This window comes from Lithobates pipiens, unplaced genomic scaffold (assembly GCF_037356315.1).
Source record: "Lithobates pipiens isolate NorthernLeopardFrog02 unplaced genomic scaffold, aLitPip1_a1.2 Scaffold_28, whole genome shotgun sequence".
NCBI classification, from domain to species: Eukaryota; Metazoa; Chordata; class Amphibia; order Anura; family Ranidae; genus Lithobates; species Lithobates pipiens.
Window position 1 is genome coordinate 17,754,762 of NW_027507789.1, and position 144,179 is coordinate 17,898,940.

A 144,179-nucleotide genomic window follows, 5' to 3' on the forward strand; every position below is an offset into this window, starting at 1 on the left:
GGGCACCAGGCAGGGGTGCCCACTTTCACCCCTCCTGTTTGCCCTGGCTATAGAGCCTCTGGTGGTTAGGTTGAGGACCACTCCAGATCTGACGGGACTGCGACTTGGGGAATTTGAGGAGAGAGTGTCGTTACATGCAGACGATATGCTTTTATATCTGCAGGATCCGGGCCCTCGCTGTTGGAGGCCTTTTGTCAGGTCACCTTGAGGTGAGGTGACAGATGCACACCGTAGGGATCAGGAGTGCACCGCAAGGTTGTGGACCCTACGGCTGACTGCTGCGGACGGGAGACAGGTCCCACCGGGGTTAGAGCGTAAGATTCCCTGGGGCGCGGAGTCTAAGAGCCAGCAGGTGTTCACCAGAGCCTTGAGTGGTGAGGATGGACTTGGCTGCAACTGGCTCCAGGTCGCGACCCCCAGGGTCCCCCAGCTCACACCCACAGTAGGCAACAGGAGGATAGGGATGGTGAGGGACAAAGCCAAGGTCGGGGCCACAAGCAGACAGGAATAGTCAGGGACACGCCAAAAGGTCAGGATCACAGGCAAACAGGGATAGTCAAAGACACGCCAAAGTCGGTAACGGAACAACAGAAGAGCACACGGCAGGTAACAGGAAGCTTAACAGACAAAGGAATACACAAAGGTTGATCAGCAGGGCTGGCCTGCAGTGCACAGGTTAATATAGAGTTCTCTGATAGGAGCTAGGGTGGAGTCATGCCAGAGGATGGATTACAAAAGCAGTCAGGTGAGGGTCAGCTGCTCTCTAGAGATGAACACATGGAAACAGGTAAGCAGACCACCTCTATTGCATAACCATGACACCTTTCAATTGATTTAGGAGTTTGGGGATTACTCCGGGTTTCAAATCAATTGGAATAAATCCTCCTTCTTCCCTATTGATGAAGCTGTGGCGGTGACACGTCAGATTGCCCCATTCCTCTGTCCAACTCTTTTAGGTACTTGGGGGTGGAGGTACAACTCCCCATATCTAAATTCCTTGAAATAAACTTGGCACCAGTAATGGCAAACTTTAGAGAGAAAGCGCAGAGGTGGCAGAATTTGCCGATTACATTGATGGGACGGATAAATCTCTTTAAGATGATTTTTCTTCCTAAGTTCCTGTACATTCTCTCGAGCTCGCCAGTCTTTGTAACACAAAATTTTTTTTTAGGCAACTTGACTCCATCATTGTGGGTTTTTTGTGGGGCTCCAGGGTGCCCAGGGTATCATTGGCAGTCCTAAAGATGCCAGTTAGAATGGCCCTTCTTGATTTGAGGTCCTACTTTATGGCATTTCAGCTTATTTTTTTTGCATTGGCGACTTTTTCCACAAACACCCAATGCTACTACCCTGTTGGAGGCAACGGTTACCACCTCGCAGGAAACCCTACAAAATATGCTATATAGGAGGGGGATCACGGGGAGGAAGATGGGTACGGTCAATGCACTTCCTGGGAAGGTGTTCCACATATGCTCTCAATGGAGGAAAGATGACCCTTTGTGGTTGTCCCCCAATAGCCCCTTGTGGTATAATAAAAATCTAGAGAAATTTCTTAAGCTACCTGATGGGCATAGCACCTGGGCTAAATATGGTATAAAGTATCTACACCAGATCTACCAAGACAACCATCTCTGTACCTTTGATCAATTAAGAGAACAATTTGGAGTGCCCAGGACCTGGGTCTTTCGCTATAAGGGGGAAATTTTGGTGCAGAATACAGAGCTGGAGAAGGTTCTGATTGATCCGGACCCAGCCAAACGAATCTCCAGGTATTATGCAGCAGTAGGCCCGGGGGTGACGGGTACAACTTTGAGACCCATGGAGCGGTGGGTAAAGATTGTCCCTGAGCTCTCGGGAGAAATGTGGCAGGAGGTACTTGACTTGTATTTGGGGTCTGTAGTCTCCTCCACTGACAAAATGATCCATTTGGCCCTGGACTTCATCCAGACCAGCCCACTTTAATTTTGCAAACATGCAAAAAACAGTATATAAACTGTACGCAATTGGGCAAAAAAGCCCCAAGAGAGCCCCTCCTTACATCTGGGTCCCCAGAGAGCCCCTCCTTACATCTGGGTCCCCAGAGAGCCTCCCACTTACATCAGGGTCCCCAGAGAGCCTCCCCTTACATCAGGGACCCCAGAGAGCCCCTCTTACATCAGGGTCCCTAGAGAGCCAACCCCTACATCCAGGTCCCCGCAGAGTCCCCTCTTATGTCCGGGTCCACAGAGAGCCTCTCTCTTACATCAGGTTCCCCAGAGAGCCTCCGGCTTACATCAGGGTCCCCAGAGAGCCCCTCCTTACAACAGGGTCACCAGAAAGAGGGCAGGTAGTGGGCTGGGACCCCGTGGTTGGGGACTCCTGGACTGAGTCGGGGCTATGGGCCCCAGATTCGGGGCTATAGCCCCAAAAGCCCCCCCCCCCTAGCGATGCCACTGAAACCGGCCCACTGAGCCATCGGCCCACCGGGAAACTCCCTATAGTCCCTATGGCCAGTACATGCCTGGAATCTTCGAGGAAGGAGAGATGAAGGCTCACACAAAACTATTTCTCGGGATCCTATTTTTTGGGGTAAGGAAACTCATTGCCAGGAGATAGATACACGATGAGCAGTTGACATTGGGGATGTGGATAAAAATAATAGATGCAGATGTGTTGATGTATAGAATGACTTATGAGGTTAGGGGAGCCCCCAAGAAGTTTAGGAAAGTATGGTTTTGGTGGGTTGACTCAAAAAATACGTTGGAGGAGAGAATAGGGCGTTTGATTGCGTAGACTTAATCCTTCTTGAAACTTAGAGGGCAGAAAGTGTCTTTTTAGTATGAGCAGTCATTCTACCTGAAGGGACACTGAAGGCGGACATTCCTTGGGATGGGAGGTTTTTTTTTCAGGGATATTCAACTAGTTTTAGGTTTAAAAAAAAAAAAGGAAAGCGCATACCTGGGAAAATGGCAGGGTTGAAAACATATCGTATATACTCGAGTATAGGTCGATCTGAATATAAGCCGAGGCCCCTAATTTACCACAAAAAAACTGGGAAAACTTGTGAGACATCCCTGTGTCCCGTCCATCGCTGTGTCCCGTCCATCCCTGTGTCCCGTCCATCGCTGTGTCCATCACTGTGTCCCGTCCATCCCTGTGTCCATCCCTGCCTACCTGTGCCAATCTGCAGCCTCTCCTCCTCGTCTGACAGACGGCGGCCATTCCACTGTTTAAAAGCCGCGCCTCTCTGTCTGTGATAGGCGGAACACTCAATTTCCCAGCAGTCAGTGTTCCGCCTATCACGGACATCCTCTCATCCTCGTCCGTAGTATGAGAATGAGCGGATGTCCGTGATAGGCGGAACACTGACTGCTGGGAAATTGAGTGTTCCGCCTATCACAGACAGGGAGGCGTGGCTTTTGAATAGTGGAATGGCCGCCGTCTGTCTACCTGATCTCCGTGACTCGAGTATAAGCCGAGGGGGGCACTTTCAGCCTAAAAAAAGGGGCTGAAAATCTCGGCTTATACTCAAGTATATACAGTACTTGGCTTAGATATACCATGGTTGATATGTACAATGTTACTATGTTAATGCTTCTTGTTTTTTTTTTTCTCCATTCTTATGGATGTAACCCATGTCAGATGTATTGTTTGTGCGCAATAAAAAATCTTGAAAAATAAAATAAAAAATGAAGATTTACACTTTTAACCACTTTGGTACATGTAGAGCAGTGCTGACACCAATTATGGGGCATTCTTTCTTCCATTGACAACAATGATGGGGCACTATTCCTCCACTGATACCAATGATGGGGTACGATTCCTCCCACTGATACCAATGATGGGGAACTATTCCTCCACTGATACCAATGATGGGGCACTATGCCTTCCACTAATACTAATGATGGGGCACTATTCCTTCTACTAATACTAATGATAGAGCACTATTCCTCCAACTGATACCGATGATGAGGCACTTTTCCTTCCACTAATACTAATGATGGGGCACTATTTCTTCCACTGACACCAATGATGGGGAACTATTCCTCCCAATAATACTAATGATAGGGCGCTATTGCTTCCACTGATACCAATTACTGGGCCCTATTCCTTCCACAGACACCAATGATAGGGCGCTATTCCTTCCACTGACACCAATGATGGGGCGCTATTCCTTCCACTGACACCAATGATGGGGCGCTATTCCTTCCACTGACACCAATGATGGGGCGCTATTCCTTCCACTGACACCAATGATGGGGCACTATTCCTTCCACTAATACCAATGATGGGGCACTATTCCTCTCACTAATACTAATGATGGGGCACAGCTCCTCCTCCTACTGACCACCAACCCTGAGGCAATGTTTATTTTCCCTGATGCTGGGCCTAGGACATTTTCTACCCTCACTGGCCACAATCCAGCCCCCCTAATGTCTGAAGGACAGTAAACTGGCCCTTCGTTTAAAAAATGTGGAGACCCCAGGTTTGGAGTACATTTTTACTAGCTGTTGGAAACCACAAAATTGACAAATTCCATGAGATGAACCACTTATGAGGGCCCTCAACATACTGTTCTTCTTAACACTATTTGAAACCTTGACTTTTGGCCTATAAGGTACAATTACAGAGACTTAAAATGTAACTGAACAATTACCCAGATTCCCCAAAGTTTTTCTCTCCAGACTAACTTTCTGCATTTTATTCCCTATATAAAAATAAAAAAAGATTTGTTCCTCATTGCTATTCAAGTTAAAAAGTTAAAGAGGTGTTCCCCTCCCCCCTCCAAAAAAATATAAAAAAAACCTTTAAAAGTCAGCAGCTACAAATACTAAATCTGCTTACTTTTATTATTAGGGCACTTACCTGTCCTGGAATCCAGAGGGGTCCTCACCCAAACTGATCAGCTCTCGGGGTGCTGGCACGCCACCATCTTGGCTAAGGGAAACCAGCAGTGAAGCCTTGCAGCTTCACAGATGGTTTCCTACTGCACATGTGCGAAACGCGGTGCTCTCTGTGAATGGGCTGGCTGCCGGGGGGGGTAAGGCCGAATTTCTGGCCCACTTTGCTGCAAACAAAGTGAGCCAGAAGTGGGAGCGGGTACCTGTCAAAACAAGGTATCCGCTCCCAGGGCTGGTGCAAGGATTTTTGACACCCTAGGCGAAACCTCATTTTGCCGCACCTCCCCTGGCTCTACCCCTGAATCCACCCCCTTTGCCCTGCCCATGTATACCCCACCTTTTTAATTAAGCACCCATCAAATGCAGCCTGACCAGTGGCCCATCAATGTAGCCTACGAGTGCCCATCAATGAATGTTTGCTTGCTTCCATTCATTCGGGAGTCGGGACACATACACCGTCCTCCGCCGCCACCGTGCCTCTGACACTATGTGCAAACAGAGCGGCGGCTGCCTGCTGATGCTGAGACTTAGTTGCTTGTTGTAGAGAGAAGAAAGTAGGAATACCAGTGGCCGGGCGCCCCTAGGCAGCAGGGTGCTCTAGGCGGCTGCCTAGTTTGCCTAGTGGTAGCACCGGCCCTGCCCGCTCCCCCACTTCCTCCCGAAAAGTGCCAAAATGTGGCGGCAGAGGGGTGGAGAAGGCAGACAAACGTAGCTTCCCATTTGGGTGGAGCTCCGCTTTAACAAATTTTATTGTCATGTACCGCCTGCCTTGTGTAGGCCTTTGGCAAGATTGTTATTGGATGTTATCTGTATCCAGTCAGCGGATTGATATCTTCCTTTGAACCTGATAGCTTTTATTTTGTCCATTGTTAATACGGCCTTGATATAATAAAATAAAATTTTAGAAAAATGTAAAAAAGGAAATATTGTGACCACCAAAATGTGACAATCTCAATGATGGTAATGGCCCTAGTAAGTGGAATATTGAAAACGAAGGAAATATAATATGGCGGTCGGGAGGTTGGCAATGACTCCCCGGAATCTGGCAGAACAGACCTGTGGGGTCAGAAGAGGGCAGACATCGGACACAGAAGAAGGACAAGGCACCACAAAGGTTTTTTATTAGATATTTATTTCCATTAGGAAATACTAATCAGATTTTACAGGCCAACACGGCTTGACAGCGGCATTCAAAATGAGACCAAATACATTTAAAGCAGTGACAAAATCATCTGTTGTTTTGGTTTAAAGGAAATGTCCTGCACCACAATTCATTATTATCACTTTACCCTTCAATCAGTGCTGCTGGCAGTTATGTTCTGCCTTGAACCCTTGCACTTGGCACTTGCTTATTTGTCATTGGCTGACACTCTACACTGTGTGCTGGACATCATTTCTGTCTAAAGAGCCCAAAAGATCCGATAAGAAGTTGGGACATAAGTCGGCCATTGATTGAGCGCTTTTCTGTCCTACAACCACAGGTTGCAGAAAATAATATTTCTCAATTTCCCTACTGTGGAGCCATAGCGTTTTGTCCCCGCCAGGAGAGCACAGTGGTTACTTCTAGCAGCTATCAATCGATCGATTGTCTACCTGATCTCCGTGACTCGAGTATAAGCCGAGGGGGGCACTTTCAGCCTAAAAAAAGGGGCTGAAAATCTCGGCTTATACTCAAGTATATACAGTACTTGGCTTAGATATACCATGGTTGATATGTACAATGTTACTATGTTAATGCTTCTTGTTTTTTTTTTTCTCCATTCTTATGGATGTAACCCATGTCGGATGTATTGTTTGTGCGCAATAAAAAAATCTTGAAAAATAAAATAAAAAATGAAGATTTACACTTTTAACCACTTTGGTACATGTAGAGCAGTGCTGACACCAATTATGGGGCATTCTTTCTTCCATTGACAACAATGATGGGGCACTATTCCTCCACTGATACCAATGATGGGGTACGATTCCTCCCACTGATACCAATGATGGGGAACTATTCCTCCACTGATACCAATGATGGGGCACTATGCCTTCCACTAATACTAATGATGGGGCACTATTCCTTCTACTAATACTAATGATAGAGCACTATTCCTCCAACTGATACCGATGATGAGGCACTTTTCCTTCCACTAATACTAATGATGGGGCACTATTTCTTCCACTGACACCAATGATGGGGAACTATTCCTCCCAATAATACTAATGATAGGGCGCTATTGCTTCCACTGATACCAATTACTGGGCCCTATTCCTTCCACAGACACCAATGATAGGGCGCTATTCCTTCCACTGACACCAATGATGGGGCGCTATTCCTTCCACTGACACCAATGATGGGGCGCTATTCCTTCCACTGACACCAATGATGGGGCGCTATTCCTTCCACTGACACCAATGATGGGGCACTATTCCTTCCACTAATACCAATGATGGGGCACTATTCCTCTCACTAATACTAATGATGGGGCACAGCTCCTCCTCCTACTGACCACCAACCCTGAGGCAATGTTTATTTTCCCTGATGCTGGGCCTAGGACATTTTCTACCCTCACTGGCCACAATCCAGCCCCCCTAATGTCTGAAGGACAGTAAACTGGCCCTTCGTTTAAAAAATGTGGAGACCCCAGGTTTGGAGTACATTTTTACTAGCTGTTGGAAACCACAAAATTGACAAATTCCATGAGATGAACCACTTATGAGGGCCCTCAACATACTGTTCTTCTTAACACTATTTGAAACCTTGACTTTTGGCCTATAAGGTACAATTACAGAGACTTAAAATGTAACTGAACAATTACCCAGATTCCCCAAAGTTTTTCTCTCCAGACTAACTTTCTGCATTTTATTCCCTATATAAAAATAAAAAAAGATTTGTTCCTCATTGCTATTCAAGTTAAAAAGTTAAAGAGGTGTTCCCCTCCCCCCTCCAAAAAAATATAAAAAAAACCTTTAAAAGTCAGCAGCTACAAATACTAAATCTGCTTACTTTTATTATTAGGGCACTTACCTGTCCTGGAATCCAGAGGGGTCCTCACCCAAACTGATCAGCTCTCGGGGTGCTGGCACGCCACCATCTTGGCTAAGGGAAACCAGCAGTGAAGCCTTGCAGCTTCACAGATGGTTTCCTACTGCACATGTGCGAAACGCGGTGCTCTCTGTGAATGGGCTGGCTGCCGGGGGGGGTAAGGCCGAATTTCTGGCCCACTTTGCTGCAAACAAAGTGAGCCAGAAGTGGGAGCGGGTACCTGTCAAAACAAGGTATCCGCTCCCAGGGCTGGTGCAAGGATTTTTGACACCCTAGGCGAAACCTCATTTTGCCGCACCTCCCCTGGCTCTACCCCTGAATCCACCCCCTTTGCCCTGCCCATGTATACCCCACCTTTTTAATTAAGCACCCATCAAATGCAGCCTGACCAGTGGCCCATCAATGTAGCCTACGAGTGCCCATCAATGAATGTTTGCTTGCTTCCATTCATTCGGGAGTCGGGACACATACACCGTCCTCCGCCGCCACCGTGCCTCTGACACTATGTGCAAACAGAGCGGCGGCTGCCTGCTGATGCTGAGACTTAGTTGCTTGTTGTAGAGAGAAGAAAGTAGGAATACCAGTGGCCGGGCGCCCCTAGGCAGCAGGGTGCTCTAGGCGGCTGCCTAGTTTGCCTAGTGGTAGCACCGGCCCTGCCCGCTCCCCCACTTCCTCCCGAAAAGTGCCAAAATGTGGCGGCAGAGGGGTGGAGAAGGCAGACAAGCGTAGCTTCCCATTTGGGTGGAGCTCCGCTTTAACAAATTTTATTGTCATGTACCGCCTGCCTTGTGTAGGCCTTTGGCAAGATTGTTATTGGATGTTATCTGTATCCAGTCAGCGGATTGATATCTTCCTTTGAACCTGATAGCTTTTATTTTGTCCATTGTTAATACGGCCTTGATATAATAAAATAAAATTTGAGAAAAATGTAAAAAAGGAAATATTGTGACCACCAAAATGTGACAATCTCAATGATGGTAATGGCCCTATTAAGTGGAATATTGAAAACGAAGGAAATATAATATGGCGGTCGGGAGGTTGGCAATGACTCTCTGGAATCTGGCGGACAGACCTGTGGGGTCAGAAGAGGGCAGACATCGGACACAGAAGAAGGACAAGACACCACAAAGGTTTTTTATTAGATATTTATTTCCATTAGGAAATACTAATCAGATTTTACAGGCCAACACGGCTTGACAGCGGCATTCAAAATGAGACCAAATACATTTAAAGCAGTGACAAAATCATCTGTTGTTTTGGTTTAAAGGAAATGTCCTGCACCACAATTCATTATTATCACTTTACCCTTCAATCAGTGCTGCTGGCAGTTATGTTCTGCCTTGAACCCTTGCACTTGGCACTTGCTTATTTGTCATTGGCTGACACTCTACACTGTGTGCTGGACATCATTTCTGTCTAAAGAGCCCAAAAGATCCGATAAGAAGTTGGGACATAAGTCGGCCATTGATTGAGCGCTTTTCTGTCCTACAACCACAGGTTGCAGAAAATAATATTTCTCAATTTCCCTACTGTGGAGCCATAGCGTTTTGTCCCCGCCAGGAGAGCACAGTGGTTACTTCTAGCAGCTATCAATCGATCGATCAGCTGATGGGTACATCATTCAGCCTGCCCATACATGATTAAGGTCGCGTACACACGCGGGGACTGTTCGCCCAACTTTGTCCGCTGAACAGTGTTTCGGCGGACAGTCCGCTCGTGTGTGGGCTTTCAGCGGACAGTTTCAGCGAACAGTCTGCTGAACAAAGTTTTTCGGAATTTCCGAAAAACTGTCCGCTGAAACTTTGTTTCAGCGAACAGTCCCCTCGTGTGTAGGCTTGTTCGTCAAACTAAGTTCCGCGCATGCTCAGAAAGGATTTACACGCCGAAGTTTGCATTGCAGTGTATAGGACGTCGTTTTCTAGTCCCGTCGTACGTGCCGTTCATGTCATCGCGCACGGTTTCAGCAAACTGTTCGTTCGTCGTGTGTGGGCAAGTCCGTCCATGCTAATTTTGAGCGGACTGTTTGCTGAAACTGTTTGACGGACAAAGTTGAGCGAACAGTCCCCGCGTGTGTACGCGGCCTCAGACTGTCTATGGCTGGCTTCAGGGCCGTCTTTAATATTGATTGCACCCCGGACAAAAAAAAAATTTGGGGGCCCTCCCCCCCCCCCCCATGCAATTTCACTCTCCACCTGCTCTGAGACATACAATAAATAGAAGCTGGACTTAAAATCAGTTTACTGTATCAGATCAGGCAGCAATTGTGATTGGTTGCCAGAGGTTACAGCATATCATTACTGCTTACTGACTGGTTGCTAGAAGTTACAGCACACATTAAGGCTCACTGATTAGTTGCTAGAGGTTACAGAAAATGATTTCTGCTTGTTAATTAGTTGCTAGAGATTACTGTACAGTAATGCTGCTCACTGATTGCTAGAGGTTACAGCTCATCATCTTCTCACTGCAGGGGAGCATGATATACATATGAATGCCGCCTTTATTTACATATCAATGCAGATGGCCACAGCTATTTGCTTAGTAATGGCGCTGCTATTTATATATGAATGCCAGTTATTTACATGTAAACACAGGGTCTGCAGGTGAGTCGTCTGTACACAACATGGCTAAGCCTCGGTTCACACAGGGGGCGACGCGAGGCGACACGACTTGCCGTGCCGTGACCTGACAAGTCGCCCCCGTTCTGTACTACGGAACCGTTCTAAGAGGAGCGACTCGAGTCGCTCCGACTTAGAAAAAAGGTTCCTGTACTACTTTTGGGCGACCTCGGGCGACTTGCATTGACTTCTATACAGAAGTCATTTGCAAGTCGCCGCTGAGGTCGCGGCAGGTCGCGGCAAGTCGTGTCGCCTCGCATCGCCCCCTGTGTGAACCGAGCCTTAAACTTCAAGGGACAAGGAAATTTAAACTGGGATAGTTGGCAAGTATGAGGCAGCTGCTTTGCGCCCCACAATAATGACAGGGCCCAGGGCAGCTGCCCCTTTTGCCCTGCCTTAAAGACGGCCCTGGCTGGCTTTACTCCTTGGATCTGATTGGCTGCCTGTCTGTACCGATAGGTGTCATAGGAATATATGCCCACTCATCATTAGCGAGGCCCCCAAGACTCGACACTAAGGGGTGCAAAAATAAATGTTCTTTTATTCACTTTGACAATAACCCCAAGTGAAAATGTCCCACCTGTACACGAACCAGTAAACTTTAATGTCACACGTACTATTCCACCCATCATAAAACCATTGCAAGTGTCTTCAGCAAGTTAAGACCCAGTGTTTGATATTTGCCAGCACACTTTGGATCTTCAAATTGAGCCAAACTGCTTGACTGAAGTATGATTACATCACAAACAAGAGAGTGCGATGTTTCAGAGTCACGCAGGACCCCTTCGTCAGGCATGTGATGATTACATGCCTGATGAAGGGGTCCTGTGTGACTCTGAGATGTTGCACTCTCTTGTTGGTGATGTGATTGCACTTCAGTAAAGCCGTTTGGCTCAATTTTATAATATGTGGTGTGCTGGCAACTATCTACACTGTGTCATGTAACATCCAGTCTCCAGCTGGTGGTTGTTGCAGCACCCAGTAGCCTAGAGCCTTTTCAAGGAACGTGTGTCATGGGAATATGGGTGGTTCAGCAACTTAAGGAGGTGCCATTAAATACCCCCCTTCCCTTCCCCATCCTATGCTCCTGGTTAACTAATGAGCTTCTACATTTAGTGGCTTCCGGTCACACATCCTACTGTGACATGTGGGGCTCATCCACACCTACCAATCTTGGCAGAGGGTATAACAGCAGATACTGTACAGTGGAGCATTTTGGAAGCAGCAAGACTCAAGACCTCTATGACAAAGACACTGCCTTTACTATATATACTGGTCTGACAAAGAAGGATGCCCCCTCATGGAATACACATTATGTGTATCTCATTGCCGTGTTCTGTTGCAGAGTCCGCTTATTCTACGCTGGACATAACCACCTGAAAGATAAAGTAATAGCCAATTAATGAGGGATTCATAATATACATTATAAAGTACCATTTATAAGGCAACATATGATACAGTACTGCCAAGGGTCATGGTTCTACCAATGTCTGGGTACCACCTGTGATCCTGCCACAGTTCATGGTCTGTACCCATGCTAGTGCCACCAGCAGGGCTGGACTGGGACAGAAATTTGGCCCTGGACTTCATCCAGACCGGCCCACTTACATTTTGAGTGTCCCATTAGCACTCCCTTACATCAGAATGTCCCATCACCAGCCCCCTTACATCAGAGTGTCCCATCAGCACCCCCTTACATCAGAGTGTCCCATTACCAGCCCCCTTACATCAGAGTGTCCCATCAGCACCCCCTTACATCAGAGAGTCCCATCAGCAGCCCCTTTACATCAGAGTGTCCCATCAGCAGCCCCCTTACATCAGAGAGTCCCATCACCAGCCCCCTTACATCAGAGTGTCCCATAACCAGCCCCCTTTCATCAGAGCGGCCCACTGAGCCATCGGCCCACCGGGAAACTCCTGGTTGTCCCAATGGCCAGTACATGCCTGGCCACCAGCCTATATGACAATGGCAGCACCTATATCTTTTAGCCTCACCCCCACTCTTTCCTCTTGGTCTAACATATTGATCTCTTTCTTTGCCCTGGAGATTCAGCTTCTATTCAGGATTCATCTTTCTCTAAAAGAGTCTCTGGAGCTGATAGAAGGTGGCACTTCTATTAAATATAGGAAGGAAGGAAAGGGCAAGCAGGACTTTTTTAGAACCAAGGATTGAATTAAACAATCAATTTAGAGAAAATATAAATTTTATTTAAATAGTTCCTTAAAATCGCAATAAACATTTGCAAGGATCTCGTATTATTTCTTTTGACATAACCAACCACTTCTTACTCTACATGTTTAGCTCACACGAGCTTCCTAAGGAGTTTTTGTGGAAGTGTCGCATGAAGTAAAAAATATATACTATAAGAGAAACAACAATTGTAAATGATTAGGTTTACAAATCGCCACAAATAAAACTGCAAGGCATGTCGATAAGGACGGGCCTATACACATTTTTATAATATAGTAGTTAAACATTGTACAAAAATTGGCGATTTCTAAGCATAATCATTTACAATTGTTGTTTTTCTTAAAGTATATATTTTTTACTTCTTGCGACACTTCCACAAAAACTCCTGAGGAAGCTCGTGTGAGCGAAACATGTAAGAGTAAGAAGTGGTTGTATATGTAAAAAAAAAAATACGAGTTCCTTGCAAAGGTTTATTGCAATTTTAAAGAATTGTTTAAATAAAATTAATATTTTTTCTAAATTTATTTTTTAATTCAATCCTTGGTACTATAAAAGTCCCGCTTGCCCTTTCCTTCCTTTCTACTGTTAAAATGGGATGTGGTACCTAATATTGATCTCATGTCACCCAGTTCCTAAATATACTTCTATAATATAGATCACCCCAATCCCTCTGGTGCCTGGAAGCCCTTAATGGGTTGAGAATTTTTCTACCCCGGTGTCAGGAGTTGGACACTAGAGGGACAATGATAGGCTAGAAAGTGTTGGCTGGTACCATATGGCTAGTACAATGGTTGAGTTGGCTTGACCATATACTTTACTGCGCAATCGTATGGTTATAATGTTACTAATTCCTACTACACATATAGTACATAGATAACCAATTACTTAGAACTGGTCAAAAGTTTTTTGAATGCTGTTTATCTGCCTCGAAAATAGCTCATAGAGCGATGACCACTATAAGTTCTTTCATAAATCCATTGATGAAGGCCCCCATACATGATAATCATAATGTTGTACGCTAGGAAGGAGACTTACCTTGGTGGTGATGGTCTCCCGGGTCTTCAGCCGTAGCTTGTTAACTTGTGATTCAGCAATATCCGCTCTCTCTTCCGCCTCCTCCAGTTCATTTTGGACGCGGCGACATTTCGATAGGTTGGTGTTAGAATGCTCTTCCTAATCAAAGGGTAAAAAGAAGTTGTTCGGTATCAGAAATAGATGAAATGTAACCTGGGAAATCTGACCTTTTGAGGGGAACTTAAGGTAGAACTATAAGCAAAACTTTTTTATTTATTTTTTATTTTGCATAGAGTAAGGAAGGGTTACAATTCCTGTCCGTTTATTTTATGCCAGGGATATGCAATTAGCGGACCTCCAGCTGTTGCAAAACTACAAGTCCCATCATGCCTCTGCCTCTGGGTGTCATGCTTGTGGCTGTCAGAGTCTTACTATGCCTCATGAATTATTGTAGTTCTGCAACAGCTGGAGGTCCGCTAATTGCATATCCCTGTTTTATGCCATCTGTGAGATTTAGCTTAATTTCCCATCCCATAGTCAAAACAGGAAGTGAGGCAAATCTCTGCAAATTAAGGGAATTCCCTGGGGACCGTCAGGTCACCAGAACTAGTGTTCCCATTGGAAAAATTCCCCTGTATTACTTTTCTGGGGTTCTTTTACTTTCAATGATAGCGGCAAACAGGACAAATAGGGAGGGTGAATCTCTTTAACGGGGGCATAGACCGCAATAAAAACCTAATAGGTGTTCTAATCCATCTTTACTTTGTCCAAAAGTTTTGCCTTTAGTTATGCTTTAACATGGCTACTACTACCATGAGTATTGGGTGTTTTGCGACTTATAGCTCTGCATTTCACACCCAGGCCAGGACCCCAATGACATTCTCAGGAACCTCTCTTGGAATTGGTGCTATGGGACAGTTGAAGCAACTTCTATCATTCAGCAATACTGTTCAGTTAATCACATAAATCTTTAGGGATTTTGTGTAATTACAGAATTCAGTAGTAAAATGGACAAATGGTTTAAAACCCAACATAGTGAGTGCACACTAAGGGACGGGTCCCACTCGCACTTACCGCCTCCTCAGTCTGCCGCTTGTAGGATTTCACTTTCAGCTGTAGTTTGTCCACCAGATCTTGGAGTCTTAGATTATTCTTTCTATCCTCTTCAGCCTGCCATAAAAAGATTGGTGAGTTAACTGGTACTGTATGTCCAAAAGGAAAACCAACATAATCCCAGGAGTATCAATATGTACCTGAAATGTTAGCTCTTTGACACGTCTTTCAAATTTACGAATACCTTTAATAACATCAGCACTCCTCTTCTGCTCCAAATCCAGCTCTGTTTCCAGTTCTCTCACCTGGAGCAACCAAGGAAAAAAAACAATTTTCAGGAACACAGAACCAAATGAAAATGTTCACAGTTCTAATCTGTTGAATACCTATGTGTAAACTTCTGAGACTTTCAAGAAAGTCTTTGGCGTAGTGGTGAGGATAATGTCTGTGGCTCATAAAAAGGATCATTGTAAGAAGACAAGAGTTGCCTGCAGAGGCATAACAAGAACCTTCAGGGCCCTGATGCAAGAAACTATGGAGGGCCCCCTGGCTCCCAGCCGGTGCCCTTCCCACTGATCCCGGCGCCCTTTTACTCTCATCGTGGGACACTTTATTACAGTTCCGCAGTGGGCGCCCTTCCTGCTGTCTTTGGGTCCCCCCACAGTGGCGGAACACCAGGGCCCAGTCGCAAGTGCGACCTTTGTGACCCATGCAGTTCCGCCACTGGTGTCAGTCTTTTTTTTTATTTTATTTTTTGTTTTACCATTTTATTTATTTCTATATTTTACAATTTTATTTTTATTATATATAATATATTATTATATTATGTACAGTATATTTTAGGGCCCCGTTGGGGGGGCTTTGGGGAAATGTCAGGGGTCAAGGGACAGACTTCTGATGTTTCCCCTTTGAGCCAGAGAAAGGAGATTGAGAACACCTCAAATCTCCATTTCTGCACCCTCAGCAGCTCAGAATGAATGAACAGGAATAGCTCTGTACAGAGCTTCCCGTTCATTCATAAACTGAAGCATATGAAGCATAGTAAGCACAGTACCGATCACTGGTTCTATTCATTAAGACAAGTTAGGGGCCAGACACATTTACCAGCTCCTTCGCTGCTCACCATCCTGACAGTATCCCCCGCAGCAGACGGCAAGAGGTGGGGAGGGGAAACCTGGCAGCACTGCGGGGGGGGGGGGGGGGCAGGGGAGCACACAGGGGCCCTGGACAGCAGTGATAGGGGAGCGGCATGTGGAGCAACCTATGCCCTCCATTTCCTTCCTACAGCCGCTTAATGTCTGCAAGAGTAAGAGGAGGAGTGGGCATTCAGCGGTTGCATGGGGGTAATGGTTCCTCTACATGCTGCCACTCCCATCCAGGTGTACAGGGGGACCAGACTGGACTCCTGAAGCATGGGGCCAGGGTCGCAAAGGCGACCCTGCAACCCCCTGTAATTTACGCCCCTAGTTGCCTGGACCTCTGAAATGGATTTGCCTTACTAAACTTAAGAAGGTTTGTATTGTGTAAGTTATTTCAAAATCGGGAAGAGACTCACCCTGGCCTCCAGTTTCTGGAGCTGCTTTTTTCCTCCTTTCAGGGCCAACTGCTCCGCTTCTTCTAGACGAAGCTGAAGGTCCTTCACAGTTTGATCTAGGTTCTTCTTCATCCTTTCCAGGTGAGCGCTGGTATCCTGCTCCTTCTTCAGCTCCTCCGCCATCATGGCAGCCTAGAAATCAGAAGACACCAGAACTTCCACCATTAAAACTGAAAGCAATTATTCAATGTCATGTTACGTTATACCTGTTTATATAGCTCTTTCAGGCTCATGAACATTTATTGGTTAGTGTTAAAATCAAACTCTTACATCAGTAATGGCCCTCTTGGCCTTTTCCTCAGCATTGTGAGCCTCCTTGGTGATGTCCTCAATCTCTCCTTGAAGCTGTGACACATCACTCTCCAGCTTCCTCTTGGTGTTGATAAGGCTTGTGTTCTATTGGAATAAGAAAGGGTTCTAATGAATGTTTTATTATCCAATATAACCCTAAATTGAACAATTTAGCCAAGTAACTGAAATTAGTTTGATTTTTGGTACCCATGTGACCATCTTACTATGTCCTTGTAAGCTACCAGTTAGTTTAAGGAATGTTTTGTTCTACTGCATATTGTATTCGTCATGTAGCTCACAACGTAAGAACGTAGTTCCTAATAGGTCCCATCACCGGTCACAGTCAGATCCCAGCAGGGGTGACCGGAGATGGTGTTCTGAATAATAGATTCATCGCCGTACAGCCTATATCTTTATAATTTTGTTTTCACTACTGTTTCTACTTTATAATGATGAGACATTTATAAACCTAACAATATTACCCGACCCACATATATCTTTCTCCCTATTTGGAGGGTATGACCATTTGTTCTTTTAACCGACTTATATTGACATGCTTCAGCACCTATTTTATTTTATTTATTTTTTTTATTTTTTTTATTTTTTTTTTTTATTTCATTTACTTCTTCGGCTCTATACTATATTTAGTCAGTTATACATATACATTGTAAGTCTACCTATCAACTATGTTTATGTACTACATACACTGATTGTTTATTTACCGTGTAACCAATGTTTGTAGATACTTGGTAAAACTTTAATAAAAATTTTTGGAAAAAAAAAAAAAAAAAAAGAACGTGGTTCTAGAGTTATACAGCTGGATATTTCAGAAAATGTTTTTCGAGCTATGTAAGTCAGCAAAGCATCGAAATATTTGTTGCAATGTGGCAGATTTGGCCCTTGATGGTTCTAATATGTTCTCAGTCAGGCCGCGTACACACGCGGGGACTGTTCGCCCAACTTTGTCCGTCAAACAGTTTCGGCAAACAGTCCGCTCAAAATTAGCATGGACGGACATGGCCACACACGACGGACGAACAGTTTGCTGAAACCGTGCGCGATGACGTGAACGGCACGTACGACGGGATGAAAAATACGACGTCCTATACACTGCATTATAACTTTCGGCGTGAAAATCCTTTCTGAGCATGCGCGCAACTTTGTTTGACGAACAAGCCTACACACGCGGGGACTGTCCGCTGAAACAAGGTTTCAGCGGACAGTTTTTCGGAATTTCCGAAAAACCTTGTTCAGCGGACTGTTCGCTAAAACTGTCCGCTGAAAGCCCACACACGAGCGGACTGTCCGCTGAAACTTGGTTTCAGCGGACAGTTTCAGCGAACAGTCCCCGCGTGTGTACGCGGCCTCAGAGTTATACTATCTAATTCAGCACAATGGTTGACGTGACTATAACATTTCAGATAAGCCAGGAGCAAGAAAAAAGTGCAATGCCGGGTTAAGTGCACATGGAATTTCCTCTTATGGTGCTCTGCAGTAGCCTCTGCACTAAAATCTATATATCGGTTCTTCAAAGCTAGAGCTAGGTTTACTCTGCATGAAGCCACAAAGCGCCTTAAAGACCCAAATCTTGAATGCGTAAGGCCATTGTGGGCTCTCTCTTCCCTGCCCCCTTCCCCATACCCCTTCCCCCTCCCCCCCTTACCTCCCCTCTCCTCCCCTCTCCTCTCCTCTCCTCTTGCTATCTAGCTTTCCCTTCTACCACTTTGTTCCTCTCTCTTTTCTCCTCTCTCTCTCTTTTTATCTTCTTTATGTTATTAATTAAATTTTGCCTCATGTAGTAACCCATGAGTATTTTTCACTACTGTGGCCTCATGGATCGGAGAGCAGGCCGACTTCCCTACTCTCCAAGCTCCCCATCAGGGACCGGCTGTGGCTGATAGTCTATAGCCGTCTCCCCGTAAATGTACTCCTGTTACTGTTCCTGCTTGCATTTGCCTCATGATGGTTACTGTTTTATTGTTTTTACTTGAAATGTTTCAATAAAAAATATTTTCAACACTAAATAAAATTTTTCCATTTTGGAGAAAAAAAATCATTTTATGTTAAAAAATGTACACTGTTTATGGGATCCCCATGTCTCTTACAGTTAGCACATGTGGAAGAGTTGGACTATTGGGAGCTGTGTGTTACATCTACTATTTAGAATGTCACATCTATCAATGGAAGGGTGCGGCACAGACAATACATCTTCCACCGACTTCCAATAATCTTACAGCCAGGTAAAAACAGGTGTGGTCTAGGGTAATTTAATAAGCAATTTGCATAATATCAGCCCTCCCAGATTCAGAAACAGAGAGAAAATATCATATACTGTAGATGCTCCACGATTGGACATTTGAGGAAAATATTGGTTTTGAGAGATATGTATTCACAAAATTATAAAATCCTCCTCTAATGCCGCGTACACACGGTCGAACTGTTTGACGTACTTAGTCCGTTGAAACACATTTCAGCGGACAATCCGCTCGTGTGTGGGCTTCAGCGGAATTTTTTAGCGTGCAGTCCGGAGTACTAAGAATTTCGGTTTTTCCAAAAATCTGTCCGTCGTACTTTGGTTTCAGCGGAGAATACGGTCGTCAGTATGCTAGTTCGACGGACTAAGAATGGCGCATGCCCAGAAAGGATTTACACGGCGGAAGGGTGCTTTGCTGTGTCTTGGACTTCCTATTTCTAGTCCCGTCGTACGTGCTGTACACTTCATCGCACAAGCTTTCGACGGACTGTTTGTGTATCCGTGTGTGGTCAAGTCCGTTCAGTGGAAACTACGACGGATTGTCCGTCGGATTGTATGACGGACTAAGTACGCCATACAATCCGCTCGTGTGTACGTGGCATTAGTCCAATCAGCAGCTCTTTGTAATAAGGTTCATCACCCCCAAGTGTGAGTACCAGTCTGCCGGCCCAGGCTGTCAAATAAGTGTAGGTAGTTACACTCCAGGTTCCCCATGTCCTCTTCTTACATCTAATCACCATCTGTTGGGTACTCTGAAGGCTAATAGCGGCTGGAACAGAAACCGGGGCACCCACAGGCAATTGAGGCACTTATGTAATTACCTCGGGATGGGCCCAATTCCTTCAGAATTTAATGGATCTACCTTGTTTGGCCATTGGCTGGGAAGGTAGAGAGTCAGCGGTGTCTGTGCCCCCTGGCAGTGGACACCCTAGTGGTGCTCTTAGTAACACTTGGGTGTGGGACCCCACAGTGTAAAAAGGCACAAGGTCACAGCACCAAAACCTTTTTTTCTGCAATGCGCCTTTTAGGGTTAGGTCTTTTGTTACCAGGCCTCAGGGCCTAGCCAGTGCACATTACACAGTCACTTTTTACATTTGTTTATTTTTCTCCGCGTTTTGTCACTTTCACTTTTGTGTGTGTTTTTTTTCTCACAGGTTGGAGGGTGTGAATCCTCGGATGTATGGCCCTCAGGTTCCTTCCCCCCCTAAACCTGGGTGGAGGTCTCTCTTTTTCGGAGAGACCCTCGACCTAGTCAGTGGTCGGCTTTGGCTGGTCACAAGGAGAGGGGACCGCCAGGCCTTCTGGCTAGGCAGACCATGTCGTACCCAACATTGCTGCCAGGAGCCTTGCACCCCGGTAGATCAAGAAGAGGTCCTACCCCTTCGGGGGTGGACAAAGCAAACCTTTAAGTGCACTTTTTTGTACACTTTTTTTGTTTTTTATTTTCCAACACCGCCGCCGATTTAAAAAAAAAAATCGAATTACCATCTGAATGTTTTCTTTCCAGCCCTACCTGAGAATGCAGCAATTGGACACGCTCAGTGGCATCTAGAAGCTCTTGTTCCGCCACCTTCCGGGACCTCTCGGTCTGTTCTAGAGCTGCTCTCAACTCCTCGACTTCTGCCACCATCAAGTTATTTCTGCGTTCAACTATGGCGAGCTGCTCCTTCAGATCTTCTTGTCCGCGAAGAGCATCATCAAGGTGGATCTGAGTGTCCTAAGAAAGGAAGAGCAGACAGAATGTTTGCTTTGTAGTTCACACTCTATGTTTAGTGCTTCTGGCACACTGATGGCTGAGAGAACTTTAATTGCTTGCCTAAAATTTTTTTGGCATTTGCAAGGGAATGAGAGTTCTAACTTGAGTAATCCTTATGTATCAAAGTGTGTACACACTTATCTAGGATCTTAAATAGGATTGTAAACTGGCATTTGTTATCCTGAGATGGTCTGTTATCATGGCATGGCCTGTGCATTAAAATGTTTCCTGGAGTTACATTAAAGAGCAATATTGGTCATTAACTATAAGTAGCCACTTATGTGGTTTAAACAGATTTAGGATGTAGACTACAGTAAGCCAACACATTGCAGACACAGAAATGATCAAACCTTCTGTTGGCGAAAAGATTTGCCGCCAATCAATCTAGTCATTAAAAATTTTTAAAAAATAGCTCACCCAGCACATTTTATGAGAGATTTGCACCTGTTTTACATGTGTTCTGTATAGAGGAGAGCTGAAGATCTTCTGTATCTTAAATCTGCATTTGTTCTGTGGCAAAAGAACATCCAGTGCTGGGCAGTTGTGTACGAACATTCCAGTCATTTGTTCGGTCATTAAGTGTCAGAAGGACAAATCATGTTATACCGTCAGACAGTGTTCACTTCACCTATATACTTCACTATCTGTTGTCTGGGCCCCAAACTCCACCATTTAAGAAAAAGTTGGAGGTGAAAAAAAACCTGTAAAACACTCTTCTGCCCTTCATAGACATACCAAATTCTTCTGGGCTTAGCCCATACTCATTAATCAAATCAAGTACCTTAAGTTGCCCTTGGACGTTGCGCAAGTATTTTTGAGCCTCTGCAGCAATGCGGTTGGAATGACTCAGTTGGATCTCCATCTCATTGAGGTCGCCTTCCATCTTCTTTTTGATTCTGATTGCCTCATTCCTGCTCCTTATCTCAGAGTCCAAGGCCGTCTGCATGGTTTCCATTGATCTCTGGTAATTCCTCTTCAGCTGGTCAATCTCTTCATCTTTCTCAGCAATCTTTCTGTCAATGTCAGCTTTTACTTGGGTCAGTTCCAGCTGGATACGAAGGATCTTGGCCTCCTCATACTCCAGTGATGCCTATAGAGGGTAATTAGGAGGAACATGTACAAATTTGAAATGGAGGGGAATCAGATGGTTAGCCTGGTGCATAGACAGGTTTTGGGTATTTCATTAGAAAATTATACCTCAGCTTCTTCCAGAGATGCTTGCATTTCGCTCTTCTCCATCTCCACCTGCTTCTTGGCTTTTTCCAGCTCATGGATAGTCTTCCCACTGGTGGCAACTTGTTCCGTCAAGTCTGTGATCTCCTCTGAAACATAGCACAGTCTAGACAGTGTAGAGCTCATAAATAGGCAGGCATGTACTGGCCATTGGAACTACCGGGAGTTTCCCGGTGGGCCGATGGCTCAGTGGGCCACTCTGATGTAAGGGGGCTGGTGATGGGCCACTCTGATGTAAGGGGGTGCTAATGGGACACTCTGATGTAAGGGGGTGCTGATGGGACACTCTGATGTAAGGGGGTGCTGATGGGACACTCTGACGTAAGGGGGTGCTGATGGGACACTCTGATGTAAGGGAGTGCTGATGGGACACTCAAAATGTAAGTGGGCCGGTCTGGATGAAGTCCAGGGCCAAATTTCTGTCCCAGTCCAGCCCTGTAAATAGGTAATGAGGAGAGATCACGAAAACCAACAGGCCAGCAAGAGGGTGAAACCTGGTTACAGTGAGTTGTGCTGCTTTAATAAATATGAAAAATAATTGGTCATCTGTCACAGAAATTTAAAAATTACGTTTGTCCAGTGGCTACATAACACAATATTACTAAACTAAAGCCAAGCCAAGTGTTTTCGGTCAAACAAAAAAAAATGGTGGCAAACTTAAAGACATTCTCAAAGAAAAGGTTTAACCTCCTGTTTCTAATTTTTGGCACATACAGAGATATAGCAGATCAAGGTCCAGATCAAGGCTCAAATTAAACTGAAGCAGCTCCTTTCCAGTGTTAATGTTTTCTATCATTGGCTAAAACTTACGTTGAAGGTTCTTGTTCTCCCGCTTAATGGTCTCCAGTTGGTCTAAAGTCTCCTCATAGGAATTCTTCATCTTGAACAGCTCGGTGCTCAGAGATCTTGACTCTTTAAGGGAAGACTCAAGCTCCGACTGGGACTCCTCATACTTCTGCCTCCACTCAGCCAAGATCTAATGAAAGAAAGAAAGACAATTCAAATGTTTTTTTTTTCAGTTTTGTAATTATGTATTTCATCCTCCATTTTTCCCACAGGAGATCTAGATGACATTGTATCCCCATTTATGACCATAGTATTGGACTGTGAAAATGTAAAACATCGGGAGCTCCAAATATCCCTAGTACCTTCCACCCCTGATATTATGGGATACCTGGCTATTACTGGCCACAAGAGGATGCCATAAAGGGTCAACTGTAACCTCCTGCGAGATGGCCATGGGTTAGATATAAAGGGCGCTCTGAAAAATACTATCTCAACCATCCCAAAATGCTTTTTGCCCAACGCCTCTTCTCCAACCTTTTCTAGTCACCTTGTCAAAGTTCTTCTGTTTCTTGTCCAGGGCAGCTGCCACTGAATTAGCCCTCTCCACGTCAATCATCAAGTCCTCTACCTCTGCCTGTAGCCTTTGTTTGGTCTTCTCTAGAGAGGCACACTTTGAATTTACTGCCTCAATATGTTCTTCAGCCTCCTGAAGGCGCTGGGCCAGCTTCTTCCTGTGACAGAAAACAACAGTCATAGTTACTAGCCCAGGTCACCGATCGACTGATGGACACACTGCACAGCCCAGAGCAGAGCTGAAGCACCAACAAAAAAAATTTGCGCTAAATAGGCAACTCAGTAAAGATGGTTTTATCAGAACACTAATGCTCTGTGAATCGCAGACACACAATTAAGAATAACTGGTTTACTTTTCTTATGGTAGTTCAGCCAGAGGGTTACATGGTGGATTGGTCACAGGCTTCTCACTCACTGCTGACCCTTAGGTGTGTAAATTTAGTTTTTGGCTGAGCTGTAAACAGATTTGATTGTATATTTGGTTCTGTTCTAAACTTGTGCATCTCTCACTGCTGCCAGCAGGTGTCACTGGTACCACAAGACGTTATGAGAATTACAACTAGGTTGAGCTGTAATGAACATTCTTTTTCCGGAAAAGCAGCCCAGTAGGAAATTTTTGGCTGCTGTGCATTCCGGGGAGGGGTATTTATTGTACAGAGGCCATGTGCTCTCAGTCAGTTCATTACCTCGGACCCTCCTGGCCCGAGGGTGTATTGCTATAAGTTCTGCAAGTAGGCCTAGAAGCCAGTCTACTACCTTTCTCAAGTTCTCATTAAAGCCCGCTCTCTGTATCTGGAGGTACTTCTTGGCTCCCAGTAGACCCAGGGGGGAGCTACAGGTAAATGGTCACATTGCATCATCAGCACATTTAACCAACAAAGGGGTATGACTTCCCTTTTTACTACTTCAAACACAGCAACATTACATGCTATCATTGGCTGAAGCAGTAATTCCACAACTCTTATGAGCTGATGCAAATAATTTCATGCAGATTATATAACAGAACCTTTCTCCAACTTTTTACTCCAGAGGAACACTTGAAATCATTTTCCAGTCTCAGGGAACCCTTGCCAAAAATCAATTCTTTGGTGGTCAGTGGGAAAAATGCCCCTTACGATGGTGGCTAGTGGATAGAATGCCCCTTTTTAGTGGTGGTCCAAGTGCCACCCTTACAGACAGCTAAAAAGATCATTGGGTTTATAGTTAGTCGGGTTTTGAAAAAGAGGCAAGCCCATCTAGTTCAACCAACAGAAAAAAAATAGAATCAATAAAATAAATAGAATACATAAAGCGAAGGTTGGCTTGGGTCCCTGAACTGTGCAGCACAATCAAATAAGAGGTCACTCAGCCACAGCTCAAGGTACCTTTGGCAATGCCTGGAGGAACCCCAAGGATCCCCCGAACCCTGGTTGAGAATGGCTGATCTAATATGTGTTTAGTGTTTCGAAGGTTGATGTTTGGACACATTCCAGAAGCTAAACATCACACTTTAGTTGATCAAGGAGGGAACTGTGTTCATTGCAGCTGTCAGATCACTAGTTGATTTATTTTTATTGAATCCTGAATTAAATATCCACCCTGATGTCTTTTGATGTGGCTTATTCAGTATATTTTATCTCTAGAACCCCTCTGCAATATGTATATGGGTATCTCTAAATGTTATAAATAATTTTACAATAAGTCTGTTTAACCGCTTGAGATCCGCGCTATAGCCGAATGACGGCTACAGCGCGGACCTGCTTTGCCGGGATTACGTCTATTGACATCGTCCCGTGCACGAGCGGCCTGCGCGCCCCCTGAGGGGCACACGCGGCGCGTTCTGTGATCAGCGAGTCTATGAGACTCGCCTGATCACGGATCGAAGCAAGGGGTCGATCCCGACCCCTTACCACGTGATCAGCTGTCAGCCAATGACAGCTGATCATGTGATCACAACAGAGCCGGTACTCGGCTATTTTCCTCCTCGCGCCGACAGCGCGAGGAGAGAAAAAAAAGCCGATCACCGGCGGCCGTGAGTACACTCCCGATCACGGCCAAGTCATCAGTGCCCACCTGCCCCCTGCCAGTTAAACATACATATAGTAAAAGTGCCACCCATCAGTACCACTCCTTAGTGCCCATAGTGCCACCCATTAGTGCCCATAGTGCCACCCATCAGTGCCCATAGTGCCACCTATCAGTGCCCACAGTGCCACCTATCAGTGCCCACAATCTGCCTCAACAACAGTGCTGCACCTCATATGCCACATATCCGTGCCCATCAGTGTCATCTACCAGTGCCCAGCAGTGCCGCCCATCAGTGTCCAGCAGTGCCACCTATCAGAGCCACCTATCAGTGCCCATCAGTCCCATCTATCAGTGGTACCTATCCGTGCCACCCATCCGTGCCACCCATCTGTGCCACCCATCCGTGCCATCTTATCTGTGCCCATCTTTGCCCATCAGTGCCGCCTTATCTGTGCCCATCAGTGCTGCCTTATCTGTGCCTATCAGTACCGCATTATCTGTGCCTATCGGTGCCACCTTAACCGTGCCTATCAGTGCCCACCAGTACAGCCTATCAGTGCCCACCAGTGCAGCCTATCAGTGCCCACCAGTGCCGCCTCATCAGCGCATTTCAACGAAGGAGAAAAATTACCTGTTGCTAAATTTTATAACAAACTATTAAACATGATTTATTTTTATTTTTTTGCAAATAAAACTCCCAGCTGTAATTAAATACCACCAAAAGAAAGCTCTATTTGTGGGGAAAAAATGATAAAAATTTCATTTGGGTACAGTGTTGTATGACCGCGCAATTGTCATTCAAAGTGCATCAGCGCTGAAAGCTGAAAATTGGTCTGGGCAGGAGGGGGGTTTAAGTGCCCGGTGAGCAAGTGGTTAAATAGTAGCTTTCACTTACTTGGCATCTTCCAGCTCTTCTGTGCGCTGAATAGCGTCCGTTTCGTATTTCGTCCTCCATTGAGCCACTTCACCATTAGCCTTGGATAGCGATCGCTGTAGTTCTGCCTTGGCCTCCTGCTCCTCCTCATACTGCTCTCTGAGAAGGTCACAGTCATGGCGGGAGGACTGCAAGCTGTGAGCCAAAGCGTTCTTTGCCTTAGAAGTAAATAAAAGGCAACATTAGAATGAGAGTGAAAATCTGGTGAAAATATGGTTGCCACCTTTCCTTCAAGTCAAACCCGAACACTTCAGCGTTGCACGGCAATTTTTTTTCATAGTATGCATAGATAAACAATGCATAGATGTTGCTATTAAATAACATTTCTAATCATATGAAGTTAATCACAAGAGTCCCCCTTTACATCAGAGTCCACAGAGTCCCCCTTTACATCAGAGTCCACAGAGTCCCCCTTTACATCATAGTTCACAGAGTTCCCCTTTACATCATAGTTCACAGAGTTCCCCTTTTACAATCTGCAGAGCTCCCCTTTTACATCTGAACTCACAGAGTTCTTTTTCACTGTAAGGGGGGACTCTGCAGACTCTAATGTAAGGGAGAACTCTGGACACTATAATATAATTGATGCTATGGTGTACGAAGAGGACTCTGATGTAAAGGGGGAACACTGTGGCCTCTGGTGTAAAGGGGAGCTCTGATATAATGAGTGCTCGAGAACCCTGATTTACCTTAGCGTACTAACTTAGAGGCAGGAGAGAGAAGGGCGGGGGGACAACTTAGTCTGGTCTAAATAATGTGTCCGGGTCTCAGACAGTCTGAAACCCGGACGCATGATTCCAAACCCGAACAGGTGGCAACCCTAGGTGAAAGAGACATGAAGTTGCAGTCTAAGGCCTGATCTTACCTTCACCTCTTCCTCCATCATCCTCTTCAGTTCCTCAGTCTGCTGGGTGAAGGCTTGTTTGGATCTGGAAAGCTGTGAGACCAGAGTCTCCCTCTCCTCCAACTGACGAGACAACTCCCCTGTATTCATATTTACACAGATAAATACGTAACATTAACTCATATTTTACAGTCTGCATGCTGAACAGTTACACAGGAACATGCACGGTGGGGAGACGGTTGGTAGCCAACTAACATATCAGTTCGCCAATCTCTATATAGCACTTTTGCAGTAAATATAATTACTTTTTTCCCATTTCATCCACTCCCCCCTCATGGCGTTAACAGTGTTAGCCCTTGTACACACGGTCGGAGATTCCGACGGAATGTGTCCTATCGGACCGTTTTGTCGGATAATCCGACTGTGTGTGGTATGCATCGGACTGTTTCTGTCGGAATATCCGTCAAACCCAATTTTCCAACTTGTTGGAAATATTTTCCGACAAACTGGTCCGATAGGACATACTCCGATCATGTGTAAAGAATTCCGATCGGACAAAGTGCCACGCATGCTCAGATCAAATTCCTACACCAAAGCTATTGGCTACTAGCCTGAACGTAGTCCCGTCGTAATGAAATAACGTCATTACGTTCTGAACGATCGGATTTTCCGACAACTTGGTCCGACCGTGTGTATGCAACAGTTTCGGACACAATCCGTCAGACAAAATCCGTCGGAGAAAATCCGACGGATTTGGTTGGCACTATGTCCGACCGTGTGTACAGGGGCTTACAGCCTCCACTGTTTTGGAGTGTGTCTGTGGGAATCTGTATGCATTTGTGCGGTCAGGTAAAGATGTTAGATGAGAAGACCTGTTTCACATTTGGCATTCCAATTCATTCCAAATGTGTTTAGTAGGGCTGAGGTCAGGGCTCTGTGAAGGCCACTTGATTTCCTCCAACCAAACTGGTCAAACCGTGGCCGGAGCTGGCTTTGTGCACAGGTGTACAGTCATGCAGGAACAAAAAGGGCATTCCACAAACTGTTTGCACAAGGTTGAAAACACACAATTGTCTAAAAAATGTTGTATACTGAACAGTGCCCTACAAACACCTGAACTCAGTAATTTGGAGTGGATCCACATACTTTTGACCATGTAGTTTATGTTAACCCATACTTGATGTTACCCTATTAACCCCCCTGGCGGTATGATTATTTCAGATTTTAGGTGCCGAAAGCGGTACAATTATTTTGCATGGAAATTTGGCGTTTTATATTGTAGTTCTAATGCCGCGTACACACGATCAGATTGTCCGGCGTACCTAGTCCGCCGAAACGCATTTCAGCGGACAATTCGATCGTGTGTGGGCTTCAGCGGACTTTTCCAGCGTAAAGTCCGGCGGACTTAGAAAGTAGTTTTTCACTCCAATCTTTCCGCCTTGGACTTGGGTTTCAGCGGACAATACGTTCGTCGGTATGCTAGTCCGGCGGACTAAGAATGACGCATGCTCAGAAGCAAGTACGAAAAAAAGGAAGCTATTGGCTACTGGCTATTGAACTTCCTTTTTCTAGTCCCGTTGTACGTGCTGTACGTCATCACGCTAGCAAACGCCGGACTTTCTGTGTGTCCGTGTGTGGCCAAGTCCGTTCGGTAGAAAGTCCGCCGGACTATCCGCCGGATTGTTTGCCGGACTAAGTACGCCGGACAATTCGCTCGTGTGTACGCGGCATTAGGAATAACTCACTTAAATCTGTCCAAACCAGAGTCTAGCAGACATCCCGGGTATGATAAAGTTTGAAAAATTAAATCATAAATTATAATATAATAAATAACTATAAATAAATATACTAAATAATAATATAACAATAATAAAAATTATTCAATAATGTAATCAAATCAAAAACACTGAAATTTGCTCAGTTGCAGAATTGTCACTGTCATTACTTTTCAGTATTTGATGACGGATCTCCCCACAAATCGCTATCCCTCAATTCTGCGAGTGATTCTAATTTATTATCGCTGTTTTCTAGCTGGTCTAAAACCACTTTTGATGTAAAGGGACAGTTTTGGTTGCTATGGACAATCTCCAGGGAGAAAGAACAGTTTTTATAATATAAAACTGCATGCAGGACACTGGGCAGACCACTAGGGACAAAGGGGATGTGAAATAATTACATACAGCAATGTAATCTGTAAGATTACATGATACTGTATGTAATGTGTGTGTTTTTCTTTTTGAATTTGGCGCCGTTCTCCGTCCCTGTGCGTCGCAACGCTCGCAGGGAACGGAGCTCGGCTCCGTGATAGATCGAGCGGAGGACGGCTCACTCGTACAGCGGGGGGACATCGCTGGGTCCAGGGGACAAGGTAAGTAAGCTCTCCCTGGATTCAGCGATGTGGTCCCGAGTCCGGCTCTGGCTTACCGCTTTTGGTACAAAATTTTCACCCCGAGTCAGACTCGGGAATACTGCTAGGGGGGTTGATGAAGTGTTACTTTGGAATCAGGTAGGGATTTAAAATGATAAAACCCATGTAGAGTTTTGAAGCTCTTATAAAACATCTGTATTGTACATTGGCTGAGGGTAGAGGATGGAACGTTTTCTAGCTTGAAGTTTGAAGCTCCAAAACACTGGAGGAGAAAAAAATCTATTATTCTCTATGGAGATGGCACACATTTTCACTTTTAGACAAATGCCTAAAGCTCAAAAAAGTTCTTGAACTTTTTTTGTAGCTGGAATCAGGCAGATTTTAGTGTTTTTGGCATGTTTTTATTACTATAGAAATTAATGGAAATGCCTTTTGCCCGTTTTGCCGTGTGTTATTGCATGAAAAGATGTAAAAAAAAAAAAAAGTAATAATATAAGAATAAATAAATGTAAAATAAATACACAAGTAACTAAAATTCATAATAAATAAATAAATAAACAATGTGTAATAATACATAAATAATAATTAACCCTTAACCTTAAAAAATATGAAATACATTAATATTATTAATAACAATAATAATAAAAATAATAATAAAAAATAATATAAAATTATTCATTTTGTGTTAGGGTTAGGGTGTTTAGTTATTTATTATTATTACTTGGTATTCATTCATTGAATTTATGATTATTTTTATTTGTGTATTCAGTTTACCTTTAGTTATCAATTTATTATTATAATTATTATTATTATTCGTAGTAGTAGTAGTAGTAGTAATATTAACACCCTAACCCTGACAAAAAATAAATAATAAATAACCCTAACCCTAACTAACCTTAACTCTATTCCCTTACAATAATGAAAAAAATATAATAATATTAAATTAATATAATAATTAAAAAAGAGATAAAAGCCCATGGAAAGGCTAACAAAAGCTTAAAAACATAGCAACAAATGATGCAACAGATGATGTTTTCTCTATTGGCTAATAAAAAAACGCTGTATAAAAACGCGCCAAGATCGTGCATAAAAACACGCAAATACACAGTAAAAATGCTCAAAGACGCTACTCTCAGGTGTGGATGCAATCTAGCACCCTAACTCTGAATCAATAACACCCTATCTCTAAAACGCTAACTCTTAACCTTAACCTTTTCAGTTCAGTATTCTTGTTTAGGTCAGACAGGCCAGAAGAAGGTGCCCCCCCCCCCTCATCACAGGCCTTATACCTGTAATTAATTCACATTAATGACACCCACCGGTTTCGGTCTGAAGGCGAGCTCTCTGCAAGGTCAGCTCTGCTATGGTCCTTTGGTTCTCCTCTGCCTTGGACTTGAATTCACTGAGATGGTCCTCCAGAGTACGACACATCTTCTCCAAGTTGGCCTGAAGTTTTAGGCAAAATTAAAATTTCTTAGACACACATTTAATAATAAATAACACCCTACACCAGGGGTCCCCAAAGTATGGCCCTCCAGTTGTTCAGGAACTACAATTTCCATCATGCCTAGTCATGCCTGTGAATGTCAGAGTTGTACAATGTCTCATGGGATATGTAGTTTCGCAACAGCTGGAGGGCCGTAGTTTGGGGATCTCTGCCCTACACCATCACTTAGACCAACTTCATAAAGAATGGAGAATTACACAATGCCGAAAACTGTACTTGCTAAACAAAACATTCTGCATACAATATTTATCACCACCTGGTTTTGCATGTCACTGCATATAGTCTCATCATGCATTATTTACAAAAAACAAGTTAAAAAGAGTCACATAAGCAAACGTAAAAGGGATGGACAGCTTACATAAAAAATATTTCTCCTGCTGAAACACACGGATAATACCCCCAACATAGATAGGACCCTTCAGATATGACAAAGATTTTATTGTGTATCTCAACTTTTTATGGTTGAGATCAAAGTGAGTTGCTAGTTGCTACCCACCCAGACGATCCAATGTGATAGACTAGGCTGACCATTGCATCTTACCAACTTAGCACAGGTAGGATTTTGGTTGGTCAAAATCTTTAAACACTCATAACGGTGTCAAGTAATAAGTTATGAATCCAAAAGTAAAGGTAAGGGTTTCAGCTGTTGTGCAGGGAGACCAAACATGGACGCTTCACGCCTAGCAAAACCACTACTATAATAAAATACCCATATTCCACATGGGAATAAAGCTCTTGTATGAAGTTTTATAATTGTGCACTGCACAGGATGGGAGTTATGAGTTATTACATTTTACAGAATCTTCAAAGATGAAAATATACATATTTGTCAGGTTTTCTGTGAGAACGAACTTTGGAGTTAATTGACCCCCACTGTGAAGGTATACAAATTAAACATTTGGCCTTCCTTTGACACCGTACTAGTAAAAAGTTATGTATGTTCCAAATAAACTCTGCCCTGACTGGATCACAACAGAGCTGTACTATGATTTTTTTTTTAAATTTATGAAAATAAGATCTAGGCCTGCTCACTCTTCACTAGATCATGATAGGCTAGAACTGACTGAACAGCAACCTTCTGTGAGGGGAGAAGGTTGATTCCTTTTTGGAGAAACTAAGATACGTCATGATAAAAATGATTGAATTCTATTTATCAAAGTGTCCAAAAATAGGATTTTTATAACAGCTTACCTGTAAAATTATTTTCTTGGAGTACATCACAGGACACAGAGCCTCAGTATTCACTGATGGGGGTTATATAAGCACCACTAGGTGATGGACACTGGCACACCCTAGACAGGAAGTTTAGCCCCCTATATAACCCCTCCCCTAACTGGGAGTACCTCTGTTTTGTAGCAAAGCGATACGAGTGTAATACATATCCCCAAAAAGAGGGGCGGGAGTTCTGTGTCCTGTGATGTACTCCAAGAAAAGGATTTTACAGGTAAGCTGTTATAAAAATCCTATTTTCTTTATCGTACATCACAGGACACAGAGCCTTAGTATTCACTGATGGGATGTCCCAGAGCAATGCCACCTGAGGGGAGGGGACACAAACAGTAGAGAGCCATCAGACCTGAGGACCCTGTACTGCAGCCTGCAGTACACTGCGCTTGAAAGTGATATCCTTATGCCTTTTCACGTCCACCTGATAGAATTTGGTGAATGTATGGACTGAAGACCAAGTTGCGGCCTTACAGATCTGAGCCATGGAGGCCTGGTGATGCACTGCCCAAGAAGCACTAACAGCCCTGGTGGATTTGAACAGATGGAACTTTCCCCTTTAAATCATAGTTTTGAAAAATTACCTGTCGAATCCATTTAGCAATGGTGAATTTTGATGCTGCCTGTCCTATCTTAGGACCTTCAAGCAACACGAACAAAACATCCATTTTGCGAACCTGAGCAGTCGCTTCCAAATAAGCTTTGACCGCTCTCACTACATCCAGAGAATGTAGCGACTTTTCTTCCTTAGAACAGGGATCTGGTAAGAATGAAGGCAGAACAATATCCTGGTTTAAATGAAAATTTTAAACCACCTTCGGAAGAAAACTAGGACGAGGACGTAAAACCACTCTATCATTATGAACAATTAAATATGGCTCTTTACAAGAAAGAGCCACCAATTCTGATACCCTTCTTGCAGAAGAAATGGCTACCAGAAAGACTAGCTTCCTTGTCAACAGGACTAAGGGAATATGTCATATCGGCTCAAAAGGCTGTTTCTGTAAAGCCGACAGAACTAAATTCAAGTCCCAGGAGTTCAGGGGGCTCTAACCGGTGGATTAAGGCGCATTGCCCCCTGAATAAATCTTCGGACCAAAAAAAGGGGAAGCAAGCGGGTGTTGAAACAATACTGACAAGGCCGAGACCTGGCCCTCGATAGTACTCAAGACCAATTTCATCTATAACCCCATTTGCAGAAAGGCAAGGATTCTCCCTATGACATACTTCCTGGGATGCCAACCCCTGGATTCACACAAGGAGATATAAGCCTTCCAGACTCTATAATAAATGACTCTGGAAGCTGGCTTCCTTGCATTAATCAAGGTAGAAGTTACTGGGCCTGAAAGCCCACGACTCGTTAGAATGTGGGTTTCAATAGCCAAACCGTTAAATTTAGCTTTTGTAAGGTAGGATGGAACACTGGTCCCTGCTATAGCAGGTCTGGACGTAGTGGTAGGGTCCATGGAGACCCTACCGCCATATTTACTATCTCTGCATACCAATATCTTCGGGGCCACGCTGGGGCCACTAGAAGCACGACTTCTTTTCCTGCTAGATCCTGTGAAGAAGCCGTGGTAGCAGCAGAATAGCAGGGAACGCATAAATCAGTGAGAACTGACGCCATGGAATCACCAACACATCCGTCCCGCATGCAAGTGGATCCCTTGTTCTTGACACAAAGTTGTCAATCTTTTTGTTGAACCTAGACGCAAACAGATCTACATCCGGGATCCCCCATCTTTGACATATGGCCTGGAAGAGACCATTCCCCTGGGAACAACTGCTGGCGACTTAAGTAGTCTGCCTGCCAGTTCTCTACCCCTGGAATGAAGACTGCCGATATGCACGGCACATGCTTCTCTGCCCAGATTAGGATCTGGTTTACCTCTTTCTGGGCAGCGTGACTCTTGGTACCCCCTTTGTGATTTTCGGATTAGATTCTGACAGGACAACCCTGCAATTTGAATGTCTAGGCTTTTAGGGCCAGGCACGCTGCCCGAATCTCCAGAATATTGATGGGTAAGGTCTTCTCAATCCTGGACCATTTCCATTGGACAGTCGGCTCTTCCAGAACGGCTCCCCAGCCCGAAAGGCTGGCATCTGTTGTTACCACCTTCCAGGTGACTGGTAGAAAGTATTTCCCTTTCTGCAGATTCTCGGGTACCAACCACCAACTGAGACTTTGGCGTACTATTGGAGATAAGTGCATTGGAAAATCCAGGGCCTGGACCTTCTTGTTCCAAGCAGAAAGGATACTGTTTTGCAACAGTCTTGAATGAAATTGGGCAACCGCTTTGAACGAAGCCACCATCTTTCCCAATAATCTCATACAAAGGTGAATAGAAGGACTCGTCTTTGCCCTGACTAGTTGAACCAGCACCTTTATTGTGCTGATTTTTGCCTGGGGTAAAGCCACCCTTTCTTGGGTTGTATCTATGATCAGACCCAAGTACTCTAGCCTTCTTACTGGTATTAAAGAAGTGTAGTTGACTGTAGTGACCAAGCTTTGGTTTAAACGGGCTACCGACCGGTCTGTTAAGAGCAGCTCGTCCAGGTACGCAATAAGCGTTATACCTTGGGCCCTTTGTGAACACCCGAGGTGCAGTAGCTAGACCAAAGGGCAAAGCTACAAACTGAAAATAACAATTTTCCACTTCCAAACGCAGATATTTCTGATGAGTGGGAAAAATAGGTACATGCAGGTAAGCATCTTTGATGTCTATTGATGCCAGAAGTTCTCCTCCTTGTAGGATGGCGGCTACAGATCAGATTGATTCCATGTAAAAAGATTGAATCTTTAGAAACCAATTTAGATCCTTGAGATCCAGGATGGGTCTGACATCTCCATTTGGCTTTGGCACCGTGAATAGGTTTAAATAAAAGCTCAACCCCCGCTCTTGCATGGGAACTGCCATGATTACTTTTTGCAACAAAAGTTGATCCAACACTTGGAAGAGAGACTTCTTTTTCTCTGGATCTTTGGGGACAAAATTTGATCTGAGGAGACAGGAACTCTCTGAACTCTAGTTTGTAACCTAGAATTATTGTGGAGATCACCCATCTGTCCTGAAATTCCTCCTGCCAGACCCTTGGGAACTGTAGCAGTCTTCCCCCCACTCGAACGAGCGGGGGCGCCCCTAAAGAGATTGTCATGGTTATGCAGTAATCTTCTTCTGTTTGCTTACCTCTCCTCATGTGTTCAGACTAAGAGGCCAGACACTTCCACCTGGTGGTTTTTATAACCTCTCCTCTAAGCATGGCTCCACCCCAAGCCCTATCAGGGAACCCTATATTAACCTGTGCACTGCAAGCCAGCGGTGCTGATCAACCATTGTGTATTCATTGTGTGTTTGGCTTCCTGTTTCCTGCTTGCTGTGTGCTCTACGTTTGTCTCTGTTACCGACCTTGGCGTGTTCTCAGTGATTCCTGTCTGCTTGTGACCTTGACCTTTTGGCATGTCCCTGACCATCCCTGTCTGCCTGTGACCCTGAACCTTTGGTGTGTACTCTGTTGTTCCTGTCTGCCAGTTGCCCTGACCTCTGCCTTATCCCCTTACTATCCTTGTCATTCCAGCCTGCTGCTTCCTTCTCCTGTAGTCTACTGTGAGCGTGAGCTGTGAGACCCTAGGGGCCGCGACCTGGAGCCAGACTGCAGTGAAGTCCATCCTCACCACTAGAGGCTCTGGTGAACACCTGCTGGCTCATATGCCGCGTACACACGGGCGGATTGTATGGCGTACTTAGTCCGTCGAAAACACATTTCAGCGGACAATCCACTCGTGTGTGGGCTTCAGCGGACTTTTTCAGCGTGCAGTCCGGAGTACTAAGTATTTCGGTTTTTTCGAAATTCTGTCCGTCGTACTTTGGTTTCAGCGGACAATACGGTCGTCAGTATGCTAGTTCGACGGACTAAGAATGGCGCATGCCCAGAAAGGATTTACACGGCGGAAGGGTGCTTTGCTGTGTCTTGGACTTCCTATTTCTAGTCCCGTCGTACGTGCTGTACACGTCATCGCGCAAGCTTTCGACGGACTGTTTGTGTATCCGTGTGTGGTCAAGTCCGTTCAGTGGAAAGTACGACGGACTGTCCGTCGGATTGTATGACGGACTAAGTACGCCATACAATCCGCTCGTGTGTATGCGGCATTAGACTCCGCGCCCTGGGGAATCTATGCTCTAGCTCCCACTGGGATCTGTGTTAGTGATCCTGTAGACCAGGGATATGCAATTAGAGGACCTCCAGCTGTTGCCAAACTACAAGTCCCATCATGCCTCTGCCTCTGGCTGTCATGCTTGTGGCTCTAAGGGTCTTGCTATGCCTCATGGGAATTGTAGTTCTGCAACAGCTGGAGGTCCGCTAATTGCATATCCCTGCTGTAGACCTTTGTCCTGAATCTCCCTGGGTACAATCCACAGCAGTCAGTCCTAAGGTCCACTACCTAGCGTTGCACTTCCAACTCCTATGGAGTGCATCTGTCACCTGGTCTCAGGTGACCTGACAGAGATCTTAGTGTTCTGTCTTGTAGACTTTCTCACCCAGGATTTCTTTTGTCCTTGAGGTTGACTCTGAGTTTTACCTCCTGAATCTGATGGCGGAGGCCGTCGCGACTGCCTGGAGGCTGATTCCCTAGGTGCTGGAGAAAGAGTCCTTTTAAACGAAGGACGTTTACTTTGTTTCTTAACTGGCAAAAGGGTACTTTTCCCACTTGATATCCTCTGTATATATTTTTCCAAGTCCTCCCCAAACAACCTTTCACCGCGAAAAGGAAAACCTGCCAGGAGCTTTTTGCATGGAGTTTCGGCTGACCAATTTTTCAGCCACAAGACTCTACGCATATGTACCAGCCCAAGCGTAAGACGAGAGGTCTGAAGGATAGAATCTCTGATTGCATCAACCGCAAAACAGCTCGGCTAATTCCTGGGCCTGCTGTTCAGGGAAGACTTTGATCACCTGTTTCAAGTGATCTCTTAAGGACTGGCAAACCCCAATTGCCACCATTGCAGGTTGAGCTACTGAGCCTGCCAAGGCAAAAACATTTTTCAACAGAAATTCCATCTTTTTATCAGATGGATCTCTAAGCATTTGAGCGTTGTCAACCGGACAAGTCAAATTTTTGTTCACAGAGGAGATAGCGGCGTCAATTGCTGGTATACCCCACATCTTTGTGAATTTTTCCTCCATAGGATAAATAGTTGAGAACCTTTTAGGAGGGAAACATTTTTTATCTGGGTGATCCCACTCATAATATATAAGCTTTTCCAGCAGGGAATGAACAGGAAAAGTATGTGCAGCTTGAGGAGGCTTATGTGAACCCAAGCTAGATGTGGGTCTTTCAAGTGGCTCAGATACGAGTAACCTAAATGTGGAGCGGACCGTTTCATTAAGAGATTGCACCAGCAATCTTTCAGCTTGGGACCAACACCTAAGACACTGGCGAAAAAACGGAGGTAGTCCCAGTTAGGGGTGGAGTTATATAGGGGGCTAAACTTCCTGTCTAGGGTGTGCCAGTGTCCATCACCTAGTGGTGCCTATATAACCCCCATCAGTGAATACTGAGGCTCTGTGTCCTGTGATGTACGATAAAGAAAGATGAGATTTTAATACCTTATTTCCAATAATATTCTCATTTATTTTTTGATAATGTGTTAGATCAATGTTCTCCAAACTGCGGCCAGTGGGCCAAAGGTGTCCCTTTGTTTGCCTTTACCTGGCCCTTGGGGCACCATTCCATCCACTAACACCAATGACAGGGCACCATTCCTCCCACTGACACCAATGATAGGGCATCATTCCTCCCACAGACAGCAATGATGAGGCACCATTCCTTCCAATGACACCAGTGATGGGGCACCATTCCACCCAATGACACTAATGATGGGGCACCATTCCTCCCACAGACATCAATAATGGGGCACCATTCCTCCCACTGACACCAATGATAGGGCACCATTCCTCCCACAGACAGCAATGATGAGGCACCATTCCTTCCAATGACACCAGTGATGGGGCACCATTCCACCCAATGGCACTAATGATGGGGCACCATTCCTCCCACAGACATCAATAATGGGGCACCATTCCTCCCACAGACACCAATCTTGAGGCACCATTCCCCCCACAGACACCAATAATGGGGCACCAATCCTCCCACAGACACCCCAGATGGGGCACCATTCCCCCTGCAGATAATAATGATGGGGCATTATTCCTCCAACTAAAACCAATGATATTTCATTGTTTACTCCCACTGACACTGGGGCATTTTCTACTCCCAATGGCCACAATCCAACCCCCCTAAAGCTTGAAGGACAGTAAACTGGCCCTTTGTTTTGTTGGAGAATCCTGCACTAGAGGAATAATGGAAAGCAGACATTGTTTCAGTAAGGACATCATTCACTTTTGAGGACACTTTAATAAGTAGGGCACATGGTAACGTAAGAGGACTAGCCTGCCGCTCACATTTCAAGTGACCAACCTTGGACTTGGTGACGTTCTCAAGGTTGCCATTGATGTCGTCAATCTCCATCCTCATCTCACTCTTCTCCTTCTCCATCTTCTGCTTTACCCTCTGCAGGTTGTCAATCTGTTCCCCGAATTCGGCAGCATTATCTGCTTGCTTTTTGCGTAAAGCCGCCACCATGGCCTCATGCTGGAGGGATATCTCCTCCAGGTCCCGGCGCATCTTCTGAAACTCCATCTCCCTCTTCTTATTGACCTCAATCTGTGTGGATGTGACTCCCCCAGCTTCCTCTAGCCTCTCGCTGATCTCCTCCAGCTCCCTTGACAAATCAGATCTCTGCTTCTCCGCCTTGGCCCGGGTCGCTTTCTCAGATTCTATCTCCTCTTCCAGCTCCTCAATTCGAGCCTGTCATTTAAATAACCATTTTGAACATCAGAACTACAATCAGTTACAGAACAAATAAACTAGAAATATAAGAGGGTATAATGGAGAATGACCCTTTATTACAGATATTTCTGTTAAAGCTATGTTATTAAAGAGGAAGTAAACCCTGATGGGTTTACTTCCTCTTTCATTCCCTGCAAAGGCAAAGCATAATGGACTACTATGCATCGCATAGTAGCCCATTATGTGTCACTTACCTGACACAGGAGCCAGCGATGTCACCGCTGTCCCCTGTAGTCCGGCGCATCCATCTTTTCGGTGGGGTCTCGCAGCTCCGCCGCTGTCATTCGGCGGAGCCGCGATGACGTCACTCCCGCGCATGCGCACGGGAGCCGACACGCGCGGCAGCTCCATTATTGGAAATGCCGCACTTAGTGCGCCTGCGCGCCGCTGTCTACGGCGCATGCGCCGTAGACAGCGGTGCCTGTCTTCGGGCAAATATCTCCTTAACCGTATAGGTTTAGGAGATATTTCTTGGACCTACAGGTAAGCCTTAATCTAGGCTTACCTGTAGGTCAAAGTGGTTTGTAAGGGTTTACAACCACTTTAAGCTGTTGTTTTGTTTTGTCAGCCAGGGCTGTGTAGATTAGGGGTGCGCAACATTTGAAGAGTAAGGATCAATTAAGTCATTTGGTAACCGGTCACGGGCCACAATGAACTATGGGGTTTTACCACCCCCCAAACTACGCATGTACACAAGCCCTCTATTAGGCTGCTTTCATACTGATGCACTTCAGTTTACCGGCATCGTGGGTGCAGCAAATTGCACCCATGGCTTTCCTGTGGGTTAGCTGTGGTGCACTTTCAGAAAGTGCACTAAACCCACAGCATATAATAGAAGTCTATGGCTCGCTCAGTGCAGCTAACCAACAGGAAAGCCACAGGTGCACTTGAGGATCAGTGTGAAAGCAGCCTAATAACACTTTCTTTATAAGTGCTAATATGCCCATTGAAAAAGTGCAGTGTATGTGGTGTTTAATACACTGACCTTTTCATCTTCCAGCTTTTGCTGGCATCGCTCTCCAGGCTGCTTGAAAGATATCAGATGAAGTGCACTTGGTATCACTCCGCCTGGGACAGGAGCCGACGCTACAGAGCAAGCATCAGCTTATGCAGCTCTTGCTCCATCTGCAGCTGCCTGCTTCCTTCCCTGCCGGCGCCAGCTCCAAGCACTCTGATGCTCTGGGATGGCTGATCGTGATCTGGTTTTGCCACCCCCACCATCCCATGGGCATGCCCTTTCCGGGTTTGAGGTCGTGGGCCACATCAGAGGGTCACAGGTTGAGCACCCCTGGTGTAGATAGATGGACAAATGCAGCTTGCTTTTAGGTTTCCTCTACACTTGTTTTCGACTCCAGTTTGAGATGCCTCAACGTTAAATCAGAGTACCTTCACAGATGCTTCTGACCTGTAGCTGATCTTCTAAACCACCTCAAGTTGGGTTTTCATTCCTATTGATTTATTTTTTAAAGAAAAGCAGTTCTGATCAAAAGCCTGTGTACATAGGACCTAAGGGAGAAGAAGGTTCTCCGGGATGTGCTGGACTGGAAAATGCCCCCTGCCACCCACAGAATATGGCAGCTCATTATACCCAAAGACTACCCGCCTTTGTTTAGAGATGCTCAATGAAAATGACACCAAACAGAATGCTATGCATTCACTGGAGGCCACAGTACTAGCAAGGTGATGGAGGTACTATCATCAGTGATCTACGATGACGGATTTTGGGAAAGGGGGTAGGGACTTCCATCAGCTGTTCTAGTCTGAAAACCTGAAAGAGGAGCCACTGTCTACCTAGGACACCCAATAGCTTTGCCATGGAGCAGTTAGTAAGTTTGAACCTGATCATTAAATGGGAGGTCCTAACATACGTAAGGGATCTACAGAACAAAAATCTTCTTTCCTGAGAGAGACTGTTATATAAAGACTAAACCACTGAACACAATCAACCTATAACCCACTGCCATACAGCAATACAGAGAGCCTAGGTCGTCGTCTGGCTTTTTGTATTGATTAAGAAGTTTTAGATGATCTCCTCTTGCAGAAATACATTATGAATGTTTGTCAGCTGTATAGCAACACAAATGGATGTAAAGACCCAACATATGGTTAGGTAAGCAAATAAAGATGGTCTATCATTAAAGTGCATCTAAACCCTAAATCATAAATGTTTTATATTACAGTTCATTAGTCCTTGGTGTGGTGGCTGCATGGGTGTCTCCGCAGGGGTGGGCAAGAATCAGGGATCGGCACTGTCCCTGAGCAGTCTGCTGCTCTCCGACTCACTGAGACCATCCCTCCCTCACCCCTGATGCGACGGCTCGGGCCTCGGCACAGCCGCTTGGTTTCAGTGTACTGTGTAGAGAGAGATGTAGATCCGGTGTCTTGTCTAATAACGTCCTCCATCGGATAGTGTCCGCTGTGTACTGCGCATGCGCAGTACACAGCAACACAGATTCCGAAAATTGCCGAGGATGAATGGCACCTGCGCCATGAGTCCAGGTTCTATCCCCACTATCCAAGTGGACATAGAGTAGGAATAAAAAAGAGCCGAGCGCAGCGAGGCCGAGCCCGAAGCGTGGCGAGCGAAGCTCGCCCACGAGGGGCCCTTTAATACTCACAACCCTATGTCCGCTTGGATGGTGGGGCTACCACCTCCACTCACGGCGCAGGCGCCGTTCAGCTTCGGAAATTTTCCGAAGCTTTGTCTGCTCCATACTGCGCATGCGCAGTACGGGGCGGACGCTATATGATGGCCGGACACTATACGGCAGAACACCGGCCAGTGTGATGCCAGCAACGCCCACTCAAGTGGATTGGTGGTGGAGTCCAGCATGCATGCAGAGTGATCTGTGGGACTGTCCGGGGGAGGGATTATCTGTGCTGTGCAGTGCCCTGGCCTGCCCTAAAGCGGGATCTATATGGGGGACCCTGGCGCTTTATGTGATAATGACGAAGCCCCTCCACTTCATGACATTGTCAAAAAGGGGGTGGAGCATGGGTGACCTTAAAATTATGCCCCCCCCCCCGAAAAAAGTTCTGCAGATGCCCATGAGTGGCTCCATTTTTTTTTTCCACTGATGTGTTTCGCCCTCCCATGGTACCCACTACTATGAATAAGCCCAAGGGAAATTGAAACATGTCAGAAGGGCGTGCCCTATGGGAGGAGACTCGCTGAAGCTGATCTTTCATATTCAGCATCACTAGGCTGACATGTGTGCGGGTCCATACTCTCTTGTCGGATGTTTGTATAATTGACCTTGGCGGGTTCATCTTGGAGCAGTGGCACCATACTCATAATTTGGAGTCACCAGGTAGTACGTTCACAGGAGGATTGGAGCGGTGCTTTCTTTATGGTGTCACAGATCACTCCCACATAGATAATCTTTCCTCCTTCTTTTTTTGTGTACTATAACCTGGCAGAATATCCCGGAGAACAGATGTATAAGGATTACCTGAAGTTCTTTTATTTTCTTCTGTGACTGGTTTCCCGTCAGTTGTTCGTCCTCTATTTTGCTCAACAGCTGGCTAATCTCAAAGTCTTTTCTGAAATGATGAGAAGATCCTCATTGAGATTTCATATGATAATATAAACTTTTTTTGTGCAAATCAGTCATTTCCCATAGCCACCAGTCCTTAGAACTCATCACAAGGAGCACTACATATATACCTTTGGAGAACCCACTACAGGGTGTGACACAAAGAAATATTATTTTATGCATCTTATAGCAGCAGATTCTTCTTTGGAACTATTAGATAAATTAAGATTGATGACATATAAATCAAATGAAAACCAAAACGAAATCTTTCATGATAGAATCAGGATAGGGAAACAATGAAATCTAGCAAGGAATTAAATCCCATCCCATTTGAACCAAAATGAAGAAAACTTTACTTTTTCAGTTTTTCATCCAGTTGCTGTCTGTCATTTTCCAAATCCATGATGGAGTCCTGGGCAAGTTTCAAGTCCCCCTCAAGCTTCCTCTTGGCCCTCTCATTGTCCATTCGGACCTTCTTCTCTTGTTCCAGTGAACCTTGCAGCTAGGAGACAGATTAACCCTTTCATGACTAAGCCTATTTTTGGCATTTGGTGTTTACAAGTTAAAATCCATATTTTTTGCTAGAAAATTACTTGGAACCCCTCAAACATTATATATATATATATATATATATTTTTTTTTAGCAGAGACTCTAGATAATAAAACGGCGATTGTTGCAATATTTTATGTCACACGGTATTTGTGCAGCGGTGTTTTAAACGCAACTTTTTGGGAAAAGGGACACTTTCATGAATTTTAAAAAAACGAAACAGTAAAATTAGCCCAATTTTTTTGCATAATGTGAAAGATAATGTTACGCCGAGTAAATAGATACCAAACATGTCACACTTTATAATTGCACGCACTTGTGAATTGACGACAAAGTACGGTACCTAAAAATCTCAATAGGCGACGCTTTCATTTTTTTTTACGGTTACCAGGTTAGCGTTGCAGAGGAGGTCTAGTGCTAGAATTATTGCTCTCGCTCTGATGATCGCGGCGATACCTCACATGTGTGATTTGAACACCGTTTACATACGCTAGCGCGACTTCCGTATGCGTTTTCTTTGCTTCGCGAGCTTGCGAGGACGGCGGGCGCTTTAAAAAAAATTTTTATTTTTATTTTTTATTTTAAAATGACTAAATTGTTTTAAAAAAAAATAAAAAATTTGATCACTTTTATTGCTGTCACAGGGAATGTAAACATCCCTTGTGACAGTATTAGGTGGTGACAGGTACTCTTTATGGAGGGATCGGGGGTCTAAAAGACCCCCCACCCCTCCTTTACACTTCAATGTATTCAGATCGCCGAAAACGGCGATTCTGAATACCGTATATATTTTCAAAACCGGCGCCATTGGCAGCCGAGTAAACGGGAAGTGACGCCATGACGTCGCTTCTGTGTTTACTATGAGGAGACTGGAACGAAGCCAATTACGGCTTCGTTCCAGTTCCTCCCCAGCAGCCGGAGGCATCGGACATGGAATCGGTGCTCCCGATCGAGTGGGAGCACCGGTAACAGTGGCGGGAGGCGGCGGGAGGGGGGGACGTCCCCTCCCGCTCCTCCGGCATAACAGCCGAGCGGCTTTTAACCGCATCGGTTGTTATGGCTGGATAGCCTGCTGAAAAAAACGGTACCAGGATGATGCCTTCAGGTGCGGGAATCATCCCGGTATACCCCCCAGAAGCCGAGTACGCACATCTGCGTACGCTCGGCGGGAAGGGGTTAAACATGATGGTTACTGATCTGCCACAAGGGAGAATGTAATGAACTCTTAAAACGTTTGCTGTTCCTCTACCATCAACTTACAATCTTCAGTGAGGTATATTAAAGCGGGAGTCCGCCGGGAGTCCTCCGTTTTTTTTTTTTTTTAAAGCCAGCAGCTACAAATACTGCAGCTGCTGACTTTTAAAATAATGACACTTACCCGTCCAGCGCGCCCGCGATGTCGGCACCCGAAGCCAATCTCTCGATCGTCTCTCGGGTGCTGCCGCCGCCATCTTGGGTATGGGAATCAGGTAATGGAGCCTTTCGGCTTCATTTCCCGGTTCCCTACTGTGCATGCGCGAGTCGCGCTGCACAATAAGGATGGTCCCCGCTGTCTCTGGAATCCGTGTGTTTCCCAGCAGGCAGCGGGGGACTTTTGTAAAGGGGCCTAGATTCTGCGGAAAGGGGCGTACCTTCTGCAGAATCTACGCCAGAAGTGGGTGCAGATACCTGTACTGTACAGGTACCTGCACCCCCCTCCCCCCTGAAAGGTGCCAATTGTGGCGCCGGAGGGGGGAGGGGTTCCAATGAGCGGAAGGTCGACTTTAGGATGGACCTCCGCTTTAAAATATTCATAGCTTTGCACCAAATTTGGTTTTCATTAAAATAAACAAGTCAAGAAGAATCAAGAAGACTAGTACAACTAGTCATAACTGGTCACTCACATCATCGATTTGCTGCTCTAGTTTGATCTTTAGTTTGGTCAAGGAGTTGACTTTGTCCTCCTCAGCCTGAAGATCATCCAAGGTCTGTTGGTGAGCCTCCTGTAGAGCTTTTTTCTCCTTGGTCAGCTTGACAATGGTTTCATCCAGGCCGGCCATTTCTTCAGTGAGGTTTTTAACCTAACAGCAAAATGAAAACAAATGAAAAATGTAAATGCTTCACACAAAAAGTGCCTAAATTGTTCTCACTCCTTGATTGTATTGGAGACTCTCCAATTAGTGGCATTTTCCAGTAGGGTAGTATTTTGAATACCTTATTTTCTATAGCATGCCTCTCTTTTTCAACCTTAGCCAAGGTCAACTCCAAGTCATCGATGTCCTTCTTCAGTTCACAACACTCATCCTCCAGTTTCCTCTTCTTAGACGTCAGCTCGGCATTTGATTCCTCCTCATCCTCCAGCCTCTCGTTCAGCTCCTTAATCTTGGCTTCTAACTGGATCTTACTTTTGATCAGCTGATCACATCTCTCCTCTGCATCTGTTAAGTTCTCTGTTTCCTATTGAGGAGGAATAAAAATATTTCAATGAAAATACTGTTGGAATTTTTAACCACTTTCAGACCGGACCATTTTACTGGTCAAAGACCAGACCACTTTTTGCGATTCGGCACTGCGTCGCTTTAACTGACAATTGCGCGGTCGTGCGACGTGGCTCCCAAACAAAATTGGCGTCCTTTTTTTTCCCACAAATAGAGCTTTCTTTTGGTGGTATTTGATCACCCCTGTGGTTTTTAATTTTTGCGCTATAAACAAAAATAGAGCGACAATTTTGAAAAAAACGCATTATATTTTACTTTTTGTTATAATAAATATCCCTCAAAAATATATAAAAAAAATTTGTTTCCCTGTTTAGGCCGATACGTATTCTTCTACATATTTTTGGTAAAAAAAATTGCAATAAGCGATTATTGATTGGTTTGCGCAAAAGTTATAGCGTTTACAAAGTAGGGATAGTTTTATAGCATTTTTATTAATAATTTTTTATTATTTTTTTTTTTACTAGTAATGGCGGCGATCAGCGATTTTTATTGTGACTGCGACATTGTGGGGGACCCATCGGACATTTTTGACACATTTTTGGAACCATTGTCATTTATACAGTAATCACTGCTATATAAATGCAGTGATTCCTGTGTAAATGACACTGGCAGTGAAAGGGTTAACCAGTGGGTGGCAGTGTAGGGGTTAAGTGTTCCTAGGGGTGTGTTACTAACTGTGGGGGGGTTGGGCTTTCATTTAGTGAACACTGATCTCTGCTCCAATCACATGGAGCAGAGATCAGCGTCACTAGTTGCTAGGCAGAATGGAGAAATGCTGTTTACACGGCATTTCCTCCATTCAGCCGTCCCGTGAGACGATCGCGGGTATGCCCGCGGCGATCGAGTCTGCGGGTCCTGCGACCGGACTCACGGGGGTCCCGACCAGCGCGAGAGCGCTCCGCCGGCGGCGCGCTCCCGATGGCAGGGCGGCATTGAAGATTGGACGTACGTGTACGCCAATATGCCTGCCCGTGTCATTCTGTCGACGTACATCGTCGTGCGCTGGTCGGGAAGTGGTTAAACCACTTCAGCTCCAGCTCTCATAGACCAGAGCAATTTTAATATTATCGTTATAAACATAACTTTGTCAAAACGTATGGCAAGTGCGAAAGAGGGAAGGGGGCTCTCAGTGGATCAAAAGATTCTAGTGTGGTGGTCTCATCCCTGATACATTTTGAGCAAAAAAATCCCCCTATATAAATGGGATTATAAGTGACCACCAACACCACACACAAATCAAAAACATGAATATTTTATTAACAAATACAGAACAAAAGATACACATAAATACATTAAAACCAGAGGGACCACTAAGCAAACAGTGTCCCAATGGTGTAGCAAAATGTTATAAACACATAATTACATAAAAAAAAAAAAACAACCAATAAATATTAATCATACTCTAAGCTGATGACCCCACACCGGACGCGTTTCTAGTTGCTGAAAACTTTCCTCAGGGGTGAAGAGAAAAAAGTTGGGTGGTAAATTGATACAGTGCCTTGCGAAAGTATTCGGCCCCCTTGAACTTTTCAACCTTTTGCCACATTTCAGGCTTCAAACATAAAGATATAAAATTTTAATTTTTGGTGAAGAATCACCAACAAGTGGGACACAATTGTGAAGTGAAACGAAATCTATTGGATATTTTAAACTTTTTTAGCAAATAAAAAACTGCAAAGTGGTGCGTGCAAAATTATTCGGCCCCTTTACTTTCAGTGCAGCAAACTCACTCCAGAAGTTCAGCGAGGATCTCTGAATGATCCAATGTTGTCCTAAATGACTGATGGTGATAAATAGAATCCACCTGTGTGTAATCAAGTCTCTGTATAAATGCACCTGCTCTGTGATAGTCTCAGGGTTCTGTTGGAAGCGCAGAGAGCATCATGAAGACCAAGGAACACACCAGGCAGGTCCGTAATAATGTTGTGGAGAAGTTTAAAGCCAGATTTGGATACAAAAAGATTTCCCAAGCTTTAAACATCCCAAGGAGCACTGTGCAAGCGATCATTTTGAAATGGAAGGAGTATCAGACCACTGCAAATCTACCAAGACCTGGCTGTCCCTCTAAACTTTCAGCTCAGACAAGGAGAAGACTGATCAGAGATGCAGCCAAGAGGCCCATGATCACTCTGGATGAACTGCAGAGAACTACAGCTGAGGTGGGAGAGTCTGTCCATAGGACAACAATCAGTCGTACACTGCACAAATCTGGCCTTTATGAAAGAGTGGCAAGAAGAAAGCCATTTCTCAAAGATATCCGTAAAAAGTCTCGTCTAAAGTTTGCCACAAGCCACCTGGGAGACACACCAAACATGTGGAAGAAGGTGCTCTGGTCAGATGAAACCAAAATCAAACTTTTTGCCCACAATGCAAAATGATATGTTTGGCGTAAAAGCAACACAGCTCATCACCCTCAACACACCATCCCCACTGTCACACATGGTGGTGGCAGCATCATGGTTTGGGCCTGCTTTTCTTCAGCAGGGACAGGGAAGATGGTTAAATTGAGGGGAAGATGGATGCAGTCAAATAAAGGACCATTCTGGATGAAAACCTGTTGGAGTCTGCAAAAGACCTGAAACAAGACAATGATCCCAAAAATGGTTCACAAATAAACGTATCCAGGTGTTAGAATGGCCAAGTCAAAGTCCAGACCTGAATCCAATCGAGAATCTGTGGAAAGAGCTGAAAACTGCTGTTCACAAACGCTCTCCATCCAACCTCACTGAGCTCGAGCTGTTTTGCAAGGAAGAATGGGCAAGAATTTCAGTCTCTCGATGTGCAAAACTGATAGAGACATACCCCAAGCGACTTGCAGCTGTAATCGCAGCAAAAGGTGGCTCTACAAAGTATTAACGCAAGGGGGCCGAATAATTTTGCACGCCCCACTTTTCATTTTTTTATTAGTTAAAAAAGTTTCAAAAATCCAATAGATTTCGTTCCACTTCACAATTGTGTCCCACTTGTTGGTGATTCCTCACAAAAAATAAAAATTTTATATCTTTATGTTTGAAGCCTGAAATGTGGCAAAAGGTTGAAAAGTTCAAGGGGGCCGAATACTTTCGCAAGGCACTGTAAGTGACCACCAACACCACACACAAATCAAAAACATTAATATTTTATTAACAAATACAGAACAAAAGATACACATAAATACATTAAAACCAGAGGGACCACTAAGCAAACAGTGTCCCAATGGTGTAGCAAAATGTTATAAACCATAATTACATTAAAAAAAAAACAATAAATATTAATCATACTCTAAGCTGATGACCCCCACACCGGACGCGTTTCTAGTTGCTGAAAACTTTCCTCAGGGGGTGAAGAGCAAAAAGTTGGGTGGTAAGTTGATAATTCTGAGATATTAAATCAAAGATAGATGTATTGGGACCATTCCATACAAATGCCTGTCATTGGTCTGTGTGGCTTAGTCCCAGACTGGTATTTGGCCATGACTACTTCCTTTCTGGTCCACCCTTCCCAATCTTCTGTGTAAAGAAAGAACGGGTTACACAAATCTGTAGGTGCCTCAATTCTCATATACAAGGTTTTACTCAAAATAAGCAAAAAGCCTCAATAGGCTCAAGATTTGCAAAGAGAATGTGCCCGCAGGAGACACTGAAGCCAGGGGCTCGGCAATGCGGCCCATCGATTAATTGACAAGTCACAGAGTGTTTCCATGTATGTGGCAAAGGGATGTAGCCATGAACTTATGGCAAGTAATCCATATTTCTTTTTTTTACATGATGTGTGATTTATCATGCAACTTTGGTCATCAAAGTTACATGACAAGTCGCACCCCATTTTTTTCAATGGCACCCATTCAAATTGGTGCAACTTAAAGTCACAGCGATTTTGAAAAGGTGCCTGCACTTTTTTGGTGCAACTTTTGATACTACTTAGATCCCTTGAGTGTAAAGTCAGATTAAAGTTTCACCAAAAAACGCATCAAAGTTGAACTCCAAAGTCGCACTGGAAATCATGCAACATAACCATTTTTCCAGAAGCGCATTTGTGAGGTCAGATACTGATGTGGACAAGAAGGCTTGGCTCGCAGTCTCCACTCTAATTCATCCCAAAGGTGTTCTATCGGGTTGAGGTCAGGACTCTGTGTAGGCCAGTCAAGTTCCTCCACCCCAAACTCACTTATCCATGTCTTTATGGATAAGTAACAGGGACACCCGCTGACAGCTCAAAAAAACGAGCCTAAAAGTATCAATTTCAGGTGTCAGTGCATTTGCATGAGTACCGATACTTGGGCAAATACTCGGTATTGGCACCGATACCGATCCTAGTATCGGTGCAACCCTAATATGCACCATATTGCTGCATACATTTTCTAGTCCCCCTCCCAGCACTGTACAGACCATTCAATACTCACAGATTGAACCTGCAGATGGAGGTCATTTTTCTCCTGCAGAAGCTTCACCATCCTCTCTTCCATCTCTTTCCTCTTCGCCTCCGACTTGGCCAGACTGTCTTTGGTTTTGGCAAATTCCTCTTTCATTGCCGCCATCTCCTTCTCTGTCTCAGCACTTCGAAGCAGTGGTTTGATTTTGAAGTAGAGCTTCATCCACGGCCAGTGTTTCACATTCATGAACGCTCGGAGGTTGAACTGAATTGTATAAATTGCCTCCCTGAAATAAACACAATTTAATTGTCAGTAACGTCTGTCCAGGTAGTAGATCATGCAAAAGCATACAACTTTGTAATAGTAACATTTCATTGGAAATGTGTTATGTTTGAAATGTGTTGTGATGTGAAACTTTTGGCAGTCCAGAACTTTCCTAATGTTCTTGTTACAATCTAGAATTCAATGAATTCTGAAATGATAGGACAGTCCATTTCCAAGTAAGGCCGACCATACACAGAGCAAATTTTTTTTCTGCAACCATGGGTTGCAGCAGGGATGGGCTGGCCATTGGGACTACCAGGAGTTTCCCGGTGGGCCGGATGGCTCAGTGGGCCGGTTTCAGCGGCTGCCTATTGCACCTGCGGTGTCTTATGATTTACCTGTCATTCGCCGACAGCTGGCACCTGACGGGTAGATCGAGATGCATACAGAGTAGCGCAGGAAGCGCTTGTCTGTAGTAAGCTCTCTCTCATGTCACGCAGCGCTGCTCGCTCCCCAGCGGCCCCTCCTCTCTTCCCGTCTATCCCCATTGGCTTGTGACATCATCTGGGATAGACGAGAAGAGAGGAGGGGCCGCCGGGGAGTGAGCAGCGCTGCGTGACATGTGAGAAAACTTACTACAGACAAGCGCTTCCTTCACTACTCTGCATTTGAAGAAAACAACAAGTAAACGCTGTGCCCTGAATGTGCCCTGAATGTGCCTGATGTGCCCTGAATGTACCCGAATGTGCCCTGCATGTGCTCGAATGTGCCCAGATGTGCCCTGAATGTGCCTGATGTGCCCAGATGTGTCCTGATGTGCCCTGATTGTGCCTGATGTGCCCTGAATGTGCCCTGATGTGCCCTGTTTGTGCCCGAATGTGGCCTGATGTGCACCATGTGCCCTGAATGTGCCCTGATGTGCCCCATGTACTCTGTTGTGCCCCGATGTGCCCTGATGTGCCCTAAAAGTGCCCCATGTACCCTCATATGCCCCATGTAATGTACCCTGATGTGCTGTGCCCTGATGTTCTGGGCTCTGTACCCTGATGTGCTGTGTCCTGTTCCCACGATGTGCTGTGCCCCGAGGTGCGCTGTGCCCTGATGTGCGATGTACCCTGATGTGCGCTGTGCCCTGATGTGCTGTGCCCTGGGCTGGTCTGGATAAAGTCCAGCCCTGGGTTGCAGGAAAGAAATTTACTCATTTCCCCCATCAACATAGACAGTGCTGACAGGGGAATCCCTCTTGCCAGGCCATAGTCTTCTTCCGGAGGGGGAGGACAAGAAACCGATTGATTGATCGATCAACTTGGTACATTCAGCCTGCCCATACACGATTAGAATTTTGTCCGGTCCTGATGAACTGGCCAAGATTTGAACTGTGCATGGCCTAAAGTACTAATCTGCTGGTAACTTGATATGTGATGTAAAAATTTACTAGATAAGACTTTCTCAAGCTTTTTGCCCCAGGTAAACCTTGAAATAATTTTCAGGTTCTGGAGAACCCTTACAAAAATTAATTATCTGAGGGTCAGTGGAATTGGAAAGAATGCCCATCTTTATCAAGGTGATCAGAATGCCACTCTTACAAACAGCTAAAAAGGTAATTGGTGTCATGCTGCTGGCTTTGCCAAGTGGTGTTGGGTCCAAAACTATGCAGGCACCATCAGCGACCTCTGGAGGAACCCTTGATTTCCACAGAACCCTGGTTGAGAATGGCTGGTCTAGAGATTAAACTCACATATTTAATTGAAAAAAGACATATGTCCATCAAGTTCAACCAAAAGACAAAAATAAATAAAAAAAAAATTATAAAAAGAGTAATAAAATAATAATAATTATATTTACATGCATAAATAAAGAATGCATAGTATATAAAATATAAATAATATGACAGAAATAATAATAGATTAAAACTTGCATCCTCACATCCCTTAAAGCGGAGGTCCACCCTAAAGTGGACCTTCCGCTCATTGGAACCCTCCCCCCCTCCGGCGCCACAATTGGCACCTTTCAGAGGGGAGGGGGGTGCAGGTACCTGTACAGTGCAGGTATCTTCACCCACTTCCGGTGTAGATTCTGCAGAAGGTACGCCCCTTTCCGCAGAATCTACGCCCCTTTCCGAAGGTCCCCCGCTGCCTGCTGGGAAACACATGGATCCCAGAGACAGCGGGGACCTTCCTTATTGCGCAGCGCGACTCGTGCATGCGCAGTAGGGAACCGGGAAATGAAGCCGAAAGGCTCCACTTCCTGATTCCCATACCCAAGATGGCGGCGGCAGCACCCGAGAGACGATCGAGAGACTGGCTTCGGGTGCCGACATTGCGGGCGCGCTGGGTGGGTAAGTGTCATTATTTTAAAAGTCAGCAGCTGCAGTATTTGTAGCTGCTGGCTTTTCAAAAAAAACGGTGGACTCCCGGCGGAGTTTTAACCCAAAACTTGATGATACTGAAGAGTGTTCTGTTTAAAAGTCCCTCTCTTATCCCTTAAAATGAAACTACAACTTGAGTTGGATGGAAATGTCAAATCTCGCAAAAACTGGAGGATTCTCCCAACTTAATGTTCTATTTTTCAGTGCATCAGATGCTCTCTGACTCCAGAGACCTGTAGAAAGAACGTCAGCCTGAGAATTTTGTTTTTCATATTTGTGGATGATCTCTACCTTCTGTCCAATATCTTCTTGTACTCCAGTCGCATCAAGAAGCCCCGACATAAGGCCTGTGTGCGCATAATGAGGAGGGCCAAGCGATCATCCCGCATCTCCTCTAGGGTACCCAGGAGTCCGGCTTTAAAGAAGACCTGAGAGGGAAAACTGATATATAACCACCCAGAACGGAAAATGAATTGTGACACAAAAGCATCCCTCGTCTATGCCCTTGTACACAGGGTCGGAGATTCCGACAACCAAATCCGTCGGATTTTGTCCGACGGATTTTGTCCGAAACTGTTGTATACACACGGTCGGACAAAGTTGTTGGAAAATCCAACGTGATAATGTTATTTCGTTACGACGGGACTATGTTCACGCTAGTAGCCAATAGCTTTGATGTAGGAATTTGATCTGAGCATGCGTGGCACTTTGTCCGATTAGAATTCTCTACACATGATCGGAGTATGTTCGATCGGAGCATTTTGTCGGAAAATTTTACCGACATGTTGGAAAACTTGGTCCATTGGATATTCAGACGGAAACAGTCCGATGAAGACCACACACAGTCGAAATATCCGACAAAACGGTCCGATCGGACACATTCCGTCGGAATCTCCGACCGTGTGTACAAGGGCTAAGGAATATTTCATTATTACTATGAAAAAGACAGCCAAGCTTGACATTTCTGACTTCATTTTTAGACGTAAGTTCTGGGGCTGTTAATCTCATCCTTCAACTGAGAAGTGGCAGAGCGGAATGTCCAAGGCCTGCTTTCCATATTCTTGAACACAAACTGGTAATGTCACCAATTAATGTAAACAAATATTTCAGAGAGGCTTTGTTGTTATATAGCTATCTTGGATGAAGTGTGTGACCACTTAAAGAGGAAGTAAACTCTCCCACTCTGATGCTTATTTTCCATTATAATAAGTCATTATCAAACTATAGCCACTGTAATCCAGCCCAAATCGCATATTACTTACTGTTTAAAGAAACTTTAAAAAAACTTGTTTCCAGGGGTAAGGCAGCGCCATCTTAAGTATTTTTTTTATCTTAAGTATTGTTTTCTGAGTCCACAGTGGAGTGTATTTCCGCCCTTACATTGAGAACTTCCTGTACTGTTAACGAAGCCTCCTTCTCAATCCAACGTTTCTATGGAAACCCTGCTTCCCTGCTCATAGCTGACTTGTTTTATTTCATAGTATTTAGTTGTGCCGATTATCTAGTGTTTGCCTATGTCAGTCTTATCAGCTTCAGCTGATAAGACTGCAGTAATGCTGTCCAATGCCTTTTTTTCCACAATGGTCACATGGGGTGTAGGAGGAAGCTCTGAGTGATTATGCAGTCTCGTGGGATTTCAGTGTTGTGCCGTAGGAAGTCCTGATAATAGATAGACAAGCACACAGAGTGTGCCGTAAATCATGGGAGATATGGGCATGCTCAGTGACGTCATTCTAAAGAACAAAAAGGATTACAACAATGCTATACAAGTAAGGAGATATCTACAAGCAGTGTTCATTAGGGTTTTTTATGCTGATTCACATGAGACAAAGTTGTCGGGGGGAATTTACAACCACTTTAAGGAAAACTAGAATACAAACAAATTGGGCTGAATATTAGTGGAAATGGATTCCTGAGTGTGTGAGGGTCCATTGGAGGGTTTCATGAGTGGGATGTATGAGAAGAATCCAAGAGAGAGATACATGAGGGGTATTTTTAATAAAAATCCTTTTAGAGAAATCTATGAGAGAGGCCAATGAAAAGGAACCATGAGAGAAACCTATGAGAGGGATCTTTGAGCTTGACCAATGAGAGGTACTTATAAAAAAACAAGAAATGTCACCAGCCCACCAAGGATTCCTCAAACTGGTCCATAGCTTTATTTTGTGGTCACATGGTACATACAAAGGCAAAGTTTCTGAGCCATACAGGTCCCCTTTGTCAGGGGCCCTGCATGGCTCCGAAACGTTGCCTTTATATGTACTATGTGACTATGAAATAAAGCTTTGGATCAGTTTTAAGAATTCTTGGTGTACTGGTGACATTTCTTTAAGTGTCTACAATTCCCAGCTTGTGGTCACTGCAGCACCCATCAATACTAAACAGCCATCTTCAGGAATGTGTATGTTGGGAATATTGCGGTTGTACTTATAAATAGGGTTTTTTGAATGAGATTTTGAGAGGCATTCACGAGAGGAATCTAAGCGAGGGATTCATGAGTGGAATCTATAAGAGGGATCAATAAAAGGGATCCATGACATGGGTCCATGAAAAGGAATTATACGAGGGATCTATGAGAGAGGTCCATTAGAGGGATTTATAAGGTGATCTATGCAAGGGATCTTTAAGGGAAATCCATGAAAGAGACATATAAGAGGGATCCATGTAAGAGATCTATGAGAGGGGTCCATGAAAAGGACTTATGCAAGGCATCTATGAGAGAGGTCCAATAGAGGAATTTATAAGGTGGACCTATGCAAGGGATCTTTAAGGGAAATCCGTGAAAAAGACCTATAATGCCGCGTACACACGACCGGACTTTTCGAGGGACTAGGTCCGACAGACTTTCAATGGAGTTCTGACAGAGTTCTGACAGACTTTCCGAATGAACGGACTTGGCCACACACAATCACACCAAAGTCCGACGGATTCGAACGTGATGATGTACGACTGGACTAGAATAAGGAAGTTCATAGCCAGTAGCCAATAGCTGCCCTAGCGTCGGTTTTTGTCCGTCGGACTAGCATACACACGAGCGGATTTCTCGGTAGGAACTGGGTCCGGCGGAGTTCCGGCGGAAAAATTTGAAACATGTTCCATTTCTAAAGTCTGTCGGATTTTTGCAAATCAAAAGTCCGCTGCAGCCCACACACGATCGAATGGTCTGCCGGAATCGTTCTGTCGGACCTTTGATGTTGAAAAGTCCGGTCGTGTGTACGCGGCATAAGAATCTAAGGAATCTAAGTGGTGGAATCTATAAGAGGGATCCATGGAAGGGATCTATGAGAGGGGTCCATGAGAAGGACTTATGATAGGGATCTATGAGAAAGGTCCATTAGGGTGATTTATACAGTGGATCTATGCAAGGCATCTTTAGGGGAAATCCATGAAAGTGACCTATAAGATGAATCCATGAAAGGAATCTATGAGAGGGATCTAGTGTGTCATGGCTCACTGTATGACAGGTTTAAAAAAAAATGTAATTGGCTAAACTGAAAAGTGATTTTCTGGTTTGTGATGCCTAAAATTCTCCTGAAATGCATCTTACACTGGGTTGTCATTGGCCAACAGATGCCTCTATTGGCCAGCACTGCAGGTATCAGTCTGGCCCCATTCTAACTATTGTAACACATTTTTCTTGCTGTGAGTGTAATTAACATGTGCAGGGAATTCAGAGCTTTGGAGTTACCTTATTGTGTCCAAATTTATACTGCGTGTTATCAATATCAATAGAGGCCAGGAGCTTCTCACAGGCCTTCCTACTGTCGATGAACTGTCCCTCGGGTATGGCACTGGCGTTCAATATACGGTACCTGTGAAGTCACACAGATAAAGCGTGAGAACTACACCCTGGTCTCAATTTAAATGTAAACTTACATAATATTTCTAATTTTGAAAGATTTTGTCTCAAGGAACCACATGCTAAAGGTCGTATTACATCATTGTATACACAATTGATATCTAATTCTAATACTGTTATACCTAAATATGTGGCCAAGTGGGAAAAAGATTTGGATTGTACGATCGATTCTAGGTCTTGGTCCAACATATGGTCTTTCACAAAATCTTCCTCTATAAATATATTGGCGTCTGAATCATCATATAAAGTTCTCACACGCTGGTATTTGGTTCCTGCGAGAATCGCCAAATTCTCAACAGACAACACAGGCCTCTGCTTTCGTGGCTGTCCAGAAAAAGGTACCTATATACATACCTGGTGGCATTGCTCAATTGTACAATCATTTTGGATAAAGATCTTTCTGATAATGACAAAATTTTTTGATCGTCCAATTTTTCCAGACCCAATTATAGCTCTCCTTAATTTAAAACCAGCCTTTCTGAATCAGAAACAATTCAAATTAGTTCTTACACTCCTGATAGCCGCAAAGCAGACTATAGCCAATGCGTGGAAAACAGATGTGGTGAATATTGCAGAAACCAAACGTAGAATGAATCAATCTTTCATCCATGCTAAAATGGACGCTATAGATAAAAACCAGATGACAAAGTTTGATATCATATGGAAACCCTGGATTAAATATTATACGTCAGATAATACCGAGTTTTATTGTTATGGTGATTAAGATTCTTTTATAGAATTACAAAATTAGATGATATATAAAACCTCCTCCGGAGAATTATTCCCTCCCCTTCCCCTCCTATATACCTTTTATGTTCTTCCCTTACTATATAATACTTACTATAAACATACTTTAGAAGTTATGGTCAAAACTTTAAAATCATATATTTTCTTTTAGACATATTTATATTTTCTTGGGATTAAAATGTTTAAAACTCAGCTATAAGAATGTTTTCAAATTCTAAAATATATAAAGGCCATTTATTGTCATTCTCACGAGAATATCTTGAAATTCTTCTTTGCTTTGTATCATCCGTACTTCAATATGTCTACTTTTTATTTCTGGTATCACATAATTTGTCTTATATTCTGTACATGTAATTTATTTTAACATAAAATAAAAAATTTTGAACGAGAACTAGACCCTGGATCGTTCAGCAGTATGTAACAATGTATCCCTATAACAAGATTAACCTAATACGGGACTTGGGAGATTCCACACAGGGATTGTCCAACATATCCAATGTTGCCTGTAGACCGCCGCACACGAAATTCAATCATCACATGATCTTTATTGCAAAAAAAAATGACCTAGAAACACGCCCTCTGGAGCAGATCTGGCCATCATATCTGCCCACCAATAATTTATAGTTTCATAGTTAGTAAGGTTGAATAAAGACACCAGTCCATCCTGAGTGAATGTCTACAATTGTCCCTATCCCTGTACATTGCACACTCACATTGGTCCCTACCCACAAGGAGCCCACAATCCAAGGTCCCCATTCATATACTAGGGCCAATTTTGGACAGAAGCAAATTAACCTACCTGCATGCCTTTGGATTGTGGGAGGAAACCCACGCAGGCACAGAGATAACATGTAAACTCCAGGCAGGTAGTGTCGTGGTTGGGATTTGAACAGGGCTGGACTGGGACAGAAATTTGGCCCTGGACTTCATCCAGACCGGCCCACTTACATTTTGAGTGTCCCATTACTAGCCCCCTTACATCAGAGTGTCCCATCAGCATCCCCTTACATCAGAGTGTCCCATTACTAGCCCCTTTACATCAGAGTGTCCCATGAGCAGCCCCCTTACATCAGAGTGTCCCATCAGTACCCCCTTACATCAGAGTGTCCCATTACTAGCCCCTTTACATCAGAGTGTCCCATGAGCAGCCCCCTTACATCAGAGTGTCCCATCAGCATCCCCTTACATCAGAGTGTCCCATGAGCAGCACCTTACATCAGAGTGTCCCATCAGCATCCCCTTACATCAGAGTGTCCCATTACTAGCCCCCTTACATTAGAGTGTCCCATGAGCAGCCCCCTTACATCAGAGTGTCCCATGAGCAGCACCCTTACATCAGAGTGTTCCATCAGCACCCCCTTACATCAGAGTGTCCCATGAGCAGCCCCCTTACATCAGAGTGTCCCATTAGCAGCCCCCTTACATCAGAGTGTCCCATTAGCAGCCCCCTTACATCAGAGTGTCCCATCAGCACCCCCTTACATCAGAGTGTTCCATCAGCACCCCCTTACATCAGAGTGTTCCATCAGCACCCCCTTACATCAGAGTGTCTCATTAGCAGCCCCCTTACATCAGAGTGTCCCATCACCAGCCCCCTTACATCAGAGTGTCTCATTAGCAGCCCCCTTACATCAGAGTGTCCCATGAGCAGCACCCTTACATCAGAGTGTCCCATCACCAGCCCCCTTACATCAGAGTGTCCCATCAGCACCCCCTTACATCAGAGTGTCTCATTAGCAGCCCCCTTACATCAGAGTGTCTCAGCAGCCCCCTTACATCAGAGTGTCCCATCACCAGCCCCCTTACATCAGAGTGTCCCATCACCAGCCCCCTTACATCAGAGTGGCCCACTAAGCCATCGGCCCACCGGGAAACTCCCTGTAGTCCCGATGGCCAGTACATGCCTGGATTTGAACCAGCGACCCTTCTTACTGCTAGGTGAGAGTGCTAACCACTACACCACTGTGCCGCCCTTAGATCAAGATTTAGATCAAGATTTAGATCAAGATTTAGATCAAGATTTAGATCAAGATTTAGATCAAGATTTAGATCAAGAACTCTGCTTCATTAATACAAATCTTTGCACAGACAGGTATTTTTTAAGACTGCGGCCTGGTATCTCCCTCCCCTTAGCCAAATTCTCTTTGTGTTAACCCCCAGATTAAAGTTTGAAGACACCCAGCCTTACCTTTGCTTGAAATCTGCGTAGATAATCCTGTTAGGAAATCCCTTCCTGCAAATTCGGATTCCCTCCAGCACACCGTTACATCTCAGCTGATGAAGTACGAGATGATGGTCCATAGCACCTGACAGGTACACAATGACAATCAGTCTTCAGAAGCAGTGCATTTTTGGGACTGGTCTTGGCATCTCTAGCACACGCACACACACAGCATACCTGGTGTTTTAGTCTCATTAGGGATAAGGCACCTTACAAAATGGGGGTGAGTGCTCCTCAGATTTGACATCAGTTTGTTGAGGTTCTCCTGTAGATTTGAAATTGTCTTTATTTCCAGTAATCAGTTTGTTTTTCCCTTTTAAATCTCTAGAGGAAACCCCAAATTTACACATTAAACCTAACCCCTACCCCCCCCCCCTCCTTTTAATTGATTCACAATCATTATTTCTTTAAAGTGGAGGGCCACCCTGAAAAAAAAATACATAAAAAATTAGAAAAAAATCTGAAAAAAAAAAAAACTGAAAAAATTTTTTTTTTTTAACTTACCAGAAGTGCCTGTTGCTAGGCACATCATCCTAATCTGCCTCTTCCTCCTCCGCGGAGATCTTCTGGTCTTCTCTCCTCCGTGCGGCGTCTTCTGGGTAATGGGTCGCGCTGTGTTCTGGGAACTGTGTGTCCCAGAACACAGCGCGCCCCATTCGCAAGGCTCCACTGCCTGTTTCCCTTAGCCAAAATGGCGGCGCCGGGACCCGAGACCGAGGGACGGGTCAGCCTCGGGCGGCCGACGGGTAAGTGTGCTTATTAAAAGTGTTTGCAGCTGCTGACTTTTAAATTCTTTTTTTTTTTTTTTTAAACCGGCCCTCCTCTTTAACCACTACAATACAGGGCACTTTCGCCCCCTTCCTTTCCAGCCCAATTTTCAGCTTTCAGCGCTCTCGCACTTTCAATGACAATTGCGCGGTCATGCTACGCTGTACCCAAATGAAATTTTTATCATTTTGTTCGCACAAATAGAGCTTTATTTTGGTGGTATTTATTCACGACTCCGTTTTTAATTTTTGCGATATAAGCACAAAAAAAGCGAAAATTTGGAAAAAAAAACAATATTTTATTTTTTCTATTTTAAAAGAAATCCAATAAAATCAAATTTTGTCATAAATTTAAGCCAAAATGTATTCTGCTACATGTTTTTGGTAAAAAAAAATCCGTTAAGTGTATAATAATTGGTTTGTGTGATCACGGACATATGTGCGCAAATCATCATGTACATATGTGTGCAGGTGATCACGTACATATGTGTGCAGATAATCATTGGAACATGTGATTTTAGTGGGACATATGTGGGGGGACATGTGTTTTTTTATTTGGGGACATGTCTTTTTATCATTTGGGGACATGTGTGTTTTGGGGACATGTGTGGTGACGTGTATTGTGGTGACATGTGTGTTTACACTGTAGGTTTATACTAGACTAGTGATCAGTGAGTAAAAAGCTGTAAAAACAGCTCATACTCACTGATCACCAGCCGGCTGCAGCGATCTGCTCTCCTCTCCTCAGCGACGACTTCCGTGTGAGGAGAGGAGAGCCGATTGCCTGTTTGTTTACATCACATGACGGCCGTGATTGGACACGGCCGTCATGTGATCAGGAGGGCCAATCACAGAGCCCTCCTGCCGATCCGGGTGACACGACCGCATCGGGATCGCGCGCCGCGCGGGCACGCGCGCGGGCATGCGCGTGATCCCCCTCCTTCTGACGAAACATCCAGTCAGAAGGAGGCGGCTCCCACCGGGCCGTATATATGTACATTGGCCGGGTGGGAAGTGGTTAAAGTAGAACTATAGGCAAAACTTTTTTTTTTTTTCATTTTGGCAAGGGACGGTTATAACCCCTGTCTGTTTTATTTCGCCATCTGTGTCCCATTGAGGAGATTTTTCTTCACTTCCTGTCCCATAACCAAACAGGAAGTGAGAGGAAATCCCTAAACATTAAGGGAATTCCTTGGGGACCCCCTGGTCACCAGAACTAGTGTCCCCATTGGAAGATTTTCCCTCTATTACTTTTCTGGGGGCAACCCAAAATTTAGGCTTTTCTTTTACTTACACTTTCAATGATAATGGTAAATAGGACAAATAGAGAAGGTGAATATCCTTAACGGGGCACAGACAGCAATAAAAACTGATAGGGGGTTCTAATCCCTCGCCACTCTATCCAAATCTAAAAAAATAGTTTTGCCTTTAGTTATACTTTTAACTGTATAAAGTTGTACATACATCCGAAATCTTTGCTTTTTATCCAAATTGGCCTGTGTGGGGAGATTTCCTCTAATTCCTTCATAAAAAAACATTGTCTTTTACGTTTTCGTAGGAGGATCAGTTCAGATTACCCTGAAAAGCGCTGACACAGTCTGAAAAGATGATCCTTTCTTCTTTGCTGCTTTCTTAGTTCCCTCGCCTAGAAAAAGAGACAAATGTATAAGATTTACTAAGAAAGGTGTTCCAAAAATAAAACAATTCCTGCTTTTATTGGATCTTAGTGCAATGTATAAAATAGGTGGACAGAATTAGCAAACATATTGGCGTTGATTTACTAAAACTAAAGAGTGCAAAATCTGGTGAATGGTAGCCAATCAGCTTCTTACTTCAGCTTCAAATAAGCACTTGCCTACTGGGCACTTTTACCCCCTTCCTGCCCAAGCCAATTTTCAGCTGTCTCTACTTGGAATGACAATTGCGCTGTCATGCAACACTTTACCCATATGACATGTTTATCACACAAATAGAGTTTTCTCTTGGTGGTATTTAATCACCACTGAGTTTTTTATTGTTTGCTAAACAAAATTTTACTTTTTTTTTTGAAAATAAGTAATTTTTTTGTCCTTCACTGATGTGAGCTGATGAGGCTGCACTAATGGGCACTGATAGGCTGAACTGATGGGCACTGATGAAGCAGCACTGGTGGCCACTGATCGGGAGGCACTGATGAGGCTGCACTGATGGACACTGATAGGTGGCACTGATGGGTACAGATAGGCGGCACTGAAGGTCACTGAGAGAGGGCATCGATGGGCACTATTAGGCACTGGTTGGCAGCACTGATAGGCAAAACTGAATATTGACACTGACAATAAGGCACTAATGGGCACTTATGTTTGACCATTTTTCCAGAAGCGCATTTGTGAGGTCAGGCACTGATGTGGACAAGAAGGCCTGGCTGGCAGTCTCCGATCTTATTCATCCCAAAGGCATTCTATTGAGTTGAGGCCCAGCCAGTCAAGTTCCTCCACTCCAAACTCGATCATCCATGTCTTTATGGACCTTGCTTTGTGCACTGGTCCAAATCATTTGGTGCGGGGGTATTATGGCATGGGGTTGGGCTTGGCCCCTTAGTTCCAGTGAAGGGAAATCTTAAGGCGTCAGCATACCAAGACATATTGGACAAATTTCATGCTCCCGACTTTGTGGGAACAGTTTGGGGATGGCTCCTTCCTCTTCCAACATGACTGCGCACTAGTGCACATAGCATGGTCCATAAAGACACGGATGAGTGAGTTTGGGGTGGAGGAATTTGACTGGCCTCAACTCAATAGAACACCTCTGAATTTGAGCGGAGACTGTGAGCCAGGACTTTTCGTCTAACATCAGTGCCTGACCTCACAAATGGGCTTCTGAAAGAATGGTCAAACATTCCCATAGACACACTCCTAAACCTTGAGGACAGCTTTCCCAGAAGAGTTGAAGCTGTTATAGCTGCAAAGGGTGGGCCAACTCAATATTGAACCCTACGGACTAAGACTGGGATGCCATAAAAGTTCATGTGCGTCTAAAGGCAGGCGGCCCAATAATTTTTCACAATATAGTCAGGTGATTGGCCATGGAAGCTATTGTCTGTATGGTAAACAAAATACACAGCTTTTGGGGACACCTAAGCACTCTTTAGATAAACTGAACATGTGGCTCTGTGAACTGGGAACTATCTTCGAATGCAAGTGGAGCCCAAAGGTTTACTTTAAGGCTTGTCTGATATTTGTTTGCAATGCATCGAGGAGGTATGATAGGTCTGGGGTTCACATTTTGCATTGGGCCACAGAGATATATATTGAGATAAATAATTATTTTCCAAGTAAGCATTACTTTATGTCATGTCAATACAAGTGGCCTCCTGTAGTTAGCACCACCATTGAGAGTTACCGAGTGACCAGACAAACAGCCATAGCTATAGTAAAAACAACAGTTTTATCCAATTAAACATTTACCTGCGTCAACTACAGAATAGGTGGCATACAGATTTGACAAAATTTTCATGGACGTTTTCTGGTAGAGTCCCACCACAGTTTCATTCAGCGGGTCCTTGTTCTTCTCCAGCCAACCCTTGATGTTGTAGTCCACTGTCCCAGCATAGTGGATGAGGGAGAAGTGAGCCTCTGCTTTTCCTTTGGCCACTTTTGGCTTCTGAAAATTGCTGGACTTGCCCAGATGTTGGTCATGCAACTTGTTTTTAAAGGAAGTGTCAGTCGCCTTGGGAAACATGCACTCCTCTTCCAGGATGGAGAAGATGCCCATTGGCTAGTTGAAGAAATCATGTTTAACGTTCTTCTAGGATGTAGTCATTGGATAATAATAGCCACCTACCTAGGTAAATATACTTACCTTCTCAATAAGCTCAATACAGGCTGCCAAATCCATGCCAAAGTCAATGAAGTCCCACTCAATTCCTTCCTTCTTGTATTCCTCTTGTTCAAGTACGAACATGTGGTGGTTGAAGAACTGCTGTAGCTTCTCATTAGTGAAGTTGATACAAAGTTGTTCCAAGCTGTTGAGCTAAATGAAATCAGATATAGGTAATGATATTGAATCGGTGAATATGAAAAACGTTATGTATAGCAGCATGTTGTCAATTTTGAGGCCTGTGACAGCATACCATGACTTCTGGATTCGCACCAAAATACCATTACTAAGTATGTCTGGAGGCTTTCTTCAGATGTACATAATAAAAAACATACTCACAAACATAAAGGTCAAATCAGCGTTAAGAAAAGCCGGCCGGCAAAGTGAACGCCCAAATGTCACGTGATATGCGTCAAGCACGTCAAGACCACCCTACGTACGTTTCGCCATATATCACCCAGACGATGCCACATATGGCGAAACGTACGTAGGGTGGTCTTGACGTGCTTGACGCATATCACGTGACATTTGGGCGTTCGCTTTGCCGGCCAGCTTTTCTTAACGCTGATTTGACCTTTATGTTTGTGAGTATGTTTTTTATTATGGAATAAAAGATTTTGGTTTACGTTTTTACACTATGGGAGTCTTTGCTTGCCTTTTATGAATGGTCCAACCACATGAAAACGAGGTGATGTCCCTGTGTGATGACCCCTAAGATTTCTGATATCAAATGCCTTTCTGATTCTGGGATTTGGTAAGCGCGCATTTTTACCATTTATCAGCACGGTGTTGGTGAAGGAAATTCTCTCTCTTGCACCCGCATAGGATTTCTTGAGAAGAAACACTTATGATTATTGGACTGTTATGCTCACGATTACATCTTGATGAAGAACTGTTTTCTTACATATAATTTTTGAGCACTTTATTCATAATATTTCTGATTGTTCACAAAAATTCTGTGCACTTTACCACTTATGTTCATTACTATGTCTTTATGAGGAACTGTTGCTTATATATAATTTTTGAGCACTTTATATATATATTTTTTGTTGTACACTTGATTATTGTATGAGTTATAGAGTATATTTTTATTATTCACTTAGTTGTGTTTTTATATTATAATTTTTGACTAGTTATAGTGTATACATATTATTCTGTTATAGGTTTTAGATATATATTTTTTAGATTTTTTAAGTGTGAGCGCAGTTGAAATTCCTGACTTTCTTCAGATGTGCAAATGTAGCAAATCCCCAAATACCCTGAAACTAAATAACACCCTCGTACCGGACACTGTGTTTAAAATTGGACCTATATCTGAAACAAAATGTTTCTGTATTTCTAAATAAAAGTGTGAAATGTCCTTATAAAAGAGGATCTTATAACGAATGAGTTCCTCGGGTTCATAGAGTGGAAAAGTACTTGAGTTAACCTAAAAATGGTTAAGGTCAAGTACTAGGAAAGGTAAACATATGGCAATATATGGGATGACTAGTGCTTAGAAGGTTGGCATTGTCAAGGTGGCAGGAATAGATTCCCTAGGAGAGACATATATTGTCAAAACTATTAGGACGCCTGCCTTTACATGCATATGAACTTCAATGGCATCCCAGTCTTAGTCCATAGGGTTCAATATTGAGTTGGTCCACCCTTAACAGCATCAATTCTTCTGGAAAGGCTGTCCACAAGGTTTAGGAGTGTGTTTATGGGAATATTTGACCATTCCTCCAGAAGCTCAATTGTGAGGTCAGGCACTGATATGGACGAGAAGGCCTGGCTCACAGTCTCCACTCTAATTCATCCCAAAGGTGATCTATCTGCGGAGGCCAGTCAAGTTACTCCACCCCAAACTCGCTCATCCATGTCTTTATGGACCTTGCTTTGTGCACTGGTCCAAATCATTTGGTGGAGGGGGGATTATGGTGTGGTGTTGGTTTTCAGGGGTTGGGCTTGGCCCCTTATGCCGCGTACACACGGGCGGACTGTATGGCGTACTTAGTCCGTCGTACAATCCGACGGACAGTCCGTCATACTTTCGACTGAACGGACTTGACCACACACGGATACCCAAACAGTCCGTCGAAAGCTTGCGCGATGACGTGTACAGCACGTACGACGGGACTAGAAATAGGAAGTCCAATACACAGCAAAGCACCCTTCCGCCGTGTAAATCCTTTCTGGGCATGCGCCATTCTTAGTCCGTTGAACTAGCCTACTGACGAGCGGATTGTCCGCTGAAACCAAGGTACGACGGACAGAATTTTGAAAAATCCGAAATACTTAGTACGCCAGACTGCACGCTGAAAAAGTCCGCTGAAGCCCACACACGAGCGGACTGTCCACTGAAATGTGTTTCGACGGACTAAGTACGCCATACAGTCCGCCCGTGTGTACGCGGCATTAGTTCCAGCGAATGGAACTCTTAGGCGTCAGCATACCAAGATATTTTGGACAATTTCATGCTCCCAACTTTGTGGGAACAGTTTGTACACTGGTGAGCAGTCATTTTGGAACAGGAAGGGGCCATCCCCAAACTGTTCCCACAAAGTTGGGAGCATGAAATGGTCCCATATGTCTTGGTATGCTGACGCCTTAAGAGTTCTCTTCACTGGAAATCGGACTTTGAGTTCACATTCGACAAAACATTTATAGTCTGCAGTTACAGTTTTTGGCAGACAAAAAAGCGAAATCAGCTGTCAAAAGCACCATACTAATGATCCGAAATCCAGAAGATCATTCGTCGGATGAAATTTGTCTTCTGATTTTTATATCGTGTGTACGGGCCTTTAGACTGGGATGCCTTTAAAGTTCATGTGCGTGTAAAAGCAGGTGTCCCAATACTTCTGACAATATAGTGTACTATATCTGGTGAATTAAAGCTATGAGAAGCATGGATAAATATATAAATATATATTAACATCATAGTAAGGCACATTATTTAAAGTGATACATTAAACATGGGGAACAGAATTTACATATTAAGGCCAATGATTGACCATAACCATAAGTATACACCATGATATAGTGTCCCACCTTCCATAAGCAGGGCATATCATGTCCCACCTCCTTTAGACCATTCATAAAAGGTTCCACCTCCTACAGGCAAGGCATAGAGTGCCCTACCTCCTACAGGCAAGACATAGAGTGTCCTACCTCCTACAGGCAAGGCATAGAGTGTTCTACCTCCTACAGGCAAGGCATAGAGTGTTCTACCTCCTACAGGCAAGACATAGAGTGTTCTACCTCCTACAGGCAAGACATAGAGTGTTCTACCTCCTACAGGCAAGGCATAGAGTGTCCTACCTCCTACAGGCAAGGCATTGCGTGTCCTACCTCCTATAGGCAGGACATTTAGGGGTTGCTTTATTAAAGGTAAAAAGATTGTGCACTTGCAAGTGCAGTTACTCCAGAGCTTAGTATATGCGGTTAAGCTTCACTTGCAAAATATACACAATCACATGCAAGGAAAAAAAAGGGACTGCATTTTTCCTTGCATATGAGTGGATGATGGAAGTCAGCAGATATTTTCCTCACTTACTAAGCTCTGGAGCAACTACACTTTGTCACGGTACTACTAAAGTGAGCCCACAAGCGAGCAGGCGACACGGGATCCCCCAGGCCATGGAGTCTAAGGGCCAGCTGGTATTCTGCCAGGGACCCCCTCACAAGGGTTTGGGCTTAGCTGCGTGCTGACTCCAGGTCACAACCCCTGGGTTTACCCTGCTCACTAGGGGAGTACCAGAAGACACTGTCAGACAAGGATGGCTGTATGGATGAAGCAAAGGAGAGCCGGATAGCGAGCCAAGGTCAGGGCAGGCTGCAGACAACGTAATCAGGAGGACTAGCCGAGTCTGTACACAAGAGATCAGTTCACGAGAGGTCATGTTAAAGCAGGTTACATGAAGGGAGCTCAGAAACAAGCGTTGCTCAAGCAACCAGAAGCTGGTCTGGAAGGAATTTAAATAGAGAAGCACATGGGGAGCTGGACAAGAAGTAGCAAGAAGGAATGACATAATTAAGGACCAGGTGAGGCCGGCGACACCCATAGCTGCAGAGTGCAGCAGAGCTGAACACAAGCTAGTGGAACAACAGGTGCCAGCCGACCTACAGCAGTAAAGGTAAGACACAGATCAGTTCCGCAGCTGATCTGTGACACAATTGTAGAGTGTAACTGCAAGTGCACAGTCTATTTGCCTTTAGTAAATCAACCCCATAGAGTCCCACCTCCCAAAGGTAGTGCAATCAGATGCAATATCTCATAATAAGGGCATAGAGTGTCCCTCTTTCTTTGGGCAGGGTATAGAGTGACCAGGCACCTAGATCAGGGTATATAGTGTTTCTCCTCCTATAAGTAGGGCATAAAGGGTTCCACCTCCTTTAGGCAGGGCACAGAGTGTTCCTCCCCCTACAGGCAAGGCATAGAGTGTCCTACCACCTTTAGGCAGAACATAGAGTGTCCTACCTTCTATAGGCAGGGCATAGAGTGTCATACCACCTATAGGCAAGGTATAGAATGTCCCGCTTTCTTAGGTAGAGCATAGAGTGCCCCACCTCCTATTGGCAGGGTAAATAGTGTTTTGCCTTGTATAAGTACAGCATAAAGGATTCCAGCTCTTATAGGCAGGTCATATAGTGTCCCCCCACTTATAAGCAGGGTGTTACCCCAGAGCTTTGTTGCACCTTCTTCCCCACCATGTACAATAACAGAAAATACATGTGTATAATAAATTACTAGGTAGATAAACAGTGGGGGTTTTTTCATACCAACCTCAAAGATTTCAAATCCGGCAATATCCAGCACACCAATGAAATGCTGTCTGGGGAGTTTAGTATCGAGTTGCTGGTTGATACGGGTCACCATCCACTGGAATAGCTTCTCATAGACAGACTTGGCAAGTGCATTTACATTTTGGTGCACCTAGATACAAAAAATGGTTTAATGCTGGTCATCACTAACAAGGGAGACAGATGAAGATGGTACCAACTCTGTATGGTAAAACCTACCTGCTCTGGAGTCTGCCCCTTAGTCACATACTCATTCCCCACCTTCACCCGGGGGAAACAGAGTGCCTTTAGCAAGTCAGCAGAATTCAATCCCATGAGGTACGCCGTTTTATCGGCCACTGGAACACAGAGATGTCTCTTTAAGAGCCATTCCAGATAACCAGCGAAAAAAATTAGTCGATCACATTCAGGCCACATCACAAGTATTGAACTTGGAATAACCTCCAGAAAATAATTTTCTAGGGTTTCAAACATGTGACTGTCACCCAATGACCGAATAGAAGATCATACAGAGAGGATAAATAGATAGATAGATAGATAGATAGATAGATAGATAGATAGATAGATAGATAGATAGATAGATAGATAGATAGATAGATAGATGCATAGACTGACCTTCTGTCCCATCAGGCTCGGCCTGCTCTTCCCGTGGTTTTTGCTTGAATTTCATATTACCATAATGCAAAACGGCACCGGTTAACTTGTAGATTCCGACCTTCTCCTCAGGAGTGAAGCCCAGAATATCAATAGCACTCTGCAATTCCACATACAGAAAATAAATAAAACTTGGTTCTGGAAATCTGACCCCCCTTTTATCAGAATATCTGTGACAATGCCACAGAATAATATTAGGCCCATTTCCTGGTCTCCTTACATCCGTGGCCATCAGCTCCTCGGTGTCATCAATGCTCGCCACAGAGATCTCACCCTGACTGACGTACGGAAAGTCATACGGGTTTGTTGTAATTAACAGCATGTCTAAAATTGTACACAATTACAAATATTTGATTCCAATAATGAATAGCAGACATTTATTTCAGTAATTGACAGTTTCATAGTTAGTAAGGTTGAATAAAGACCCCAGTCCATCCAGTTTAACCTGAGTGAGTGTCTACCCCTATCCCTGTACATTGCACACTCACATTGGCCCCTACCCTCAAGGAGCCCACAATCTAAGGTCCCCATTCATATACTAGGGCCAATTTTTGGACAGAAGCCAATTAACCTACCTGCGTGTCTTTGGAGTGTGGGAGGAAACTGGAGTACCCGGAGGAAACCCACACAGGCACAGGGAGAACATGCAAACTCCAGGCAGGTAGTGTCGTGGTTGGGATTTGAACTAGTGACCCTTCTTACTGCTTGGTGAGAGTGCTAACCACTACACCACTGTGCCGCCCAATAAAATTCAGAATGTTCTACACAAACATGGAAATGCCATTTCCTTCACGTGTACGCAATTATGACACAGTAAAATTTTGCCTGTGGACTCTTCCTCTCTCCACCATCTTTCAGCGTTCCCCGACCCGTCGTCTACTCACCAATCAGTTCCGGCTTTTTGTTTGACAGGATCTGGTAGAAGATGTGATAACTTCTCTCTGCCAGGAGCTGAAAGGTGACCCTGGACTTCTCCAGTAGATCTGTAGTAAGGGAGAGGTTTGGATGCTACAGCTTTCCCATATGTTACTTTTTTAATACATCAAATCACTCACTAATTCTATATTGCTGCCAGACCAAGAGATACTCACAGGTTTCGATATCTGCGGAAGCCAGTTTGCCAGTGGTGCCAAAGTGAATACGAATGAACTTGCCCTGTTTGGTGACACAATACATCCACACATTAGTCATGAAAGCAGCAAATGTATCCCTCCAAAAAAAACAAAAAAACAATGTATACAAGTGGCAGAAGTGGGCCAAGGGCAATGATCACTATTATTCTAATGCCCCGTACACGCGATCGGACTTTCCGACAACAAAACTGTGGATTTTTGTACTAAGGATGTTGGCTCCAACTTGTCTTGCATACACACGGTCACACAAATGTTGGTCAACAATTAGGAACGTAGTGACGTACAAGACGTACGTGATATCTCCATTACGAATGCTAGTTATATCTCCAGCTTGTACTTGGTTCTGAGCATGTGTGGACTTTTGTCCGACGGACTTGTGTACACACGATCGTAAAGTCCAACAACAAACATTTGTTGGCGGAAAATTTGAGAACCTGCTAGCCAACATTTGTTGGCGGAAAGTCTGACAACAAATGTTCGATGGAGCATACACACGGTCGGACTTTCCGCCAACAAGCTCACATCCAACATTTGTTGTCGGAAAATCCAATCATGTGTACGGGGCATAAGAGTGTTTAACAGTTTGGTGACAACATTTCAGTTCTGTTGCAACTCACAAAAAAATTAATAATCATGATCATCATCCAATCTAGCAAAACCCAAAACCATTCCCTAGCCATATCTTAACAGAATCCAATACCTACCTATCAATAACAATAAACTAACATCTAATCAAAAAGCAACTCAACCAAACCCCAAACCATAACCCAGTTTAATCCTTAACCATAACCCTAACTCAGTCTCCAGCATTAAACTTTACCCCATTTCTAGCCATAACCTAACCCAACTCCCTAACCTAACTCAGTGCCTTAATATAACTCAATTTAATGCCTAACATTAACCTTACCCAAACACCTTACCCAACCCAGCACCAAATTATAAGAGTAACCCAATTAAGTGGCTAGTCATAGTTCCAACAGAACTCTAGACATAACCCTAAGTCAACCCATAACCTTAACTCTAACCAACCCAGCCACTATCCACAACCTAGACTAATCTGTGGATTAACCTTAACCCATAACCCTAACCCATTTTTTTCCCTAACCTTAATTCCAACCCATCCTACAGCCATAAACCTAACCAAGGCCCTAACCATAACCCCAACCCATTACAAACTCTCAACACAACTCTAATCCAACCCTTAATTATAACACTAACGCAACTCCCAAATACAATCCTAGCCCTAACTCCAAACTCTAACTAAAGCCATAACCTGAACCAAAAGCAACCCCTAACCATAGCCCTAACCCAATCCCCTAAACCTTTACATTCTCCCTAATGATGCAGCCTAATCACTGGGGGTCATGACTCTGAGCTAACTGAGCTGTTTACAACTAGTCATTAAGTTTTGCACAATATGAATATTTGCAGTTTCATATAAAGAAGACACCGATAGAAAAAACTCACAAAACGGGATGAATTATCATTCCTGACAGTCTTGGCATTGCCGAAGGCCTCCAGCAGAGGGTTGGCCTGGATGATTTGGTCCTCTAGGGTGCCCTAAACAGAAAATAATAAATTTAATTAGAAGAATGGGTCATCTTTAAAAAAATGAGCCTTAATTCATAGATTGTTTGTCGGAGCCTTTTTAAAATTTGAGAAACCTGAATTTAGCAGCCAATCCCACTGAAGTGCATGGGGGTTGGGGGCGAAGCTTGATAATAATTTTAGCCCATTTTTAAGGCTAATAGGCCACAATTTAAAAGGGAGGGATGAGGCAGGTTATATGTTAAAATAAACATTTCGGTGTAATAATTCGCAGGAGCACCAGAGCACCGGAATCGCCTGCAATCGTCTGAGGAACAAAGCAGAATTTACCAACTTCAGCAAGCAATGAAAATTTGCAGCTGAAGTTGAGCAGCGGAAACATTGTGTGACACTTGTACAGTGCTGAAGCACCGTAATAAGCCAGGTGAGGTTGCTGGTTATAGTGCTGTGACAGACCCAACCAGGACAGGTGCTTTTGAGTGGGACTGAATGGTAGCCTCTGGCCTACTGACTATGGACCCTGGCTTTTGAAGGGGCTCTATTCTTGGGAAGTGTGTGCCTGGGGGACCCTTGGAGTGGTCTTGCTATGGATTCGGGTCCATGTCCTCCCGAAACACACAGACTCTGGGAACCTAGGACCTGGATACAGATTTGGGGCCCTTGTGCCCAAACCAGCAATGGCTGCTTTAAGCTGTGAGACTTATAACAGAGGTTTATATAATCAGCTCAAAAAGCCTGATGCTGGGGTCTCTACTAAGGTGTCTTTCTCCCATAGTATAATTTCCCCCCATTGTGGGCCACCTAGGTGGGAATTCTCATTGTTAATTAAGTCATCTATTGTTTCTGTCTGTCTGCTAATCTCTTAGAGATTTGGACATCCCTAGGTCTTCTTACTGGGGAACTGGTGCCAAACGATCTAGGTGGACACTTAGGCTTGTCTAGGTGACTAGTTAGCCTACTGGATCCACGCTAACTCAAACTCATCCCTAGTCTTTATCCATCAATCCTTGATCTTTGTTGTCAGTTTTGATGCAAGCAGTAATTGGTGGACCTGTCATAACTGTTCTATGGTAGGATCCATACATTGTATATACATTGTATAACATGTATACTATACCTTTATCCCACTTGTGGATTCCTTCTTTTTCACCTCACCCACAGCTGCAATTGTTGCAAAGTACTGGATGACGCGTTTTGTGTTAACAGTCTTCCCAGCACCGGATTCTCCACTGCCGAACAGAACAACATTGTATTAAGGTATAGAGAAAACCTGCAGGTTTGCCTATTCATGACCGGGGCTATCCTTTGTGACCCCAGCTCATCTGCCAGAAGGCTTTAAGTGGCTTTAGATATTAGCGCCGTCAGTGTGGCATGCATTTCAGATTTAAAATGTTTATAGAATGAACATTTTCGACTTAATAACTAGTAAGTTACAGAATTAGTGAAAGATTATAATAATCTTATATTATACTTAATAAGTAATAGATACGCACGTGATGAGGATAGACTGGTTCTCACGATCTGGAGGACAGAATAGAAAGACAGTTCTGTTATAATGTAACAATATCAATTCCATCAGAGATCAATTCCATCATTGCATTTTGGTGCGATTTGAGTACAGTAAAAGTGTAGCAAAAATGCATCAGTGTGAAAGCAGCCTTAGATATATCCAGAAGATTCCACCAAAGCTATCTATATAATGTCCCACTGTCCCCGCACTGAGTTCCTGCCTCTGCACTACTGAATTTCAAATTTACTATAACAATATCTAATCTGTTAGTGATATCTAGAAGATTTCATCTGCATATGAGCAGTGTATGTCTAAATTTTGGTAGGCTTGCTAACTGCACACCTGTACGCTTGCTTCATAATCATCCCAGGAATAGAGGTCAGGGTTCATCATTAGGCTACTTTCACACTGGGGCGTCGGGGCGGTAAAGTGCTGCTATTTTTAGCAGCGCTTTACTGTCGTTTTTGCAGAGGTTTTCGGGTGCTAGCCGGGTGCCTTTAACCCCCTCTAGCGGCCGAGAAAGGGATAAAACCGCCCGCAAAGCACTGTTGCAGCGGCACTATGCCGGCGGTTTGGCGGCGCTGCCCATTGATTTCAATGGGCGAGCCGCTTTAGGTGTATACAGCGCTGCAAAGATGCGGTTTGCAGGACTTTTTTTGGCGTCCTGCCAACGTACCGCTCCAGTATGAAAGCACTCGGGCTTTCACACTGGTGTGAGAGGCGAGGCTCTTTACAGGCGCTATGCAGGCACTATTTTTAGTGCTATAGCGCCTGTAAAGTGTGAAAGCAGCCTTATGCCGCGTACACACACGACCAGACTTTTCGACGGACTAGGTCCGATGGAATGAATCCGTTGGATATTACGATCGTGTGTGGGCTCCAGTGGACTTTTTTTCCCTAAAAGTCAGACGGACCTAGAAATAAAACATGTTTCAAATCTTTCCGACGGACTCGAGTCCGGTCGAAAAAATCCGGTCGTCTATATGCTAGTCCGAGGATGAAAACAGACGCTAGGGCAGCTATTGGCTACTGGCTATGAACTTCCTTATTCTAGTCCAGTCGTATGTCATCATGTTCGAATCCGTCGGACTTTGGTGTGATAGTGTGTGGCCAAGTCAGTTCATTCGGAAAGTCTGTCGAAAAGTCTGGTCGTGTGTACGTGGCATTAGAGACAGCTCCGCCCGGCAGACAGGAGTTCTGGCCTAGGAGTCAGTGCAGGACTATTTTTTTTATTTTTTTTACAGTTGTAACCAGAACAGAAATAGAGGGGATATTTTCCAATTGGGACACCTGTTCTGGTGATAACTGTCTCTGTAGAGGTTTCTACAAGAACAGGAAGTTGAGGTAGATCTACCAAACAGCACACAAAAATAAAAAATAAAAACTGATGGGGTTTTGAATGTTCTCTAGTCTTTACAAAACAAAAACAAAAAAGTTTTGGCTAAACCTATATGTCAACAGCTACTCACTTGAATTTTTCTTCTATGAGTTTCCAGGTCTGCACATCTGCTCTGCCCGTTAAGAGGGGTTCCCACTAAGCCCGTACTGAGTTTTCAGGTCTGTACACCTGCTGTGCCCAATATAAAGGGTTCCCACCATTCCTGTCCTTAGTTTCCAGGTCTGCTCACCTTCTCTGCTCACTATGAAGGGTTCCCATCATGCCTGTGCTGAGTTTCCAGGTCTGTACACCTGCTGTACCCATTATAAAGGGTTCCCACAATCCCTGTACTGAGTTTCCAGGTCTGCTCATCTGTTGTGCCCATTATGTGGGGTTCCGACCATCCCTGTGCTGAGTTCCCGGGTCTGTACACCTGCTGTGCCAATTATGAGGGGTCCTCACCCTCCCTGTGCTGAGTTTCTGGGTCTGTACATTTGCTGTGCCCATTATGTAGGGTTCCCACCATCCCTGTGCTGAGTTCCTGGGTTTGCACATCTGCTTTGCCTGTTATTAGGGGTTCCATCATCCTTGCACTGAGTTCCTTGACCTGCCCACCTACTGTGCCCATTATGAGGGGTTCCCACCATACAAATTATTGGGACACGGGACCCTTTTTTTCTTACAATAAACATATAACTCATTTTTGTTTTCTGCTTCTTTCTGCATTTTGACTCACCAGTCAGCATGAACTGATAGGCATTGTCAGAGATGGAGAAGATGTGTGGTGGGGCCTCCTGTCGCTTCTTGCCACGGTAGGCATTAACCACCTCAGGGTTGTACACGGGGAGCCACTTGTAGGGGTTCACAGTAACACAAAACAGACCAGAATATGTCTGAAATAACATATTTTAGATATTTGTTAATTACATCTGTCCCATAGGACTCCTATCCTTGTGATTGGTAGTGACACAAGCCATTTAATGGCTTGACATTTTGGTTGAGAGCACAAGCAACTGTAACATTTATCATTCATGGCATGCCTTCAACATATAACAGTACCTGTTATGGGAAACCGTTAAATCACAGGGTTTCGTTCTGCTTTAAGTACTCAGGAAGATTTAATAAACATGCTCATGTGCTGAAGGTTTGAAGACCTTCCAGCTCCTGAGTTGGCTTCATCATGTCCAACTCACCTGGCCTACCAATGTAACCATAAGTCTGCTAAAGTATAAAAGTGGACCTGTCAGTAATTTACAAATCTGCATAAATAAATTCCAGACGTGTCATATACAGCAACTACTGAGCTCCAGTTAGGGACTATGACTAGGCTCATATGATGTCATCAGGGGCCATAATGCAGTGTCAGTAAATCCGGAAAATACTGCATTATGGCCAATAGATGGAGCCAACAATCATAAAAAATAAATGTATTAGGCACATTTTAGTCATTATTTGTGATGGCCATGGTCCACTTTAATGAGTTGCCGCAAGCAGCCATTAGGCGAAGCGAGTGGATAATGTCCTCTCACTGTCATCTACAGTCAGTTCTGAGGCGTTGGATTTGTATGTGTCAGCCAGGTGATATTTGGGCTGGTTACTTTATTTTTTCACATTTCCTTTAGACAGAGGTACACAGAGCTTTCACATTTTATGACCACGTGAAATGCTGGCCACCTGGCGAGGAACGGTAGGTGGGAACGTACATAAATCATCCAAGCTTTATAACGATCCTTCAGATTGTACAATACAGCCGGCTCGTTCAGGTGAGTCAACATCGCCATGTCCTCAATCTTATCGAACTTGGGAGGATTCATGGGGAAGACATTATCTGATTTCACTGTGACCGTCTAATGGGTAAAAAAGAAAAGAGAGAGATTGGGGGATGGGGAAGGAGAAAAGGGGGGGGGGGTGATGAGGGGGGAAAAGGAGAGCAAGAGAAAAGGAGAATGGGGGAGGGAAAGGAAATGAGAGAACAAGAAAGAACACAAGGGAGGGCAAGGGAGAGAGAGGAATGAAGAGTGAGGGAGAAACAGGGCAAGGGACAGAGACAGAAAGGAAGAGTGAGGGAGAAACGGGGGCAAGGGAGAGAAAGAGGAAGGAAGAGTGAGGGAGAAACGGGGCAAGGGACAGAGAGAGGAAGGAAGAGTGAGGGAGAAACGGGGGCAAGGGACAGAGAGAGGAAGGAAGAGTGAGGGAGAAACGGGGCAAGGGACAGAGAGAGGAAGGAAGAGTGAGGGAGAAACGGGGGCAAGGGACAGAGAGAGGAAGGAAGAGTGAGGGAGAAACGGGGCAAGGGACAGACAGAGGAAGGAAAAATTAGGGAGAAACGGGGCAAGGGAGAGAGGATGGGAGAGTGAGGGAGAAACGGGGCAAGGGACAGACAGAGGAAGGAAAAATTAGGGAGAAACGGGGCAAGGGAGAGAGGATGGGAGAGTGAGGGAGAAACGGGGGCAAGGGAGAGAAGAAGGAAGAGTGAGGGAGAAACGGGGGCAAGGGACAGAGAGAGGAAGGAAGATTGAGGGAGAAACAGGGCAAGGGACAGAGAGAGGAAGGAAGAGTGAGGGAGAAACAGGGCAAGGGACAGATAGAGGAAGGAAGAGTGAGAGAGAAACAGGGCAAGGGACAGAGAGAGGAAGGAAGCATGAGGAAGGAAGTGTGACAGTGAGAGAAAGGGAAGGTGAGGGAGAAGGATAAAGGGAGGGCAGGGTATAGAGAGAAAGGGAAGACAAGGTAGAAGGAAAAATGGAGGGCAATGGGGAGAGAAAAAAGGAGAAAGAGAAAGGGAGGGTAAGGGAGGGATAGGAAGGGAGGGCGAGTGAGGACAAGGTTGAAAGAGGAGTGAAGGGAAAAAATGAGAGAGGTAGGGAGGAGAAGGGAGAGAGAAGAGGGGAGGGCGAGAAAGACAGAGGAAAGGAGGACAAGGGAGAGAGAGGAAGGGAGGGCAAGGGAGAGAGAGGAAGGGAGGACAAGGGAGAGAGAGGAAGGGAGGGCAAGGGGAAAGAGAAAGGGGGAGAGAGGATAAGGGGAGAGGGTGTGGGGTGAGGGTGGTTGACATAGTGAGAGATGATACAAGACCTCTCAGAAATATTTGTAACATTTTGATTGTATAGTATCAGAAATAGAAGAATAAAGGAAGAGCTGGAGGACAGCAGGACAGACCAAATTCTGCAAATAACACAATTAAACTGGCATTAGATCTGATCATTCAGCTTGTCCTGCCCCCACCGAGCACTTACTGGCATCAAGGTATTAAAAACCAATACAACATTTATACCTCCCAGCCATTCATATTACATTTTTTTTTTTTTTTAATTTTAAGCCAAATATTTTTTTAATAGGTAGCAAACAGATACATTTTTCTTCTCTATTCAACAGACAGCTGGTCAGAATTTTCCAGAAACCTCCTCTGCACTGGTTGTGATTAGCTTCTGCCTCATACAGGTCAGTTCAGGTTACATGCAGTCTATAGTATAAGTTCTTTCTCAACCTTTTTAGCCCAGAGGAAAGGTCTTAGGGAACCCTTACAAAAATCACTTAATCAGGGTCAGTGGTAAAATGCCCCTTACATTGGGGGTAGGTAGGAAACCATTACAATCAGTGCTGGACTTACCATTGGGCTTGACTGGGCTCAAGCCCATGGGTCCCGCCCAATAGGGGGCCCCGCCGAGATACATAGCCGAGTATATCTGCTCAGCTCTGTTCACAGTCATGCCCAGTCCCGCCCTATGATGGACATAACACAGGGACTGGGTGTGACTGTGAGCCGAGCCGAGTACACTCGGCTACTCTCGGCTCCGCTCGGGACTGCGAGAGGACCCGAGAGCTGGTGAGAGCCCCCTATAGGACCCGAGAGCCGCCGAGAGGACCCGAGTGCCGCCGAGATGCACAGGACTCTGTATCTCGGCTGCGCCATTTTTAAACTTCAAGACTGTAAAGACAAGGCTGCAAATGACACTGGGGGCAAAACTGCAAATGACAAGGCTACGCTGACAAGGCTGTAATGACACTGGACAAGTCTGCAGATGGATGGACAAGGCTGCAGATGGACACTGATAAGGCTGCATTGATGGGCATTTAAATGTAAGTTTTTTCCTTAAACTTCCCTCCTAAAAGTTTTTTTCCTTAAAATTCCCACCTAAACTTGGGGTGCATGTTATACGCCGGCGTGTGTTATACACCGATAAATACGGTAATATATAGAAGGTAGGGCCCGAAAGTGACTACTCAAGCCCAGGGGCCCCCACCACCTTAAGTCCTGCCCTGATTACAATGGTGGTCAGAATATCTCCCTCCCCCTTACAGACTGCTGGCTTTGCAAGTGGTGTTGGCCCTGGAACTATGTAGGCACTATCAAGAGGGAGGTCATTCAGCCATGACTCAAAGAACTCCTAGCAACCTCTGGAGGAACCCTAGGGTTTCATGAAACCCTGGTTGAGAACAGCTTTCATAAACAGTAAGCAATTTATTTGAACAGAAAAGCATGTTGTTGACCCTGAATATGCAATTTAGCAAAGTTGGTACTTCATGAAACTGGTCAGTACAGAAGACATTTCTATAACGAATATTGGGTGACATACAGCATTAATGGCACCCATCCTCACCTACCGTGCCTTCCTCAGTTTCCACAGTGGTTTTTCCAGCCTCAGTGCTTTTAATCTTCCCCTTGATGTAGTCCACATTGGGGTCAGTGACAAAGCAGTAGGTCTTGGCATCGAACGGTTGGTTCTGGGCCTCGATCCGCTCTCTTTCAGGCTTTCGGAGAAAAGGAGCTGCCAACCCGAAGGCCATCATCTCCTGTTCACTCATGGTGGCAGCTGGAAGGAGAGGGAGGGTGAAAAGGTTCTAAGATGGTATACAGAATGAGACTCCTAAATGTCATTGTTATAGGACCCTTAAGTGTCAGTGTATCATTGTTCTGGGCCACAAATGTCCACGTGTCACATGTCCCCCAAGTCTCAATGTTCTAGGACCCCAAGTGTCAGTGTTTCATTATTCTGGGAGACCTGTGTGTCATTTTTCTGAACCCACAAGTGTTAGTGTGTCTTTGTTCCACCAGCAAGTATCAGAGTGTCACAGTATTGGGACCACCAGGTTTCAGTGTGTCATTGGTTTGAAACACCCAACTGTATGTTAGTGAGTACACATCCAATTGCTCTGTCATTATAAGAGACCTAACTCATTTGTGTTCATTGTGATACCCCCAAAGATCAGTGTGTCACTGTTCTGGGCCCTTAAGTGTCAGTGTTATGCTGCTGGGACTCCCAGGAGTCATTGTTCTGGAACCCCCAGAGTCAGCACGCCATTGTTCATGGACTCCCTTTGTCAATGTGTGATTTTTCTGGGACCCCAAAATGTCAGTGTCATTGTTCTGGGACCCCCAGATGTCAACATATCTATGTTTTGGGACCTCCAAGTGCCAGTGTCAATGTTCTGGATACTATGTGTCAGTGCATCATTGTTCTTGACTACCAGTGTTAGTGTATCATTGTATTAGGAACCCCCCCCCCCCCAGTGTTTGTGTGTCATTGCTTTTGGACCCCAAAATATCAGTGTGTCATTGTCCTGAGACCTCCAACTACCGATATGTCATTGTTTTTGGGATTCCAGTGTCAGGGTATCCATGTTCTAAGGCCCCAAAGTGTTCATTTGCTCTGAACCCCCAGTGTTAGTGTGTCACTGACACTTTTGGATTCTCCCGAGTGTTTGTGTCATTGTTCTGTACCCCAAGTGTCAGTTTGCGATTGTTTCTGTACCCTCTAGACTCAGTGTGTCTATGTCCTTGGACCTCCAGTTATAAGTATGTAACTGTTCTGGGACCACCAAGTGTCAGTGTGTCAATATTCTGGAACCTTCAAATATCAGTGTATGTGTTCTAGGACCCTCAAGTGTCAGTGTTTCATTGTTCTTGAGCCCTCATGTCTCAGTGTGTCATTGTTTTGCTGACCTCCAACTGTCAGTATGTAATTGTTCTGACATTCACATGACACTGATTAGCATAATACGCTCAAAAACCCAACACACCAGGATAAAGCTGGCCATATGTGGGCTGAATGAAAAAAAAGATTCCTCTATTCATACAAATGAGGTGGATGGAGGAATCTCCCTGTTGGGACATTGTATTCTGACAGCAGCTCCCATTACTGTCAAAATACATTGATTGAGAAAAGTTTTCCAACTTATCTGGTTATTTTGATAGACTTCTTTCAGCTAGTCATCCCTGCAAACCAGCCGAAATTTCAACCAGTGTATGGCCCGCTTAACCACTTCCCCTACGTCCTTGGGTTTCAGTGGTTCTACCAGAGTCATGGCTCCAGTCATGAGTGACCCTAGTATGTTTTTTTAGAAAAATTTCAAAAACTGTGCCAACAAAGAAACAATTAATATTAGCTACCCTAATAAAATATAAAAAATTGTGAAAGTTATAAATAAATATCACATTCACTATACATTCAATGAAAAAGAATAACGAATATTGTGAATTCACAACTAAAGATGAAAGAACGAACAAAGTTCATCAAAAGTCCATAAGAAATCATCAGTTGCGATCCTTATCAGAACACCACGGTGATTCCACTCAAAAAATTGCACACAAGTGCCCGTCACCAAGAAGTGAGTGCGCTTACCAGATGTAAGCTTAATCAAAGCTTTGTATGCAAATCCTCAGTATCCTCCTCCTTGAAACTTGTGTTCATAGATCAGCTAACCACAGTGAAAGGCAGCGTTCACACAAATATATATCTCGTTCAGCGATCCCAAAAAATGCTATCAGTGGCTCCAAAAGGAAGCGGAAACCCACATAGTATAACACTGTTTGGTAAATTTATTTTAAAACATAAATATTGCACTTACATGGGCATCCATTCAGATACAGCATGAAAAATAAAACATAGAAAACCGGCCGGCATTCGGGAGCCCATCCTCCCCTCCTACAACGTGATGGCGTCACTGCGTGCCTTTCCAGACGCGTTTCGTCACAAATGACATTGACAATGGGGAACTATTCCCCATTGTCAATTCCCATTGACAACGTCATTTGTGACGAAACACGTCTGGGAAGGCACGCAGTGACGCCATCACGTTGTAGGAGGGGAGGACGGGCTCCCAAATGCCGGCCGGTTTTCTATGTTTTATTTTTCATGCTGTATCTGAATGGATGCCAGGTTACTGACAGGTGTTGCTCGTCGTGACCACATCACTCCATCCCTTAGAGCCCTGCATTGGCTGCCCGTGAAAGAACAGGTTCAGTTCAAAACGGGATGTCTTGTCCATAAGGCACTGTATGGATGTGGCCCAGAGTATCTGAAGGAAAAATTTGTCAAGTATGTGGCTACCCAATCCTTGAGATCGGCGAACTTGGCCATATTGAAGATTCCAAAATGTAAAAAGAAAATGTGCGGAGGGAGAACGAGTGAAGTACAAGGAGCTGAATTTTGGAACTCCTTGCCTCTGAAACTAAGATTTGAGAACTACTTTTTGAAATTCCGAAAGAAATTGAAAACCATACTTTTTGTACAATCTTTTGGAGTCACCTAATTTTAATTGGGGTGTGTTGGACAGACTCCCTGTCTTTTATTTTGTATGTTACCATGCTGGTCTGTTGGTTCCCTTAAGGTCTTTTAATGTCAAAGTCGTAGGTTAAGTATTTTAATAAATAAATAGAAAAATTTCAGGCTGGTTGTACACAAGTTAATTGATAGAGCGACTTGTATAAAACCAGCCTGCCTATACAATTGCAACAACTGGAGGTCCGCTAATTGCATATCCCTGCTATACATAAATTGAAATTTGGCCAGTCCCTGCTACACTGGCCACATTTTGATCCATGTATTACCGGGTTTTACTCTGGAATTCCAAATGAAAATTGTTGGAAAAAGTCTTAGACACCTTTCATACTGGGGCTGCAGCCGCATTTGCGGTAAAGCGCTGCTCACTTTAGCAGCGCTTTACCGCAGTTTAAGCGGTGCTTTTTGGCCACTAGCAGGGTGCTTTTAACCCCAAAGAAGGGGTTAAAAACTCCCGTGTTGCTGTGTTTCCAAAGCGGCTTTTCAGCCGATTCGGAAGCGCTGCCCATTCATTTGAATGAGCATGGCGTTTTGGGAGCGCTAAATACAGAGCTTCCTACCCGCTCCAAAGATGCTGCTTGCAGGACTTTTCGCAAAAACCCCGCAAGCGCATCAACCCAGTGTGAAAAGGCACACTGGGATGAATGGGAGGAGGTTTCCGAAGCTTAACAGAGGCAATTTCCAGACCTAAATCACCTGAAAACCGCCACAGTGTGAAAGGGGTCTTAGAAAAATTGGGGGGGGGGGGGTTATGAAAAATTGGGGGGTTATTTACGAAAAGCAAATCCACTTTGCACTGCAAGTGCACTTGGAAGTGCAGTCGCTCTAAATCTAAGGGGTAGCTCTGAAATGAGTGGAAGCTCTGCTGATTTTATCATCCAATCATGTGCAAGCTAAAATGCTGTTTCTTTCCTTGCATGTCCCCCTCGGATCTACAGCGACTTTACTTCCAAGTGCACTTGCAGTACAAAGTGGATTTTCCTTTAGTAAATAACTCCCAATATCTTTTACTTTTTGCTATATAAATATCCTACATTTTTTATCAAAAGAAAATAATTGTTTCCTCGGTTTAGGCCAATATGTATTCTTCTACATATTTCTGGTAAAAAAAAAAAAAAAAAAAAAGCGTATATTGATTGGTTTGCGCAAAAGTTATAGTGTCTACAAAATAGGGATAGTGTTATAGCATTTTTATTATTATTATTTTTTTTTACTAGTAATGGCAGCGATCAGAGATTTTTATCGGGACTGCGACATTATGGTGGATACATCGGACACTTTTGACACATTTTTAAAACCATTGACAATTATACAGCGATCAGTGCTATAAAAATGCACTGATTACTGTGTAAATATCACTGGCAGGGAAGGGGGTTAAAACTAGGGGGCGATCAAGGGGTTAACTGTGTTCCCTATGTGTGTTTATAACTGTGGGGGGATGGGACTATCTAGGACAGTGATGTCGAACCTTGGCACCCCTGATGTTTTGGAAATACATTTCCTATGATGCTCATGCACTCTGCAGTGTCGTTGAGCATCATGGGAAATGTAGTTCCAAAACATTTGGAATGCCAAGGTTCGCCATCACTGGTCTAGGAGGAGAGAGAGATCGGTGTTCATACATAGTATGAACACATGATCTGTCTCCTCTCCCCTGAAAGAACTGGGATCTGTGCGTTTGCACACACAGATCCCTGTTCTCGCTCTGTCATGAGCGATCGAGGGTGCCGGGCAATTGCCACGCCCGCCGGGCACTCGCATCGGCTCCGGGCACAGGCCGGCGCCCCTAGTGGCCAAAAGGCGAAGCGACGTTAGGTAATGTCGTTTCGCCGCGCCCGTGCCATTCTGCCGCAGTAAAACTGTGGCGGCAGGTCGGCAAACGGTTAAATCATCTTTGGCTTAACAAAAACAGCATTATTTCGAAATGGTACACACACAGTCTTTGATTTCAGAACTATGATTACAGTTCGAATTCGACTGGAATGCGATGTAAAATTTGATTCAAATTTTAATTCGAATTTCGTAAATTCAGATGAATTTCGTTTCGTTATTCGGTGCATTCGGTAAACTTTTTATACTGTAATTCGGGTATTCAGACATATCCGAATACTGAAAAATTTGTCCTAATATTTGTTAAAAACGTAACGAACCGTACATGTCTACTTGGCGCCGAGTGGCCGCATATTTGTGTGCAATAGCAGCAATAGAGCTGTGCCGGAGGCGAGCGCCCTGTGCGCTCACGCCACAGTTACTGGCGGCTAACTCTAAGCTCCCGTTCGCATCTTGCGATTGGACGCCTTCCATTCATATGACCGTGATTGGCTGTCGTGGCGGTCACATGCTGATAAGCCCCACCTCGCCTCCCGGCAGTCTGAACCCCTTCAAGGGCCAGCATGCACGGGCTTTAAGGGCTCAAAGCTCTGGGAATTAAGCCGATTGCATGTTAATCTGTGCAAACACAAGCCAATAGATTTCGGCTTAATTTACAAAAGAAATCCCTTCCTTACAAAACCCTTCCGAAGTTTCTGTCTTTCCAAAACAATCATTTCTGAATTCAGTGCAAACACTATTGAGGGCACTCGGTGTAATGTAAGTATGGGGCGAGTCCTCATGGAGGGAAATCAGCTTCCAGAACTGAGAGGAGGGCGGCTGTCTGCTTCTTCATTCAGCCAATAGGAAGAGCAGCGACTTAACAGCCTCCAGTCTACATGTCACCACAGTCATGAAAAAGATCACTTACCTTAATTATCCGATCCACAGCTGAGAAAGACAGACGGGACCCTGAGAGAGAAGAGAGGGAACACTTTAGAGAGGGACGGGGGAGGGACGGGGGTGATACAGAGAAAATCCCCTACCTGGACTTGCCCCTTGTCCTGTATTATCCTTTAACCCCAATATCCCCCCACCCCCTACAATAATGTCTTTATTGATTGTATTTGGTTCTGCCAATAAAATGTATTAAGTGGAGAGAGACATGGGGGGGGGGGGGGTGGAGGATGAGAGAGACAGAATCAAAGGGGGAGGAGAGGAGTGAGAGAGAAGAGCAGGGGGAGAAAAGAGAGAAACAGGAGAAAAGAGAAGGGGGTAGAGAGAGGAGAGAAAGTAGAGGGGCGAGAGAAGAGAGCAGGGGGAGAAAAGAGAGAGACAGGAGGAGAGAGAAGGAGGGGGGGAGAGGAGGAAAGAGAGGGGAGGGTGAGAGAAGAGACCGGGGGAGAAAAGAGAGAGACAGGAGGAGAGAGAAGGGGGAGAGACAGGAGAGGGTGAGAGAAAAAACCAGGGGGAGAAAAGAGAGAGACAGGAGGAGAGAGAAGGGGGAGAGAGAGGAGGAGAGAGAGGAGAGGGGGGAGAGAAGAGAGCAGGGGGAGAAAAAAGAGACAGTAGGAGAGAGAATGGGGGAAGGGAGAGGAGGAGAGAGGAGAGGGGTGGGAGAAGAGAGCAGGTGGGGAGAAGAGGGAGACAGAAAGAAGGAGGAAGGGGGAGTGAAAGAGAGAGGAGCAGGGGGGTAGAGAGCAGGGGGGAGAAAAGAGAGAGACAGGAGGAGAGAAAAGGGGGGCAGAGAGAGGAGTGGAGAGAGGAGAGGAGTGAACAAAAGGAGCAAGGGGAAAGAAGAGAGAGACAGAAAGAAGGAGGAAGGGGGAGTGAAAGAGAGAGGAGAGGGGGGGGTAAGAGAAGAGAGCAGGGAAAGAAGAGCGAAAGATGGGAGGAGAGAGCCAGGCAGAAGGGTGGAGAGTAGAGGAGGAGAAAGACAGAAAAAAGGAGGAATAGAGAGTAAAAGAGAGAGGAGGAGCGGGGGGGGGGGGGGTGAGAGAAGAGAAAGGCAAGAGGTGAGAGGCAGAAATAAAAGGAGGGAAGAGACGAGAGATTGACAGAAAGAATGAGGAAAAGAGAGTGAAAGAAAGAGGAGAAGGGGGGAGAAAAAAGAGAGAATAGAGGGGTGAGAGAAGAGAGCACAGGGAGAGAAGGGAGGTGACAGGAGTAGAGAGACAGAAGGAAACTGGGAAGAGAAGATAGAAACGGAGGAGGAGGAAGAGCAGAGAAGAGAGAAGGGGTGGAGAGGGGTAAGAGAAGATAGCAGGGTGAGAGAAGAGAGAGATAGGGGAGAGTGTCAGAGAAAGGGAGGGAAGAGAAGAGAGAGAGAGAGGAGGAGAGTGAAAGAAAAGAGGAAGAGAGCGTGAAAGAGAGAGAAGAGGGGAGAAAAGAGAGGAGAGGTGTGAGAAGAGAGAGAAGAGAGCAGGCAGGGTGAGAGAGACCAAAAGAAGGGGGAGGGAGAAGAGGGAGAGGAGGAGAGCGACAGAAAAGAGGAAGAGAGAGAAAGGGGGAGAAGAGAGAAACAGGGCGAGGAGACAAAAAGAAGGGGGAGGAGAGCAACAGAAAGGAGGAAGAGAGAGAATGAGAGAGACAGAAGGGGGGGGGGGGGGAGAGAGGGGAGAGAAGGAGAAGGGGAGAGGAGACCAAAAGGAGAGTGGGAGAAGAGGGAGAGAAGGGAATGAGAGATTAGAAGAGTGGGTAGAGAGGGAAGGGAGAGGGAGACAGAAAAAGGGGGAGAATGTGAAAGAGAGAGGAGAGAAGGGGGATAGAGGAGGGATAGATAGAAAGGGAGAGGAGAGGAGGGGGAGTAGAGAGTGAGAGGTGAGGGGGGGAGAGGATAAGACGGAGAGGAGAGAAGGGCTATAGAGGAGATAGAGATTAGAATAAGCAAACACTGACAACCCAATTTGTGTTAGCGTTGGAAGGGATTGTAGTCAGTTAAGCCAGAAATGACAAATGTAACCAGCCTGCTGGCAGATCTTTGCATCCATCATTCCCATCAGTGATTGCTTTCTCCCTGAAGTTGGTGCTACACACATTGGTTCTATGAGGATAAGTCCATCTTGAAGTGGAGATGGATATCTGGCAGTATATGCCCCCCTTAGCTCAGGTCTAGGTTTCCCAAATTACTTACTGTATGGCGCAGTGCAGGCAGCCCCCAGGGACGGGCATAATGGCCTTTTATAATGGCCAACAATAATCCTTTGGTTGATCCCCCGTCTATAATTGGAATTGGATCCGGCTGCTCCTGGGTTTCTTTTTTCTTAACAACTTAAATATAGCAGTGATGTCTTGTCTGTATTCTGTTTCCGGCTCGGGACTTGGCCGAGGCGCACAATAAGGATGGTCACCTCCTCCTCACATGAGATCTGGCTGCAGGACAGGTGGGCTTCATCTGCCCCGTTCTGAGATCCCAGAAATGCTGCTGGAGCACTACAACACCCAGCATGATCTAGTCAGATAACACCCATCTAGATTTTTTAAAGTTTATTAGGCAACACACTGACAAAGAAATGGAAATAGCGGCTTTGAAATGTGTAGATGCCCCCTCTATGCCTAGAGTCCCTCTATGTCTAGAGTTCCTCTTTGTCTAGAGTCCCTCTATGTGTAGAATCCCTCTATGTCTAGCGTTCCTCTTTGTCTAGAGTCCCTCTATGTGTAGAATCCCTCTATGTCTAGCGTTCCTCTTTGTCTAGAGTCCCTCTGTGTCTAGAGTTCCTCTTTGTCTAGGGTCCCTCTATGCCTAGAGTCCCTCTATGTCTAGAGTTCCTCTTTGTCTAGCGTCCCTCTATGCCCAGAGTCCCTTTATGTCTAGAGTTCCTCTTTGTGTAGAGTTCCTCTTTGTCTAGTGTCCCTCTATGTCTAGAGTTCCTCTTTGTCTAGCGTCCCTCTATGCCTAGAGTCCCTCTATGTCTAGAGTTCCTCTTTGTGTAGAGTTCCTCTATGTCTAGCGTCCCTCTATGTCTAGAGTTCCTCTTTGTCTAGAGTTCTTCTATGTCTAGCGTCCCTCTATGTCTAGAGTTCCTCTTTGTCTAGTGTCCCTCTATGTCTAGAGTTCCTCTTTGTCTAGCGTCCCTCTATGCCTAGAGTCCCTCTATGTCTAGAGTTCCTCTTTGTGTAGAGTTCCTCTATGTCTAGCGTCCCTCTATGTCTAGAGTTCCTCTTTGTCTAGAGTCCCTCTATGCCTAAAGTTCCTCTATGTCTAGAGTTCCTCTTTGTCTAGAGTCCCTCTATGCCTAAAGTTCCTCTATGTCTAGAGTCCCTCTATGTCTAGACAGAAAATCATGTGACACATCCATCACCATGCGCCAATGATCTGTGTAAGCCACTATTGCATGCACAATAAGGCCACACATTGGTCTTAGTATAATGGTATAGAATTAATGGGCAAGAAGTAAGATGTGTGTCAGAAAATACTGCCCCATGCAAATCACCACTTTTGTTTTAAAGTGGACCTGTCAGTAACTTTGCAAATCTGCATGAATATGTTGCCTCAGTCCATGATGCCTCTGTGCCAACTACCATGCCGACTGGTCTGTGATTTGGAATGCTGCAACCACAATTTCTCTCCCTCTCCTTGGCTGTTAGTGAGCCATTTCAGGGAGAGGAGAAGGAGAGACATGGGATGTCATGGCAGGCCCCAGGATGCAAAGGACACAGAGTTTTGACTGCTGTGAAGCCTGGGAGGAAAAAAGAGACTGCTGGGAGTCACTTATGTAGCACCCTCTAGTGTGCTAGAATGTTAATGTAGGAAAATGTAGCTTGGCTCAGGGCCAGGCCTGGGCTGTGTCTCTGGGTCAGGGTTTAGTGACTCAGGGCTGGGTGACTCATCCTAGCAGCTTCTCTGGAGCCTCCCCCTGTTTTCTGGAACATTGGAGAATGTTCTGGACAGTGCCGGGACAAGGTTATCTAGAGCCCAGGGCGAACACGCCCCCCCCCCCCCCCCAGAGATGTATTATTATTATTGTTAGATAGGATTTATATATGTATGAGCATTATGTGTCAGCAAACGTCCCCTCTCCCCCCGAAAAAGAAATAGGGCACCAATATACATGCTTACCCCCTAAGCATAATCCCCTCTCCACCATACAAATCTGCCCCCTGCTGAAATCCCATTCCCAACATGGATCCTTGCTCCCCCAGCTCAAATTCTCTAATTTTCCATATGTTCCCAACACAAATCCACCATGCCCCCCGAAAAAAATCCCCCCTTCCTAGTAAAAATCCTCCACCCTCCAATTTCGTCTGTGAGCACAAATCCTCTCCCCCCACTCCAACTTCCCCTCCCAGCACAAATTCTCCCCAATCCCCCATCCTAGCACAAATCCCTCCAAAATTTCCCCTCCTAGCACAAATACCCCCAATCATCCCTGCTAGCACATACCCTCCACCCCCCCCCCCCCAAAAAACACCTCTCCTAGCACAAATCCTCTCCAACCCACTGTCTTGTCTTTTCTTCTAGCACACCCCCCCCCCAAAAAAATTCCCCCTCCTAGCACAAATCTTCCTCCCCATCCCCTCTTCCAACACAAATCCCCTCAAATCACCACTCCTAGCACACCTCCCCAAATTTCCCCTCCTAGAACAATTCTTATCCCCTTTCCCCTCTCAATATAAATCTCCTCCCCCCAACTTCATTGTGGTGCCCTCCCCATCTAATATAATACAAGAGTGCCCAGGGCAGCCGTCTCTCCTGCCCACCCCTTGTTCAGGCACTGGTTCTGGACATAGTCGGTGGAAGCTAGGAGGAGCTGCTTGGAATATTTATGAGGGCCTCAGCCAATCCCCAATGAAGGGCTGGCAGGCTGCAGGCCACCTCATAAATAGGCATGAGTCATGCCAGGGGGAGGAGACTAGGGTGGACGATGGAGATGGAGTGCTGAGGAGGCTGTTGGTGGCCCTTAAGGGTAACCCCTAGTCTAGGGGGTGACCTCAGGCCTGGGGCTCGGTTGCTGGAAGACTCCTACCAAAACACAATGAGAAAGCTCTTCCTGTAGGCACAGGAGCAAGGAGAGAGGACAGCAGCAACAGGTCAGTATGTCCAGAAGATCTCCTGAGAGTCAACCGGGTGGACTGGTGAGTGCCAGTCTGGAGGACTGTGGGGAGAAATTAGCCTGGAGGTCTAGTGAAAAGGGCAGCTTGTAGCCAGGAATTTTTTGCAGTGCCTGAAGAGGTGGTGTTGGGTTCAGTAGCCACAGGAGTGATGTAAGATGGTCACCGAAGTTCTACTACACCTGAGGGGCCTCAGGTTTCTGCCTGTAACGGGCCTTTGCTTCACCTGACTAAGGCTCGGTTCACACAGGGGCGGCACGACTTGCATCGCCGCGACCTGCACACGATCAGCGGCGACTTGCAAAATGACTTCTGTATAGAAGTCAATGCAAGTCGCCGGGAGTCGCCCCAAAAGTAGTACAGGAACCTTTTTTCTAAGTCAGAGCGACTTGAGTCGCTCCTATTAGAACAGTTCCATAGTACAGAACGGAGCGCGACTTGTCAGGCGGCGAAGTCGCCTGGACAAGTCGCCCCTGTGTGAACCGAGGCCTAAGAGATTGTCAAGCAATTATAGTGTTCCAGCTAAGGTTCTGCAAGCGAGTGCTGGAGTGGAGAAGAGGAACTGTATATAGAGACTGTATAAAGGAAGAGTTGTCCCTGAAGTTATTGTAGAAGTCAAATGGGCATCCCATAACCTCCCATCCCTATCCAAGCTATTACCCTCAATAAAACAACAATAAAAAAACAGTCGTGGACCGTTCTTTGACTTAAAGTGGTGTTACCACCAAAAAATAAAAAATTGTTTAAAATTCTTAAAAATAAATAAATAATTGGGAAAAAAAATTTTTTTACTCACCTCTAAATACCTGTTGCTAGGGGGTCCCTCGTAGTCTGCCTTCTTCCTTGCCCGGGCTGGTGACATCACTTCCCCTCGCACCGCACAGTCATCTGGGACCTGTCACGTGTCCCAGGTGACTGTGCGGCGTATCACGGCGCCCTGCGCCACTCGCACATGTGCAGTGGGTGCCCGGCTGTGGAGCCACAGCCGGGTGCCCACAGTACGAATGATGGCGCCGCGAGCGGATCGGGGAACGAGGGGGGGGCTTCGTTCCCCCGCATCGCTGGACCCTGCGACAGGTAAGTGTCCGATTATTAAAAGTCAGCAGCTGCAGTATTTGTAGCTGCTGACTTTTAATTTTTTTTTTTTTTTTTAGGGGCACCCCACTTTAAGAATGCCTGTGAAGATTCAGTGTGCCTAGCCAGGGTGAGGCATCCCAGTATACTTGCGGCTCCTTAGGGGGGTGCACTTGGAATTATGGGGGATTTAGTCCCAAAGAGACATCACCTAGCAAATACTGGATGGGACTACAAGTCCCAACAGGACAAGGACCTACAGGAGAAGGAAAAAGGAAGAGAAGCCCGGGCTCAGGGTAGTCTCACATGGGAAGGGAGGGGTTAATATTGGAGATAGCTGCTGGGTTGGAGAGATCAAGAGTGTTCGCCAAGGGGTTGTTGAGAGACTGGGCTCCTACATCTGAGTGGAGGGCACAGCGTCGGAGAGATCCAGCAAGTTGGAGGAAAGGGGTGACACTGGTTCCATGAAAGACCATAACTATAGTGTCCTGAGTTGGTGCCAACAACACCGTTCCTGGCGCCAGAGATCAGGAGAAAAAAGTTTTTTTTGGGGCTTTGAGTGAGGCATAAGACACGTGGTAGGAGAAATTGTAAAATTGTTCATTTGGTATATATCAGCCTTTCTCAACCTTTTCAACACAGAGGAACCCTTGGAATAGTTCTCCGGTCTCAGGAAACCCCTGCTAGAAAATTAAAATCTACAACTTATGATACATTAGTGTGATGGTCAGTGGGAAGAATGGTCCTTATGCCGCGTACACACAACCGGACTTTTCGAGGGACTAGGACCGATGGTCTTTCCGACAGACTTTCGGCGGAGTTCCGACTGACTTTCCGAATGAACGGACTTGGCCACACACAATCACACCAAAGTCTGACGGATTTGAACGTGATGACGTACGACCGGACTAGAATAAGGAAGTTCATAGCCAGTAGCCAATAGCTGCCCTAGCGTCGGTTTTTGTCCGTCGGACTAGCATACACACGAACGGATTTCTCGGTCCGGCAGCGTTCCGGTGGAAAAATTTAAAACATGTTTTATTTCCAAAGTCCGCGGATTTTTGGTAAACAAAGCCCACACAAGATCGAATTGTCCAACGGACTCGTTCCGTCGGACCTTTGCTGTCAAAAAGTCCGGTCGTGTGTACGCGGCGGCATTACACTTTTAGTCATTGGGAAGAATTACCTCCTTACAGATAGTTAAAAAGATCAATGGTATCAGTGGGAACTTATCTGAGAGGCAGAAATCGGCCAACGCTGAAGGCAAACTCTGGAGGAAACCTAGGGTTCCATAGAACCCTGGTTGAGAATCACTGGTATATATACAAAGCATATATCATAAACATATAATACATGGTTGAACATGAGTAGTATTATTTATGTACAAAACAATGGCATACAAAAAAAGAGGAATTCAAATATATACACACATGCACACATCTGAAATCGCATAGTATCCCATGGAAGTAATTAGTATAAAAAGCCAATGCTTGTAGAATAATGGACACAAATGTGTTATAAGATACAAATGAATCACAGTTGAGGTCAAGCTATGTGTTGGGAACGTGATGACATTGATAAGCTCGACGCGTTTCATGACCAGTCACCACTCATCAGGAGAAAACACATAGCATATATGAAAAAAGGTACCAAATAGGATCTAATGTTTTGCCCAGATAGTCAGAAATAAGGTAGGGGCAAGGGGTAACAAGATATGTATCTCCCGGGAATACTTACGTATCAATTGTTTTAGATAAGCAGTGTAGTGTTGTAAGTCAGGATCTGCGAGGCAAGTCTGTCCCGGGAGCTGAGGGAATGAACCCAAGGAAGAAGCGAGCGCACCGACACACCCCAGGAGCACCCTCCAAATGTAATAGGCAAGGGTGAAAAAATTCCAAATATCTCTGTAGAGTAAATTATATTGGACCAGTATGTGTAAATGGCACCAGTATATACATACAGTATTCACAAACTATACATCAACACCCATTATTGCCTGAAAAAGATGCGTGCTTATGTGTATATATATACAAATTCTTCTTTTTTTGTATGCCATCGCTTTGTACATAGATAAAATACTCATGTTCAACCATGTATCATATGTTTATGAAGTATACTTTGCATATATGCCAATTAAACAATTTTACAATTTCTCCTACCAAGTGTCTTGTGCCTCACTCAAAGTCCCAAAAACCCCTTTCTTTTTCTGAATTAGGGATGGAGGTGTATGTTATCATGCACCTCATTTAAAGTCCCAAAATCCCTTCTGCTTTCCAGAGATAAGGAGGCAGTAGACAGGCAACACTCACAACTTGGAAGGAGATTTTTAGGGTGCCCAAGAAAATGTACTAGTCAAATATACAAAAAAAAAAATATATAGAAATATATTAATACAAAATGTATAAAATACATCACAGTATCATCATACAGTAACCATAATATGAGTAACCAGCAGTGACTTCTTGCTCTACATGTTTCGCCATGCAATGGCTTCCTCGGGAGACTTCCAACAAGCACTGCATAGCATGGTAACTATAGGTGAAACACAATAAATTAAAATCCATATTTAATAATCAGAACAATTTTTTAAACAAATCAAAAATAGAAATTGAATTTACTCACAAATACAGTTAGACCAAGAGTGCCCCCCCCCCCCCCCCCCCCCGATATGTCCCCACATGAACTGTGGAACATGTCCTATCTATGAAGACCTTGATGTCTTGAGGACATTGAAAAGATGCAGAGAAATCTGGTGTAACAGAGAGAAGAACATACGCACATACATTACACATCTAGAGATCATTCTTCGCTCACAGTGACTGGTCGTTAATTTCCACCACAGCAAAGGACATTCTGTGGGATTTCAGAGTCAATCGCTCAGCATTATCTCCCAAGGCCAGCAAAGAGATAGCTCCGTATCCAGCAAAGAGACAGCTCCGTATCCAGCAAAGAGACAGCTCAGTCCAGCAAAGAGACAGGCCAAATTCACTAAAGAGACAGTCCAAATCCACCAAAGAGACAGCCCAAATCCAACACAAACGACAGTCCAATCCAGCAAAGAGACAGCCCAGTCCAGAAAAAGACTTTTCCTTCCCCCCCCCCCCAAAAAGAAATAAAACCTGTTCAGTTATATGAGGGGAGGTGGGCAGGAGGGTAACGGGAGAAAGTCGATTGTTTCTTGTGTGAGGATTTTGCCAATCTGCATTGGACTAGAACAAGGGTCTCCAAAATGTCTAAATAAAGACCCAATTAACCGTCCTTCATTATTTACGGGAGGCAGACTGTAATGCACCACCTTTGTAATTAGGGGAAGAACGGTGCCCCATCATTGTTATCAGTGGAAGGAATAGTGCCCCATTATTGGTATTAGTGGGAGCAATAGTGCCTCATCGTTGTTGTCAGTGGAAGGAATAGCGCCCCATTATTGGTGTCAGTGGAAAGAATAGTGCCCCAAAATTGGTGTCAGTGGAACAAATAGTGCCCCATCATTGTTATCAGTGGAGGGAATAGTGCCCCATTATTGGTATTAGTGGGAGGAATAGTGCCCCATCATTGGTGTCAGTGGGAGGAATAATGCCCCATCATTGGTGTCAGTGGAAAGAATAGTGCCCCATCAATGGTATCAGTGGGAGGAATAGTGCCCCATCATTGGTGTCAGTGGAAGGAATAGTGCCCCATCATTGGTGTCAGTGGTTGGAATAGTGCCCCATTATTGGTGTCAGTGGGAGGATTAGTGCCCCATCATTGACGTCAGTGGAAGGAATAATGCCACATCATTGGTGTCAGTGGTAGGAATAGTGCCCCATCATTGGTGTCAGTGGAAGGAATAGTGCCCCATTATTGGTGTCAGTGGGAGGATTAGTGCCCCATCATTGATGTCAGTGTAAGGAATAATGCCGCATCATTGATATCAGTGGGAGGAATAGTGCCCCATCATTTGTGTCAGTGGGAGGAATAGTGCCCCATCATTTGTGTCAGTGGGAGGAATAGTGGCCTGTCATTGGTGTCAGTGGAAGGAATAGTGCCCCATCATTAGTGTCAGTGGAATGAATAGTGTCCCATCATTGGTATCAGTGAGAGGAATAGTGCCCCCATCATTGGTGTCAGTGGAAGGAATAGTGCCCCATCATTATGGAAGGAATCATGCCCCTTCATTGGTGTCAGTTGGAGGAATAATGTCCCATCATTGGTGTCAGTTGGAGGAATAGTGCCCCATCGTTGCTGTCAATGGAAGGAACAATGCCCCATCATTGATCTCAGTAGGAGGAATAATGCCCCAACATTGGTGTCCATGGAGGAAATAGTACCCCAACCTTTGATGTCAGTGGGAGGAATAGTGGCTTGTCACTGATGTGCACCATGTTTGTTGTCATTGGATTGAATTGTATCCCATATTTGGTGTCAGTGGGAGGAGTTGTGCCCCATTGTTGGTGTCAGTGAGAGGAGTTGTCCCCGGCTTTTCTGTAGTGACAGGGATATTTACACTGATAACCAGGGCACTGTTTATCAGTGCATCCCCTCAGTGCCCATCAATGCTGCCTTATCAGTGCAGCCTCATCAGTGCCTCTACATCACTGCCCATCAGTGCCACCTCATCAGTGCCCATCAATGCTGCCTTATCATTGCAGGCTCATAAGTGCTCATCAGTGCAGCCTCTTCATCACTGCCCATCAGTGCAGCTTATCAGTGCCCATCAGTGCCACTTCATCAGTCCCCATCAATGCCACCTCATCAGTGCAGCCTCATAAGTGCTCATCAGTGCAGCCTCATCAGTGTCCATCAATGCCACCTCATCAGTGCAGCTGCATCAGGGCCCATCAGTGTCCATCATTGCCGACTCATCAGTGCAGCCTCAGCAGTGCTCATCAGTGCCCATCAATGCCGCCTCATCAGTCCAGTTTCATTGGGGCCCATCAGTGCAGCCTCATCAGTGCCCATCATTGCTGCCTCATCAGGGCCAATCAGTGCCCATCAGTGCAGCTTCATCAGTGCAGCCTCATGAGTGCCCAGCAGTGTAACCTCATCAGTGTCAATCAGTGCAGCTTTATCAGTGTCCATAATTGCCGCCTCATCAGTGCCCAGCAGTGCAGCCTCATCAGTGTCAATCAGTGCAGCTTTATCAGTGTCCATAATTGCCACCTCATCAGTGCTCAGCAGTGCAGCCTCATCAGTGTCAATTAGTGCAGCCTCATCAGTGTAGCTTCATCAGTGCAGCCTCATCAGTGCCCAGCAGTGCAACCTCATTAGTGTCATTCAGGGCAGCCTCATCAGTGCCCATCAGTGTAGCTTCAACAGTGCAGCATCATCAATGCCCATCAGTACAGCTTCATCAGTGCAGCCTCATCAGTGCCCAGCAGTGCAACCTAATCAGTGTCAGTACGACTTATCAGTACCCATCAATGCTGTCTTATCACTGCAGCCTCATCAGTGCCTCTTCAGCACTGCCCAGCAGTGCAGCCTCATTAGTGCCCATCAGTGCACAGCAGTGCAACCTCATCAGAGCTCATTCGTAAAGAAGAAAAATTACTTGTTTGCTAAATTTTACAACAGAAACAAAGACAATGTTTTTTTTTCTTCCAAATTGTCAGTATTTTTTCATTTGTTTAGCAAAAAAATAAAAACCCCAGTGGTGATTAAATACCACCAAAAGAAAGCGCTATCTGTCTCAAAAAAAGATAAAAATTACATTTATGTACAATGTTGTATGACCGCGCAATTGTCATTCAAAGTGTGAGAGCGCTGAAAGCTGAAAATTGGCCTGGGCAGGAAGGGGGTGAAAGTGCCCGGTATTGAGGTGGTTAAAGAAGAACTTTACTCGAAACTCCCTAAGGGCCGGTTCACACAGCGAGGCGCGGCGAGGCGTCTCCGACTTGCCTCGCCGCGACCTGCGGGGACCTCAGCGGCGACTTGCAGAGGACTTCTGTATAGAAGTCAATGCAAGTCGCCCCCGAAGTCGCCCAGAAGTAGTACAGGAACCTTTTTTCTGAGTCGGAGCGACTCGAGTCGCTCCTCTCAGAACGGTTCCATTGTACAGAACGGGGGCGACTTGCGGGAGCGAGGCGAGTCGTGTCGCCTCGCATCGCCTCGCTGTGTGAACCGGCCCTAAAGAAATATCCGGGTGGCTGGCATTCTGTGCCTCAAGCCTCAGAAATGCTGCTGGCTCCTTCCTGATAACAGAGAACAATGAGCTACAGCCAGATGAGCCCAAGACGTCTTCATGGAAAGCCTGGCATAGCTGGTGCTCCAGGCCTGAGCTTTGATCCCGGATGCCAGTCATTGTCCCAGGCATCTGTCTGTTTATGGAGATTGAATGCCAACTGAAGAAAAGAGCAAAAGGTCCTTTCACATTCTTCCAGATGCCAAAACGGACTTAGCTGCCATGGCAGCCCTCCTTGAAAGGCATTTTGTAAGTGGGTGACATGATGATTTAATGCTTTAATGGCAAGAATAGCCGTTCCTACCACCCCCCCTCATAATTCACCCAATCCTTCTGTCCAGCACATGACATGCCAGCCGTCTAAGAAAGAAGGAGGCTGGGCATGCTGAAATCTGGAGTTTCAACGGCTTGAAGAAATCAATCGTTATACTTTACATTTATATAGCTCTGACATACACTGTAGTGCGGCATAGAGGACACAGAGCCAGCCACATCAGTCTTTGTGCCAGAGGAGCTTACACTCTAATGTCCCCACCACAGTCACACACAGGGCCGGCGCTACCCATAGGCAAGGTACGCGCCAGGCTAGAGCGCGCATCAGTCAGGGGGGCACCACCGCCTTCTGTGCCCCGCAGCAGGAGGACCAGGGCAGCAGACAGATAGCAGCTCCTGCCCACGAACGGTTCGTCTGAGCCATGCTCCAGGAAGCCGAGCGGCATACACACGTCCCCCAGCTCCAGGTACCTGTCCAGAGGCTTGGCGTAGTACGCCTGTCCCACCTGCCTTGTAGATCATCCTGGCCATGACCGGTGCAAGGATTTTTCTCTACTTAGGCGAACGTCCATCCAGCACCCCCCTTCTACCCTGTTTCCCCGACAGTAAGACCTAGCGTGATTGTTGGGGATGGTTGCAATATAAGCCCTACCCCCTAAATAAGCCCTAGTTAAAGTCCTTGTAGGTCTTCTTTTCAGGGTAGGGCTTATTTTCAGGGGGAAAGGGGTAGGGCTTATTTAGGGGGTAGGGCTTATATTGCAGCCATCACCGACAATCACGCTAATGCCGCGTACACGCGATCAGACTATCCGGCGGACTTAGTCTGGCGGACAAACCGCCGTAAAGTCCGCCGGACTGTCCGAACAAGTGGACCTGTCCACACACGTGACTTATCCGCCGTACTTTTGAAATGAAGGGACTTGCCCACACACATGGAGGAAAGTCCGTTCATTTTGAGCACGGCTCCAGGTAGCCAGGACCAGCGAAGGCAGCGCCGCTGGCCCCGTCACCTGGTAAGGAGTTAAGGCGGGAAGCCCTACGCCAAAAAAACGGCGTGGGGGTCCCCCCCTAGGTCCATATCAGACCCTTATCCGAGCACGCAACCCGGCCGGTCAGAAAAGGGGGTGGGGACGAGCGAGCGCCCCCCCCCACCTCCTGAGCCGTACCAGGCCGCGTGCCCTAAACATTGGGGGGCACCCCAAAGCACCTTGTCCCCATGTTGATGAGGACAAGGGCCTCTTCCCGACAACCCTGGTATTTGGTTGTCGGGGTCTGCGGGCGGGGGGCTTATCGAAATCCGGGAGCCCCCTTTAATAAGGGGGCCCCCGGATCCCGGCCCCCCACCCTATGTAAATGAGTATGGGGTACAATGTACCCCTACACATTCACCTGTGAAAAAAATGTAAAAAAAAAACACAACACACAAGGGTTAAAATAGTTTATTGCACAGCTGCGGGGGTCTTCTTCCGTCTTCGGGGGTCTTCTCACCGGACCCCGAAAATTTTGAAAATAAAATAACTTTTTTTTTTTTTTTACTTTCTGCTATACAACACATCCAATAACAATATCTAAAAAAACAAGTGTCTTCATAAATTTAAGCCAATATGTATTCTGCTACATATTTTTGGTAAAAAAATAAAAAAAAATCCCAATAAGTGTATATTGATTGGTTATCGTTTACAAACTGTGGGATAGTTTTATGGATTTTTTTTTCTTTCTTTTACTAGTAATGGCGGTGATCAGCGACTTATAGCGGGACTGCAGACAAGTTGAGGTAGGGTTGAACTAAGGGGCGGCCCACATCGCAATGGACATAAATCAAGTGGAAGAGATGTTCCCCCTTTAATGGCCCTAGTGATTGAAGAATCGATCACAATATAATTTTATTAAATACATATACAGTGGAACCTTGGATTACAAGCATAATCCGTTCCAGGAGAATGCTTGTAATCCAAAGTAATCGCATAGCAAAGCGAGTTTCCCCATAGAAGTCAATGAAAACGTAGATAAATTGTTCGGCATTGACTTCTATTGCATGCAATACCGCATGTGGCCAGAGGTGGGGGGGGGCGCCGGAGAGCCTCAGAAATACTTGGGGACAGCTCTGCTGAACTCGGAAACACTCGGAAAGGCTCGGAGACACTCAGGAACGGAATATTTCTGAGTGATTCTGAGTATTTCCTGAGTGATTCCGAATATTTCAGACGTCTATTGCATGCAATACTGCATGTGGCCAGAGGTGGAGGGGGCGCCGGAGAGCCTCAGAAATACTTGGGGACAGCTCGGCTGAACTCAAAAACCCTCAGAAAGGCTCGGAAGCACTCGGGAACAGAGTATTTCTGAGTGTTTCCGAGTATTTCCTGAGTGATTCTGAGTATTTCCAAAAGGCTCCGAACCGTTCCGAGTGCCCCCCGCACCTCTGGCCAAACGCGGTACTGCACACCCCATTAGCTTGAATTCTGCTAGTTTTGTGAGACAACAGTCGCAAACCGAGTCAGAATTTTTTTGTTAAAAGTGGCTCGCCTTTCAAAACGCTTGTTAACCACGTTACTCGTTAACCAAGCTTCCACTGTGTTATAAAAGAGGCATCTGTACATGTAAACAAGATAAGTGGCTGAACAACATAAAAGTCAACATGGCAGGGCAATGACTGTGTTATACTTGTAAGTCCCAGACTGCCGTGATTGGGTGATATGGCGGAAGTCCAGGGACCACACACCCAAAGGTGTGTGGGACTGCAGGCAAATTGGAAACCTAACTGACACTTTTGACACTTTTTTTTTGGGGGGGGGGGGAGAGGGGGTAGGGACACCAATACAGTGATTGGTGCTAAAATATACATCACTGTACTAATGACACTGGCAGAGAAGGGGTTAACATCAGGGGCAATCAAAGGGTTAAATATGTCCTTAGGCTGTGCCTCCTGTGCTCCTTTGTCCAGAGTGGGGAGCTCTAATACAGAGTGTTACTGACCAGATCAGCAGGTGAAAACAGAGGGGGGGGGGAGCTAAAGAAAAGAAAACAAATGCAGTCACCACATCTAATGATTGGTAAGCTGCAATATATTACATTTTTGGTTTTGGGTTTAACACCGATTGAAATGGAGGTCATTGGTGAACTGGAATCTGACTAATCTTTATGAGCTCTCATTAAATAAATTAAGGGAAACTCCTCTCGTCATTTTGGTTCCTGGAAGGTTCGGCTTATTAGGGATTCTGGCCAGCTGCAATCCCATTGTTCCTTTAAATAGACCCCATTAGGTGGGTCTCAGGGGTACATTTCATTGCAATGTTTCCACCTTTCCTTTATGTGTTTTCTGTTTTCCACAATCTACTTCTTATCATAAGTAGGGATAAGCTAAAGCTCAGGATGAACTTGATCCAAGCTCCATAGGAAATGGTCTCATGATAGCAAGCCGCATGCTCGAGCTGAGGCCGTGGAAATATGTACAGATGTGTTCATAAATTTACATAATTTATGATTTCTTGGCCATTTTTCAGAGAATATAAATGATAACCAGGGCTTTTTTTTTCAGCAGGAACGTGGGGGAACACAGTTCCAACACCTCCAACTGTGAACGTATGTAATGGCAAGGGGTGCTGGGATTTACTGGATGGTCTATTGATGATGGCTGCTGGGGGGTCTATTGTTGCTGGAGGGGGTCTATTTTTACAGGGGTAGAGTCTGTTGTTGCTGGGGAGGTCAGTTGTCGTTGGTGGGGGATCTATTGTTGCTAGGGTGGCTCTTATGCTACTGGGAGACAATTGTTTCTAGAAGGCATCTACTGTTGAGGGAGAGGTCAATTGTTGCTAGCTGTTCAGAGTCTATTGGGGCTGGCTACAGGGGATCTATTTTGCTTCCTATCATTAACAAATTACATACAAATTACTTAGCACCACAAATTGATACTTGGTTCTGTATCCATTACTATGAGGTGGGTAGGGGGTGGAACCAAGGAACAGTGCTCAGAGGTGGGTACAGAGTGGAACCAAGGAATGGTTCTCACAGGTGGGTAGAGATTGGAACCAAGGAATGGTGCTTAGAGGTGGGTAGAGAGTGGAACCAAGGAATGGTGCTCAGAGGTGGGTAGGGGGTGGAACCAAGGAACGGTGCTCAGAGGTGGGTAGAGGGCGGAACTAAGGAACAGTGCTTGGAGATGGGTAGGTGATGGAACCAAGGAATGGTGCTCGGAAGTGGGTAGGAGGTGGAACCACGGAATGGTGCTCGGAGGTGGGTAGGGGGTGGAACCAAGAAATGGTGCTTGGAGGTGGGTAGGGGGTGGAACCAAGGAATTGTGCTCAGAGGTGGGTAGGGGATAGAACCAAGGAATGGTGCTCGGAGATGGGTAGGGGGTGGATCCAAGGAATGGTGCTCGGAGATGGGTAGGGGGTGGATCCAAGGAATGGTGCTCGGAGATGGGTAGGGGGTGGATCCAAGGAATGGTGCTCGGATGTGGACACAAGAGGGGACTTGGAAGGATACCAGGACAATTTCTACACCCAATGGCCACAGGCTGGTCCCCTAAAGTCTGAAAGAAAGTAAACTGGCCATTTGTTTGGAAAGTTTGGAGACCCCTGGTCTAAAGCCATCAGAAGTAGGACACAAGCGGAGGTGGATCTGGTTCTGGTTAACAATGGCTGCTCTATTGTCTAAAGCCATCAGAAGTAGAACATAGTAGGAGGTGGATCTTGTCCTGGTTAGCAATGGTTGTTCTGTTGTCTAAAGCCATCAGAAGTAGAACATAGTAGGAGGTGGATCTTGTTCTGGTTAGCAATCGTTGATCTAGTGTCTAAAGCCATCAAAAGTAGAAGATAGTAGGAGGTTTATCTTGTTCTGGTTAGCAATGGTTGCTCTATTGTCTAAAGCCATCAGAAGTAGAACATAGTAGGAGGTGGATCTTGTTCTGGTTAGCAATGGTTGCTCTGTTGTCTAAAGCCATCATAAGTAGAAGATAGTAGGAGGTGCATCTTGTTCTGGTTAGCAATGGTTGCTCTATTGTCTAAAGCCATCAGAAGTAGAAGATAGTAGGAGGTGGATCTTGTTCTGGTTAGCAATGGTTGCTCTATTGTCTAAAGCCATCATAAGTAGAAGATAGTAGGAGGTGGATCTTGTTCTGGTTAGCAATGGTTGCTCTATTGTCTAAAGCCATCAGAAGTAGAACATAGTAGGAGGTGGATCTTGTTCTGGTTAACAATGGCTGCTCTATTGTCTAAAGCCATCAGAAGTAGAACATAGTAGGAGGTGCATCTTGTTCTGGTTAGCAATGGTTGCTCTGTTGTCTAAAGCCATTAGAAGTAGAACATAGTAGGATGTGCATCTTGTTCTGGTTAGCAATGGTTGCTCTATTGTCTAAAGCCACAATAAGTATAAGATAGTAGGAGGTGGATCTTGTTCTGGTTAGCAATGGTTGCTCTATTGTCTAAAGCCATCAGAAGTAGAACATAGTAGGAGGTGGATCTTGTTCTGGTTAACAATGGCTGCTCTATTGTCTAAAGCCATCATAAGTAGAAGATATCGCAAAAAAAAACCCTATAGAAATGAATCAACACATCTAACGATACTTTCATCCATCAAAACAGAGTAAAAACAGCGCATAATATTATATTTACGTTTACAAACAATAGCATTAGAGTGCAATAAATGATAAGATACTCCTCATTAAAATTGTGTAAATTCACAATATATATATAGTCAGTGGATTCAAACGCTGTATCTCATTTTGTCCATCTCCAATTTTAGGTTATTAGCACTTGATGGTAAGATTTCAAATCTTACAGCAATTTAACATAGTTCGTTAAACTATTGACATATATTGCACCATTGCCCGGAAAACACCTCCACGTGTGCACGTATACAAACACCGAAAAAAATCAGTGCTGGTGACAAGTCCCCCTTTGGTATTCCTCTTACCAGACTCAGCTGGTTTCACAGGCCTTATCAAGGGTTCCTGTTGGATGTTAATTCAGGTTTCCTTCACCTTCATATATCACACCACTCGATCTCAGAAAGGGGGATAATCACAAAAAACGCATATAGTGTAATTCCATCACACAAAAAAGGTACTTTATTCAATTAAAAGCCATCAAATATTGCACTCACAAACAACAAATCTTTCAAAGCATTGATTCAAAGCACAGCTTGTTGGATCGACTATGTTAAAGGATAGTCCTACCACCCTCAGCAATAGATCGCTCTCCGCTGATATCTCCCGGATCGGACCCTTCTCCTCTGTCTCTCCTATCAGTCCTGCTGTGTTCAACTCGTATGGTTCCACCCTGACAGCAGGACTGATAGGAGAGACAGAGGAGAAGGGTCCGATCCGGGAGATATCAGCGGAGAGCGATCTATTGCTGAGGGTGGTAGGACTATCCTTTAACATAGTCGATCCAACAAGCTGTGTTTTGAACCAATGCTTTGAAAGATTTGTTGTTTGTGAGTGCAATATTTGATGGCTTTTAATTGAATAAAGTACCTTTTTTGTGTGATGGAATTACACTATATGCGTTTTTTGTGATTATCCCCCTTTCTGAGATCGAGTGGTGTGATATATGAAGGTGAAGGAAACCTGAATTAACATCCAACAGGAACCCTTGATAAGGCCTGTGAAACCAGCTGAGTCCGGTAAGAGGAATACCAAAGGAGGACTTGTCACCAGCACTGATTTTTTTCGGTGTTTGTATACGTGCACACGTGGAGGTGTTTTCCGGGCAATGGTGCAATATATGTCAAGAGTTTAACGAACTATGTTAAATTGCTGTAAGATTTGAAATCTTACCATCAAGTGCTAATAACCTAAAATTGGAGATGGACAAAATGAGATACAGCGTTTGAATCCACTGACTATATATATATTGTGAATTTACACAATTTTAATGAGGAGTATCTTATCATTTATTGCACTCTAATGCTATTGTTTGTAAACGTAAATATAATATTATGCGCTGTTTTTACTCTGTTTTGATGGATGAAAGTATCGTTAGATGTGTTGATTCATTTCTATAGGGTTTTTTTTGCGATATTGATGGGCTTTATATAGAGACTGATTTAAAGCAGCTGCTAAATAGGAGTGTAATTCCACAGTCCCCAGAAGATATACACGCACATTTTGAGCGTGTAAGCGCTTGTTGTTTTTTTACATCTAGCAGGGTGGCGCTAGCTGTAATAAAGTTGTGGATTTTGATAAGTAGAAGATAGTAGGAGGTGGATCTTGTTCTGGTTAGCAATGGTTGCTCTATTGTAAGAAGTAGGGCATAGTCAGAGGTGGCCTCATTTACTGCCACAGGCCAAAAACTTTTCTGAGAACTATTTTTAAATCCAAATGGTACATTCAAAAACAAACTACACAAAAACGAATGCTTAATGCATGCATTTTTATTTTTATTTTTTTTTGCACAAAGTTCCTCTTTAATTGGTGACTTTCCTCTATCCAAGTAGACTATGAATTAATACACAAAATATGAAGGCTGAACACAGCCCATGTAAGGCAGAGCAAAGCAGAACACAAATATGTCTTCATAAGCTATATGCAGCGAACCCCATGACCAGCCTGAGCCACGGATATAACCCACTTGAGCCTCTCTAACCCTGCTCAGAGTTCCTTGACATTTGTCCCTTAATTCTCCTCCAATAGCACATGCCATCTCTATAAATGTTCAGAGCTCCTCCGAGGAGACAGCAGATGAAATGGCCACCACTTGCCAGACACAGGACAATGGGTGCATGCCAGCTGCCAAGAAAGTCTGACCGACCAACAAGCGCTAATCCACAAAGGATTATTCAGTCCAGAATATAAAATTGCAAGAGTTCTTCTACACCAGGGAACCATTTACACTAGTCCCTGCACTACAAGAGCTGACAATCTAATCACCATACAACTCCCTCCCTCAAGTCACATCAGTCTCTGCACCAGAGGAGCTTACACTCTAATGTCCCACCACCATAGCCACATTATTATTATTATACATTTATATAGCTCTGACATATACTGTAGTGCTGTACGGAGAACACTAATGCCAGTCACATCAATCTCTGTACAGAGGAGCTTACACTCTAATGTCCCCCCACAGTCACACACTGTTCCTGATGCTGAGTTGCCCTGAAGCAGAAAGTGATCTATGAATACTATACATATACAGAAAATATTGGTATATATGTGAATATCAGGGTAGAGATAGTATTCGGAGATATAGGTCTCCAGAGTTCTCTGCGCAGTGAATTGCTCGGGATAAGCAGCTCACATGCTTCAGTTAATTTGATGCTGTCATTGCAGTAGAGGTGGAATTGGACACCAAGAAGGGAGTCAGAGGTTAAGAAAGCTGTCTGCTCTCCATTTCCTTCCTAGAGGTGATAAAGGAACAGATTTGAAGTCAGCGCTTTATTAGCAAACAAAAATGAAATGTCACTTATCACCCTGACAGAGCCATACAGATAACTAGAGTACTGTGTGCAGTGCCTGGGGATACAGAGGAAGGTTTTGGATCATACCAAAATATGATCAGACCAGAAGGGAACAGGATGAAATATTCCAATCCGAAGACTGGCTCTTCCATCCTGAGATTATGTGCAGAGAGTACCTAGATGTGCTATAGACTCCTCTCCTGAAATACTCTGCTCTGCTGGAGGACTCTGCTCCTTCCTCTATAACTCTCCTCTCCTAAAATACTCTGAATTAGGGTTGATCTGAGGTCTCATGGTGCAGGAATTATGGGTGATCTGAGATCTGATGGTGCAGGAATTAGGGTTGATCTAAGGTCTCATGGTGCAGGAATTATGGTTGATCTGAGGTCTCATGGTGCGGGAATTATGGTTGATCTAAGGTCTCATGGTGCAGGAATTATGGTTGATCTGAGGTCTCATGGTGCAGGAATTATGGTTGATCTGAGGTCTCATGGTGCAGGAATTATGGTTGATCTAAGGTCTCATGGTGCAGGAATTATGGTTGATCTGAGGTCTCATGGTGCAGGAATTAGGATGATCTGAGGTCTCATGGTGCAGGAATTATGGTTGATCTGAGGTCTCATGGTGCAGGAATTATGGTTGATCTGAGATCTGATGGTGCAGAAATTAGGGTTGATCTGAGGTCTCATGGTGCAGGAATTATGGTTGATCTGAGGTCTCATGGTGCAGGAATTATGGTTGATCTAAGGTCTCATGGTGCAGGAATTATGGTTGATCTGAGGTCTCATGGTGCAGGAATTATGGTTGATCTAAGGTCTCATGGTGCAGGAATTATGGGTGATCTGAGATCTGATGGTGCAGAAATTAGGGTTGATCTGAGGTCTCATGGTGCAGGAATTATGGTTGATCTGAGGTCTCATGGTGCAGGAATTATGGTTGATCTGAGGTCTCATGGTGCAGGAATTATGGTTGATCTGAGGTCTCATGGTGCAGGAATTATGGTTGATCTAAGGTCTCATGGTGCAGGAATTATGGTTGATCTGAGGTCTCATGGTGCAGGAATTAGGATGATCTGAGGTCTCATGGTGCAAGAATTATGGTTGATCTGAGATCTGATGGTGCAGGAATTAGGATGATCTGAGATCTGATGGTGCACGAATTAGGGATGATCTGAGGTTTTATGGTGCAGAAATTAGGCTTGATCTAAGGTCTCACGGTGCAGGAATTATGGTTGATCTGAGATCTGATGGTGCAGCAATTAGGGTTGATCTGAAGTCCTCATGGTGCAGGAATTATGGTTGATCTGAGATCTGATGGTGCAGGAATTATGGTTGATCTGAGGTCTCATGGTGAAGCAATTAGGGTTGATCTAAGGTCTGATGGTGCAGGAATTAGGGTTGATCTGAGGTTTCACGGTGCAGGAATTATGGGTGATCTGAGATCTGATGGTACAGAAATTAGGGTTGATCTGAGGTCTCATGGTGCAGGAATTAGGGTTGATGTGAGGTTTCATGGTGTAGGAATTATGGGTGATCTGAGATCTGATGGTGCAGAAATTAGGGTTGATCTGAGGTCTCATGGTGCAGGAATTAGGGTTGATCTGAGGTCTCATGGTGCAGCAATTAGGGTTGATCTAAAGTCTGATGGTGCAGGAATTAGGGTTGATCTGAAGTTTGATGGTGCAGGAATTAGGGTTGATCTGAAGTCTGATGGTGCAAGAATTAGGGTTGATCTAAGGTCTGATGATGCAGGAAATAGGGTTGATCTAAGGTCTGATGATGCAGGAAATAGGGTTGATCTGAGGTCTTATGGTGCAAGAGTTATGAAGAGGGGAGTAAAACACCCGTGTTGCAGCATTTCCAAATTGTTTTCAGGCGGTTCGGAAGCTCTGTCCGTTCATTGCAATGCATTTTGGGAGTGCTGTATACAGTGCTCCCAACCCGCCCCAAAGATGCTGCTTGCAGGACTTTTTCTACCGTCCCGCAAGCACACCCGGGCACTCTGGCTTTCACATTCGGGCGGCATAGGAAGCAGTTTTCAGGTGTTTTACAGGTGTTATTTCTAGCGCTAAAACACCTGAAGACTGCCTCAGTGTGAAAGGGGCCTAAGGCAATGAAGCATTTTACAAGCATTTTTGCGCTAAAAATAGCACCTGAAAAACGCCTGTAAACTGCATCTTCTGCAGCCTCAGTGTGAAAGCCCGAGTGCTTTCACACTGGGCCGGTGCGCTTGCAGGACAGGAAAAAAGTCCTGCAAGCAGCATCTTTGGGGAGGTGCGGGAGCGGTGTATACAGCACTCCTAAACCGCCCCTGCCATTGAAATCAAATGGCCAGCGCTGCCGAAGTGCCTGCAAATCGCTTTTGAAACCTATTTCGGGCCACTAGCGGAGGTTAAAAGCGGGCCGCTAGCAGCCGAAAAGCCACACTAAAACTGCGGTAAAGTGCCACTAAAACTAGTGGCGCTTTACTGTGACCGCCCCCACTGCCCCTGTGTGAAAGTAGCCTTACTGAAACATGGTTGAAGAGTAGCTACCACCTAATTGATGGCCTGAACCTGTGTAATCTGCACGTGTGGGGATAACAGGTGTGTAGGCAGGTGCAGTCTGCTTTCTCCACTGCAGGTGGAGATCAACGCCAGCGGCATTGCAGATGGAAAAGAAGTCAAGAAGAACTTCATTCCTCTATGGCTTCCTGCGTCACAAAAGCAGCTATCTAATTGGATGCTTGTGGCCATCTTGTGTCAGGCAGAGACCCTGGCTTCTGTGTTTGACGCTTATTTCGAACATGGCTAGAGTGGGGCAGATCACCCGTCTGCCAAAGAGAGATTCCAGACAAGTATAGAAAGTACAGGGACAAACAATCTTCCCGGAAGCCTCCCCATTTGGGTACGGACCAGCCAGGTCACAATTCGCCCCTCAAGACAGACGCTGTCGGCACACCTGAGAGGGGGTGGCCGCGCAAGCCGTGGTGGCCATGGATAGATTTCTGCCATTATTCATATAGGGGGTGGCGTGGATAGAGGGGGCAGCGCCCGTGTGCTCTTAATGGATGCACCCTTTCTTTCTTTTTCTTATGATTGTAGAATATCCGACTACCCCAGTCTTTTGAGGGCAGCAAGACGTGGCTTATCCTTGTTGAGCCAAGATGGAGATATAGCATATTCATCCTGAGCAGGCTCACTCCCAAGCACAGGAGAATTTGTGTTTGTGACTATTTGTGTTTCCACCAACAATAAGGCATAATTCCTGTAGATACCACCAAGAATGGGGCATTATTCTTCCTACTGACACCATCAAAAGAGCACAATTCTTTCCACTGACATCCACAGCGGGGCCTAATTCCTTCCATTGACCCCAACGATGGGGAAAAATTCCTTCCATTGATACCAACAATGGGCCATTACTCCTCCCACTGACATGTTATGTTGTATTGTTTTTCTGTAGTGTACCGGCAAGTTTGTGGCCGGTTGCAGCCCACGTTGTGTGGCTTGTTATATGTATTGTATAAAACAAAATAAAAACATAAAAAAAAGAAGTGGAGAGCTACCCGAACAACACGGGAGAAGTCAACAGATATAAAAGAAGTCTATGGCTAAGAGCAGCAAGGAAAGGAACAGGTACACGGCACTACACCCGCGGTGTGTGTAAACCACAGTGCATCAGTGTGAAAGCAGCCCTATATTATTATGCCCAGTGTATTGCTTCACATTGACCTGAAAATCTATTACTTGCTGCTGGCACCACTCTGGAGACTGCTAGCTGGGATAAGAGGTGGAGTACAGTTGGTATTGCTCTGCATGGGACAGGAGCCGGCACTACAGAGGAGGCATCAGCTTATCCCTCTTGCTCCCTACTTAGGGTTGCCACCTGTCCAGGACTCATCCGGGCAGTCCATGTTTTGAATCATGTGTCTGGGGTTTCAGTCCTCCTGAAACCCAGACACATTATTTAGACAAGAATGTGGCTTGGAAGAAGGTCTGACAGAAGATTGAGGGGGCACTATGTGCACCATGTTACTATTCTCTTTGGAGTGCCCAAAGGTATCCCAGGTCTGTTACAATCCTATAGTGTATCCTAAAACAAAAACATTTACTGTGTGCTGCTAAAGTGTTTGGGTTTGGCTTGAAGAAAAAGTGGCAACCCTATCCCTACTACAGCTCCAAATTTACAAGTAATTCCACTGCATTGCACTCTGATGCTCTGGAATGGTGGATCAGCAGACCGAGATCCTCCAGTCACCTGTACAGGTTCTACAGGTTGCTGACCCCCGCCCTAGAGGCTTAAAAATAATTCTTTCTGATGACCAGATACACTCATTATCACACCCATATAATTCCCAACTTATCGAACAGTAAGCATTTTACGCTCCTTCCCTTTTCTATGGACACAAGGGAAGGAGGACATCAGCTGTATGTGAGCCAATGATGTTGGCTGGGTTGGCAGGTATTTTATGGTAGGTCTTGGACTGGTGTAGATATGGTAGACATCTCTCCTCACCTCCGTCTCTCAACGAAACTTCCGTGCATGTTATCTCTGTCAACCGTATAGTCCTCCTAAATGGTTCAGCTATTGGCGAATGTTCAAGTACCACTTTGTCACCTTTAAAAAAAACATTATCATCTGTCGTTGTACGTTCCGAAAACTAATAATGGCTGCAAATGAAATAGTGCCATCGGTAGTGCCTTCGGGTATTAGCAGCTGCAGCTGTTAACAGTCTGTGAAAATTGCCCGTTCAATTCCCGGACCTCCGGACATCTCCTGGCTTGAGCCGCCATGATTCACGCAGTACTCAAGGTCTCCTTCAGCCTGACTTTGACAGCAGAGTTATTTGTGAACCTTTTATAGAAGGAAGCAGCGGTGCCAGGAGAATCGTCCTGGAAACATGCAGCAGATGGCGGCTCGGTAACACGATCTCCTCCTCCAGAACTCTAAAGAATGGACTTCAAAGGGCACAGTGTCATAAGGAAGGATGACATTGTGCGGCCACAAGACTGGACCAGCCGCTAAGAGACGCCAGCCTGCCCCCAGCAGAAGGAAGGCCGGGGGAGACGCCTGACATGGCAGTGTGATTGCGGGGTCATCAATATAATAAAGGGCCACAAGAGGACTTTAGAGGTTTCAATAAGATCCGAATCCCAACTTGATGACATTTAGCTTGCTCTGTGCACTGTAATCATAAACAATTTATTATTCATAAATAAGCAAGCCACTTACTGCATGTACTCCAGTGATGGCTACAATCCAATATTCTGGGCAGGTTTGCTGATGGTGACTATAGTGGGCCATGCCTGTGTAATGTGTTTTTAAACAGACACTTGGATTTGCCTCCATCCAAAGCCAAATGTTGCAGGGTGAAAATGCAAAAGCACAATTGGGAGATAGGGTCACCCTATAATAACAGAAGTGCCTGAACAAGGAGCTTCATGGCAGGATCACTGGGGATTAGTTTGATGAAAGCTTAAATTTTAAAAATAAGATTTATATAACCACTTAATGACTTTTATTATATAAAGTCAGAATCAATACATTTTAGTTTTAATGAATAATTAAAAATTCTGACAATTTCACCTGTTTGCCAAGCTTTTTTTTCTTTTATTTTATCCTAATTCGCTCTCTATACAACTATTGTACCCCAATCCCCCTCTGTCCCTCTAGTGCACCCCCCTTTTATCATTTATTAAACCCAAGTTAACACTCTGTCTTTCTATTGTATGCCAATCTCCCCCTATCTCTCCGTTGTACCCCAATTCCTCTTGCCCATCAATTGCATTCAAATATCCCCTCTGTCTCTCTGTTGTACCCCAATCCCTCCTCCATGTCTTGATTATACCCCCCCCCCCCCCTTTGTTCCTCTATTATATCCCAATCACCCCTCTGTCCCTTTATTTTATCCCAACTCTCTCTGTCCCATTATTGCACACAAATATGCTCTCTGTGTCCGCATTTCACCCCAAATTCATCCTCTATCACTCAATTATACCTCAGCCCCCCTCTGTTCCTCCATTATACCCCAGTTCCTCTCTGTTACCTTATTGTACCCCAATCACTCTTTGTCCATCCATTTTACCCCAATTCACACTCTGTTCCTCAATCCCTCCTCTACCCTCCTCTACCTCCTTCTATTATGCCCCGTCCCACCTCTGTCCCTCTATTGTACCCTAATCGCCCTTCTGTCCTTCTATGGTACCCCAGTCTCCCCACTGGCCTTCTATTTTACCCTTGCTCCACCTTTGTCCCTCTATTGTACCTCAATCCCCTCTCTATCCATCCATTGTAACTCAATCCACCCTTTGTCCCTCTATTATACCCCAATCACCTCTCTATCCCTCTCTCATCTATGCCTCTTCCTCTTCTTGCTGTGATGTATATGTATATACATATAAATGTCTTATTTACCTCCCAGAAATCTTCCTAACCAAACAATTTCCTTAAGGCTGTGTTCACACTATTGCAAGTTTCCCTGCATCCAATTTGCATGCCAGGAGCCTGTGAATGGCTCCCAATGGAGCTGGTTCACACATCTTTGGAACGGCTGTGGAGCAAATTTCACAGGAGTCTTGTGTATCTTCTGGTCCGCATCAAGTCCGAATTCAGCCCAAAATTTTGACCAAAATCAAACCTGAAACGGTGAACAGGGGCGCACCGGACCCCTGCTGTGAGACGCTTCACATGGAGATGTGAACTCAGCGTTAGGTCTCATTCACACAGATGTAAAGAAGGGACATTTGTTTCAAATTATGCAAGATTTTCATAACCTTTCCAATGCCTCTTCTATAACATAATAGCTGCAGTTCTATTGTGCACATAAAATCAGAATGCGTTTGCGTGTTTGTTTTTTTCTTACGATAGTAATGTTGGCAGGTCATCACAACTTCTAAAGCTTGCCAAACACATCTATACAAGTCAATTACATTGCGCCCCAAATGTGCTTTATAAGGTGCTCATGAAGATTTTTATCAATATTGTTCTAAAAATAAAAATGAAAAAGGCCTCCTGAGAACTTTAGACAGTTCTTCCTAAAGTTCATAAAAAAACACCTTCAAATGCTACATGTTTTTCTTTTTAACAGCCATGTAAACCTAACTCTATGGGGCGGCCAACATAAATTAAGGGTTGATTTACTAAAACTGGAGAGTGCAAAATCTGGTGTGGCTGTTCATGGTTTGGGGGAAATCCAGTCCAATGCAGAGGGCTTCTCAACCAGGTTGAGATATACTTTGAGATGCTGTGTTTCGTGATATCTTTGCTTTCTGAGAGAGCCTTGGCTTGGGCAAACCCTCTATGGGAATCCTGTTGTCTTGAGTTACCCTGAGTTTGTGGCCTCTTTTAAAAGGGTATTTGACGTTCCCGCACACTCCGCTTCTGCTGCCAAGTGCCTCATGTCCATAAAACAGAGTACAAGAACTGTTGTCGATTATGCCACTGAATTCCGTACTCAGCAGCAGAGGTTGCTTGGAACAATGAGGCCCTCGTGGCTGCTTTTTCTCATGGTCTCTCGGATACCATCAAGGATGATATAGCAGCCCGAGATATACCCACTGTGCTGGAGAAGTTGATCACGTTTGCCATCCTCATTGACTCCAGACTCTGAGAAAGACCCTCTTTTAAGGAGTGCTTGTGGAAGCCTCCTGTACATTTGTTTCCAAGCTTTGCATTCCCACCCTTGCCCCTCTCACCTCCCATGCCTCCTGGTACCAAGTCGCTCAGCGAAGGTAAACCCATGCACTTGGGCCTCATGCGTCTCTCTATGGATGAGAGAACCCTTAGGAGGAGGGATGAATTGTGCCTTTATTGTGGCCAGGCAGGTCACTTTTTGAAGTCTTGTCCTACCCGTCAAGGGAACGTCTGAACCTTGAAGTTCTGTCATGGACATACCTTAAATGGCGTTGTTTCGCCCCCAGGTATCCAGAAGGATAAGACCCTGGTTTTGGTTACCCTTTCTTGGGCTGAGTCATTCGTTGAGATACAGGCTCTAATCGACTCTGGGGCTGCAGGCCTGTTCATTTATGCTGCCTTTATATCGAAGCACTTGATTCCGCTGCAGCTGCGTGACTCTCCACTTGCCAATGAAGCTCTAGACAGGAGACCTCTACAGCCTGCCCATGCGACTCATGAGACTGTTCTGTTGTCCATGGCCATAGGGGCTATTCACAATGAGATAATCAAATTCCAAGTTATTTTCTCACCTAAGTTTACACTGGTTATTGGTTATCCTTGGTTACAGAGGCACAACCCCTCTTTTGATTGGCTTCGTGCTGAGGTTCTCTCCTGGTCACCATAATGCAGTAAGACATGCTTCCAGAAGGTAGCCAAGGTCCTGTGTACCTCTTCACTCTCCTCCCTGCCGGAGGAGTACCGTAATTTTAGCGATGTCAAACTGGTATTTTGTCTCCACACTGGTTGTATCATTGCACTATTGACCTTCAACCTGATGCCATACCCCCTCATGGCCGGGTTTACCCTTTGTCGTTCTTGGAGGATAAGGCCATGGAGTAGTATGTTGCAGACGCACTTTCTCGAGGTTTCATCTGCAAGTCCTCATCTCCTGTTGGTGCTGATTTCTTCTTTGTGAAGAAGAACAGTGGTGAACTGAGACCTTGTATTTATTATAGGGGTCTCAATCGTTTCACGATTAAGAATGCCTATGTGATTCCATTGATTACGGAGCTATTTGACTGCCTCAACACCAGAACAGGCCATTATGAGTACTTTGTAATGCCTTTTGGCCTTTGTAACGCCCCAGCAGTTTTCCAGGAATTTATTAACAATGTCCTCCGAGATGCAGTTATGTGTGGTGGTTTATCTCAATGATAACCTCATATTTTCCAAGTCCCTGGAAAGCCACCACACAGATGTCTGTCATGTGATTCAGAAACTAAGAGAGTACAATCTCTAATATAAATTGGAGAAGTGCGAATTCCATCGTGAACAGATTCAATTCCTGGGTTATATCCTGGGTTACATCATTTCCACTGCTGGTTTTTCGATGGACCCAGAGAAACTTTCAGTAATCCTACAGTGGCCCTGACCTGTGTGTTTACGTCCTCTGCAGCGTTTTCTTGGCTTTGCCAACTATTATCAGAAGTTTATTCATAACTTCTCGTCTCTGGTCAAGCCCTTGACTGATATGGCCAGAAAGGGCGGTAACCCACAGAGTTGGCTTCCGGAGTCCATTAAGGCCTTTGAGAGTCTCAAGGCTGCCTGTGTTTCTGCTCCTGTGTTGGCACATCCTGATCCTATGTTACCTTTTATCTTTGAGGTTGATAATTCTGAGACTGGAGTTGGTGCCCTTCTGCATCAACGTCCTTTCTCTGGGAGCGCTATGTATCCTTGTGGCTACTTTTCCAAGAAATTGTCACCCACCTGCAGACTGCAATTACGAGATTGGTGACAGATAGCTGTTAGCGATCATTTTAGCCCTAGAAGATTGGAGACATCTCCTCTAAGGTACCACGGTGCCAGTTCTCATTCTTACTGATATAAGAATCTCACATTTTTCTCTGCGACTAAACGCCTCTCTCCCAGAAGGGTGCGATGGGCTCTTTTCTTGTCAAGTTTCAATTACGCTGTCTTATTCTTACCTGGTACTAAGAATGTAAGGGCTGACGCTTTGTGACAACAATTTTCCTCCACTTCCAAGATGGAGTTGCTTCTGGTTCCTGTGATTCCTCCTGATCGTATTCTGGCTACGGTTCGCACCAGTCTCACTTCTTCTTTGGGTGACAAAATTCTTGCTGCTCAGGTCCATGCTCCTCCTGAGAAACCTTGTGACCGCTGCTTTGTCCCAGAGAGTCTCCGTACAGCCGTGCTCCAGATTTACCATTCTTCCAAGGCTGCTGGCCACCCTGAGAAGAATCAACTCTTTTGGGCCATTTCCCAACAATTCTGGTGGCCTAGTCTATGTGCTGATGTAACCGCCTTCGTAACTGCCTGTTCTGTGAGTGCTCAGAGTAAGACTCCACGACACCTTCCATTGGGCCTCCTACAACCCATACCCAATGGAGATAGGCCCTGGACCTACTTGTCTATGGATTTCATTGTGGAGTTACCCAACTCCCAGGGCAACACAGTTATCCTCATGGTGGTTGACCGGTTCTCGAAAATGTCCCATTGTATTCCACTTAAGAAGTTAAAGTATGAATTAAGCTGTGGCGCTAAAACCTTTTCTAACAAATATCCTGGTGTCAAAAAGGTGTGTAGAGATCTAATCCGTGTAATAAATAGATGGCCCTGTTTATTGCCCCGGAAAATAATATAAATAAATACTGTGAATTGATGTGAAATGTGTGATCTCCTGAGGACCACCTTATAGGTGGTACCTACCAAATATTATATATATACTTCTTATAAATGCGTGTTGTGTAGAAAAGACAATTTTTTCCTATTGGCATGCAACTCAAAAAGTACACATGTGTTATAACCAAAGAATAGTGAAAATATTTCATAAAAATGTAAATAAATAAACCATATATGCTAAGTGAGAGAGATCATATGCAAACCACAAGCCACTATATTAGTGGTCTGTAAACTGTGCTCTATATTATGAGTCCCAAGAGTGACAGTCCAAGAACAGCAAAAACAAAAAGAATTCTTTCAATGCCCAAACAAATTTTTTCAAATCGCATCACACAGTTGCTCGAAAAAACGCATAAAGTCTCTTCAAGTAAAAAGGGTAGACCAAAGTGACTAGTGCAGAAAGGTTAGGAACAATCTTCTCCGGTGCGCCACTCAGTGTCAGAGAAATAATTGCGCTCACCAGACAGAGAACCCTGAAAGGGTTAGCCGAGCAGTCACAGTATAAGCCACTGTGCAGCTTTCCTTGGGCTCTGCTCCTGCTGTGCTGGGGGAATGTTCGCCCTTTTACTTCCGCAAATAGTCCGTTTAGCAAGTGCATGAGGGAGGAAACAGAAGTACAACCATAGTGCAACACTGTTTGTTAACGATTTATTTATCTAAAATCCAAACTACTCACAATATTTCATAAAACAATTCGCCTTTGAAATGGCTGCGCTGGCGTTGCTGCCTGTATAGCAGTATGAGGTGCACGTCCTAGGCCACGCCCTACGCGTTTCGTCAGAGCGACGTCATCTGGAGGCCTGGAGACCTCCAGATGACGTCGCTCTGACGAAACGCGTAGGGCGTGGCCTAGGACGTGCACCTCATACTGCTATACAGGCAGCAACGCCAGCGCAGCCATTTCAAAGGCGAATTGTTTTATGAAATATTGTGAGTAGTTTGGATTTTAGATAAATAAATCGTTAACAAACAGTGTTGCACTATGGTTGTACTTCTGTTTCCTCCCTCATGCACTTGCTAAACGGACTATTTGCGGAAGTAAAAGGGCGAACATTCCCCCAGCACAGCAGGAGCAGAGCCCAAGGAAAGCTGCACAGTGGCTTATACTGTGACTGCTCGGCTAACCCTTTCAGGGTTCTCTGTCTGGTGAGCGCAATTATTTCTCTGACACTGAGTGGCGCACCGGAGAAGATTGTTCCTAACCTTTCTGCACTAGTCACTTTGGTCTACCCTTTTTACTTGAAGAGACTTTATGCGTTTTTTCGAGCAACTGTGTGATGCGATTTGAAAAAATTTGTTTGGGCATTGAAAGAATTCTTTTTGTTTTTGCTGTTCTTGGACTGTCACTCTTGGGACTCATAATATAGAGCACAGTTTACAGACCACTAATATAGTGGCTTGTGGTTTGCATATGATCTCTCTCACTTAGCATATATGGTTTATTTATTTACATTTTTATGAAATATTTTCACTATTCTTTGGTTATAACACATGTGTACTTTTTGAGTTGCATGCCAATAGGAAAAAATTGTCTTTTCTACACAACACGCATTTATAAGAAGTATATATATAATATTTGGTAGGTACCACCTATAAGGTGGTCCTCAGGAGATCACACATTTCACATCAATTCACAGTATTTATTTATATTATTTTCCGGGGCAATAAACAGGGCCATCTATTTATTACACGGATTAGATCTCTACACACCTTTTTGACACCAGGATATTTGTTAGAAAAGGTTTTAGCGCCACAGCTTAATTCATACTTTATCTCTGACCTACTCCTTTATTTTAAGGGGTAGATTCTAAGCACAGGCAGCTTCAACCTCTCGAGTTTACTTTTTATCTCATTTTTATTCTCACCTGTTTTTCTTTCAGTTTTGCAGTGTATAGGCATTATATCTGTCCATAGCGCAATCTTATTTACTTATTTTCACTTAAGAAGTTGCCCACTTCTAAGGAACTGGCTTCCATTTTTGCTCGGGAGATCTTTCGCTTACATGGGCTACCCAAGTGATTGTCTCGGACAGCGGTAGTCAGTTTGTGTCCCTGTTCTGGCGAGCCTTTTGTGCACAGTTGGGAATTTAGCTTGCTTTCTCCTCTGCGTATAACCCGCAGTCTAATAGGGCCACAGAACGAGCCAATCAGTCCTTGGAGCAATTCCTACATTGCTATATTTCTGACCATCATAACAACTGGTCATACCTCTTAGGCCGCGTACACACGGGCGGACTGTTCGCTCAACTTTGTCCGCTGAACAGTGTTTCAGCGGACAGTCCGCTCGTGTGTGGGGCTTCAGCGGACAGTTTCAGCGGACAGTTTGACGAACAAAGTTTTTCGGAAATTCCGAAAAACTGTCCGCTGAAACCTTGTTTGAGCGAACAGTCCGCCCGTGTGTAGGCTTGTTCGTCAAACTAAGTTCCGCGCATACTCAGAAAGAATTTACAGGGCGGAAGCGCTCGGTCTTGTAAAACTAGTGTTCGTATTGAAGCTAGCATATTCGTCATGCTGCTAATTTTGTGGTTTTTTTAATATAGCCCGTTCTTTTCTTCTTCGTAATGCAAGAAAAGTGAAGTAGCTTTGCTGCTTATATTCACACAGAGTTATACTACATGTTTTTATTCATCCTCATCCTATGATTAATCTTGCAATTATAGCAAAAATATATTCCCAATTTATATAAAAAAAAACAAAAAAAAAACAAACCAACCCAAAAAAAAAAAAAAAAAAAAAAATATATATATATATATGTGGGGGGTTTGAAACAAGGTGGACTTGCATTTTTTTTGGGCCAAGCAGGACTATGCAAGTAGAGATAGATAGATAGATAGATAGATAGATAGATAGATAGATAGATAGATAGATAGATAGATAGATAGATAGATACCCAAACCATCATTTTAGCCTACACATGATTGCATGTTCAAAATCAGCAGAGCTTCCCCTCATTTCAAATGTTAAGCCTCAAATATACAGCGAATGCACTTCCAAGTGCACTTGCAGTGCTTTAAAAATTGCACTTGAAGTTAGCATATTTACATGAACATGTGTTTTGTAAATAACCCCCAGAGTCTTTTGACATGTATCTGCCTACTCACAAATAAACTTTGTTTTTTTTAACCCAAAATTATACAAAAATATTGATAAAAAAAAAAAAAAAAAAAGAAAACATACAAGATTTTTTTGAAATCAAAATTTTTTATTTTTCCTCAGAACCAAAATAAATCAAGAGGGAGGCAACACTGGAGACAATTTTGACGTTTGTGAAGCCTTTTGTCCCCCAGGCACACATCAAGTGAGTGGACACCAAAATTCCGAACCTGCGTAGCATGTACATAGGGAGCACAACATGGTCCTAGAATCCCAAAGACCAGGAACAGCAGCAGATGAGATCTATGTCCCCAGACTGTGGTACTACAACAGCCTGCGTCTTCTTTCAGAGCAGACTGAAGCCAGGCAGTCACCTGCGACTCTTCCGTCTAGCCTTCCCTCCACGCTTCGCTGGAGGCTGTGCCTCTGGTGGTGGAGTTGTGGTAGGAGGAGGAGGAGGAGGAGGAGGAGGAGGAGCAGTAGGGTCTGTTTTGTAGAGCTTCGTGGTGGGTGTGAGCTCACCCTTCAGACCCAGTTGTATGGCATCAAAGAAGATTGCCTCACACATGTTTCTTTGGGGTTTGTCCATTTCTTGGAGCTTGCTAACCAGATAAGTGGCATAGGCCTCCTCAGGATTGGGGGGTTTGGACAAAATCTGGGTGGCTCGCTGTATCAGCACCAAGGACTCCTCCTCTGTACGGCCCATCCTCCTGGGCCTTTTGCTGGCTAGGCGGAGGGGAGGGACCTGGCTCTCAGTCCTACTCCTGCTGGGCCCAGCTAGCTCCTGCGTGTGGCTGGTCCCGGCCTCCTCCTCCATACCACTGGTCCCGGCCTCCTCCTGGGTGAGCTCATCCTGTGTAAAAAAACAAAGCAATCAATAACTAAAATATGTCTATATTTAGAAATCATCAATCACTAACAATTTTACAGTTCTCACTTGCAAATACATTTGTCTTGAAATACAAAAGGCTAGCATTTTGACACCATCATTTTTCCATCAGTTCATTAAGATTTGAGCCACATTTGTGTAAACTACTGTATCCTTCTATCTAATTTAATTTGTGATGAAATCCTAGATTTGGAAGCAATTCAAACATTGAACTTGACATCATTAATATTTGAGCAATCCAAACGTTAGAAACTAAAATATACCTGGCTCCAGCTGGGCGCATCAACCTCGTCCAGCAAGGAAGGGTCTGGATCTTCCAGGGATGGCTCACCTGAGGCGGAGGGAAGGGTGGAGGGAAGGGTAGACGGAAGAGTCGAAAGTGACGGCCTGGCTTCTGACGTGTCATCCAGAAAACGCAGCCTGTCATAATACCACAGCCTAGGTACATAGACCTGACCTGCTGCTGATCCTGATGTTTGGGACTCTAGGATCTTTCTTTGCTCCCGCCTATACGCGCTACGCAGGTTCTGAATTTTGGCGTTCACAAAGACAGTGTCTGCCTGGGGGACTCGGGTTTTCACAAACGCCAAAACTGTCTCCAGTGTCTTCTTCCGGGCAGCACGGATTGGATATTGGGGGTGTTTTGTATCCCACAGATTGCTGTGGGACTCCACTAGATCTATAAAGGTGGAGAGGAAGGCCTCCTCTTTAAAGGGGTCTGCAGTATACTTTTGCATTTTCTGAAAAAAAAAAAAAAAAAAAACAACAAAAAAAAAAAGTCAGACCAAATGCACACTATATTGTGACAATGTAGGCGAGACACACACTACTACACACGCTACCCCCCCCCACACACACACACACACACACACACACACACTACCCCTCCCACACACACACAAACACTCCCCCCCACACACACACACTCTACACACACTACTGCCCCCCCCCACACACACACACACACACACACACTACCCCTCCCACACACACACAAACACTCCCCCCCACACACACACACTCTACACACACTACTGCCCCCCCCCCCACACACACACACATACACACACACACACACACACACACTAGCCCCACCCCCTATACACCCACCCCCACACTACCACACAAAACACCAAGCCCACTCAACCACCAACCCACATAGAAATCAATTAAACATCAATAAGAATAAAATTCAATATGGACATCCCTAACGCAGGCTTTAAATTAACCGAAAATAAAATGATAACTATCTTACCGTCGCGTGTAGCACTCGCTGCTCCCGTTCGGACAAGCGTACGGCCTCGTGGTACCGCTTTATATACGGCGCATGCGCTCAGGCTCCGCCTGCGTCGCCCGCCCCTGATGTTCCTTGCGACCGTGTTTCCCCGCCCCTTTTACCCTCCTTCCGCTGTGGGTGTATGAGAGTGGAAAATGGCGGATGCAAGTCCAATTAGCAGCGTGAGCAGCGCGGAGGAAAGCCATGGGCCCCAAGCAAGGAGGAGATATAAGGCCACCAATATGGCGTTCGAAGAGATGGTGGAGATGGTAGCTATCCTTCAAAGGGAGGATTATGATGGGGAACATGGCCCTTACCCAAAACCGAATATAAGGAAAAGCGCCATCTTGGACGAGGTGGTCACAGCCTTGGAGACAAAATTCGGGGTACGAAGAGGAAAGGACCAGCTGCGGAAAAGATGGTCGGACATCAAGTCCAGGGAGCCGGACCAATATGACCGCATCAAAAAGGTCCTGAAAAAAAGTGAGTAAACTCCGCGTTTCTCGTGACTGTCGGACATAATAGTTTGATTTGATCGTAATCGTTCGTGTAGATAGTGTATGTAAAACTGGCGGATTTGATCGTAATCGTACGTATAGATAGTATGTAAAACTGGCGGATTTGATCGTAATCGTACGTATAGATAGTGTATGTAAAACTGGCAGATTTGATCGTAATCGTTCGTGTAGATAGTGTATGTAAATCTGGCGGATTTTATATTAATCGTTCGTGTAGGCGGTGGAAGATCTGGCGGATCGTAATCGTTCGTGTAGGTAGTTTATGAAAATATGGCGCATATGGTTGTTCGTATATGTGGGCGTAAATAGCATGAATTTGTGTATGGTGTAAATTTATCTGGTGTTGGATTCGATTTGAATTTTTTTTTTTGTTTTTTTTTTTTGTTTTTTTTGTTTTTTTTTGTATTGTTCATGATAAACTGAATTGTCACGCTCAGTGCAATGTAGACTCAATTAAAAAAATGAGATAGATAGATAGATAGATAAAATGCTGGTTCAACATCTGGACTAGGAAACTTTTATAAGTGTAGTTTGGGCCTTCATAGAACATTTTTGACATAATCACACACAGGTACTCCAGGCGTTGATTCGAGTGTGTCCGTCTGTGAAACTTGGACAAAAGATATACAGTATCACAGTTTGGTTAAAGGCTAGGTTCACATTGCTGCAATGTACGAGATCAAATGTGATTTGCACCGCACTGCAGTGCAAATCACATGTGATCTCTGTGTGATGCGATTTCAGCCATGCATGTAGTATGGCTGAATTTACATCACATCCGGACCAAACTTGTACATGGCCCTTTTTTTAGTCCACAGCCGAATCGGATCACATGGGTGTTCACACCATGTGGTCCGATTCCTGTCCGAGTTTAAAGATTGCACTGTGAAATGAGAACTAATTTGGAGGTGTCAATAAAACTTTACACTGATACTCCCAGCAGGTCACATAGGGCAGTGCGAACTCCGCATGCGATGCGTGAAACCACAGTAGATTTGCAGCGTTCACACATCGCAGCAGTCTGAACACAGCCTAACTAAAAAAAAGTCATTTTAAGGATGTATTAAACTAGGATCTTGTAATAACCAGCTAATAATTTTACACCACTTCAAACCAATGTTTCATATTCAAATTTCTGAACTCAAATATCACTATGCTTAAAAGTATTTTTTTTTTTTTTTTTTTTTCATTCTCATAGGGAAACAAAGACTCAGACAAGAGGCGGAGCAGCCCAGGACCCCCCGACCTCGCCAGCCTGATTGGGCAATTAGCCCCAGCCCCAGCCCCAGCCCCGTGTCGGTGATGGAGCCATCCAGCCCCGCGCCAGTATTGGAGCTGCCCAGCCCAGTGTCCTCGAGGGAGCAGCCAAGCTCGGTATCCTCCGCTGGACCAAGCTCCGTAGCTCCACTGGATGAGCCCAGCCCAGGGCTAGATGTGGAGGAGGAAGAGCAGGTGGAGTTACACACCCCACAAAGTGAAAGTGAGTGTCTGACAACCCAGCTTAAGGTAAACAATTAATGGCTGTATATTTTAACCAATTTTTTATCTACACATGTTTTTAGGTGATGATCTGGTGGTGGTAGGAGAAGCTGCGGAGCCCTTTTCAGCGGACAGCGCCCAGAGGCTGATAGGGCAGATCATGGCCTGGAATGCCAGGATCGACTTAATGGAGAGCAACATCCAGGCCATGCAACAACAAATCCTGGGCATTCAACAACAGCTGGTCCCTATGAGGCAGGAAATGAAGGACATGATCGATGTTTTAGGGAGAATATAAGCCCCTTTTCCCCTAAACCACAATCGATCATGTCCTTCATTTCCTTGCCCAAAAGTTTTTAAGGTTTTTACAAGATTTTTAGAGGCCAAATTTTGAAGATGCACACGGTGTGTCAACATGTGCTATGTGCCATCAGAGGATCGCAATGGACGCATTTGGTGTTTGCAAACCCTTCCTCCTTCTAGTATGAGAGAGGAAGGGATTGCACACACCAAACACGTCCATTGATCACTCATGATGGTACATAGCACATGTTGACATTACCAATTTTTGGTGTGCATCTTCAAAATTTGGCTTTACCCCTTGTTTTATGTAAATAGTTAAAAATCTGATTTTATTATTTTAAATTTTTGTGATAATTGTATTTTTGATATATTTATATATTTCTATGTTTACCAAAAAAAAAAAAAATAATAATTTTTAAAAACAAAAAAAAATCTAAAAAAAATTATTTTTTAAAAACCAATTTCACAAAAAAAAAAAATGAATTTTAAAAAAAAAACAGAAAAAAAAAAGATCTAAATAAGAGGCACTGGTTGGAATGTGCACTATTAAAAAATCAAAAAAAAAAAAAAAATGTGTGTGTCTACTTCTTTCAATACTCAATACCAGTTTGTAAAGTCATTTTGTGTTTTCTGTCACAAAGGGCCTTATTTCCTATTGTCAAAAACCACTTTGCTATACAAATGCACTAGGACAGGAATATGCAATTAGTGGAAATCCAGCTGTTGCAGAACTACAAGTCCCATGAAGCATAGCAAGACTGACAGCCACAAGCATGAGACCCAGAGGCATGATTGACTTGTAGTTTTGCACCAGCCGGAGGTTGGCCAATTGCATATCCCTGAATTAGGTCAATGTAGGATACAAGCAACGTGAAAAGCAAACAAGAACCAAACTTAAAAATTTGAACAGACAAGACATATTTCAAGAAAAATATTTTTTTTATTGGTCAGCTGGCATTGGAATAGCCCCCCTACCATTAAAATAGCTGACATAGCGGTCACGCACCTCACGTGCTGTTTGGGGGGCAAAGCCAGGAAGGGCATGATCCAGCCCTGTCAGTTCTGGAAGCCTGAGTCCGGCCTCAGGCCCAATAGGCTGCAGGTACTGGTTACCAGAAAATTTCCTTAAAAAATTGTGAAGAATGCAGCAGCACAGAATAACATAGTTGAGTTTATATTCTGCCAGGTTGATGGCTGTCAGCAACAGACGGAACCGGCTGGCCATAATGCCAAAGGCACTCTCCACAACCCTTCTTGCTCTGGCCAGCCGGTAATTAAAAATCCTCCTCTCCGGGGTGAGGGTCCTTTGGGGGAAGGGTCTCATGAGATGTTCACTCAGACCAAACGCTTCATCAGCCAGAAAAACAAACGGGAGCCCCTCCACATTTTCGGCATCTGGTGGCAAGTCCAGGCCACCAGTGGTAAGACGGTGGCAGAACTCGGTCTGCCTAAAGACTCCTCCGTCAGACATCCGGCCGTTCTTCCCCACATCCACATAAAGGAAGTCACATTGTGCCGACACCACCGCCATTAGCACCACACTATGGAACCCCTTATAATTCCAATAGTAGGACCCCGAATGGGGTGGGGGCACAATCCTCACATGTTTCCCGTCGATGGCCCCTCCGCAGTTGGGGAAGTCCCAACGGGCAGCGAACTGGGAAGCCACAGTCTGCCATTCCTGTGGCGTTGAAGGAAGCTGAAACAAAAATAAAAATAAAAAATTAGTCATTAAATAAAAACAATTCATAACAAAGAAAATTCAAAAACATTTTGGAACAACAGTTAAACAGAAATCTTGCTAATTTGTTTTCTGCCAAGAAAAAAAAAAGTAGGCGGACCAATTCACAGATTAATCAGCCCTCTGATGGACCAGGGGACATAAATTAGGTGGGTAAGTGGGGTGGGGGGGGGGACTAATTACTAAGTATACAACACATGAACCAAATTTGAGTGGGGTGGGGACAAATTACTAAGTATACAACACATGAACCTAATTTGAGTGGGGTGGGGACTAATTACTAAGTATACAACACATGAACCTAATTTGAGTGGGGTGGGGACTAATTACTAAGTATACAACACATGAACCTAATTTGAGTGGGGTGGGGACTAATTACTAAGTATACAACACATGAACCTAATTTGAGTGGGGTGGGGACTAATTACTAAGTATACAACACATGAACCTAATTTGAGTGGGGTGGGGACTAATTACTAAGTATACAACACATGAACCAAATTTGAGTGGGGTGGGGACAAATTACTAAGTATACAACACATGAACCTAATTTGAGTGGGGTGGGGACTAATTACTAAGTATACAACACATGAACCTAATTTGAGTGGGGTGGGGACTAATTACTAAGTATACAACACATGAACCTAATTTGAGTGGGGTGGGGACTAATTACTAAGTATACAACACATGAACCTAATTTGAGTGGGGTGGGGACTAATTACTAAGTATACAACACATGAACCTAATTTGAGTGGGGTGGGGACTAATTACTAAGTATACAACACATGAACCTAATTTGAGTGGGGTGGGGACTAATTACTAAGTATACAACACATGAACCTAATTTGAGTGGGGTGGGGACTAATTACTAAGTATACAACACATGAACCTAATTTGAGTGGGGTGGGGACTAATTACCAAGTATACAACACATGAACCAAATTTGAGTGGGGGGAATAATTAAATTAATGAGTTGACAATCCATATCTCTATCTATATATCTATATATCTATATCTATCTATCTCTCTCTATATATCTATATCTATATATCTATCTATCTCTCTCTATATATCTATATATCTATCGATCTCTCTCTATATATCTATATCTATATATCTATCTATCTCTCTCTATATATCTATATCTATATATCTATCTATCTCTCTCTATATATCTATATCTATATATCTATCTATCTCTCTCTATATATCTATATATCTCTCTCTCTATATCTCTCTCTCTCTATATCTCTCTCTCTCTATATCTCTCTCTCTATCTCTCTATCTCTCTCTCTCCCCACACACAGGATGTATACACAAAAAAAGGTAAAATGCTAAAAAAAATGACACAATAAAAAAAAAAAAAAAAACATTTAAAGAAAAAAAAAAAAAAAAACATTTAAAGAAAAATAAATGACACCAAAAAAAAAATATATAAAAAAAAAGTGCATGCATTCATATAAAGGGGACATTCACATCATATTCCTGTCATGGATATTAAAAGTCATGATGAAATTAATACAAACATACAATGCAATATTAAAATAACAAACTTACCTTAATATAGTCCTTCTGCAGGACCCGAATAATGGCAGAACAGGTCTCTGGAATAATGATCCCCAGAGCCTGGGGGGAGATGCCTGTCGAGAACTTGAGGTCCTGAAGGCTTCTCCCTGTCGCCAAGTAGCGCAACGTGGCGACGAGCCTCTGCTCCGGAGTGATGGCTTGCCGCATGCAGGTATCCTGCCTGCTGATATAAGGGGTCAGCAAAGCCAGCAGACGGTGAAAAACGGGGTCCGTCATCCTGAGATAATTCCTGAAATCATCAGGATTATTCTCACGGATCTCACGGAGTAAAGACATATGAGAGAATTGGTCACGCTGGCGCAACCAATTCTTTGTCCATGAACTCCTCCTCACCCTGTTCACAGACTGGGCTCGGGTCAAAGTATTAACCCCAACACCAAGCCCCCATATAGCACGAACTCGTTCCCGAGTACGTCCACACTCCATGGCTTTGAAACGGTCGGCTGGACAGACAAGCTCAACTGAACGCACTGAAGAACAGCCAGACCTATGAAGAACGACCTGAAACCCAGAAACGAGCGGACCAGAAGCGCCTAATAACAGGTACAACTGATCCACGCGTACCGAAAGACAGATACAAACCTCACAGGTAGACTGCGCCGCAGTGAACGGACAAATTAAGCTGGAGTCTGAAAAGCGCGAATCGTCTCTAACCAAACTTCTACTAACGCAAAGTCAGCAGAAGGAGCCCAAAGGGTGCTTTGCTGTGTCTTGGACCTCCTATTTCTAGTCCCGTCGTACGTGACATACGTCATCGCGCACGGTTTCAGCAAACTGTTCGTTCGTCGTGTGTGGCCATGTCCGTCCATGCTAATTTTGAGCGGACTGTTCGCTGAAACTGTTTGACGGACAAAGTTGGGCGAACAGTCCCCGCGTGTGTACGCGGCCTTACCGTGGACGGAGTTTGCTCACAATAGTGCCTTGAATTCTGCTTCCCGATTGTCCCCGATTATGGCGAACTCTGATTTCCAACCTTCCATGTTGCCTGACTGATTTGTCTCGCAGAGTCTTCATGCATTAGAGGAGCATCTCCGTGGTCTTCTTTCTACTTGGGCACAAATCCAGGAGGCTATATGTGCCTTCCTACCAGGTTGAGGACACAGTCTGGCTGTCATTTCGCAGTCTCCGACTTTGTTTTCCCTCTCTGAAGTTCACACTTAGGTTTATTGGGCCTTTCTGTATTCTTCACAGGAGTAACCCAGTGGCTTAGGCATTAGACCTTCCTTCTAATATGCTTATCTCGAATGTATTTCATATCTCCTTATTAAAACCTTTGGTTTGCAACTGCTTTACCACCTTGGTGCACCCTGTACAGGTTGAAAACCATGAGTAGTATGAAATACAGTCCATTGTTGACTCCCATAGGTTCCGTTGGCGCATACAGTACCTGGTGCATTGGAAAGGGTACGGTCCGGAGGAAAGCTCTTGGGTCTCATCCTCTGACTTACATGCCCCTGTCCTCCTTCGTGATTTCCATAGACGTTTTCCCTTCAAGCCTGGTGGTCCTCCAAGTGGGAGGGGTTGCTGAGGAGGGGTTACTGTAAAAGCTGGGCTCAGCCCTTCCTTCTCTGAGCTGGCTGCTCAGCTGTCAGTTAATTGCCAGCTCCTATCTCTTCACAGTGGCCTGTTGATGATATCCTGCTCATCAGTCCTGCCTACTTAAGCCGTCCAGCCCAGATGATCTCTGCCTTTGCCTTGGTTAACATCACAGAGACTATCTTCTGCATTCCTGCGTTAAAGACTTGCTTGGCTGACATTCCTTCTGGCTCCAGATCCTGCTTGCTGTTCCACTACGCTGATCCCTGGCTTCCTGACAATCTGGCTTGTATAACTCTCCGTTCCGGTTACCGAACTTTGGCTATGTTTTGACTATGTTTGTTCTATTTACTTTTATTATTTAACAAGTGTGATTTAACTGTACTTCTGTCTCCGTCTGATTTATTTATTCATTCCTAATCTGTCCTTGCTATGCCCTTGTCTTATCTAGTGTCACCAACTACAGTGCCACCTGGTGACAGAAGAGAAAAGTGCAGCAATTCCAGAATTAGGGGGAAATAAATTGCTCTCCTAACAATTGGCCAAGGCAACTAACGTCTGGCAACTAAATTTGATAGCAACCCTGCCTAAACTTCAGGGTGTGTAAGGGATCTTCCCGGGGTAGGGTGTGTTTGGACACAGTTCACAGCAGACTTGGAATTTGATAAAGCAGATCTTGGCGTTTATTCGTGGTACAAACAGTCCAGCAAACAAAATATACAGCAACACCGTGCTTTCTAAGTACAACAAAAATAAAAGTCCTAGCCCGGCTGGGCGCTTACTAACAGGTTCTGCTCACCTATCTGACACTTACAAACACAGCGTCTTTCGCCTGGATATCGCAGGGTGAGTTTTAGCTCCAGCAGTGGCTGTGCTTGCAGCTTCCTTCAACACACAGATTGTTCATTCCCTGGCTGACAAGCAATCACCTGCAGACCCTACAGAGCCTTTAGCTTCCCAGGCTAATTAGGATCCAAGCTCACCTGATCCCAAACCCAGAACTGGATCGGGGGATGTGGAATGACAGGTCCCTCTACCAAACCTACCTGCCATTCCATATAAACCCAGGCCCGGCAAAATTAAATAACAACTCAGCAGCATATCGCTGCTGAGAAACTGATCCATCCTGGATTTACCATCTCACACTGTGTAGCAACCTAGGTGAGATGTACACCCCCTCGATCACTTCTCCAGTGACATGTCTACAGGTGGTACACCAGGAACCTGCCTGTATCCACACTATAAGAGGCTTCCCAAGTGTCCAAAGTGATGAGTGTCTCATCACTGTTGGCCTGGTGTTATGCCCAACAGTGTCATGGATAGATAGAAGGGCTTGTTTTGAGCTATTCTCTTCTCCTTCTTAAATGCACAATTGAGTAGAGCCGGACCCCTGCTCAGCAGCCCAGCTTGGATAACATAATTAATTCATGGTAGTAGCCCCTTTCTCCATGTAAGACCCCAGATAAAGTCTTGCCCACAAGTCTTGGCCAAGGCCCTAAAGGACCCTCTTGACCTGGGTAAGATGACCCCACAAATCAGCTGAGGTTCTAACTGACTCATTAAAAGAACTTGTCCTGACCCCGAGAAACCCAACAGAGGCTTTCATGGGCTTCCTAAGATGACCTGTCCTGACTCTGAGAACATTACCCCATAACCTAGTTGAGGTCTTATTGGTCACCTTAGGAACATCTGTGGTGACCCTGAGAAGGTGATGACCCTCCATCTCCCATTCAGGGCTCTATTAGGCTCATTAAGAGGACCTGCCCTGACCCAGTGAAGATATTGCTCTCCTGTAACCTAGCAGTGGCCCAAATGAACTAATTAAGATAACCTGCCCTGACCTTGAAGAGATGACCCCCAAAACCTAGTTGAGATCCTAATGAGCGTATTTAGAGGATCTGTCCTGATCCAAAAGGGTGATGACTCCCTCATAGCACAGCCAGTGTGATGTCATATTATACTGTAATAGGCTCAGTCCTGTCCTTACCCACATGTCACAAGTGTGAAGTATCCCATACACTGAAGAACCTGGGGGATAAACCAAAGTGTCCCCTCAGTACAGAGTTCCTATGGGTGTAAGTATAGGACTGAGATGACACCCATGGCCTGTATGGTGACAGAGGGTGAGGGGGGGGCAAATGTAAAATTGGAGAAGATGGGATAAATCATGGGGGACAGCTGTCCAGTATGAATCCTCATAATCAGAGGTGATTCATCACGTTTAGTGCACATTTTTAGTTGGTATTTGGAAGTGATGCATAAGTTCACCTACAGACTGAGCTATTTATGTGTCACCGCCCCGCCTACAACAGATGACTTCCCATTGGTGAGTGGTTTGGCAGGGGGCGTGCCTTTTCGTTTGCTGCCAGTCATTGGAGGCGTGTGATAGATGAAAGGTCTGAGGCAGCCAGTTACCTTGCACTCTCACTATCACCTGATGACTTTCACCCAATAATCTTCTTAGGGACATAAAGTGTCTCCATGTGGCTTCGGGAAGATGGCAGCCGCCAGGTAAAGTCTCCCCTTTGCTCCACCCACCTCGGAAGCTGAAGTAGATCTGACAGCTGTCATTAGGCGGACACGCCCCTCCCCGCTGACGTCAGTGGAGCTCCCCCGGGCAGACCTTTGGTTTGCCAGCATGGAGGTGGGCGTGTCGCGCCGGGGTCATGTGATGGAGCGGAAGATGGCGGCGCTGTGCTGAGGTGATGGTGGGGATGCAAGAGGCGGGGGAGACCAAGAGTATGTTTATCTGCCGGGCGCTGGAGAGGATCCTCACCGACCGGGAGCTCCGCAAGACCCAGCACGGGCAGCTCAGGAGAGCCTGCGAGGTGGCCCGGGGTGAGACACCCTCCACACCCACCCCCCCAATAATATATTCCTCAGTACGCCCCCCAATATATACCCCTCAGTACACCCCCTATATATACACCTCCCAATATATACCCCTCAGGACACCCCCCCAATATATACCCCTCTTCCCCCCCCCGTATATACCTCCCAATATATACCCCTCAGTACACCCCCTATATATACCTCCCAATATATACCCCTCAGTACACCCCCTATATATACCTCCCAATATATACCCCTCAGTATATACCATATATAATTCCCTCCCAGTATGCACCCCTCCAATATATATCCCCCAATATATACTCCTCCTTATACACCCCTCAGTATATACCCCTCTGTGTACCCCCCCCCCCACCAATATATACCCCTCAGTATATACTCATCAGTACATCTCCCAATATATACCCCTCAGTACACCCCCTGTATATACCTCCCAATATATAGCCCTCAGTATATACCCCCAAATAATATATTCCTCAGTACACCCCCCAATATATACCCCCCAATACATAACCCTCAGTACACCCCTATATATACCTGCCAATATATATCCCTCAGTACACCTCCCCCAATATACACCCCCCAATATACACCCCTCAATATACACCTCTCAGTACACTCCTCCAATATACACCTCTCAGTACACTCCTCCAATATACACCCCTCAGTACACCCCCCCAATATACACCCCCAATATACACCTCTCAGTACACCCCTCAGTACACCCCCCAATATACACCCCTCAGTACACCCCCCCAATATACACCCCTCAGTACACCCCCCAGTATGCACCTCTCAGTACACCCCCCAATATGCACCTCTCAGTACACCCCCCAATATACACCTCTCAGTACACCCCCCCAATATACAGCCCTCAGTACACCCCCCCAATATACAGCCCTCAGTACACCCCCCCAATATACAGCCCTCAGTACACCCCCCCAATATACACCCCTCAGTACACCCCCCCAATATACAATCCTCAGTACACCCCTCAGTACACCCCCCCAATATACACCCCTCAGTACACCCCCCCAATATACACCCCTCAGTACACCCCCCCAATATACACCCCTCAGTACACCCCCCCAATATACACCCCTCAGTACACCCCCCCAATATACACCCCTCAGTACACCCCCCCAATATACACCCCTCAGTACACCCCCCCCCAATATACACCCCTCAGTACACCCCCCCCCCAATATACACCCCTCAGTACACCCCCCCCCAATATACACCCCTCAGTACACCCCCCCAATATACACCCCCCCCCCAATATACACCCCCCCCAATATACACCCCTCAGTACACCCCCAATATACACCCCTCAGTACACCCCCAATATACACCCCTCAGTACACCCCCCAATATACACCCCTCAGTACACCCCCCAATATACACCCCTCAGTACACCCCCCCCCCAATATACACCCCTCAGTACACCCCCCCAATGTACACCCCCCCAATGTACACCCCCCCAATGTACACCCCCCCAATGTACACCCCCCCAATGTACACCCCCAATATACACCCCTCAGTACACCCCCAATATACACCCCTCAGTACACCCCTCCAATATACACCCCCCCCAATATACACCCCTCAGTACACCCCCCCCAATATACACCCCTCAGTACACCCCCCCCAATATACACCCCTCAGTACACCCCCCCCAATATACACCCCTCAGTACACCCCCCCAATATACACCCCTCAGTACACCCCCCCCAATATACACCCCTCAGTACACCCCCCCCAAATATACACCCCTCAGTACACCCCCCCAAATATACACCCCTCAGTACACCCCCCCCCAAATATACACCCCTCAGTACACCCCCCCCCAAATATACACCCCTCAGTACACCCCCCCCAAATATACACCCCTCAGTACACCCCCCCCAAATATACACCCCTCAGTACACCCCCCCCAAATATACACCCCTCAGTACACCCCCCCCAAATATACACCCCTCAGTACACCCCCCCAAATATACACCCCTCAGTACACCCCCCCCAATATACACCCCTCAGTACACCCCCCCAATATACACCCCTCAGTACACCCCCCCCCCAATATACACCCCTCAGTACACCCCCCCAATATACACCCCTCAGTACACCCCCCCAATATACACCCCCCAATATACACCTCTCAGTACACCCCCCAATATACACCCCCCCAATATACACCCCTCAGTACACCCCCCAATATACACCCCTCAGTACACCCCCCCCCCAATATACACCCCTCAGTACACCCCCCCCCCAATATACACCCCTCAGTACAACTCCCCAATATACACCCCTCAGTACACCCACCTATATACCCCTCCTGATATATACCCCTCAGTACACCAACTTGTATACCACTCAATATATAACCCTCAGTACACCCCCGATATATACCCCTCTGTACACTGCACACATCCCTGTGTATACCCCCTGTACACTATACATACCACTCTGTATACCCCCCATGTACGTGGGACATACCCCCCCCCCCCTGTAAACACAGTGTAAAAAAAAAAAAATGTAGACGCCTCTGTATACACCCTCCCCCCTCCCCCTTAAACTGTACACACCCCTCTGTATACCCCCTCTATTTACCCTCCTGCACACACCCCTTTGTAGACTGTTCACACCCGTGTAGGCCCCTGTGATCACACCCCTGTTTATAACCCCTGTACATTATACACACTCCTCTATGTATGCCCCTGTATTCACCCTGTACACACCTGTTTGTATACCTCCCTCCCCCCAACATTATACACACCCCGCTGTACACTGTGCATGCCCCCCTGTACACACCCCCATGTACCGCTCTGTACACTGCATGCCCCCCATATACTCCCCTGTGCATGCCCCCTATGTACTGCTCTGTACACTGTGCATGCCCCCCTATATACCCCTCTGTACACGCCCCCCTATGTACTGCTCTGTACACTGCATGCTCCCCTATATACCCCTCTGTACACTGTGCATGCCCCCCTATGTACCCCTCTGTACACTGTGCATGCCCCCTAGGTACCGCTCTGTACACTGTATTGGTCTCCCTATGTACCGCTCTGTACACTGTGCGTGCCCCCCCCCCCCATGTACCCCACTGTACACTGTATTTGTCTCCCTATCCTCCTCTTTGCATACACAGAGGTGGTGGGGGACACACAGGGATAGGGGGGGGGGTCTTAGTGGGGGAAGAACACATAGTAATAGAGTGAAGCAGAAACGCCAGAATCTCTGTACTAAAGTTCTGATCATAGGAAGAAGACCTGCAGTTCTCCAAAGGCTAACGCGTTTCAAGGGGTGTCCCCTCATCTTCAGAGCCAGGCCTTTGGAGACCTCCATGTCTTCTTCCTATGATGAGAAATTTCATACAGAGATTCTGGTGTTTCTGCTCCTGGTTGTAGCGATGAGCGTGTATCTTCATTGGTTTGTGAGTATAACAATTGCTCTATTTTATTACCAATAAATGGTGTACACAGAGAATGCGTTGGGCTGGTGCTCCCTCTTTGTGTTATCCGGATCTTTTACTCCCCGGCATCACACTGCCATGTGCCCAGGCCTCTGATCCTCGCTCCCACACTCCTTGTCTGACAAGAGTTATGGGAAATGAATGTCACAATCGGTGTGGTGTCGGCACGGTGTTCAGGACCAGCGTCCTGCATCCGCTCTGCTGGTTTTACCGGTTAGGCCAGTTCTCCGCGTTCATCGCTCACCGCGGGGATTCCGAGACCTTTTCAAAGTGTTCCCATTAAGTCCTAAGATATCGGCTCTGGACAGTTATTTCTACAGCTGAGGAGATCACCCCTCGCCTCTTCTAGTAATTACTGCGATCCCAGGAGTCATCCTCATCCTCTGATATGTACATTACCTGATATCTCCTTCTGCTATAGTAATCCTGGAGCGAGGTTGTCATCCTCATCCTTGAGTTTGTATGATGATGATTATTTTATTTCCCTCTGCTGTTGTAATAATGGATGGCGCAGTGATCCTCATCCTCAGCTGTGTAAAGGAAGGCGATAGTAATCCTATTCCTCATGTATGTGTGTGTCAAGGAGGGCAATAGTGATCCTCATCTTCAGGACTCTACAATGTACAGTACCTGTTATACTAACAATGACAGACAGTAGTGATCCTCAGATTTGTCTTATTTGCACCTCTGGCACATTTTTATCTCTGATGCGTTCTTACCAGAAATGAAGCTCGGAGAGCAGTCCACCTATAGAAAGGGCTGGTAATACCATATATGTGTATAAAGGAAGGCAATAGTGATCCTCATCCTCAGGTGTATAAAGGAAGGCAATAGTGATCCTCATCCTCAGATGTGTAAAGGAAAGCAGTAGTGATCCTCATCCTCAGGTGTATGAAGGCAGGCAATAGTGATCCTCATCCTTAGGTGTATAAAGGCAGGTAATAGTGATCCTCAGGTGTATAAAGGAACGCAATAGTAATCCTCATCGTCAGTTGTATAAAGGAACGCAATAGTGATCCTCATCCTCAGGTGTATAAAGGCAGGCAATAGTGATCCTCAGGTGTATAAAGGAAGGCCATAGTGATCCTCATCCTCAGATGTGTAGAGGAAGGCCATAGCAATCCTCAGGTGTGTAGAGGAAGGCCATAGCAATCCTCAGGTGTGTAGAGGAAGGCCATAGCAATCCTCAGGTGTGTAGAGGAAGGCCATAGCAATCCTCAGGTGTGTAGAGGAAGGCCATAGCAATCCTCAGGTGTGTAGAGGAAGGCCATAGCAATCCTCAGGTGTGTAGAGGAAGGCCATAGCAATCCTCAGGTGTGTAGAGGAAGGCCATAGCAATCCTCAGGTGTGTAGAGGAAGGCCATAGCAATCCTCAGGTGTGTAGAGGAAGGCCATAGCAATCCTCAGGTGTGTAGAGGAAGGCCATAGCAATCCTCAGGTGTGTAGAGGAAGGCCATAGCAATCCTCAGGTGTGTAGAGGAAGGCCATAGCAATCCTCAGGTGTGTAGAGGAAGGCCATAGCAATCCTCAGGTGTGTAGAGGAAGGCCATAGCGATCCTCATCCTCAGGTGTGTAGAGGAAGGCCATAGCAATCCTCGGGTGTGTAGAGGAAGGCCATAGCAATCCTCGGGTGTATGAAGGAAGGCCATAGCAATCCTCGGGTGTATGAAGGAAGGCCATAGCAATCCTCGGGTGTATGAAGGAAGGCCATAGCAATCCTCGGGTGTATGAAGGAAGGCCATAGCAATCCTCGGGTGTATGAAGGAAGGCCATAGCAATCCTCGGGTGTATGAAGGAAGGCCATAGCAATCCTCGGGTGTATGAAGGAAGGCCATAGCAATCCTCGGGTGTATGAAGGAAGGCCATAGCAATCCTCGGGTGTATGAAGGAAGGCCATAGCAATCCTCGGGTGTATGAAGGAAGGCCATAGCAATCCTCGGGTGTATGAAGGAAGGCCATAGCAATCCTCGGGTGTATGAAGGAAGGCCATAGCAATCCTCGGGTGTATGAAGGAAGGCCATAGCAATCCTCGGGTGTATGAAGGAAGGCCATAGCAATCCTCGGGTGTATGAAGGAAGGCCATAGCAATCCTCGGGTGTATGAAGGAAGGCCATAGCAATCCTCGGGTGTATGAAGGAAGGCCATAGCAATCCTCGGGTGTATGAAGGAAGGCCATAGCAATCCTCGGGTGTATGAAGGAAGGCCATAGCAATCCTCATCCTCGGGTGTATATAAAGGAAGGCCATAGCGATCCTCATCCTCGGGTGTATATAAAGGAAGGCAATAGCGATCCTCATCCTCGGGTGTATAAAGGCAGGCAGTAGCAAGCCTCATCCTCGTGTGTGTGTGTGTGTGTGTGTGTGTGCGTCAAGGAGGGCAATAGTGATCCTCATCCTCAGGACTCTACGAGGTACTTTTACCTGTTATCTCCTCCTGTTATAGTAACAATGACACAGTAGTGATCCTCATCCTCAAATTTGTTGTCTTTGCACCTCTGGCACCCCTTTATCTCTGATGCATTCTTATCAGAAATGAAGCTCGGAGAGCAGTCCACCTATAGAAATGGCTGGTAATACCATATAGGCAAAAAAAATATCCCCCCTCTGGGTGATCTGTGTACATTGCAGGGATTTTAACAAACTTTGTTGCATATTTCCTACCTTTTGTTATTCGGAAGAAATAGCTGTTTGTCTGTTCATGTGCGGAGTGAATCTGAATGGAAGTGATCTTATAATTACCAATCAGCTGCTGCACCTGCAGGGCTCTGTGGAAAGTGGCAAGGCCTGTTTCCCTTTGGGAGTCTCTCACCAACAGTGACTTTTTTGTTGCCCAAAACCTGACTTGTATCTTAGTGCAGACTTCTGATCCTCGTCCTCAGGTGTGTAAGGGAAGGCAATAGTGATCCTCATCCTCAGGTGTGTAAAGGAAGGCAATAGTGATCCTCATCCTCAGGTGTGTAAGGGAAGGCAATAGTGATCCTCATCCTCAGGTGTGTAAAGGAAGGCAATGGTGATCCTCATCCTCGGGTGTGTAAAGGAAGGCAATAGTGATCCTCATCCTCACGTGTGTAAAGGAAGGAAATAGTGATCCTCATCCTCGAGTGTACAGTATAGGGGGAGGCAATAGTGATCCTCATCCTCAGGTGTGTAAGGGAAGGCAATAGTGATCCTCATCCTCAGGTGTGTAAGGGAAGGCAATAGTGATCCTCATCCTCAGGTGTGTAAGGGAAGGCAATAGTGATCCTCAGCCTCACGTGTGTAAAGGAAGGCAATAGTGATCCTCATCCTCGAGTGTACAGTATAAGGGAAGGCAATAGTGATCCTCATCCTCAGGTGTGTAAAGGAAGGCAATAGAGATCCTCATCCTTCAGTTTGTACTGTTTATTATCACTGCCACTTTATTATCACTAAAATGGCGATCGTTGCATTGTTTTATATCGCACTGTATTTGCGTAACAGTCTTTCAAACGCTTTTTTTAATTATTTTTTTTATTTTTTGGGGGGGGAAAAATACACTTCACGAATTAAAAAAAAAACAGTAAAGTTAGCCCAATTTTTTTTACATTTTTATTTTTGTATAACGCGAAAGATGCTACGCCAAATAGATACCTTACATGATGTTGCGCTTTAAAATTACGCGAACTCATTGAATGGCGACAGACTGCGGTACTTCTCACCATATCTCATAAATCTCCATAGGTGATGCTTTAAAAATGTTTATCGGTTACCTGCTTAGTGCAAAGCCCCATACACACTATTTGATTTTCTGCAGATTTTTGTCGTTAGATTTACTCTCGATGCAACGATCACGGCGATACCTCACGTGTGTGATCTGAACACCGTTTACGTATGCATTTGCTTTGGCGAGCAAGCACAGAGGGATGGGGTGCTTTAAATATGTTTGTTTTTATTTTACTTTTAATTTTTTTATTTTTCTATCCCTTAAAAAAAATTCTGATCGCTTTTATTGTCACAAGGAATGTAACCATCCCTTGTGACAGTTCTGCCCTGTACACACGGTCAGACTTTCCGACGGAAAATGTGCGATCGGATCGCGTTGTTGGAAAATCCAATAGTGTGTGTGTGTGTGTGTGTGTGTGTGGGCTCCGTTTTGGACTTTTTCCTTCAGAATCTCCGCCACACAAAGTTTGAGAGCCGGATTCTAAAATTTTCCGACAACTAAATCCGATCGTGTGTAGACAATTCTGACAGACAAAGTGCCACGGATGCTCAGAATAAATTACGAGATGAAAGCCATTGTCTCCTGTCCCGTTTTATAGTCCCGTCGTACGTGTTTTACGTCACTGCGTTCAGAACAATCGGATTTTCCGTCAACTTTGTGCGACCGCTTGTATGCAAGACCAGTTTGGGCCAAAATCCGATGGATTTTGTCATTGGAAAGTCCGACCTTATGTACGGGGCATAACTGTGTGAAGACCGAGATCTGTGTTCCTGTCTTCCCTACTAGCAGAATGGCAATCTGCCTTGTTTACATAGACCGTGATTCTGCCTCTCTCGTGAACGATCGGTGGGTCCCGGTGGACATCGGTCAGCCAGACCTGGTGAGTGGCTCCCACTGTGCCCAGTCACAGTGGGTGCTGGTCGCCAACGGTGCTCCCCAGACCCAGAAGAGGCGATCATGAGTACGTGATTTTGCCTGCAGGAGCTGCTGCCCCAGAGTGTATATATGGTTGGCGAGAGATGCTGTATCTTTCTCCTGCCGGTGTTCTGTCGAAGTGCCCAGGATGTACTGCGCATGCACCGGACGGAACAGCACAACAGCTGATTTGCCGATCAGCTGGGCTGACGTAACCATGGCGCATGCGCACATCATAGGAGGTATCCTCTCAATGGGAGATACTATTTCACGGGCACAATTTAAACCTACACAAACAGCGGGCAAGACTGTAGTTCTCAGATTGGGCATCGCAACCCGCCCTTTCGCACAGGTAAAACCTGGCCATTCAACACAGCAAACCCATCCTGCAACACACACAAAACCGGACCGCCATGGCACTGTAAACCTGCCCCGCAACAAGGAGGCACAATGTGAGAACTACCCCTGCTGTTTGTATAGGTTTCAGTTGTGGCCATGAAATGGTATCTCCCATCAAGAGATGCCTCCTACGATGTGCGCTTGCGCCCTGGTCACATCACTCCAGCTGATTGGCAAAGCAGCTGAAGTGTGGCTCCGCCCTGCGCATGCGTGGGCACTATTCGATGGAGGGCACTCGAAATAACACCAGCTCTAACGCTGCTGATTTCTCAGTTCTCCAGTCACCGCTGTCTGCTCTGTGCATCCCCTTGAGCTCACTGGAGTGCTGGGCTGCGGAGGGGGGGTGGGAGCGGCTAGTTCAGGCTCTTAGTGACTTGCTGAGAGCCTGAGCCAAGTGCCAGTCCCAGTCCAGGCTTCTGGTTGGATCCCGACCATGATCTTTCCCCAGCCTGGGCTGGCTCTGTTACGTCAGCTGACAATGGGCTTCTACAGGAGAAGTACAGCCTAATGAGCTTTGGCTGTGCTTCTCCTTTAACCACTTCCCTACCGGGCCATAGTAAAATGACGTCCTTCACTTTGTGAGGGGATATCTGAATGATGCCTGCAGCTAGAGGCATCATTCAGATATCATTATTTCCAGCCGGCGATTCTGTGCACCATACGAATGATTATAGGGGCAGTTCCGCCTCCTGATCATTCTTATAGGTGACGAGAGGAGACATCCCATACCCTACCCTTTTGCTGCCAATCCGGTACTTCCAGATGGCAGTACCGGATGGTCATCATGCCTGGGTTCCTGGATGTAAACAAAGCCGTAATCGCGGCTGTCAGCATGAGATTGGTGAATTTTTTATTTTTTTTCCAATCTCATGCTTTAGCCTGGAGGAGAGATGTGGGGTCTTATTGACCCCACATCTCTCCATAAAGAGGACCTGTCACATAGATTCCTATTGCAAGGGATGTTTACATTCCTTGTAATAGGAATAAAAGTGATAAAAAAAAAAACGTTAAAAAAAAGTGTGAAAATAAAATTTAAGTAAAATTTTTTTTTTTTATAATTTTTTTTTTAAAGTACCCCTGTCCCCGGTAGCTTGCGCTCCAAAGCGAACGTACACGCAAGTCCCGCCCACATATGTAAACGCCGTTCGAACCACACGTGAGATATTACCTCACGCGTTTGAGCGTGTGCAACAATTCTAGCACTAGACCTCCTCTGTAACTCTTTTCTCATTCCATGAGTGAGCGCCAATTTTGAAGCGTGACATGTTAGGTATCTATTTACTTGGCGTAACATCATCTTTCACATTATACAAAACAATTGGGCTAACTGTTTTTTGTTTTTTGTTTTTTATTTTTTTTTTTTTGTTTTTTTCCCCAAAAAAAAGTGTTTGCAAAATTATTGCGCAAATACCATGCGAGATAAAAAGTTGCAATGACCGTCATTTTATTCCTCAGGGCGTCTGCTAAAAAAAGGTGTGTGTGTGTGTGTGTGTGTGTGTGTGTATTATATATGTATGTGTGTGCATGTATGTATGTTTGGGGGTTCTGAGTAATGTTCTAGCAAAAAGATGATGATTTTTACATGTAGGAGAGAAGTGCCAGAATAGGTATTGAAGAGGTATAGCCAGAGCTCTTTTGACCCCCGTTTTCTTCTGTAGGTCACCGGAGTGCCGAAACAAAGTGCACTGACCTAAGAGATCACAGATGACACAGCAGTGTAAAATTGGCCTGCAGTAGCACATTGGTGGGCCCTGAGGACAGGGTTGATGGTCACTGCTTTAGACAACAAACTGTGATTCCCTTGTTTTCTGCTTTCAACATATCAACTTCACAGACAGGATTACTGAGCTCCCTATTGGGACCACGGAGTATATTAATATCTGGAGAGTACTATTAGGAGATGGAGAGCTGACCCACTAAAAAGGAGGATATCTTTCGATGGGACCCATCGACTATATACAAACGCCCTAATTTATATATTTTCTGGTAAGCGCATTCAATATACGGTGACGGGCACTTTATGCGCTTTTGGATCGTGTTGAATCACTGTGGTGTCACAAACGCTTATCTGGACTCACATATGAACTTTTTATGATTGGATTTTTGTTTGTGATATTTTTATTTCTTTATGTATTGCTGCGTTTTTTATGCACTTAAGGTGTTTATTTGATTGCCATAATCATTTAATGATAATTACCCACATATTTTGACACTATTTTTTTGTTATTTAATTAGGTATAGGGTTGGCGCAGTTTTCTATTTCTGTATTTCTGTTGGGTGTTATATCACATTTATTGCTGCTGCCTGTTTTATACATAGTTTATTTGTTCTCACGTTTTTCCCCAGCGCGGTATATTTTTTTCCACCAGTAGCACATTTGTAATAAGCAAGGCTTGGTCCAAATTTACTAAATAGAAAAAGCAAGGGTTAGGTTTTACAACACAGATGATACAGCAGTGTAAATTTGGCCAGCCGCAGGACAGTTTTAATCGGGAATAACATAGAACAGAATACAAGCAGATGTTTTACTTCAATAGTTAAAATACCGCAGATAATAGAGCTGTGTAAAAACCTGCAGCTGACGTCACACATCCGGCTTGCGCTCTCGAAAAAGATCCCGACTTGTAATGGAGCCAACTCAGTCTCTCAGCACAGTGCTGGAGGGGCGAGCAGAGAGTTGGTGACTGACAGTCACCGGCTCTCTACTAGCTGAGAACTGAGTGATCAGCTGTCATTGATCGCTCAGTTCTTTATTCTTTGAGGTAGCGGGAAGGGACAGATACAGCTTTCAGATTGGGAGGGTGCCTTTGGGGTGTGTGGGGTAGGAAGGTTCAGCGATCATGTGACCATTGTCCTGCTGGCCACCGATCTTTAGTCCGCACCGAGTCGTCTTGCAGAGCTCAGTCTTTGTGTTGGGTGCACAGCGGGCGCTGAGTACCGGTGTTGTAGGAAGAGAAGTTGTCGGGTGATTGTTGTGGAAGTAATTACGGAGAACAAAGAGGTGTGTATGACTTAGTGGCTCTGTTTGTCCTGGGGGCAGGAGAAGAGAATATACCGGCGATGGCCATGTGCTGTTTGCTCTCCCCGGAGGTATGTAGACAGACCTGTGCTAGGATCTGCTGGGTGTGAAGGGCTCCTTGAAGCAAATTGCAGTGGGCATTGCAGCAGCACTTCAGTCACACATATATAACCAGGTATTATTGATGTGTCCTCTGCTCTGTTTGCTCTGTGCTGGAAACCTTATCTGATGTTTACTCTGCTTGCTGCTTTGTGGTTTCATGGCACAGATACTCTCTAATGCTCTGCTAGGCCAGTGTGAGGCCGAGGCCTGCAGATACTCTAATATTTTGCAGGTCAGGGTGCTGATGGCCTCTAATACTCCTTCCAGATCTGTGTGTGTGACTGAAGGCTGCGAATACTTCAATACTCTGCAGGCTGCTGTGTGCCTGATGGGCAAACAATTTGCCTGGCCATTGTGTGACTGGAGGGGAGGGGCTCTTCTGGGCCATTGTGTGACTGGACGTGGGGGGGGCTCTTCTGGGCCATTGTGCGACTGGACGTGGGGGGGGGGCTCTTCTGGGCCATTGTGTGACTGGACGTGGGGGGGGGCTCTTCTGGGCCATTGTGTGACTGGACGAGGGGGGGGGGCTCTTCTGGGCCATTGTGTGACTGGACGTGGGGGGGGGGGCTCTTCTGGGCCATTGTGTGACTGGACGAGGGGGGGGGCTCTTCTGGACCATTGTGTGACT

At 45.1% G+C, this 144,179-nt stretch overlaps 2 protein-coding genes across 3 annotated transcripts in view; one reads left to right on the top strand and one right to left on the bottom strand.

The window, feature by feature from the left end:
- Positions 1-11,387: 11,387 nt before the first annotated feature.
- Positions 11,388-85,441, bottom strand: LOC143935146 (myosin-3-like). The gene is made up of 40 exons (XM_077458792.1): positions 85,368-85,441; positions 79,671-79,879; positions 76,769-76,912; positions 75,802-75,958; positions 73,671-73,698; positions 73,295-73,406; positions 72,097-72,189; positions 70,588-70,651; positions 70,381-70,479; positions 69,717-69,820; positions 69,458-69,596; positions 69,062-69,180; positions 68,826-68,975; positions 64,043-64,213; positions 63,649-63,958; positions 61,780-61,847; positions 59,613-59,700; positions 59,403-59,520; positions 56,297-56,420; positions 52,900-53,036; positions 50,007-50,262; positions 45,342-45,584; positions 45,032-45,208; positions 42,955-43,100; positions 42,515-42,605; positions 38,631-39,020; positions 30,741-30,867; positions 27,075-27,193; positions 26,171-26,367; positions 23,243-23,426; positions 22,720-22,885; positions 21,874-21,998; positions 21,458-21,766; positions 20,434-20,637; positions 16,646-16,771; positions 16,337-16,507; positions 14,982-15,086; positions 14,803-14,898; positions 13,750-13,887; positions 11,388-11,899 (listed from the first exon to the last, which is right to left on the bottom strand). The coding sequence occupies exons 2-40, from the start codon at positions 79,869-79,871 to the stop codon at positions 11,876-11,878; spliced, it is 5,820 nt and encodes a 1,939-aa protein (XP_077314918.1). The 5' UTR covers positions 79,872-79,879; positions 85,368-85,441; the 3' UTR covers positions 11,388-11,875.
- Positions 85,442-131,751: 46,310 nt separating this feature from the next.
- ARFGEF2 (ARF guanine nucleotide exchange factor 2) overlaps positions 131,752-144,179 on the top strand; it is a 69,526-nt gene continuing 57,098 nt past the window's right edge. For both annotated transcript variants that reach the window (XM_077458793.1, XM_077458794.1), the window contains exon 1: positions 131,752-131,942. In XM_077458793.1, the coding sequence (XP_077314919.1) occupies positions 131,810-131,942 (133 nt within the window). In that variant the 5' untranslated portion in view covers positions 131,752-131,809. The remainder of the gene's footprint in view (positions 131,943-144,179) is intronic.

Coding starts and splice junctions, on each gene's coding strand:
- LOC143935146 (XM_077458792.1), bottom strand. CDS start 79,871: ATGAGTGAACAGGAGATGATGGCCTTCGGGTTGGCAGCTCCTTTTCTC. Junction 75,959..76,768: donor ATAAAGCTTGGATGATTTAT/GTACGTTCCCAC, acceptor ATGTTATTTCAG/ACATATTCTGGTCTGTTTTG. Junction 70,652..72,096: donor ATGATAATTCATCCCGTTTT/GTGAGTTTTTTC, acceptor GTCACCAAACAG/GGCAAGTTCATTCGTATTCA.